The sequence below is a fragment of the Trichosurus vulpecula genome, chromosome 4 (assembly GCF_011100635.1).
Source record: "Trichosurus vulpecula isolate mTriVul1 chromosome 4, mTriVul1.pri, whole genome shotgun sequence".
NCBI lineage: Eukaryota > Metazoa > Chordata > Mammalia > Diprotodontia > Phalangeridae > Trichosurus > Trichosurus vulpecula.
In genome coordinates, this window is record NC_050576.1 from 249,027,752 (window position 1) to 249,171,930 (window position 144,179).

General features: G+C 38.6%; 1 protein-coding gene and 2 pseudogenes across 1 annotated transcript in view; 2 read left to right on the plus strand and 1 right to left on the minus strand.

Annotated features, from left to right (window-relative positions):
• The first annotated feature begins 28,210 nt into the window (after positions 1-28,210).
• Positions 28,211-70,575, plus strand: LOC118847065 (annotated as a pseudogene).
• Positions 70,576-98,284: 27,709 nt separating this feature from the next.
• NAALADL2 (N-acetylated alpha-linked acidic dipeptidase like 2) overlaps positions 98,285-144,179 on the plus strand; it is a 1,044,682-nt gene continuing 998,787 nt past the window's right edge. Inside the window, exons 1-2 of the mRNA XM_036755686.1 lie at positions 98,285-98,425; positions 103,986-104,070. Of these exons, the coding sequence (XP_036611581.1) occupies positions 98,285-98,425; positions 103,986-104,070 (226 nt within the window). The remainder of the gene's footprint in view (positions 98,426-103,985; positions 104,071-144,179) is intronic.
• The window catches only part of LOC118845953, a 210,999-nt pseudogene continuing 208,805 nt past the window's right edge, over positions 141,986-144,179 (minus strand).

Here is a 144,179-nt window from a genome sequence, read left to right on the forward strand (position 1 = left end):
ACATCTTTTAGTGCTTCATTCTTTATTGGTAGTATATTACGGTCTACTCATGCCCTCCATGTACCATTCCCTTTGAGTGCCCCCCAACTTTAGTTCTTTGGAGACTATGGAATTTTATGACACATTTCATGATGAGGGAGTGAATAGTGAGTTTCGTTTTGGCCATATTGAGTTTAAATTGCCAGTGAGACATTCAAGTGGAGTGGTCCAACAGGGATTTCGGAAGGTTGACCTGTAACCCTGAGGCACTGGAGATAGAGACTTGGAAGTCATCTGTATTCCTAACATCATGGAAATGAATATAATCATAGGGAAAAGAATGAAGGGAGAAAGGAAAAAAAGAGCATTGGTGAGCCCATACTAGTTTAAGGGCAGTCCTGGATAGGGAGGGTGGGTGGAAGGGAGACAGACAGATGAGGAGAGAGAGGAGAGAGAGAGAGAGAGAGAGAGAGAGAGAGAGAGAGAGAGAGTGAGAGAGAGAGAGAGAGAGAGAGAGAGAGAGAGAGGAAAGAAAGATTTACTACTAAGTGTTTATCATATGGCAGGCACTGTGCTGGGTATACATATACAAGTTATAAAGAAAGTCCATGACATTATGAAGCTTACATTCCAGTAAGGGAAAACAACATGTAAAAAGGAACCAGAAATTGAGCAGGGGAGTGGGAGTCAGATAAATTGAGAAGTAGTCTGGAAAGCCATGGATTAGTTGGGTTTGATGTATGTCTGGCATGAGTGCTCCTTCAAATGGAGGTTCTGGGGAGGACTCCCAAATCAAAGGAGATTGTAATAGAGATGGAGGTGTTGATAGTGAAGAAGGCAGATGGGGCAGAGTAGAAAGGTCATCCAGGGGCTAACGGGCCAGTCCAGGTTTGAAGGAAGGGTACAATTAGACTGTAGAAAGACTTGCATCTCTAGATTAGGAGTTCCGATTTTATCTTATGCACATGCACCAAAGTAAGTATTGGAAAAAAACACTCTTAATTCTTGCTTCAGAGTCATTGATCTTGCCAAATCCTGTACACCCTCAAGGTTCTTGCTCATGTTCTTCCTCTATGGGGGATTTTCCAATTACTTCAGCCCATGCAGATCATTCTGTTCTCTGAATTTCTGTGGCACATGTGAATTGGGGAACTGAAATGCATAGAGGCTTACATGACAATTTAGCCAATTCATGTCCTATCTGCTCAATTGCATTTTTCTTTTAGATTTAGATTCTTGTTAGAAATATATGTATTAGATTTCTTTTTAGAAATATATTTGTGGCTTGTTCCTGTTGATAGTGACCAGACTCCAATAGAAGGGGCAAAGCTAATAATTATCTTAATAAATGATGGACTGGAAAGAAACACCTGAATATTAGATTTCTTTTTAGAAATATGTTCGTGGCTTGTTCCTGTTTATAGTGACCAGAGTCCAATAGAAGGAGTGAAGCTAATAATTATCTTAATAAATTATGGACTGGAAAGAAACACCTGAGTTCAAGAATCTATTCTTGTAATTTAATTAGAGATAGTGGGTGCCATGTACTGCTTCTACCCAGTGATTTCATCTTTCACATCCATAACCTCCTCTTTGGTAACTTACAACCTCCCCTTTGGTGATCTCTAGCTGTAATATTTCCCAAGAGCTACCGTCCTGCTCTCAGCGCTGATGGTACATCCTTCTGAATGTCCTATCTCATTCCATCTGGTTCCATCTCCTCTTCCACTTCCTTCTTTTTTATTCTTATCTTGTTTCCTTTCTCTTTCCTTTCCTTCTTCTCAAAGGTGTGATCTCAGAGTCACAGGATCATGGACTTTGAGTGGAAAGGGAAAGAGGAGTTCATCTACTAAAGGTTTCATTTTGGAGAACTGAAGTGCTTTTCCCAAGGCTGGAAATCAATCTCAAGAAGCATTTATTAAGCACCTGCTAAGTGCTCTTCAGTGTGATAAGTGCTGGGGATATAATACAAAAGGGAAACAATCCCTGCCCTCAAGGAGCTTATGTTCTAATGAGATGATGGAACGCATCTACGTTTTGAGTGGCAGAGCCAGCCTTGCAGCCAATATTTTCTGACTTTGAATTCAGTGTGGTTTCTCTTCCCCCAAACAACCTTTCAGAGATCTGAAAATGACAGGGTAATTTATGTTTCTGTATGTGGATGAAATAACTTCTTTTCAAGCTGTGCTGGGAAACACTAATACCGCCCCACGTCTATTACCCAATATGCTCCCTTGCTCGATATTGAAATTCTTCCACCCACCTCGGTTGTTTCTTGGGAAGTCAAAGGATCACAAATCAGTGAAAAGTTCACAAATCAATCTGTACTATTGGCCCTGTTTCACACTTCCACCTCTCCTCCCCAATCCCCTGCTATTTTTTTATATGTGAAAGTAAATATTAAAGAACAGACAGCACAGGAAATCATTGGACTTTCCCCCTCCATCTATTAAAAACAGTACACTCATTTACAGCATTGCCACCCACACCCATATGATCCTATTTATAGTGTTCCAATATGTTTTTTTTTGGTGGTACTTACTACTAAGCCTACTTTCCCTATTGAGTTTACTGTTTGTTGGGAAGTCAAGAATAAATAAAACAAGCAATCATTCAGCTTCTCCTTACTTATGGCCAAAATGTGACGAGAAAATGGGCTGAAAGTAAATCTGTAAATCTGGCACTCAACAGAACCTGCAACCTTCACATACACACACCCACACACACACCCCACACCCCTTGCAACTGCTCCCTATAAACCCTCATAGTTATGAAACAGTGATAAATTAGTAGTGTTTGAACACTGGAACCCACGTTTCTAAACTTTGTGAGCGAAGTCTTGGAAAACTCTCTTATTTTGTTAAATCATTCTTCTGATTGATCTATGTAGCCCATGAGTAACAGGGCTTAACTCCTCTCACAGAGGCATTCATATTTTTCTTAATGCCCTTTTCAGGTTTTTTTTCAGGAATTAATAACATATTTTTCATCCACAGTATTGTGTTGAAGGCCATGGATGGGAATAATTCAGAATCTGAACTTTAGAAGAATATATTTGAAAAATCCTGTGGGTGGAAAATATGTTTTCCATATTTGCTTTCCTCCTTCTATTCTAGGTGACAGACCTTACTTTTCTGTGCCATTTTTTGAAACCTGCAAAGTTCCATAGTTTCTTTTTTTTTCCTAGCCTCCCATGAATATAGAATGTTGTCTTATTGGCTATCTTCATTTTGAATGGATCAGAAATGGTAATGATAAATAAACATACAACTTGTTTGTTTACCTTCGTGATAGGGGATGGATCGGGGGACAGCAATGGGGTCCTCACCTTCCCCCTGACCCAAAATGGTTCACAGTGAGGTAATGAGAATATTCTACTGGATGAATAGATGAGGAAATGAATGAAAAAGATATTAAGCTCTTACCATGTGCAGAGTACTATGGAATATTAAAAAAAAATGTTACAGAGCCCTTGTTCTCTGGTGGGTATCAGAAGGTGAAGAAAGAAAGGGGCAACTCTAGCTGACACATTCAATCAGGAAGATACATACATATATACATACATACATACATATACTTACCTAGATGCATATACATATGTGTATATATAACACACATAGATATGTTATATATATATGTATACACATACACACACACACACACACACACACACACACACACACACACACATATATATATATGAATGATTGCTCTCAGTAAAAGAGTGAACCCAAAAGAGGAGAGGACCTATATCTAGAGAAATACAGTTCTAGGCTTGAATTAACATAATTCAGGTTAGAATCCTGCATATTTCAGAGAAGGAAAGCCTGTATGGAGAAGAGGCAGGATAGGGATGACTTTGAGATCTCCTGGCAGGCCTTGGTGTCATAGGGTCATAGATTTAGAGCTAGAAGTGGTCCTCCTGACTCAGGCTCATAAAAGCAAATTGTTCTATTTTCAGTGGGATCTCTTACACCACAGAAATCAGCAAACAAAACAAAATTGCTTTGCTAATTCTCTAGACTTAAGAAAGTGATGGAGAAAATATATTAAAGTGTCGATTAAACTTAGAAAGGTATCATAACTATTCACCCCATTGCCCCCTCTCCACCCATGAGAGCCTGTGGTTAAATATTGCCATCATAGCCCTGGTTCCCTATCAGTTGTAAGTCTACAAGTCCGAATGAGAACTTGGCAACTATCTTGGAGGAGAGATTCTTGCTCAGCTGTGGGATGGAAGCCAACGCTAATATTCTGTGTGATGTGGTGATGTTCCATGCAAGAGGGGAAACGGGAGGGTTACGGGAAATAACATCTACCATTTCCGTTGATCTAAACTTCTTAGGATGACATTTTTAAACTGGGCTATGATGTCGTCCATGAAGGGGATGAAAACTCCTCTTGAGGAGGAAGTAAGGAATACTGGCATTACCAATGCAAGTTGGAACTCTGCAGCTTATAGAGTAACCTAGAACCAATCTTGCCCAGGATCACTTAGCTAGTAGGTGTAAGAGTTAGGATGTGAAAACATTTGGCCAGACCTCTATTTATTGCTGCCTCTATAATTGTGGAGTTTTTCCCAAGGACTGCCCTGACAAAATGACACATTTTAAGCTTTTAAAGAGTTCAGATGACTGTGATGGCATCCCAAATAAATGTAAGGCGTCGTTAATTAATGATCTGGTGAGCTTGGGGGTTGGGAGTATTCTCTTTTCATTAGATTTTTTTTTAAATTTAGACAACTTAAGCTTATTGGAATTAAATGATCAATATATCTGCATGTCTTATTAATTACTTAATGAGACTTATGTAAGTTGTTAATTTACTGTAAAGACAGAGGATATAGACATGATTGAAGGCTTAGCTCAAGGAGGAATCTAGATCTGTGAATTGTTTAAGAGGAAATACCTCCAACTGTACACATTTAGGGTCCTTGCTAATTATTCCTAAGAAAACAAGTAAAGAAAATAAATGTTGGATTTTTTTTTAACTTTTTCTCTGTATGGCCTAGTTTCGTAGGAATATACAGAAGATCACAGGACCATTGGGTTTGTGAAATGGGAAGTGAGGATGGCTTCTCTCTTGGACAGGACTTGAAAGGCCAAATAGAGATCATTCTTAAAAGTGACCCATATTCCCCTTCCAGTCCCCAACATAGTCCATGATTCAACTCCTTAGATTATAGAAAAGAGACAAAGAAAAACAGGACCTCCAGCCACATCCCCTCCCCATCTGCTGGCTACTTTCTGTACTTTTTAAAAAATTGTTCAAATTCCCAGAGAGACTCATTATAAAGCTGCGATTGAAGTAAGTAATTAATTCAGGAAAGTTGATATTGGTGTTTGATGCACGAGAGACTCCCCATTCATCTGCTCAAGTGTGAAAAGAACGCTGCAGACTTTAAGAGAGTCCGAGTGGGAGATGACAAGCCAGGGACTTGGTACATATTGAACAATATATAAATTTTAAAAATGCCATTCGTTTGTTAGAAAGCTGGTCTTAATTGGAAACATTCCAGGAAAAAAAAAGATTAAAAAATGATCTTTCAGCTTAGTGGGCCCACACCATGCTTCTCAGAGACTAGTAAAGGGGCTGAAGAGCTGTGACCATAAGTCCACAAGAGAGGCTCGTTGCAGTGATGATTTTTAAAGGATTTATATTTCATGTCTCATTAGGAACTGCCCCCTCAAACTGGTCCCAAATTTCTAAGACTTCTTTGTGGAGTATTAATTATGTCATAAGAAATGGCTCTTTGGAGAGTTTTCTCCTGGAACATTTAGTGTGCATACTCCTCAGTTAAAAAAAAAAAAGTTTCTTCTGAGAATTTTTGATCTTCAGTTATATCACATGTCCTTCACAAATACATAAGTTAAACATTCCAGTTTTCAGCCTGTCATAATTCTGTCTTTTCTTTATACTTTTAAAAAAAATAGTCTTTTTTAAAAGTTTTTTTTAATAGGCTTTGATAACTTTGATATATGAATGGATATTTGGTTTCACTAATGGGCCTCTTGTTCCACTGGTGCAGATCTCAGCTCATCCATATATCTCTCATCCTGTGTGACATTTATTCAAGTCCACTGAACACACTGGGACTTTTTCCTAATTATCCTGATTGTTCATGGTTGGGGCAGCTAGATGGCGCAGTGGTTAGAGCTCCAGACCTGAAGTCAAGAAAACTCATTTTCCTGAGTTCAAAGTCTGGCCTCAGATACTTATTAATTGTGTGACTCTGGGGCAAGTCACATTACCCTGTCTGCCTCAGTTTCCTCGTCTGTAAAATGGGCTGGAGAAGGAAATAGTAAGCTACCTCAGTATCTTTGCCAAGAAATGGGGTCATAAAGAGTCATACCTGACTGAAATGACAAAAAAACAACAGCATTACACGAATATCTCTATCACTTGTTCCTCCTGTTGTGGCCTATCCACCCTCTTTTCCAGCCCTATTTCTCCCTTTTGGCATCTTTTATGCCGCAGCTCTTGGTCAGGAATATATTGCGGCCTGCTGGAGCCCACCGTGCTTTTCTTCATTTCTTTTTGTGGTCTCAATAATAGGCTCATTTTCCAAATATCTTTCCACTGTTCCTGAGCCCAGGTATCTGGTTACATGTGACAAAACCATTAATAAATGACCTTTCTGTGGTGCTTTACAGTTAGCAGAACTTTCTGAATACCTTACCTCACTGTAGTCTCACAGTAACCCAGTGAAGTAGGGACTTCAGATTGTTGAATCTCCATTTTGCGGATGCTGGTACTGAGACTCAAAAAAAAAAAGGTGTCTTGCCTTCGCAGCAGTTGAATTTGTCTCATTTCCACCACTTGCATATTTCATTGCAATCCCCCTGGTTGACAAATATAGTACCAGAACATATTTTCCCACCTCCACCTGCCTCCTTATCCCATCTTTCCTTTATATAGGGACCAAATCAGTCTTCCTTGTGCATGGAGTTTTATCATAGACTTACAGGGCCCTGGGTCTCAAGCTGAAAGGGACCGTTGTTGCCATCTGGTTCAGTTCCCTGCTTTTATAGGTGAGGAAAATGGGGCCCAGAAAATTTAAATGATATACAGCTACTGTTGCTGCTGCTGCTACTACTACCACCACCACTGCTACCACCACCCCTGCTACCACCACCACCAATTTATTTATCACCAAAGTCTTCTTATTTTACATTATATTAATATCTCACATGATATTCACAACAACCTTGAGAGGTGGATATTATTATTCACATCTGTTTTATAGATTAGGAAACCAAGGCAGACAAAATTTAAGTGACTTGCCCAGAGTAACCCAGCTACTAAGCATTTGAGGCCAGATTTGAACTCGGGTGTTCTTGGATTCCAGTTCCTACTCAATTTTCTGTATCACCTAGCTGGCTCTAGGCAGATGGTAATCCTGCTATTAGAGGTAGGATCTTAACCCATGTCTTCTGACTTCAGAGCCAGTCCTCATTCCATTGTATTACCCATGACACCCTTCTGCTCAAATTTGTTCAGTGGATTCCTATTGTCAGCTGAAGAAGATCTGTATGACTTTGTGTGGCATTCGAGGCTCACCATCATCAGGACCCACCCACTTTAGGTTTTATATCATATTACTGCTTTCTACTTGTAATACGTTCCAAACAACTGGATTATTGGCCATCTCCTTCTTATGACTCATATGCTCCCACCTCTGTTTCTTTCCATTAACTCTAATTTTGGATTATTCCTTATTGTCCCCAACCCCCATATCAATCTGTTGAAATCTCACCCATCCTGCAAAATTCTAGTTCTTCAGTTATTTTTTTATATTATGACCATAATAAATACCAAATAAAATTACAATTTATGAGAAGAAAGTAAAATTAAAAAAGAGGATCATACACAAAATGACTGATCTCTATTACATACAATTTTCTTTTCAAGTTTATAATCAGTTTAATATGTACCTTTCAAAGCTATCCTGTTTGTCTGTGTTTCCTCTGGCCTTCCTTCTGTTCTCTTCTGTGCTTTAAAAAATGCTGTAATCACACTCTTGTTTTAGGGGAGGTAAGGGGGCTAATTGTATGGCTAGCCTCTTCTCCCTCCCACCTCTCCCTACCTCCAACGGGTAAACATAAAAGAAAACAAAACTCTTGTAACAAATGTACATAGTCAAGGAAAACAAATTTCTACCTTGTTTCTGAACCTTCACTGAAGCCTTTCCTCACTTTTCTCTGCCCAATCAAAAATTGAGCCTTCATGCCTAGACCTTGGGCATACTTCTTGGTCCTTTTTCTATCTCCTTGTTCCAGTTCGATTGATAGCACAGTTACGTCTATGTCAGACCATCTTACTAGATTGACAATTCCATGAGGGTAGGGTTTGTGGCTTCCTTATCTATGCATCTCCTCCACAGCTAACCCAGGATCCTGAACATACTGTTAGTGAATTGGATTTCGGGAAATGTCACCTTGAAAGGCCCAAATGGTACACTTTGGTTAGAAATAGTCTGCTACATTTATTTGTTCTTATGAGGTGATTTCACTAAAGCCTTAGCTTAAGAAACAAGGTTGACTTTCCAGTTTCAACATATGCCTCGATATTTCCTGTACCAGTTGATATTTGATACCCAGAGAAATCAGGGATCAGGGAATTAAGTGACCAGCCTAAATTACCCAGTGAGCAAGTAATAAAGTAGAATGAGGACCTCTTATTCCCGGCTTACAGTTGTGATCATAACCGTCAGGATTGCTTATTAAACCTCTTGATTGCTTTTTCACCTTTTTAAAATTCAATCCAAAACACAGGAGACGGGAACATAAAAGCAGAACACAAACCTTCTTCTCCAGACTTTGCCGTGGAACATGTGAGGTTGGCGGCACCATCCTGTTCTGCTGTGAGATGACAAGCCAGGTGGGGCTGGGCTAATGCATTCTGTCACGACGTTGACAGTAATCTTATTAAAAATATCCAGAAATAATTTGCTGTGTGGGACACAGTGCATTTTTCATTTTACTTTAAGCAAAAAATTCTGAAGGATTCATTCCAAGTTAAACTTTTATTAAGGTCACATTTGAAATTGAATTTCTTGTTAGTTTCTCTTCCCAGGGATATGATTGGTTTATGATTATTTTGTATTCGTCTTTGTATTGCACTCTGGATGACAATGGATTTGTATCTTTTAAAAAGAAAGACATTGACACAGCCATTTATAACAATAAAACATTCCTTGGAAATATGACTTGGAACTTAATTTTGCACAATGATAAATCCTTGAACCAGAGTCTTTTTCTGATGCCTCCTCTGGAATGAATGTGACTGAATCTTCGATAGTCATGTCTAGCTAGACCAAGCTCTTGTATTTTGATGTATGTCTAGAAGTACCAATCAATTTTATATCTGTCATCTGCAGGTCAGCATAGCCAAGATCAAGGAGACACAGTAACAGAAGGCTGGCACCAGGTGATGGTTTCTTTTGACCATGCCAACTCATGAAGCCATCTATTAAGGTCTGGAGGGGTTGTGATCTCCATCTGTGGAAGGGCATACTCCTCCTACTGAGGAAATCACCAACTTTTTGAAATATCAAAGTAAGTCATTAATCATTGTAGAATCAAACAAAAACTTTTTATGATGAGGCCAAAAAATGTTCCTTTACTGTTACTTTATATTAATTTACTTAATAGGATTCAACATATTTTAAGTCAGATAAAGTTGTATTTTTTGACCGTACTTATCTTTTACTGATCAATTTTGGAACTAAAAGGGCATGTTATAGTATAATATTATTAATAATAATAGCTAGCATTTGTATAGCACCTTAAGGTTAGCAAAGAGATTTATATAGGTCATCTCATTTAGTCCTCACAACTCCCCTGCGAAGCAGGTACTAGCATTTTATGGATAGGGAATCTGAGGCAGAAGGAATTAAAGTGACTTGCCCAGAGCTAGTAAGTATTTGAGGGTGGATTTAAACTCAGGTCTTTCTGACTCCATTTCGATCAATCTATTCACTGTGCCACCTAGATCCTTCCTCAACCCCTTTATTTAATGGGTGCAGAATAGTTGTGTGAGTGTCAGGCGTGAAGCAATGGGTACCCACCCTTGCATATCAGCAGTGAGACCTTGGGCATGTTAACTGTCTTCTCAGGATCTCAGTTTCTTAATCTGTAAAAGGAAGGTGTTGGGCTCCTGATCCATTCTAACTTTGAGATCCTCTGATCCTTTGAAAGTGAGGTTTGATCATCTGCTCAGAGTCACAGAGGTATTGTGTGGTATACTGAAATCATACAAATATCTCACATAAGTAACTCTTTTGATTTTGCATTTGCATGTGTGCGTGTGTGTGTGTGTATGTATGTATGTATGTATGTATGTAGGAGGGGGATACAGAACCTGGGATTCCACTGGTTTAAGAGAATTCCTTTTGCCAATGTAGGCTGACTGCTATTCTGCAACTTCTGAGAGCTGCTTGGGACACACTAAATGTTGAAGTGACCTGTTTAGGAACACTAACCAGTAGTATCTGAGGTCTGATTTGCCCGGGGTCAGGCACCTAGAAAACATTGGCTCCAGGTCTCCTAAATTCGATATCCAGAGTTCTTTCCACCATATCATGCTGTCTTATGTGTCTACAGTTATAGGGTAATTAGCAAAGAAGCGTAATTATAACCTAAGCAAGTATTTCAGTGATTGTTAATCTCACTCTCATTCAGGATGCTCTGGGAGTTTCATGAGTTTGTTGATTTCAGCATATAAGACTTAAAAAAAAATTACATGTCTAAATTTTTAAGGTTTTAGGTAAGTAAACAGAGGCTGCCATGTTGTAAGGGTATCTTATTTGGTCTAAGGAATGTTTGTCTATCAGCAATGAAAATATGTGTGTATGTGTGTGTATGTATGTGTATATTTATATATATACACATATACGTGTGTATGTAAATGTATATTTGTCATCCTTAGGAGAGCGGGCCACTGGGGATACAGATGGGACAGCTGTGCTCCTTAATTGTATTGGAATTAATAAAATGCAACTTTTACAATCTGTTTGCACCTTATCACTGGGGAATACATTTTATTGCCACTTTGGGTGTCTTTTAGTTAATAAATTCTTGCCTTTTGAATGTAAGTGTTTGGCTTCAAATCCCAGATACAAGTTTATTAAAAATTGTAATAGTTCTTAGAGACTATAAAATGAAATGAAGTGCACAGAATGTGGGTTTCCAGTGCTTGACTTTAAAACCATTTTTTACATGACTAATTTCAATATTTCTAACTTAAGCAGTCTGTTGTTGAATTTAAATGATTATTAAATATTTAACCAGCCAAAGACATGATCTATCATTTTGGACTTAGAAATGTTTTCTCTTCCTTTCTTAGACATTGTAAAATAAGATCAGATGGACTCCTTAAATGAATACCTTTACCTAATCATCATGGAAACCGTATTTTTTTTAATTCAAAATCATTATTGTTAATTCCCAATTAGCGGGTCTTAAGCATAATGGTGCCTTCAGTGAGAGCCACACGGGAGGATCCTGAAGCTAAAATTGTATTTGAAAAGTTAGGACAAAATATATCCCTCTTCTTTTGACGTTGGAGCTTTTGGGACAAGAGATGAAGTATTGCTTTACTTAGCATTAGCTGTTGGTATTAACACTCTTCCATTATTATGTAAACTGAGGCTGTGGGCTACTGGAAAGGTAGTATATACGTTCTCTCCTAAAACTCTCCAGAGTGAATTATTTGGCTGTGAGGTTGAAGATGGAGGACAAAGGCGCTAAGAGTGCTAAGCTCTGCACGTTAATGCTGGTCCTAAGCAATATGGTGGGATTTGCCTTCTCCAAACCCAGCATCCTCTATGGTATTCATTCTCCTCACTGTCCTTTGTGCTCCCTTTACTCAGCAGAGTAGCATCAATAGAACCTCAGCTCTGGAGTAAGAGAACCTGAGTTCACATCTAACTTCCGATACTTCTGTGTATTATGGAAGTGATTGTGCAAATCACATGACCTTTCCAAGCCTCACTGTCTTCCTCTGTATAATGAGGGGGCTGGCCTAGCTGGCCACTGAGGACCCTTCCAGATCTAGATCTGGGATTCTAATCCCAGTTAGAACTTTTTATCTATTTTAGAGTAAGAAGTGACTCAAGAGGTTGTCTATTCTAAGAAGCTCATTTTTTTAGGAAACTAAGCCCCAGAGAGAGGTCAACGACGTTCTATTCGATGGTGATGCAGCTAGTATCAGAGGCGAGGTTCAAACCTAGATCTCATCTCATTCCAGGTCAACTACTTATGCCACTATACTGTAACTGGTTATCTGCAGGTTTATTATTTCTCTAACAGACTAAAACCTCCTTGAGCTCATAAGAGAGGGAGGGAGAGAGGGAAAGAGAGGAAGAGGGAGGGGGAAGAAGAAGGGAGGGAGAGGGAGAGGGGGAGAGAGGAATGGGGGAAAGAGAGAAAGAGAGAAAGGGAAGGGGGAATTATTTCTTGGAAACAATACAGATCCTCATGATTCACATCACTTCATGTGTTACTTGCATCTGAGCAAATGAAATAAAGGAAGGGACCAAATCTGGCTGCCTGTCTCCATGGTCCTGCTTCAATCATGCATATCAGGCCATCATTTAATGAGTTCTTCCTGAGAACCAACTGCGTAACCAATATCTTGAAGCACTTAAAAAGTTAGAAGACATGATGGAAGTCATTACTATAGGCTAGAGTAGTTGCCCGTGATTTCTCTGAGTAGAAGGAACTTGATTCAGTCCTTGAAGAATGGCTATTCAATCAGGCAGCAAATATGTATTAAGAAAGTGCCCTGTGCCACTGGGGACACAATGAAAGACCAAAAAGTTTCTTCACTCAGAAGCTAGGACTGGGAGGGCTAAGTTGAAGGCAAGGTGGATAAGCAGAAACACAGAGTTGGGTGAGTGGTGTCAGAATAAAGCAGAATCGTACAGTTTGAGAGTTGGAAGAGACCTCAGAGACAATGGAGTCCAACCTATACCCAACTCAAATCCCCACAATAAGAGAAGAGTTATCCGGGGGGGGTTCCCAATTTCCTTGAGGCAGCAGCCCATGCCACATTCAGATTGCTCTTTTGGTTCAGAAGATTTTCGATTTGCCTCTGCTCAGCTTTCACCCCATACTCTTGGCTCAGCCCTTTATGGCCAATCAGAGCTAGTCTATTCCATTCCCTCTTCCTTGGAAGAACCCATTAAATATTGGAAGGTGGCTCTCATGTCCCTCTAAACCTTCTCTTTTCCCAAAGTTCTTCAACCATTCACCATATGGCATCAACTCAGTGGTCTTCACCATCCTGACCACCATCCTCTGAGACATTGTCAATCTTATCATTACCCTCCCTGAAGATGGTAGCTAGGACTGAGTACAGCATTCTAGGTCAGAGATATCAAACCTATGGCCTTCTGACCTTCTTGTAGCGTGTGACACTCCAGAGCATGGTCCTGAGCCAGATTAAAACTTAGCTGGGAACCATTTAACAAAAATTTAAAAACAATAATAGAACATAGACGATGCTAATATGTGGTTGCCTAAGTTACCCCCAAAGGGTCCTTGTATACATTTTACTGACCCTATTTATTTTTGGCAGTACTGCTCAAGGTCTTTGATCTGACCAAAGCAGAGCATAGAGAGTCTCTCACCTCCCTATCCTTGGGAGCTGGGTCCCTCTTAATCACAGCAGCTTTTTGCAGTTACACATGGAGAAGCAGTAGCTTTGGTAGGGTGAGGTGAGCTGAGACCACATTAGAAAGGGCCTAGAAATGCAAAGCAAAAGAAATCACGACTAGTAATCTGTCACGGGCTTCCGAAGCCTCGTAACTACACTCGGGGTTCCCCCCAAGCCCCAGGCCTCTGCCTAAGCAAAGGACCTGATCTCGCGGACAATGTACGGGGCGGGAGCCGAACAAGATGGTGAATGACTCCGTTTATTAACTCAGCCCGTAACAGTAATCTAATACTGAAATATAGAGCGGATATTTAGGATTATCTAAAGATACAGGGAGTGTTGATACAAAACAGTTGTTACAGTTCTGACTGCACTTTGAAACATATTCATTAATGTTCAAAGGATCATAGGATTTAGTGCTGGAAGGGCCCTAAGAGATCATTTATTCCAATCCCCTCATTTTACAGATGAGAACACTATGGCCCAGAGTGAGTTATATTTATACCTGATCCATCAGGCAAATGTGTTCAGTGATATCTTAACTGTGCGTTAATACGTTCTTGGCTATATATGATATCATTCTACATTGATGTTTTACCTTTAGCTTAGCTATAAACATTTACAGATAAATTTCAACAAACAAAAATATTAAATGAGTCTTTAAAAATTATTTGAGGGAGAAAGGATGGGAGAGGTGATTCAGACATATTATTCCGTGAGTATAGGGAAGATCAAATTATGGAAACTATCCCACCAATGCAGATCAACAACTCATCTGTAACTAATTAATTATCTTAGGTTTCCCTGTAGTACTGAGATTTGCCACACAGCTAGTACTCATCAGAGACAAGATTTGAATCCATATCTTCCTGACTCCAATGAATGCCCACTATGTGTTAATCCATGCTTCCTCTCTTAAATTACATACTTGGCAGATTTTTTTTGAATGGTTTCCTGTGTATTTGACTCAATCTGGCTACTAATTTATTCCTCTCCTGAAGAAAATATATTCCAATTCTAAAAGATTATTGGAGTATTAGGGGGAAATTGGGAAGGGGAAGAGACTCAAGTATCATGAGAAGGAGTAAGCGGCTAGTTAAAGAAGACTCATAGGCCAGACATCTCTTCATTCCCCACCAATCGAACTCCTTTGGATTGTGCCTTGTGCCCTTTGCTGGATACCTCCCCACCTAGCTCTTTCCAGCTCCCCTTTAGGTGTTTGTTTTCTCCCATTAGATCATAAGCTCCTCGAAAATAAGAACGGTTTTTTGCCCCTCCTTATATCCCTAGCGTGTAGCATAGTGCCTGGCACAGAGCAGGTGTGTAATATTTACTGAATGGCTAATTATAGAGCTAAAAAAAAAGAGGCCAAAATCGACAAAAGTACATTATCTCCCTCCCCCATTTACTTTCTGATTTTTAAGTGGCAAAATTGTCAGTTGTGTAATAGTTTACAAAGTGATTTCCTATGCATTATTATATTGTTTAATCCAATGAAATCGATAGTGCCACTGTGATTTTTCCCATTTTTATACATGAAGAAACTGAGACTTTGCTTAATCGGTTTCCTCAAAGTGACAACACCTGTTGCTGATCAGTCAGTTTTCAGTTTTGTCCAACTCTCCATGACCCAATTTCGGGTTTTCTTGGAAAAGATACTGGAGTGGTTTGCCATTTCCTTCTCAAGGTCATTTTACAGGTGAGGAAACTGAGGCAGACAGGCTTAAGTGACTTGCCCAGGGTCACACAGCTAGTAAGTGCCTGAGGCCAGATTTGAACTCAGTCCTTCCTGACCCTAGGCCCAGCACTCTATCCATTGTGCCACCTAGCTGCCCTGACATACCTAGTATGTGCTAAAGAACTCCTGTCTTTCTCATTTCAAGTCTAAGGGAGGTTAAAATATGCAGTATACCCCAATATACCCCAATACATCTTGCATAACCAAGAAAAAGAGTCTTGCATTTTCCCAAGCAAGCTACTTCAAATTTACTATTGTCTTTATGGAAAAATATGATTTTGACACCTTTAAATAGCTACAAACTAGGGTGGAATACAATGGACCATAATAGAGAATGAGCATTTCTTAAGTGCCAGACTGTATGCCAGACTGTGCTAACTGCTTTACAAAATATTCCTATTTGATACTATTAACTTGTCAAAAAAGAAACAGAAAAACAAAATACATACTATCCCCTCCCTTTTTTAACTTTAAAAAACTTTGTTGACATCTCTTCTTTTTACTTCCCATTTACTTCTGAATATATCAGTTTCCCCTACCCTGCCCATAGAGCTGTCCTTCTTAACAAAGAATAATAAAGACAGACTAAAAAAAAAAGTTTGACAAAATTAACTAGTACGTCAGCCGAGTCTGAGAACATATGCAATCATGTTTTCGACATTGTCCTTGTCATCGGCGGGGATGGGATAGAGCTGATGTTTTCATCGATAAAATTAATCTTTACATTTATATTTTTGCGATCATTTATATAATTTTTGTTGTTGTGCCTCCTTGACTCTGGATCAGTTCATATCAATCTCCCCACCCTTCTCTGAATTCTTCATATTCGTTGTAGCTGTGGCATAGCGAAATCCATTCCCCTTGTTTGGATATTCTCTAGAAACTGGGCACCCACCCTTTTTCTTCCTAGATCTAAGTGCTGCTACAAATATTTTGGCATATGTAGTGCCTTGCTTTCTGTCTCTAACCTCCTTCTGGTTCATCCTTTTGGTTAACAAATAGTCAACTATCAAAGAGCAAGTTGATCATATGTTCAAACTTAGTCACTTTTCTACCCTGTGAGGCATCATGGCTCCCAGGGACCTTGTTGGGGAAGAGAGGGAGTAGATTGTGATTTTTTCAGGTTAGTATGATGTGTCAAAACTAAATTCATTCTTTAAAATAAAAGTCAGGAAAATAGGAGTCATTGGCCTGGATTTTAGATGAGATCAAGAGAAAGAGAAGTAACTAAGCTACAGAATAGTTGACAGCCTGCTTAATGGGTTTCAGGACTTATTCATGGCATTTAGGCCTTGCAAGCTTGTCTAATTCTCTCTTTAAAGAAAACGCCATTGCAGCAAAATGAAAAGTGTGACCATTACGAAAGGTTGTGCATAGAACCAAGGCATTGAAGTTAGCTCATGGATTCTTTCTAGTGAATCTCTTCCCTAGCCAGGCAGTTTTAAAACACATCTAACACATAGAAAACAAAATGTGAAAGTGAAAATCAAGGAAAATAAAGAATGAGAGGAATAAGAAATTAGTGTTGACTAGCAGCTCTCTTGGGCCTAGGAATGCTCCATTTAGTTTAACGGCAGATTTATTAGTATCATGCCCAGGGCCTGGGTTCACATCCTGCCTCCATTACTCATTTCCTCTGTGACCTTAGACGATTGATTTCCCCTCTCTAGTCCTTTACTTCCTCATCTATAAAATGAGAGAATTTGACTAGATGACCTCTGAGGTCTCTTCCAGCTTAAAATCTATGATCCCTGGAGGCACTGGAGGAAGAGGGGAGGGCAGAAAACCCCTAGTGAATCACGTATCCCCTGGAGGTTTTCCCAGATGTACTTTCCCAATAACGATTTCCCAATAACATTGTTAATAAATCTTTTGACTTAGCCAACACTTTTAAGGGCCTGTTATGCGCCATCATGCCGAGCATTGAGAATATAAAGACAAATACAAAAGATCCCCTACCCTGAACAGGCCTACTTTCTACTGTAGTTATCCCACTGTGAAGTCATGGAATTCTACTTGAATATTATTCAGACAGTCAACCTTTTGTGGCAGCATTTCTGTTGAAATTACCACCTCTCCCTCCAAACCTCCCCCATAATATTTTCTCACCTAATGTAAACTTTTCATGAAACTGCTCAATGATGTTGGGCCCTATATTAATATTTGTATGGGTTGAAGAGATTTTGTGTGCAAGTTACCATGATTCTAAGGAAACTCCTTCACCGTTTTGACTGTCTGATCATAATTTCCTATATGATGTAGGGGGAAAGAGAACACCCTGGGGTTGGAGGATCTGGGTTCAAATTAATAGTATTTTGGTAAATGTATATCAAATGGTTCTCTGAAAAAAAAACTTTACTTACAACATACTTTTATGTTTAATCTTCATTATTAATATTTGCTCTATCACTTTATTAAATTGAGCCTGTCAACAAAACAATAAATCAAGCTCTGCTGGAAATCTAAGGTATAACTGATCACACTGAACGTTTAACAACTGACTCTCAGGACCTGGTGTGATCTGGCTCTAGTACACCCCTAGTTCGAATCCTGCCTCTGACACTTACTACAGAACCATAGAATCATACATAAATTTAGAGTGGGAAGAAACCTTAGAGGTCACCAAATCCAACCCCATCATTGTACAGATATGGGAACTGAGGCACAGAGGCACAGCTTGTAAGTGTCTGATGTAGGATTCAAACTCAGTTCTTCCTGACTCCAAATTTTTCTCTTTAATCTGCTTTTCAGTGCTTTCCAGTGCATGACACTTCATTTCTCTAGGCTGTTCCAGTCTTCTCACTTGTAAAATGAGAAGGTTGAAACTAGCTGACCCTGGGGGTCAATTCTAACTCTAGATCCATGATCCTGAGTGTTCTTTCTCAACACCCAGCCTTCCCCTTCTCTACTTGTGATTACTTTGATGGTCTAAGACCCATGGCTACCTTTTAAAATGCAACGTAAACATACTAGCCGACTTTGATTGCGAACCATTAGGAATTGCTCTGATAGAAATTAATTCTCATTCTAGGTGAGGAGAATTTCCAGATGAGACCATCTTTCTAATATTTTTTTGTGATGCATTGGTGTGTTTCTGAAGGCAGACACTCTTCTCGCCCCATTTACAATTTACGGCCTTTTACATTTGGAAGCCGATCTGTTGACTGAGAATCATGATGTTTTGAGAGAAGTCTAATGCTTACAGGATGCCTCATGAATATTTCAACGTTCAGAATGTCACAGCTGGAAGAACCTTAGAGATTATATCTTCCAGTGCCCTCATTACAGATGAAGAAACTGAGTTTAGAAAGATTAAGAGACTTGACCAGGACCACCCAGGAGGCTGGTTGGAGAGGTGGGGCTAGAAACCTGGTCGGCTAACTTGCAATTTAGTGTATTTTCTAGTCCATTACAGCCCACTAACCTCCGGGATCCAGGTTTGCCAAGCCAGTGTTTTTGCAGATTTTTTTAACTGAAAGTTATATTTCTTGTTGTCTTTTATTTGTCTTGTTTGAGTGGGGAAGAAGGTCCTGCTGACTTCATTAAAGAACCTCCTCAGGGCATGGAAAGCCTTTTGATTTACGGATGAAGGTTAAGTGACTTGCCCATGTCCATAAAACCTGTATGTTCCTAGGTTTTGTTGTTGCAGATGGCAGTGGATGAATAGTATCGGACTAGAAAGGTGGGTAGCCAAGTGGCACCAGAATGCATAGTGTTCTGAGCCTGGAGTCAGAAAGACTCATCTTCTTCAGTTCAAATCTAGCCTCAGACATCCACTAGCTCTGTGAACCTCAGCAAGTCACTTAACCACTTCATCTGTAAAATTGGGAAATAATAGCGCCTACCCCTCGAGGCTGTTGTTTGGATCAAATGAAAAAAAATGAAGAGCTCTTTAAATGCTGGTTATTATTATTATGATTATTATTATTATTATTATTATCATCATTATAAGAGTCAAACCCTTCATCTGCTAGACAGCCTTTAACCTGAAAACATAAATTAAAGCACACAATCAGAATTTTATTTTGCTTTAGAAATATTAGGGGAAAAAACAATTTTAAGGAGTGTCTAGATTAGACATCATGTGATCGTTGAATGAAGGGGATATGTTTTCTATTTCCCCAGAAATGCTTAGCACAGAGCTGTACATGTAATAAGTTTTAAAATATCTTTTCGATGGAATAAATGAATGGATGGATAAAGAAAGCATTTATTAAGCGCTTATCATGTGCAAAGTTTTTGAGGGTACCTGATGGCCTGCAAACCTGTTGGTGAGTTAGGGGGATGTCTACCCCAAGCATGTGAAGACTTGCCCCAGTGGAATGGGAGGATGAGAACAGTTCCAGTTTCCATGAAGGCAGCTGAAGCAGGCACTGTGGAGAGCTCAGACCTTGGTTAGACATGGAAGATGCCAAGGTCATCCCCCACATTCCAGACAATCACCAGTGATCTTGACTTTTGTCTTGCCGTTGGACTTTGATGACTCTGGAAGAGAGAGTGAAGCCAAGACTTTGTGCCGCTCTGCTTCACTAAAATCCAATTCACACACGAGTCAAGACTTCACCCTGTCATGTCATTGGTCCTCTTTGAAAACAAGGGGCAAATAACAACAACTATGTGCAAAGCTCTGGGCTATAAGCATTGGGAATAGAAAAAGCAAACCAATACAGACACTGCATTTAAGGCACACTCCTGAGTATAATGTGCATACTTTTCTTCCTGTATTTTTTTCCTCTTCCTTATTAGATATTTTTGGTGCTAAATTTCTACTGAGTAACTATTTTTATCAGGCAGATTTAGGCTCAATGTAAGTCTTAATAATTAGAGGCATTTGGAAGTAGAAGGGGCTTCCTCAGGAGGTAGTAGGTGCCCTTTCTCTGACGGTCTTCCAGAAATGACTGCTTGTTCAAGCGTCATGTAGAGAATTCTTGTTTGCATGAAAGTGGCCCTAACTAACTAGCCACTGAGGGTCCATCCAGCTCTTTCCAAAGCTCTGTGATGCTATTTGATGGAAGCATATCTATGGAATAATGATACTTTGAAGAGTGTATCAAGGAACTCTAGGGATCGTCTATCAGTTCCTCTCTCTCGGGGAGACGTAGCGGATTGTCCCCGAGTTAACTAGGTGTAAGAGAATGGGATAAATTGCCTTTTGGAAATCACAATGCTTTTAGTGACCCTAAGTTACTATCTGACAAAGGCTCACTCTTTTTAAAGATCCATAGACTTCTGCCAATGTTTGTTGAATACCAGCTAGAGTCTAGTACGGTCTCTGAACAAAGAATATTAAAGATTAGTACTTAGCACAGTGCCTGGCATACAGTGGGCTCTTAATGTTTATTACCTAGCTGAGATAACTTCAAGGACAATGGAGAAGCACATGGTGGACATGAGTAGGCTACAACATAGGCCAAATGAGAAAATATGCAGGGTCAGTGGGATAAAGAGAGCCATCAGAAATATGACAGAGAGAAAGAGAGACAGAGACAAGAGACAGAGAAGAGACAGACAGAGACAAAGAGCCAGAGAGAGAGAGAGACAGATATAGAGAAAGGCAGAGACAGCTAGAGACTAAGAGACGGAGAGAGTGAGACAGAGACAGAAAGATGGAGAGACAGACAGACAGACAGATGAACAGACTAACTAGAGAAACCACAGTGATACCAAAGGACAACCAATGAAAGTTCACGTGCTCCATTGGTATCTACACAATGGGAAGGGACATGAAAATGGTATTCTGCACATTGGATGCACCCTCTCCAATGTCTGTAGGAAGTTATGAAGAGCTCCACAGGATGGACAGTAGTCTTCATCACAGGAGAAAATAACCATCTCAGTGACAACACAGATGGGTTGGAATATTTTGAGTTACCAAAGACAGACAGAATAACAGAATTTGAAAGCTAGAAGGGCCTTCGGAGACCAATCTAAGTCCAACTCATACACCAAACAAATCCCCATTATTACATAGCCAACAGGTGGCTATTGAACTTCTCCCTAAAGACCTCCAAGAAAGAAGAATAGACCACCTCTAGTTCATTCTACTTTAGGGTGGCTCTAAATATTAGGAAGTTTTGTTTTCCTGGAATCGAGCCTAAGGTGGCCCCTTATAATAGAAAACACCGAATCCCAAAGAGTCCACCACTAATATTTACACCTATAATTTGACTCTGGATACTAGGAAACGATTAAATTTGCTCTTTTAGGAAACTCTCTTCTCCTCCCCCCGAAACCCTGCCGAGCAAGTGGCTTAATTGCATGTGACATTCTCTTGAGACATGCCCACAGTGTTCTCTTATAAGTGTTCTTCTAATTCCACCCACCATTAACTATATTGGAAAGTGTCCTCTCTCCTTTTTCTCATTTAGACACTTGTAAGAATGTGTCTCAGGGGGAACCATTTGGCTTGGTAAAACTATAACCTAATTCATCAGACTTTACCCTTTTGAGATTAGTACCACAAACCAATTAAAAAAGCTTGGTTTCAAGCTTCAAGTATTTAATTCTATTTTAATTAGAAACCTCCACACTTTTATTTACATACTTCTCATTCACCTTTCTTCGACATTGGAGATCAAGTTTTCCGTGGGCCACCATGAATGTATCAGCCTTTCATCAGTGATATTGGAAAATTTTATGTGTAAAGACATAATTAAGTGTTCAAAGTGTACCTTTTTGAACCTGGAAGAACATGGATAAAGCAATTTGGGGCTGCTCATACATTGATGATACCGCTGTAAATCTTGTAGAATTTTAATCAGAGATTTATGTGAAGTTAAACAATGAGCATAAAGTGCCCCGCAAATAACCTGAATTTGTGAGCAACAAGGGAAACGCTGTGTTGTATTACTGTTATCTCTTAAAGCTGAGAAGGCTTCATTTTAATAGCAAATTGTCACTTCTTAGAGAAAGCCGATTGGAAGGTTTGGCCCCTAGAACTGGGGGATATGTAGCATAGATGAATGATTCAAGGTCAATGGATTTGCCTGCAGAGTGGGTTCAGAGTTTTTCTGACAGTGAAATGATTTCCTGGGTTACACATTGGTCATCACGTAGTGCAGTGCCTGGCACACAGTAGGTGCTTATAATTCCCAACATTATTATTAAACTCCTACTATGTGTCAGGCACTGTGCTAAGTCCCTGGGATACAAAAAAAGAAAAAAGATAGTTCTTGCCCCCAAACACCTTACATTCTAAAGGGGAAAGCCAAAACCACAAAGGAAGCTAGAAATAGGTGGGGAACTAGGGGATACCTGGTGGGGGGGGTGGCATCTTGTTCTGTGTAGATGAAGCCAAATAGAGTTGTAGATGGAGAGTGGAATTATCTGGAAGCCCAATTCTGCTTTCTGTAAAGGAAGGCTTTGAGAGGAATTTAATACTCTATCCTCCAGCCCTCCATTTAGGTAATAAACGTTTTTTGACTGACTTGTTGCTCTGCTCTGTTACTTGGCACCACCCCCTTATACAGTAGTCTTGCACTGACTTTGGAACCCATAGTGATGGTGAATGAAAATTAATAATCACTGAGACACCACAAGGAAAGAGTCATTCGTTGTCTGGCTTGTCGTCATGTAGATGAACTGGAAGTTTCTGCCTATGAGTCTGAAGGAAAAGGCTAAAAGTCTCTGACTTGGGTTTTTCTGACAATATTTTGTGCCATCTACTTCTTTATCTATTTACTGTTAGCTGTCCTGAAATATAGGCTATCATGGAGAGGACTAAATTTCCCTGGTACCATGTAGAGCATAAGAGTCATAACTAGGGTGAGACAAAGGACCTTTGGCCCAGAGCAATAAAATTAAAAATAATCATAAATGTTTGCATAATTTTATAATTTGTTATATTTGTATTTGGCAGCCTGATGGAAACAAGTGGGTTTAGGGTTTAAACAACTATAGGGATAAGTTCTGGACTGTGATATCTTTGGCATAGGAAATGCCCATATGAGCAAATGCCCTCTAGAAACGAAGGTCATACCTTCTCTCCAACGTAGAGAGCTATACAGAGCAGTGGCTGGTTAGATGATTTGCCCAAGGTCACATCAGCCCTATCTGACAGCTCATAGATTATCCTGTCTGAGTCTTGAACCTGTGATTTCCTGACTTCAAGGCTAGCAGTTTCTTCACTATGCCAGGCTGCCTCAAAGTAGGCAGAGTCAGATATTTTGTAAAATTAGAAAGTCTAGCCCACCTCTTCCATTCTTTTCCTTCTTCCCACTCATAGGCCTGGTCGCCAGTGGTTTTGCGGTGTTCTGGAAGCTCTGTCACTCTCATCTCAACATGGGTGCCTGGGAGCCTTGTCCCCGAGAGGCTGATATCAGTGTTTTCCCCCAACGCTCAAATGATGATTGTTCTAACATGTCTCACCATGAGTACCAATATCCAAGGTCTCTGTAACAACAACAACAATAATTAATGTTTATATAACACTTTAAAGTTTACAAAGCACTTTACAATTGTTATTTCATTTGGTCCTCACAACAACCCTGAGAGGGAGATGCATTATTATCCTCATTTTTAGATGAGAAAACTGACGCAACGACAGGTTAAATAGTCAAGCCCATTTTATGTATGTATGTGTGTATAGTATGTATGTATATGTATGTGCATTGTGTATTACACATGTATATTTGTGTATATGTGTGTAAGCATATGTGCATAGGTATATGTGTGTATATACACATAAATAGTTATAGTAACGATACTGTACGTATGTATATGCACATACACACATACATGTATACAAACACACATGTAGTCTTTGATTCTCACCACAGCCCTGGGAGGTAGGTTCTATTCTTTTTTCCTATTTTAGAGATGCAGAAACTGAGGTTGAAAGGTAAGTGATTGTACCCATCTAGTCACGCGTCTTAGGTCACCCAGCTAGTGACAGTCATCAGGTTAGTACATATCTGAGGCAGAGTGCGAATTCATATCCTCCTGACCCTAATTCCAGCACGAACAATCTGTAGGCAGCTGGCTGCCAGGGTAGTTAGGCTTGCTGGATTTGGAGTGAATGAGGCTTGAGTTGAAATCCTGCCTTAGATACTTGCTAGATGTGTGACTCCAGGCAAGTAAGTTAAACTCTGCTTCCTCATCTGTAAAATGGAAGCAATAATCACACCCACCTTACAGGATTTTTGTGAGAGTCAACAGAGATGACCTTTGTATGGCCCTTTGAAAATCTTTCAAGTGCTATATAAATGCTAGCTAACGTTATTATCATTATTACTATAATTAACAATTTTTTAAAAGTACCTGTTATGTTTCAAACACTGTCCTATGTGCTAGGAGTACACAGCCCCCCAAAAAACCAAACCAAAACAAAAGACAAAATCGGTCTCTGTCTTTAAGGAATTTATAGCCTACCTGGGGTGACATGTATATATATATATATATATATATACATGTGTATGTACACATAGGTATGTAATATGTATGTGTGGAAGGGAGATAGGAAGGAAGGGAGGAAGAGAAGAAAGATGGAAGGAAGTTAGGAAGGAAGGGAAAAAGGAAAGGAGGGAGGGAGGGAAGAAAGAAAACAATTGATTATTACATGAATACTATGTGCCAGGTACTGTGCTAATCACATGATCAAACTTGATCTCAGGAGCAGTTACTCTTAACTATATAGCCTATCCTATCCTAATATAATGTATTACCTAGCAGCACTGTTAGTGTGCTATTAGAACATAACGAATACTATGTGGCAATATACTATTAGTAAATTTTTAGGATTTATACTAAGATTAGGGAACATTAACTAGCTTCAGTACCCCAGGCATCTGTGGTTCTTCCAGGTGGATTCCCCATACCCTAAGTTAGCCTACAAATTCCTATGCCTTATTAGACAGTCTTTGAGAACTGCTCTGGCTAATTCTTCTCTCACCTTGCAGGCTCACTCCCATTCTTGAATGAGTGTCTCCCAATTTAGTCATGCTGATCCTCAGGTGGCAGATATGTACCATAAATGTATACCACAATCACCTTGACTGCTGTTTCTATTCAGATCCTAATGGAGACAGCCAAGGATCTGAACTCAAGAGCCTTGGGAATAGCAGGGTCCCCCAAGCCACTGGACTTGCTGCCAGCCTAGACTTCTAAGCCATCAGTGAGGGGAGTAATCATTGTGAAGAAGGGTCTCACCTTCCCCATCATCACCATCAAAAACTGTTGACCAACTGTAATCCATAGATAGACAGACACAAGATCCCTTGAAGTAGCTCAGATGACCAGTCTTTCCAACCCAGCTCACACATTCATCCACCTTCATAGAAGGGAGCTGCTGTGGAGAGGGGCCTGGGTATTTCCCCTAGCTGCCAACCAACCACCCCTCACAGTGCCAGCAAATCAGCCTAGCAGACACATCAGGGCACCCTGGGGGGAAACTAGGAAGCAAGACATGCCAGGCAAATTCAGTCATTACCAACACTGTGACCACCATCTCACCTCACATCCTACTAGAGATAGCCCAAGGCCTTGAACCCAAGGGCCTTGGAAATAGCAATGCTCCCCACCCACTGTCTTTAGCCTCAGAATCAACATCTATGGAGATGCCTCCTGGAAACTGCAGAGGCTCCAGCCATAGCTGCAGAAGACTCAGAAATTAAAGTTTTTTCTACCAAAAGACTCAGCCCTTGGTCAAAAGATTCTACATCTGAAATTGATACCATTTTATTAGTGGAAATGACTTTTTAAAAAGGCATCACCTTTAGATTTGCACTCTAAGGATCATGGGATTTTCCATTGGCCTGCAGCTGAAACCTTCTATCTGTATTATCTCCTCCATTAAAATGAGAGCTCTTTGGAATAGGGGCTGTCCTGCTTTTTCATTTGTATCCGTAATACCTTGCATGAATGACTGCTTCACTTATCCATCGAGCGCATGCTCAAATCTCCTTCAGTGGCAGCAATGAGTACCTACATTTATAATTCACTTCATTGTGCTAAAGGGTTTTGTGTACATTATCATATTTGATCTGATAGGTCCCTTGATTCAATTTTCCCTGGAAATTAACTTTAAAAATGGTAGACCACCCAGAATCACCAGTTAGGGAATGTCCATGCTTAGTCCAGACATCCTAATGCTCCCAGAAGCAGTTCACAGCCTCCTCCCTGTGGAGATACCATCTTAACAAGCTGATGCTATCTGTGTATGTACATGTACATGTGCCAGCCTACCATTAAATACATCTTTATTTAATACCTTAGTACCCCCATTGCCCTAATTCCAACATTCCCTTCTGAATTTCCTTGTTTTATTTATTTTTGTTTTGGTCCATGTTTCTATCCCATTTTGGAAACTCACATTAGGATGCAAATCAACAATTCAGTTTTTAATTTTGAATCATAGAGAGAGGCCTAAGGCATCGATCATCCCCCCTACCACAAGCAACACAGATATGTGTGAAGTGAGATTTGAAACCATATATTCCTGATTTCCAGCCCAGCTTTCTATCTACCCTGCCACTTTACATATAAATGAGAATATATATGTGTGTATATACATGTATGTATATACACGTATATACACACATAGAAGGATGTGTACACCATACGTATAGTCATGTTTATGCATGGGTACATCATACATACATACATACATACATACATACATACATACATACATACATACATATGTGTGAATCAACTTGTAGTGGATAGATACCTGGGTTCAAGTCCTGTCTCTGACACAATCTGACTCAGTGTTGGTGGGTAAGCCATAAGTGCCCCAGGGAAATCTTTTAAGAGGACAAATGAAAGGACAATTGCAGATCTGTAACATTGAGGGAGCTCTCTCAGTGGAAGTTCCCTCCACCATTGAAATCACCCATTTACACCTTTCACAATTTGAAGGGATTCGTTATTTGACCTTGCGTGGTGTTGGAACACACAGCAGCTACGTGAGCTTTCTTCACACACTTTCCTAACTGGCAGACAATTTCCGGCTTTAAAATTTTTTTAGATATCTTTTGTTTTAACATCATCTAAATTTCCCTGTGTCCCAAACCCCATCTCCCATCCCATATTATAATTTTTAAAAGAAAGACAGGATGAAAAAATCAGCAATATCAATCAACATATTGAAAAAAGTCTGACAATATCTATGATATTCCACATCCATTGATCTCTCAGCACACATGAGAGCAGGGAAAAGTATCCTTTCATATCTATTCTTTGGGACCAAGCTTGCTTTTATAATTCCTGCAGGATTACTTTCAGTATTCTGCTATAGAATTAGGATATTTGGATATATTTAAGCCAGATGTCAAGACTGATTTTCCAGTGGTTCTTTATGTCATTGTTCTGAACACATACACACACACACACACACACACACACACACATCCCATAATTTCAAACTCTGTAAGCTCCCAGACGCTCATGATCATTGATGACTTACTGAGTGCCCAGAGTCCACCAGACAGGCACCAGGCTTGGAAGTCATTAGGTGTCCATGAAATACATGATGGCATCCCCCAGAAAACAACCTAAAAATATAACGATGCTGGCCATAAAGAATGAAGTGTGAGATTGTTCCATAATACTGATCGAAAATGTCAGGCTGTGTGATCACTGATTTCTATGAAGTGTTCATTTGTCTCTTTCTCTGTCCTTTTCCAGTTGCTAGATTTTAGGGTTAGGTCATCTTGTTTCTGAGGGATTTTCTTTTGGTGCTAATTGGCATCTCAGGGCTGCCACTTCCATCAGAAAGATGGTACTATTAGGGACACGGGGAGAGGCACAGTAATTCACTGATTTACGTGGGGTAGTGCATGATGGGAATATGTGGAAGGTGTTCTTGGGGCAGAATTCTTCTGATGGAGCGGGAGGATGTTCTGTACACCGGTCCATGCTGAGGTTTCAGAAATCATCGGGGGCAGCGATGGAGAGAAGTGTGGTAAGGTTGACCTAATCCAGGGAAGACTGCAGCTGGGGGCAACTGGTGGGAGGAAAAGCATTACTAATATAAATCATAATGAGAGATGTGAGGCAACTAGGTATCATGTTGTTTAATCATAGCTAGGACTTAAATGGGACTTTAATATTTTTTAAAGCACCTTACAAATGTTGTCTCATTTATCCTCATTAAAATTCTGATACAGATCAGGAAACTAAGGCAAACACAAGTCAAGTGACTTGCCCAGGGTCACAGAGCTAGTATATGTCAGAGGTTGGATCTGAACTCAGGCCTTCCTGACTCCAGGCCCAGCACTCTATCCACCAAACAACCTAGCTGCTTTGCTGTTGGACTTGGAGTAAAGAAAACCTGAGTTTAAATTGTGTAACCCTGAGTAAATCACTTAACCTTTGGCATCCTCAGTGCTTTCAGCTTTAAAATGTGGATAATAACAGCAGCTACCTCACAAAAGTTGTGAGGCTCAAATAATATACCTAAAGTTCTTTGAAAACTTTGAAGACCTATAAATAGGTGAAGTCACTGTATTTGTAGAGAGCTGGCTTCAAAATGAGGAAAACCTGGGTTCAAGTCTTGCCTCCAATATATAATGACCATGTGATTCCCCGCAAGTCACTAAAAGTCTTGGAGATGTAGGCAGATTTTCAAGGCTTAAGTTGAAGAGGAGATATGGCTCTACATAGGTAAGGGAAGCTCTTCACCCAGTGGTTGTCTATGGCCATAAAATCACAGGACCAGTCCCTATTCCTACTACTACTATGATGATTGCTTTGATTACTATGAGGATGACTCTTCCTCCCCTCCCCCTCCTTCTCTTTCTGTGATGATGTGAGCCTTTGACCTTAGGGGTTCATACAATGTTCTGATATTAAGTGAGAGATGGCGGACTTGGTGGATGTGAAGGGAACAGCCGGCTAGAAACAGATTGACTTCAGCTTCACCTCAGGGAGAGCTAGCAGGAGACCCTGTCCTTAACAGATGCCAGAGCAGGGTCAGAGATCTGAAGGTCCTTCTCTCCATAGAAATCTCCTGAGAAGAGAGGCCGCCTCAAGACTATTGACATAGAAGGTGGTCAAGTCGTTAAGAATAATTGACCCACCCTTGGACATAGGCAGCAGCTACCAGGATAAGGGTATGGATGGACACCTCGTTACAGAAGAGAGGCGGCATGAGAGAATGGGGGGGAGGGGCGGGCCGGGGGAATCTGAACTTGGAATCCAAAGATCTGGATTCAAATGCTACCACTGACAACGTATACTAACTGTTGATAGCTGGGCATTTAACTAGTCTTGAGGATGCTAGTGCCTATATGCTATTTTTTTTAAAGAAATAAAAGTTACAGACAGGTAGCGTAACACAGGAGGTAGAGCACTGGATTTGGAATCATTATGATCTGGATTCAAATACTGCTTTAAACACTTAACTAGTTGCGTGACCCTAGGCAAGTCATTTGATTTCGCTGGGTCTCACTGTCCTCATCTGTAAAAGGAAGGGTCTGGACTTGATGACTTCTGGAGTTCTTTGTAGCAATAATCTATAATTATAAAAATATAATTATTAAAAATAATATAAAATCTATGACCCTTTGATTATTGACTTATTCACACAGGCAGCCTTATTAATGCTATAAATCCTAGAATTGGAGCCAAGATGAAAGTTGAAATCTAACCAGTCTTTCAGTCAGTAAGCATTTATCAACCACTTGCTAGGAACTGTGCCCAGCAGGAGAGGATGAGAATAGGGAAAGAGCCCAGAGGGGACCTGGGTTTGAAGCCCAACTCTGACAATTACCTGGGTGACTCTGGGTGAGTGACTTTGCCTCTCAGTTTCCCTATTGGGAAAATGAAAGAAATGATGGTCACCGGATGCCCTCTGAAGGCCCTTCTGGCTCTGAGTCTATGCTCTGGCCACCATTTATGATCTACCTAAGTTTCCTCAAAAGGAAATTGAGGGGGTGGTACAAGTTATGTCCCTTCCAACTGTATGTCCTACAGATCTGTGACAACAGTCCTTAATTTCTACAGGACATCCATCATTCAAAAGTTTATTGCTGGACACATCTCTCCTTTTACCTTTATCGATACGTAGAAGTTGGCAAGGCATGAAAGTTGAACATTCCAGTTGCTCCTCGTGGTAGTGAGTGCCTTTTAATGTACAGAAATTGATTCACTCCTATCCAGACTGGACCTACTACAAACTGATTTCAACTGAGTCCACTCTTCAGTGAGACAAAACTTTTTATTCTTCCTCCATTGATCCTGTCACACATACTGTTTATTTCTTCCCTTCTCTCCTCAAGTCTCCCACATCACCTTCTCCCACCCTCTCAAAAGAAGACTTTGTCACTTACTTTACTGAAAAGTTAGAGGCCATTTACAATGAGTTCCCTTCACATCTGTCTATCTATCGATCTATCTATCGATCTATCTATCTATCTCAAAACCCCTTGACATCATCTCCATCCTTCTTTACCTATCTGCAGTAATATACATTATTATTTTTTTAAAATAAAAAAGGTTCATCATTGTCTCTGCTGAGAAGGCAATGGGAGAGATGGAAATTTAGATAACTAGATTTAGCATGTAATAGTGCTCAAATGTCTATGCAAAACTTTAAATACAGATTAGCTCTTTCAAACCTCACAACAGCTTTGCAAGAAGCCTTTCCAAGTTCTCCTTAATGATGGTCTTTTTCCTCCAAGATTATCCTTAATTGATCCTGTGTGTATCTTGTTTGTGTATTGTCTCTCCCATTTGATTCTGAGTTCCTTGAGAGCAGAGGCTAGATTTTGCCTTTCTTGGTTTCTCAGCACTTGGCACAGTGTCTGGCATATAGCAGATACTTAATAAATGCTTATTGACTATTTTAGAAATAAGGAAACTGAGGCTCACGGAGTTATGTGACTTATCCTTGGTCACATAGTTTGTAAGTGGCAGACCTAATATTTAAAATCTGGTATTATTTATTGGAAAGATACTTTTCTCACCATGCCACATTGACACAACCCTATGATCTTAAAGCTAAAATAGACCTCAGGGATTCATCTAGTCTGTGAAGAAATTGAAACTTAGCAAAATAAGGGACTTACACAAAGTCCCAAGTAGCAGAGCCAGGTCTCAAAACCAGATCCTGCCAACTCCAGAGCCAATGCTACACTGCCTCCACCATTGAGAAGCTACCTCTTGCCCTCAAATAGCATGTACCCTGATTGATGTTGTTACAGCTATAAAATGCATGAATATGCAAACTTCCCTTCTCGCTGCTCCTCATTGCTTCATGCCATCTTCTGGTCATGTGTCTTTTTACTCCCTAACCCCCATGCCTGAAATCCTCTCCCTCCCATCTCAACATCTTCAGAGCTCTAGTTTCTTCCAAAGTCTTCTCAAATATCTCTTCCTACAAGAAGCTTCTCTTATTCTACTTGGCTCCTGTGACTTTTCCACCTTTCTTCATATTTAGTGTGTGTATATTATATAGATGCTTATTGTCAACAAGACATAAGGTCATTCTTTAAAGTCAGGGGATACTTCTTTGTATGTTGAGTCTCTAGGACTTAACACAGTACACAACAGGTGCTAAGTAGATACTTGTTGAACCAGCTGATTAATGAATATTTATGAGCAAAACATTGACTTGAATAAGGTGAGCTAGCTGTTGCTCCCCATGAGGTCCAATGAGGATGACTCCTCACTTCCCCTACTTCCATACTGTCATACTAAGTTCTTCCTCCTCCTGCCTGTAGCTTCCCACGGGGTTTCTGCATGCTGGAACAAATTCTTGATCAGCAGAACCCCACAGTGAGCTGCTGGGAAGCATCAGCTATCCCCTGCTGGGGCTCTTCTGACGGTGGTTTGTCTTGACAGGCAATCCAATAAAATTGGAATTTATCTGCTATATTGCTTTGATATTTCAATCTATTTGGGGATGGGGTTTTACACTTCAACTCTTGATATATTGTCTTCCCCTTATGCATGCAGCTGGTAACCTTATTAGTGTTGATGGGGATAGCTATGAAGATTCCCTCGTGGAAGTAATACTGCACCTGTGTTTTCACTCAAAACCCGAAAAGTACCATATTCAGGGTGGTGAGATATCATTGATATATCGAATCAATGTGGAATCTCTTTAAAACAACTTTACCGATCAGACTAGAGAAGTAATTATGGCTTTGTTTTTCTATCCAATCTGTCAACAAAGAATTGGGTTCACTTAACTGTAAGATTCATTTTGCCTTGAAAATCCTTTGGTTCCTAAGTCTTGTGCTAATGTATGTGTCCAGGGTCTGTCCTTTAAGGAGCTTATAATGTAATGAGATTGGAAAAGAAAAACAAAAGCTAACAAGAAATAGCTATAAGAGCCCTTGGCGATCATTTAGTCCAAGTCTTTCATGTGATATATGAATAAACTGAGACCCAGAAGGCTAATTAATTTGAGTGTTACGTGTCAGGGCTAGAATTCAAAATGTACATTCTTAGAATCGTGGTTCAAGGGTAAGAAGGGACCTTGGAGGTCGTCTAGTCCAACCACATCATGTTATAAATGAGAAACTGAGGTTAGAGATGCCTGAGTGACTTGTATGAGGTCAACGTAGGTAATAAGTATCAAAACTTGGCTTTAAACCCTGCTCATTTGACTACAAATCTATTTTTTTTTTGGAATACCATGACTGCTAGAGTTGGAATAGTGTGAGGATGGGCTATTGCTTCTAGGATAAGAATATAATCTCTTCTGTTTGGCATTTAGAACCTTTTACAATCTGCTCTAGCCTACCTTTCCAGCCTTATTTCATGTAGAGCACATTTTGTGTGCTCTGCGTTTTAGCCAAATTGGCCTACTTGTGGTTCCTCTTACCCAAAAGGAATGCGTGATGTTCCATGTCCCTCATGTTTCCCTTTGCTTAAATTGTCAACTAATCTGCCATATCCTCCCATCTGCCTCTTGAAATCATGCATTTCTTTTAATGTTACCGCTTTCTATCTGAGACCTTTCCTGATCCTTAGGTATTAATCATCTCCACTAGAAATGAATGAAATCGTTTTTATTAAGTATGTACCAGATGCTGTGGTAAGCATTGGTGGGGCAAAGGTAAAATTAAAAGCCTTCAAGGAGATTACATTCCAATAGGGAGAGGCAGCATATAGAGGGGAATGGTTGCCAGGAAGGATCACTTTGGTTTGGAAAGTTACTAAGGTGATGAGTAGACATAAGATTATAGACGGACTCTTTTGGGGATCAGTGATAGGGTTGATGTAATGTAATAATAGTTTCAGAACTTAAAGACAGGTAGAGGGTACATGTTCTCTAAAATGACAACTGGTGGCAGAGAAGAGCTGGAGCCAGGCCTAAATATAGCAGTGATAGATATAGCATAGCAACTGAGCAGGGAAGTGGGACCCTCAGGTGAAGGCTTTGGGGATTAAAGGTTTAAGTTGCCAGATCATGGTTACTGGTACAATTGACAATGGAAGCTATCGAAAAGCTAGCTGGAACTTGACCAGTATGTATATAAGTTCAATGCGAAGTTATACCGGATTCCATGCTGTCTTGGGGAGGGAGAGGGGGGAGGGGGAAGAAAATCTGGAACTCAAAATTATGTAGAACCGAGTGTTGTAAACTAAAAATAAAAAAAAATCTCAAAAAAATAAAAAGCTAGCTGGAGAGGGTGATATGTTTTACATTTACTTTGTTTATCATCTGTATTTAATTTTCTTTGTATGTATTTTGTCTTCCCGAAGGAAAAGCAAGTTCTTAGAGGGTAGGGACTTTTTCATTTTTGCCTTCATAGTGCCTAGCACAGAGTAGGTGTTTAATAAATGCTAACTGGATTGAGTAATCAGAAAAAGGGTTTGTGGAGGAGCTGCATAGGATTATAGAGTTCTTAAATTGGAAGAAACATGAAGCATAACCTAGTCTAGCCCCCTCATTTTACAGATGAGGACAGTGAGGTAAGTTGATTGGCCACGAGTTGCAGAGACTGAACATCTTAGAGAACATAAGCTCCTTGAGGGCAGTAACTGTCTTCATTTTGCTCATATTTATCAACCCACTCCTTAGCCAAGTGCCTGACACATAATAAGCCCTAGATCAATGCTCCATCTAGCTTTCTGTCTGGACCAAAATATTAATAACAGCACTTTTACATTAGCTATGATCTGGAAACAAAAGCTGATGCCCATCTATTAACAATGGCTAAAGAAATGGTGGCAAGAAAGAAATACAATGGAACATTATTGTGCTGTAAGAAACAGAATGAGAGTTAGGGGATGATATATGAACTGACACAACGTGAATTAATCAAAGCCTAGATAATTTCCTATACAGAACCTATATCAATGCAAATGGTAGTAGCTAAAAGAAATTATATGGTTTATAATTATAATGACCAAAATTGGTCCAAGAAAAGTATTGAGAAAATATGTCACCTTTCCTCTCTTGGCTGAGGTGAGGGAATATAGATATGGACTACTGTACATATTGTCAGATTCAGTTGATATATTTGTTGGTTTTGATGAAGGGCATTTTTTCCTTCCATTTTGCATTTGTTGCAAGTGATTCGGAGAAGGATATATTCAGAAATAGAGGTGATATAAAAACAAATGACATTTTTCTTTAAATTGGAGAAAAAGTCGAGCAGTAGATCTTTCATCTTGCTAGAATTGGTAATAGGAGTTGGTATGAATTGGTGTAGGCAAATTCCATATACAAATAATGCACAATCGCCCTTTCTTCCCCTGCCCGTTTTACCTAAACAAATTGTCGTTGCCAAGTAAGGACATGGGGGAAATGTAATTTCTCTCTCTTCAAAAGTCATAGACGGAACATGCACATTGGGCCTTAGCACTGTAGATGAGGAATATCAGGGAAGAAGAGAAGGAACAAACTAAGATCATTTAATTTAAGTAAGACCAAATTACTGTCATTAGACTGTCAGAATTGGGTCTTTTCAGCTGTGCTTTGACAAGGTACCGGAAAATATCTCTGTGACTTGCCCTTTTAAAACATGGCTGTTCATTTGGAAGTAGAAAGGGTAAGAAAATAATGTTAGACCAGAACAAGTTCCATTCTAAAACCACATATTTTCCAAAAAGAAGCTTCACTTGCGATGAAAACATGTACTATGGCCACTGGACTGAATTATTCAGCTCTTTATCTGTATATTCCTACCTTTCTGCCATGTTACAACCGATGTTTCCTCTCTCTCTAAATATGTTTCCATCCATTTGCCTTAGGATAAAATAATACGCAGCCATATGATACCTATAATAGAAATTAACAGCAGTGTGACTTAGTTTATGACTTCAAATGACTGTACTTTTAGCCCTGATCTTGTATCTTCAGGTCTGTGATGGTTGACCGGTTTGTTGGCATTTCCTCTCACCTTTCTGATATATCACTCAGCTTTTCCGTGGGTGAATGATGTCAAACTCAAGCAGAAATGGATCCCTTTGGGCCACGTATTGATGCAGAAGATCTCAAATTAACATTATCGATGCTGAATTGAATTTACTTGTTTTGCTAAACGTTTCCAAGTTACCTTTTAATTTGCTTCAGGCGGCACTCAGAAATGGCGGTGTGCGGCCTGTGGGCCGTGTATGGGCCATCTCTGCCAGAGACTATTATATTTCTGTGACAGTCGAGGTTTAGGACATGTCTTAAAGACTTGTTTCACTTCTCCCACTGTATTTCTTTTGTCTGTGATAACGCTCATCAGGTCACTCATGGTGCCACATCTGGTAGTATGGCAAAGGAATCTATCTATCCAATATGTTAGTTCTTAATATGTATAAGATAACATGCTAAGTTCTGTGGGGGAGATGTATATATATATATGTATGTATATATATATATATATAGATAGATAGATATAGATATAGATATAGATATAGATATGGATATGGATATGGATATGGATATGGATATGGATATGGATATGGATATAGATATAGATATAGATATAGATATAGATATAGATATAGATATAGATATAGATATAGATATAGATATAGATATAGATATAGATATAGATAAACATATAGAAGACGTGGCCCTGCGCCTTAAGCGTCTTATAATTTAGTGGCATATTGTTGCATGATGGCTAAGAGGACTGGCTATAAGGTTAGGAAGATGACCTGGGTTTAAGTCCTGCTATTGCAGTAGTTAAGTCTCTTAACCTTTAGAGGTCCCATACAACTTCCTAAGGTGCTAAGTTTCAGACAAGATGCTATTCTACGTGAACAGATAGTATTTCTACACTAGGATTTCCCTACACCCAATAACCAAACAAAAATGAATGATAGAAAAAGTTTTTTTTAATTATTAAAAAAAGTTTTAGTTGAATTCAACAGTGCCAAGGATGAAAAATAACCCCTCTACACCTTCTCATGGTGTGTAACTCTTTTTTATGTTCTCCCATAGAATCCGATTGAGCCAGAGGCCTTCCTCTGGGCCTTATTTATATGTCATGAGTATTAGCAGAGCACTTGGACTCTTCATCTGTCATACCTTATTCTTGTTCTTTAACCAATCTACCAACCTTTTCTGTCCCATATTTTGAGATTCCTTATGCTACTTGTGCATGGGGCATTATGGGAAATGCGCTGTAGTATCCATCTCTCATCCTGGCTCCTGTTTAACTGCACTTCTGCTCCTTATAAAATTATGCTTTTCCGAGATTCCAAATATAGAAAATCACTACTGCTGCAATGTTGTTTAAAAGATAAAAGCTCTGTCCTTTAACTCAGATATCTCAGTGACGAAAAGAAAGGCCTCATATAGACCAAAATATAGTCCTTTTTGGTAATAGCAAAGCTGGAAACAAGTGTCTGAGTTGCAATTCAAACCTAGATGTCTCTGGCTGTAAGTCCAATAATTTATCCCCTGTATTGTGTTATTTATCATATTTTCAGAGAAAAACAATATTTATTTAGAAAGAGCAAAATTGGTTATGAGGAAAAATCATTTCCGACTGCTCCACTGTAGAGAGAGGCAAACTGCTTGTCTACCTCTACCTGCGCCTTTATCATCATTCTGATAGAAACAGTTACAAATTTCCAATATGAAATAGCCAATTCAACCATCTTTTAGTAATAGCAAATATCACCCCAAGTTTTTAAGCTCTTTTCTGATGTGAGCCAGGAAGAAATTCATGTTATTGATTAGTCTGCGTAACTGTTCAGATCTCTGATTACATTCGTGTGGAGAACTCCTGTTGAGAAAAGTTCCATTACCAAGGCCCCCTACTGCCTCCTATAATGCAGCTTAGCCTTGGGGAGCTGGCTGAGTCACTGACAGGTTACCTGGCTTGCTTGGAGTCACACAGCCCGCACATGGCAGAGGCAGATTTGGAATTTCAGTCTTCATGACCGGGAGGCTGGCTTGCCATCCCCTCTGCTTTGCTGGTCTCTGTGTGCCCATGATGTATAGATAGATAGATGATAGATAGTGTGTGTATGTATATATGTGTATGTATATATAAATATGCATGTATATGTACGTATGTATGTACGTTATATATGTGTGTTGCATATAAGTGCATATATGTCTGTATATGTGGATGTCTATATATACACACATGTGTATATGTGTGTATACACATATATGTATGTGTATGTGTCAGACACACATACAGATATGTAAAATGTGCTAGAATAAATTACCTTGTAGACTAGCGTAAATGTAGGTACAATAACAATGTTCTCTCATCACTTCGGGCCATTCTTTCATTTTTCTTTTTCTCTCTTTTCCTTTCTTCACACCTACACTATCTGATGATAAGATCATAGAAATGAAACTGGAAAGTACTCTACACCTTTTCTTGCTTTCATTTTGCAGATGAGGAACCTAAGGCTCGGAGAAAAGAAAAACTCGCCCAAAGTTACGTAGGAAATAAGTATTAGAGGTGAAATTTGAACTCGTTCCTAATATATCATAATGCCTTGATGGTTATTTCTATCTTCAGTTCTTCAAAAACTGTTTTCAGCTATGAAAATACAAATCTACATATTTTATGTAGACCTAATGGGAGTTAGGCCTCAGCTGGGTCCTTGGCTAATCCTGTGTATTCTGTGGCCCTTTTCTGATTCCTTTTATTTTTCCAGGTTTTATGGGGTTTGGAGTTTATAGGGAAAATGAATGTTTCCCACAGACAGTCCCTTATGTAACAAGAAGTAGAAAGAAATTGAGTTCCCTTGCTTTTAATGAGTTCTTTCCCATTACCTCCATTTGTGACTTTTATTATCTTTTATTTCATGGACATATGTATTTGTAGACAGACTTTAGTATATTTCACATCTAGTATGAACTTTAACTTTTTTTAAGCTCCATTCTACATGAAACTGTTTTGAGTATGTGCCCCCCAGTGGGAATCAGTCTTGCCTTTCAGGTAGCATTCTCCATGGTAGCAGAAAGGTTTTCCTCTATGAGGCAAAAGCCCCAAATGATATTCTGAAAGAGATTTGCCTTGGGAGCCCCAATCCAATCACATGTAGCCATCATTGTAAATTCTTGCCATTCGCTTCTTGAAGAGTCAGTGTAAAATTTGAAGGACTTTGTTGTTAAACCCAAGCAAGGGGAAAAAAACCCAAACAGATAAAGGAAGCAACCAAACATGTTTTAACCTGCCTCAACCACTCCAAATTAGCAAAATCATTAACTTCTCTCTCTAGACATGCAGGCCATTTGCTGATGTTTGCACATTATGGCCATAAGGGCAGTCACTTTCCTGGATGTATTAGTAAATAGTGAATTTTCACGGTGCAGTAATTTGCCAGATTTTGTTTATAGTTGCTCCTTAATCTAGTGGGATTGTAGATTTGTAATTAGAAGGAACTTAAGAGATCGTTTAGTTTATCCCACTTCATTTTGCAGAAAAATAAACTAAGGCCCAAGTGCTTAAGGGACTTCTCCAATGTCACCTAACCAGTATGGTTAGAGATGGACTTGAACTCAAGTCTTCCTGATTATGGGTCTGGCTCTCTAGCCACACTTTAAAAATTGCCAATACGGTAATATATTATCTTCCTATTTTATAAAATAAATTCATACAAACTTATTAAATTAATGTTTTGATTATGTAGTACCCATTCCAGTTCTACCCTCCAGCTTGAAGTTGTATATTGAGTTTTGTGGACAACTTCAATGGGTTTAAAGGTTCTGGGTACCCAAACTCATAAAACAATAATTCATGAGCCCCCACCTGCATGCTGACCTTTAATAATCAGCCAGATGATACAAGTACTTCAAAGCAAAGACATTTATTTAGATAGCACTATAAAAGTAATATTGACAAAATATGTATACACACACACACACACACACACACACACACACACACACACATCCCTGCCATAAACCTGTGACATACTCTCTAACAAGCTCATGAAGTGTCACTTGGAAGAGCAGTCCCATTTGGAGTATCTTAATAGAAATTTATGGGCTTAGACAACACACGAGCCCTAGGCAATTCATACATATGGAACTGCAGTACCCTGGTGTCCTTTCCTTCCTCTTGCTGTTTGTGTGCTATACCCCACCCCCTGCCTCAGCCTGTCTGGTGGGCAAGTGGCTCAACTGGGTTTCCTGGATCTAGTTATCTGTAAAGTACAACTCCAGGCAGCCAAGCTCTCTATCTTTTTGATTCACAGGAGTCATACTCTTTATATACTGCCTTACTTTATAACAGGCTCCTATGGAGTGTGTCTTGTTTTTTAAAGGGAAAATAGAAGAATGGAATATCTTTGCCCAGTCATTCCTAGCTTCTGTCTACTTTGATCAATTTGAATCAGAGAAATTCTTTATAATTTGTAAAGGGGTAGCTTAATGTAAAATCTTCTTTACTTATTGCTTAAGATCTTAGCCCCTTCTTATTTATGTTACTTACCTCTTATGTTCTTTATCATCAGTTGGGTTGGAGGGAAATAATTTGATCAGATATATTGTGATCAATTTTTACTCTCTACTCCAATTATAGAACGATAACAAAAACAAAAGGGATATTTAGAAAGTTAACCCATTTTTTTCCTCTACAGTTGTGAGTCTCACTTTAATGAATATATACCAGACACTGTCTCTGACATAGCTCAGCGGAAAACCTTGTCTTACAATTAAATATTTTTTAAAAAGAAAAGCAAGGCTGTATTTTGTTCCTGGAGAAAGTTAGATAGTGATAACCAGCCTTTCTAGTCATTTCCTACCAACTTGGACCTCATTGTTTACTGAGAAGAGAGGAGCAGGGTGGAGAAGGTTAAAAAGTTTCCTATATAGAGTATCACTCATTTTATTTTGCGTTTAAATGAGTTGAACCCTGGGAATGCAAGCCCAATCCAGGAAGCATAATTAGAAATAAGAACCAAAATATGTCTCTGATAATGCCAGATGTGCCTTGCCCAGGGATGATACATTGTAGTTACTTAATAAATCTTTGTTGTTTGATTCTCTTAACAATTACTTTATTATTTAATATTTTAGTTTTCAACATTGATTTCCACAAGATTTTGAGTTACAAATTTTCTTCCCATTTACTCCCTCCCGCCCACTCCAAGATGGCATATATTCAATTGCCCTGTTCCCCAGCCAGCCCTCCCTTCTGTCACCCCACTCTGCCCTCCATCCCCTTTCCTCTTACTTTCTTGTAGCGCATGATAGATTTCAATGCCCCATTCCCTATATATCTTATTTCTCAGTTGCATGCAAAAACAACTTTTTTTGAGCATCTGCTTTTAAAACTTTGACTTTCAAATTCTCTTCCCTCTTCCCTTCCCACTCACCCTCCCTAAGAAAGCAAGCAATTCAACATAGGCCACACATGTATCATTATGTAAAACACTTCCACGATACTCATGTTGTGAAAGACTAACAATATTTCCCTGAATCCTATCCTGTCCCACTTTATTCAATTTTCTCCCTTGACCCTGTCCCTTTTCAAAAGTGTTTGCTATTGATTTCCATCTCCCCCATCTGCCCTCCCTTCTATCATCCCCGCCTTTTTATCCCCTGCCCCCTACTTTCCTGTGGGGGTAAGATACCCAATTGAGTGCTTATGTTATTCCCTCCTCAAGTCAAATCTGATGAGATCAAGATTCACTCATTCCCCCTAACCTGCCCCCTTTTCCCTTCCAACAGAACTACTTTTTCTTGCCACTTTTATGTGAGATAATTTACCCCATTCTATCTCTTCCTTTCTCCCTCTCTCAATATATTCCTCTCTTACCCCTTAATTTAATTTAATTTTTTAGATATCATCCCTTCATATTCAATTTACCCTGTGCCCTCTGTCTACATATATATATATATACGTATATGTATATATGTGTGTATGTGTGTATGTATATTCCCTTCAATTACCCTAATACTGAGAAAGGTCTCATGAATTACACACATCATCTTTCCCTGTAGGAATGTAAACAAAACAGTTCAACTTTAGTAAGTCCCTTATGATTTCTCTTTCTTGTTTACCTTTTCATGCTTCTCTTGATTCTTGTGTTTGAAAGTCAAATTTTCTATTCACCTCTAGTCTTTTCACTGAGAAAGCTCGAAAGTCCTTTATTTTCTTGAAAATAAATGTATTGCCTTGGAGCATTATACTCAGTTTTTCTGGGTAGGTGATTCTTGGTTTTAATCCTAGCTCCTTTGACCTCCAGAATATAATATGCTAAGCCCTTTGATCCCTCAATGTAGAAGGTGCTAGATCTTGCATTATCCTGATTGTGTTTCCACAATACTCAAATTGTTTCTTTCTGTCTGTTTGCAGTATTTTCTCCTTGACTTGGGAACTCTGGAATTTAGTGACAATATTCCTAGGACTTTTCTTTTGGGGATGTTTTTCAAGAGGCAGTCCGTGGATTCTTTCAATTTCTATTTTACCCTCTGACTCTAGAATATCAGGGCAGTTTTCCTTGAAAATTTCTTGAAAGATGATATCTAGGCTCTTTTTTTGATCATGGCTTTCAGGTAGTCCAATAATTTTTAAATTGTCTCTCCTGGATCTATTTTCCAGGTCAGTGGTTTTTCCAATGAGATATTTCACATTGCCTTCCATTTTTTCATTCCTTTGGTTCTGTTTTATAATGTCTTGATTTCTCATCAAGTCACTAGCTTCCACTTGCTCCAATCTAATTTTTAAGGTGATGTTTTCTTCAGTTGTCTTTTAGACCTCCTTTTCCATTTGGCTAATTCTGCCTTTCAAGGCATTCTTCTCCTCATTGGCTTTTTGGAGCTCTTTTGCCATTTGAGTTAGTCTATTTTTTAAAGTGTTTTCTTCAGTACTTTTTTGGGTCTCCTTTAGCAAGTCATTGACTTGTTTTTCATGGTTTTCTTGCATCATTCTCATTTCCCGTCCCAATTTTCCCTCTACTTCTCTTACTTATTTTTCCAAATCCTTTTTGTGCTCTTCCATGGCCTGAGACCAATTCATATTTTTCTTGGAGGTTTTTGATGTAGGGTCTTTGACTTTGTTGACTTCTTCTGGCTGTATGTTTTGATCTTCTTTGTCACCAAAAAAAGATTGTAGACTCTGAGTCAGAGTCTGAGTCCGCATCCTTTCTCACTGCCTGGCCATGTTCCCACTGTCACTGCAAGCTCTGCCACAGCAATGCTCTTCCTCCCCCAAGAACTGCCAACCAGATTTGTGACCCAGATTCAAGCAGAGCAAAGCAAGCCCAGCACTCCTGCTCTGGTCCGCCCTTGATTCCTCCCACCCTGTGATCCAGGGACTCCAGAAGCAGCTGATGCAGGAGCTCTGGAAGCAGCCATAGGAGCTTCCTGTTCCTGCCGCTGCCACCACCCGCACCACCTCCACTACCCCTGGGGCTGGGGCTGGACCACTTTTTAACCCAATCTAGCAGTTTTTCCATTGACCTGCTCCATGGTCTTTGGCATTTGTGGGTTGAGAAGTCTGATAACTGTCACAGCTCAATGATTCATGGCCCTAAGGCCTGCTCCAGCTGACTCCCAGTCTGGTCTATCCTGTGGCGGCCCATGCTGGGCTGTGCTCTGCTCCTAGCACCATGCGATAGGCTCTTCCCAGCAACCATCCAGGCTCTTCTGGGCTGGAGACCTGTTTCCCTCTGCCATTTTGTGGGTGCCACAGCTCTAGAATTTGTTCAGAGCCATTTTTTACAGGTGTTTGGAGGGATTTGGGGCAGAGCTTTAAGCAAGTCCCTGCTTTCCAGCTGCCATCTTGGCCCTGCCCTCTTGATTGATTCATTATTGAACTGAGATTAAAAGGAGATAGTAGAGGAATAAAGAGTTAAAAGAAGATTTAAAAAATCTATGTGAAGATACAAAATAAATCCATATAAATCATCAGCATTGCAATATATACCAACAAATTTCTGAAGCAAGACATACAAAGAGAAATTCCATTTAAAATAACTGTAGACAATATGAAATGCTTGGGAGTCTTCTTACCAAAACAAACCCAGGAACTATATGAACATAACTATAAAACATTTTTCAAACAAATAAAGTCAGATCTTAGCAATTGGAAAAAAAATATCAATTGCTCATGGGTAGACCCAGTCAGTATAATAAAAATGAAAATTTTACCTAAATTCAGCCTATTTATTCAGTGCCACAGCAATCAAACTATCAAAAAATTATTTTGTATATCTAGAAAAAAATAATAACAATTCATCTGGAAGAAAAAAAAACACCTCAAAGATATCAAGGGAATCATTGAAAAAAATAAATTTGAAGGAAGGTAGGCTAGACAAACCAGATCTTAAAGTGTATTATAAAGCAGTAATTACCAAAACCAATCTGGAAGTGGCTAAAAAATAGAGTAATGGATCAGTGGAATAGATTAAGTACAAAATACCTTATAGTAAATGACCATAGTAATTCAGCATATGATAAACCCAAAGATCCAAGCTTTCGGAGCAAAAATTCATTTTTTTTCACAAAAATTGCTGGGAAAAACTGGAAAACAGTTTGGCAGCAAATAAATTATAGACCCATTGCTCCCTCCGTATACCAAGATAAGGTCAAAATGGAAACATGATTTGTACCTAAAGGATAATACCATATGCAAATTAAGAGTGCATAGGGTAGTTTATCTGTCAGATTTATGGATAAAGGAAGAATTTAGGACCAAAGAAAATATAGAGAGCATTACAAAATTTACTATAATTTTGATTATATAAAATTTAAAATTTTTTGCACAAACAAAACCAGTGAACCTAAAAATATAAGGAAAGCAGAAAAGTAGGAAAATGATTTTTGCAACAAGCATCTCTGATAAAAGGCCTCATTTCTCAAATATATAGAGAACTGAGTCAAATTTATGAAAAATATGTCATTCCCCAATTGACAAATGGTCAAAGAATATCAGTAGGTTGTTTTCAGACAAAGAAATCAAAGCTATCTATAGTTATTTAAAAATGTTCTAAATTACTATTGATTAGAGAAATGCATATTAAAGCAACGCTCATTGTTGTTTTATTTTCAGATTGGGTAATATGACAAAAAAAGACAATGTTGGATGTTGGAGGAGATGTAGAACAACTGTTACCCTAATACCCCCTTGGTGGAGTTGTGAAATAATCCAACCATTCTGGAGAGCAATTGGGAACTATCCCCAAAAGGCTATAAAACTATGCTTTCAACACCACTGCTAGGTCTATATCCCAAGGACTTCCATAAAAAGGGAAAAGGACCTATTCGTACAAAAAATATTTATAGCAGCTCTTTTGTAGTGGATAAGAATTGGAAATTGAAGGGATGCCCATCAGTTGGGGAATGGCTAAACAAGCCATGTCATATGACTGTAATGGAATATTGTTGTGCTATAAGGAATGACAAGCAAGATGATTTCAGAAAAACCTAGATAGATTTACATGAACTGATGCATGGTGAAGTGAACAGAACCAGGGCAACATTGTATATAGTAATGGCAATATTGTTTGAGTATTTGCTATTTTTTCACTTTTTTGCATTCTTTTTCTTTTATTCAAGTCTTTTTGTATTAAATGACTAATGTAGACATCTTTTATATAACTGCAAATGTATAACTCATATCTGATTGCTTACTGTCTCAGGGAGGGGGTAGGAAAAGAGGGATGGATAGAATTTGAAATTCAAAATTCTAAATAAAACTATAAAAAAATCTGTGTGACTCTAGATTGTTTATATGTTAGGTCCTGTCAGCATGCTTGCGCAGAGAAAGAGCTTCCTAGCCATTGATAGAGCTGATTGAGGAGATCTGTAGCCCTTCCATGTCAGGAAGAGGATTACTAATCATAGCACTCACCAGAAGATGCAGGAAAGGGTGCTAAATGAGCCTGAAGATAAGGATTTCAAAAATAGCAGCTCAAGCAGAAATGTGAGTTTTGATGTGGAAACATTAGGGATTGAATGTTTAATAGGCAGCAGTTGAGAAAAAGAGAAAAACAATCAGGAAGCAACGCCAACAAAGAGAAATGCAATGACATCACTAGAAGACATTGGCAGCTCTGTAACATTAAAAGCATAAGTTGACCCTCCATATTTATTTTAGTCACCTATTTTCTTTTTTTGTCTGCACTCCACTATACATATTTCCACATGTGTATGCCCAATGTATTAGCTTTTCATACAGATACAGAAGTTTATGCATATACGTATAATCTCTATGCATATATGTGCATAGTACATATGTAGTATGTAAATACATTTATGGGTACATATACATGCTTATCTAAATATATAAACATGCGTATGTGGATAGCTGTAGGAAGAAGAGAGATTCACATATTTTATAGTGTTCTATTGTTATTTTGTGATTATGTTATTTCATCAAATGATTTTGACTTTGTGTATGTGAATCTTCTAGTACAAATGAACATCATGATGGGGTTTTGTTGGTTATGATTTGGAGAAGATTCTTCTCTGTGAAATATCTAAAACCTGAACTAGGAGGGGAACAGCAGATGTTAGTTACACTGTGGTGGATCAGTGATCTCCTCAATGTTGGTATTCCGTTCAAGAATGCACTATTTGAGAGTATAATTTGGTTTCATATACTGTGTTCTTTCTACTTCATCTTGTCCAGTTTTATGTGGTTTAGGGTCTTTAGGGAAATAGAACATGTCAGCCCATCCTTTGCAACTTCCATCCATGTTTGCCCATCAATGAACTGCGAGCATTCCACACAACATAATGGAGACCTTCCTCTTAATTGCTTCACATTTTGAGGATATAAATGGATCCCCTAGGCTGCCCATTAATTGTAACTTCACTTCCTTTGTGATTGGCTCATTTCTTTCCAGGCACATGTCTTTCTAATGACATCCTTCAGGCATTTCCTACACAATTATTGTTTGTTGATATGTTGGAGCCTACCCATAAATTCTCCTCCCTTGAACATTGGGTAACCCTCAATTTTGAGTCATAAGAGACTAAACTATTTCAGAATGCAGAACCATATAGCATGTCCAGAGGAGTATACTTTTGCAAACCATTGCTGTTTTTCAACATGGTAATTTCATTAAGAGACTACGAACTTCTAAATTCAGATATTTGTTTTCATCACCATTGTTCCATATATCTCTTAGGTGCTTCTACTACACAGTATAGACTTTCTCTCCTTCCAAGGAAGATGTTTGGATACCCACTTAGCATAAGTTCACCTTTAGCATTTGACATTTATTATCCACAACTTCCAAATGGAGAGTTTAATTAAAATCAAAGTGTCCTTGTTTTTAATAACCCAGAAAGAAGGGTTATGAATAAAAAAAAAAGAGGGCTATCCTAGAACATTTAAAAGGACAGAGTCTCAGATATGACTTTTGCAGTTGTTTGATAATTCTTATAAAATATACTTATTATCAAAGTCTAATTTAAGATTTAATGGGGCAGTAAAGGTTGAGATGTTCACAAAGAAACCAGAACAATAACAGTTAAAAAGAAGTAGCCATGGCAGTCTATGGTCTCACAAAAATTTTCCAGTCAATTAGATTTGATTGTGTTAAACAATGATGAACTACAAAAGTAATTAGAAATCTCATATTAGTTAGGAATGAATTCTGGCCCTGGTTAACAGCACTTCTTGACAGTTCCTTCTGATATCTAGTTCAAATAGGCGTTAGAGACAATTATAACTATATACTAAGGTACTTCCCCTTTTTATGTGTACATTTTATTTCCTGAAAGGAAGAGTGAGTATGTGTGTATGTGTGTGTGTGTGAAATAGAGAAAAAAACAGTTTGAGTAAAAACCCAGGCAGTTCAGAGATAACCTAAGAAACAAAGTAGCCCATCAGATGAAAGTGCTAAGACACTTACAGCTCTGAGGGGACTAGAGCAGAACCATGCCTATGAGAGACAAGGGTTCTGACTGATGGTAAAGATGGCTGCAGTGCATTGTTTATTTAGTAGCTGGATGTTTATTGCTGAAAAACCTCTGAATCAAAGTATTATTTTGGGACTACGGGACTATTGTATAATAACTATTTGAGTTATAGCTGACAAAAATGTGGATTTTGAATTTTTCAACCTGAGTTAGAGATGGGTTATTACACATAAAGAAACTCTGATTTGAAGCATTAGAGACTAGTACAGAAGATATGAGGCAATTTAAGACAATACAGAGAATCCAGCAAGAGAATCTGATTATAGAGAAGCTGAGACCCCAGTAGATGGAAAACAGAAGCCAGAAGCCAATGGATCTGAGGCCAGCTGACTAGAGCAAGAGAGACTGAAGGTGATGTAAGGAGATGATTTGATTAGAAGAAAATGTTCATGTTGGGAGCTTATGGGAAAAGGCCGTATCGTGTTCTGTGTGAAGAGCTGGTTTAGGAAAATTTGCCTTGCCTTCTAAAGCCAGCTTCCCTGTACCGACTTCTGTGACTCAAGAGAGTAAAATCCTTGAAAGCTTGTACTGATTTGATCGAATAGCTTGACAGATTTCATACTTAAAGGGAAGTAATTTTCACTGGGAAAAAAAAGTTATGTTTCTTCAATACCCAGGCAAGGAACAGACATGGAAAGCTCTTCAAATACCACTCTTGAGGTTGCTACTAGGTACAAAATCTTGACCATGCTTTAGTGGCCTGAGAGTAGAAGATAAGTTGCTTTGAGAAAGGAAGAGAGATTCAGAATAGGAGCCATCCCACAGTGTCCAGACTGTTTCATAAATATATCATAGACATCTGGGACTTAAGTCCATCATGGTGAGATATTCCAGATACATGAATTTCCCTACTCATATGTCTCATCTCACTAGGTTGCTACAAGTTTGTGGCCATTCTTCCCTGTGAACATTGTGTGTGTGTGCGTTAGTAGGAGAGTATCATCCAGCTTTATGTGTGATCCAGTTTTATGGGTGAAGTGGTGTACTGGTGCACCTTGATTATTCTTGCTTTTAATCTGTATTTATGTTACGATTTTTCTTCATTTTGCCTTCTCATTTCATAAATGTTTCGTGTGACTGATTTGGGTAAATAGGTAGCACGATGGTTGGAACTTCAAATATCAGTAGTTGACATATAGTTTTTCTGTATCAGGGCTATGTTTAGGACCCTGAGAAGGAGTCATAGCAGTGTGCCCAAGCCATTTGGTGAGCTATGCCAGCCTACCAGAATTGGGTGATAGGTGGGTTAAGTTGGCTAGTTCCAAACCCAGAGAGAACCCAGAGGGAGTAGGGGTTTGGAACTATAGCTTCTATACACATATAACACACACACACACACACACACACACACACACACACACACACCATACATATAGTGTACATGTATATGTGTCTGTATGTATGTATTCATACATGTGGCTATTTATATATGAATATATACTTAGATAGACAAATAAATAGAAATATTCTAAGATCTAAGTGAACAAGTTAATAATTAATTATATATGTCTCCAAATTTACTCTCTGCTAGTATAAGAATCCCCCATTCTCCTCCTTTTCCTTCAAGCTTCCCCTCCTAACACACACACACATACCCACATGCACAACCACACAGTGTCCCTATGATTGAAGAAACTTAAGAGTGTAAGACCAATATAATAATTAAAATATTTAAGTGAATTAACAATAGCAATAACTTGAAATAAAATTTGAATAAATTCTGGCATGATGAACAGCATCAAAAATGAGCTAGATCAAGGCTGCTAAGGCTGTAATTCCTTGCCTGTGATGGGTATCTTAATTTAGTAGCTATTCTTTGAGAGAAACAGATCAAGAGAAAATATATATATATATATATATAAATTGATGAAAAAAATACTAATTGATGAGAGTCTGCATTGAAAATCCAAAAAGAAATTTAAGGGTTAGCCAGTCATTGGTTTCCTAGTTAAAATGTCCTTCATGTTTTTAGATTTCTTAAGATATGACTTCTGGTCATATTAGGTCTTGGTTTTACAATATGTTTGCATAAAGCAAATGAGGTTTTGGTTTGGATCATTTGTGGCATTTATCCCTGTAAAAAGGTTGAATTTATAATTGGGAAAAATGAAACAATGGGGCATTGAAATTTCAGTGAAGTTTTAGAAAGTAACTGTCATCTGTGTACTATTAGAAAGTGTCTGACGTAAAGATACATTTTAGATGATTTTTTTTAAATCTTCACTTAAATGTTATTTTTCTTTGGCTTTGCCAAAAGAAGATAAACTGGAGACCATTTTCTTATTAAAGGAATAAAAGAAAATGGTCATATCGGAAATAAACAGCCAGCTAGGGAGAGCTGGAAACAATTTTTTAATGGAAGAAGCTGAAATAATTAACTTTCTCAGTTCCATGTTGGGTTGTCTAGGTCTTAGATGTGCTATGCCGGATTTCATGTTTATTTTGGAAGCTTTCTTATGTGATTCTTGAATCAAATTTCAAAGGTATCAAATTGTTACCCCATTAATCAGTTTGGCAGCAGTTTCATTTTGTATTTGATGCTGAAAATCATCTTTATGGAAGTGGCTCCATTTCTGTATATAACTAAAATAAATCTTCACTATTTCCTTGCAAATTTGTTATCTTGCTTCTTGTTAACATGCATCGTATGTGTTTTATACTTGTATTTAACGGAGAAAATTTTCCCATCCTTTTAATGTTTTCCTTAGTGTTTATTTTTCCAAGCAAAAGAATATATAAAAGATATTTATTGGCTAGCTGAATATTCTTCATTTATTTTTTTAAATGATATTTGTAGAAGTAGAAAACTATTTTGATCCATTTCCCGAAACTTAGTAGACACTTGATTTGTGTTATATATGAATATTTAAATAAACCCTAAACCTAGGGTTTGGAATTTAATTTCAAATTATTTATAGTTTTTATAATTTTATAATATTTATATAATTATTATTGACATTTAAATTAATTATTTCATTCTTAAAATTTCATTTTAAATAAACCCTAAACCTCAAATGTATGAGGTGAGATGTGGATTCTGTTCTTGAACTCTTAAGTATATAACCTTGAAATCTAAGGCTTTACATATGTATGTGTAGATATGTATAAAATAATCAAATAATCATTTTTACTATGATGATTTTAGAGATTTCAAATTATGGTTAATTGCTCTAAGTCAGGGATGGACAGACAAACTATAGCTCACAAGCCAAATCCAGCCTAGTGCCTGTTTTGGTGGTGCCCATGAACTAAGACTGATTTAACTGAAGGGTGACTTGGTTGTATACAAACTATAAGTAAAACATTTGCTCATACCAAAACAAACAGACTACAAGCTTTGTGCCCTCTCTACACTATGGCCATCATGGATCTGTGTTTAGGCCTATATGTGACGCTTTTGCAGGTGCACCAAATCCCAAGCAACTAACTCAGTCAGGGCAATTGACAGGCTCTTGATGACCCACAGATGTTAGGAGGCTGACATAGCTAAAGGGAGCCAGATGTCTCAGTCCAACTCAAACAAACCCCAGCTGCTTTTGAAAATACTCTAATTACAAATGGGTCAAATAAAATTAAATATAGGGTTTATTTGAATTGTTTTGTACTCCGGCCATGCACCCATAGGTATCACAGTCATTCTAGCTGTTTCTATCTGCATGACACTTCTTCACTTCTTCTGGGTGAAGGTGATGATGTAATAGGGTGACATCCTTTACTAAAATTTGCAATCTTTTCCTCATTTTATTAATATTGGCACTAATCCTTAACTGCCACAATTATCATAGGCTTACCTACATTACTCAGAGTAATTTTAGTCTAAAGTGAAGAGGGGTGATTATGAATGTCTCCAGGTTCTCATATTCTACCATTTCCCCAAATTTCTCAATTTTCAACAAGCAGTGTCAAAATTAATTAGAATTTACATCTCTAAAAATCTGTCCCCTCATTCAACATTTCCTAATTTCTCAAAAAGTTCTGCTTATAGAGAAAGCATGTTGTGATGAAATGTGGCGTTGAAATATAGGATTTTCTTTCTTGTCAAGAATTCTATTTGTAGTTGGAAAATTTTTGATTTTGGTAGCTCCTAAGGCCTCAGGCCACCCTATAAGTACTTCCTTCCAGTATGGGGAGTGCTTTGGGGAACTGAATAACCCTGTAAGCCAAATCCAGAGGGATAACGGAGAATCAAGGTAGAGGAAAGAATCCAGGAGGGAAGCAATTGGATAGAAATAGAAAAATGGGTTCTCTCATTTCTTTTCCCTTCTTGAACTCTTTTAAAGCAACTTACCAAGTATTTCATTTCTACTTCTGTTTATGAGCACAAGGTTTCTTCTAGCCAAGCAATTTCTTGTTTCAAAGCAGAAAAAGATCACATCGGTAGTGTTTGGGGAATAGGGAGAAATGAGGGCAGAGCAGACTTTGGGAATGCAAATTTTATATTATGTAAATATGTGTTGCTCTAGATTTGTAAAACATGATACAAATATTGGTCAAATTCATGTCAGATATTAATATACAGGATGATATGCTCAAGAATTTTGTTTTCCAATATCATGTTGCAACCATGCAAATAAGTACATTGCCAAATACCCATCACCCTAAGACTGAGGGAGGTAGTACAGATGCATGTATACAAAATGAGGTGGTCCTAAAAGGTAGCATTTTTACAGAAAAACCACCATCTTTGCATAGGCTGGCCCCCATGCCTCCCACTTCAACACCACCACATGAAACTACTAGATTCCTTCAAGACTTAGTTGACATACCACATTCTTTGAGAAGCTTTTCCTGATTTTCTGGTTGTTTATGGTCCATCTGTTTTGCATTTATTCAATTTTTGAATATATTTTATATTTTCCCCATGAAGTCAGGGTATTTTCAATTTTCTTTGTATTCTCAGTGTCTTGCACAGTGTCTGGCACATAGTAGGCATTACTAAATGATTGTAGAAATGAAGCCTCCTGCCTTTTCGATGTGACAAACTTTATTTTAAAAAATTGGCATAGCTCCCCTTTAGACATTCTCTTCTATAGGCTAATAATTGTCAGTTGCTTCAATCAATCTTTATTATATGCTATGTACCATCCAGTCTCTTGGATTGCCCTCTTTTGGTCTTGTTCCTGATTGTCAATATCCTGTTGAAATATGTTTTCTTGAATTTTATATAGTACTTCAGATTTAGTCTGAGCAGGGCAGAGTACAATGGGACTCTTTTTATGAATATCGTGCCCTTATTTATGCAGCCTAAGATAGCACCCTTTCTGTGACTACGTCACATTATCGAATCATTTTAAGCTTACATTCCACTCAAAGCATCAGAAGTTTTTCATAGAATCTCTCTTCTAGTCACACCTCTTCTAGATTGTACCTGTAAAGTTGAATTTTGTGTCCATGTCTAGGAATTTACACTTATCCTCATTAAACTCAATATTATGACTCTGGAGTCATTCTTCTAGCTCATCAGTATCTTTTGAAATCCCTCCTGTGACCCAGTGCATTAGCCGTCCCTCCTAATTTGAAAGTAATCTGAAATTCTAATGGGTATATGATACAGAGCTTCATCAAAGACATGGATAAAAATGTTGACCCACAGAAGGAACAAGGACAGATCCCTGGAACATTCCAGTTGAAATTTCTCTCCAGGTTGAAATGGAGTTCTTAATAATTATTTTGGGGGTCTAATTGCCTATAAATTCTAACTCTACTCTGTTTCCCTATAATCTGCCTCATATGTGTCATCTTTTCAACAAAGATAGCACAAAGACAGTCAAATGCAGTGCTGAAATATAGAAACACTATATTTTTGGCATATCCTTAATCTACCAGTACAGTCTCCTTATCAAAAATGAAAGAAAAAAAGTGGTTCATTTGGAAGATCTATTCTTGATGAAGCCATGTTGTGTCTTAGTAATAACCACTTCTCTGAGTACTCACAAACCATCATTTCAGCAATACTGTTTTCTAGATTTTTGTCAGAAATTGAAGTCAAGTTTACCAAGCTGGAAGTATCCACTCTTTTCCTTTTTTTTTTTTTTTTTTTTTTTAATGGAGAGATTTGTCTGCCCTCAGCTTAGTCTGTGGCACCTAGCTCATTTTCCAGTTTTTCAAAGTTCAGTGATTGTAATTTAGCAATTATATCTGCCAATTTTCTCAATACACTAGGCTGTAGTTTATCTGGGCCTGCTGGATTGAGCTCACTGAAATCAAGTAGGCTTTCTGTTATCATTCTCTTATCTTGGATTTCTTTTCTCTGTTACCTATTTTTGTTGTCCTTTCCACTCCAAATATCATTCCATTTGGTGTAGAAAATGGAAATAATTAAGAGTTGTATGTGGTTGTACCCCATGCATATTGTATATTATAATTTATCTATTCTAATTATTGTTTCTAGTCCTTTTTGAGAAAAATATTCTATCTCTTTTACTAAACACAGCTTAGAGAGTCTTTCCTCTCCAGTTTTGTTTCTACTTACAAATTTTGGCCAGCCTCAGTCCATTCTGAGCTTTAGGATTCCTGACACTATTTTAGCAGGTCCACGTCACTGATTTGTCTTCATTCTAAATGACACGTCCTTGCTAAAATTTTCTGTACATATCTTTTAAAGATCCAAGGTGATCAGTGGGTTATACATATACATTCTACATGATTCTTCATGGTTTTGTTTTGCTCATGAGAATTATAGTCATATATATGATGTTATGGCTTTATCTTCGGAATTTAGTTCTTGAAGTTACCTTTGTGCTATTTTCTCTAGGATTTAAGCTCATAATATTCTACCCGAGAGGATCCAACCATTTTTATGAACTCCAAGTTTTAGGGTAAATGTAAGAGTATGCACAATTGTTCTCTTCTTTACTGTAGAATTTAAAGAGTATCCACTTTTAAGATTTCCTTCATTTGCCTATATATGACTTTATTTTTTCTTTTATTTATACCTAAAATTTTTTGAATTTTATAAAGCAATCATGGAAACAAGGGAAGTCCTTGTTTCACCTCTGATCTTCTGGTGATACTACACTACAAATATTTCTATCTTCTTACTTTTCAAATAATCCTCTTTTGGTCTTTTGCTTTGAACTTATTAATTTTGTTTTTATTTTATATTTTAAGGTATTACTGCACAATTTATTATTGCTTTTTTTTCTCAGTTGCTAATATGTGTTGTAAATTTTCCTCTGAGGACAGTTTTAGCTGTATCCCCTCAATTTTGGTGTGTTATCTTATTCCTCTCATTCTCTTTAACAAGGCTTTTTTTCTATTATTAACTCACTCACCATTTAGGGTATGGTTACTTTTTTCCCTTAGTACCAAGCCCTTTGTCTCTGTATAAGTTATTGGTTTTTGCTGTTGTTGCATTATGGCTTGCAAAAGATGTTTAGTATTTCTACCTTTCTATATTAAAGTGAGTTCTTTTTTCACCATGTGATTTTTTTCATATTTTGTGTGATGCTCAAAAAGGCATAACATTTAACATTCTCATTCACTGAATTTGGTCTATCAAATCTAATTTTCCCAGCATTCTATTCGGATCTATAGTTTTTGAAACTATTTAATTAATATTGCCCTTCAAGAAGAATCTTAAGGTCATCTGTAAATATTTCTTTACTATCATGGATTTTTTTTCCTTTCAGATAGCTTTTTCCTTAAGTACTTAGATGCTATGTTAGTCACTCAATGGATATTTAGTAATCAAATTCTTGGTTCCTTCAGGTGTATCTGTCAGTCAGTATGAACTACTGATTTATACCTATGAAGAATGCTTCCATATTTTGAGTTTCTATACCAAAGAAATAACATTCAGAACTACCCTCCACCCATTTATCTTAGTCTAGTTTTCCTCTTTGCCCCTTCTGACAGTAACACTGTTAATCTCCCTTATATAAAATTTAGATTACATCTCCTTTTTTATAGTCCCTTCAATCATAATATATTTTATTCTAGCCCCTTATTTTAATTCTGTGCATAGTTTATGCTTTAATTGTTATCATAATTTAATTTAATTTAGACCAGTTTCTATTTTCTAATTACTCTTCCATTTTATAGGACATGTAATCCATTAACATTTAAGGTAATGATTATTAAGCCTCTGTTTCTCCCAACTAGATTTTGTTTTTGTTTGTTTGCTTGCTTTATTTTGGTTTAGTTGATTTTAATTTGTATTTGTAAACACATATAGAAGGTTTCAGCTAAAAGTCAGATGGAAAAGGCCATTGTTCCTTAGAAATATGAGGCAAAAGAGATGGTAGGTTAAAGTCATGTGCTTTGATAAAACCACATCTGTTTTCTGATTTTGAGTTATTTGACAATGTCAAGGAATTTGTTGGTGAAAACTTTCTTTTCCTCAACTTGCTTAACTGTGGTGTATAAACATTGATTAATCTGATTGGTCTCTTCATTTTATATATGCATGTTTATGTATCTTAATTTGCTTTTATTTGATAAAGTAGTATGTTTTTCATATTCTTGGGCTTTTGTTAAGTCTTAGCTAAAATCCTACCTTTTACAAGAAGGCTTTTCTGATATCCCTTCTTCCCTCTGTTGATTATCTCCAATTTGTCCTGTAAATATCTTATTTGTATATAGCAGTTTACATGTTGTCTTCTTCCATAGACTATGGACTTCTTAGGAACAATGACTCTTTATGTGTGTGTGTGTGTGTGTGTGTGTGTGTTTGTGTGTTTGTGTTTGTGTGTAGGTGAAAGGACCCAGGACAGCCTGTCTTCAGTCTCCTCTCAGCCATATTCCTGGCTTCTTCTGGTCTTTAAAAACACATGGTACCTCCATTCTCTATCTCCTCCCAACCCCCTCACACAGTTTTTAGTACCATTTTGTGTGTTGTCTTTCCCCATTTGAATGTAAGCTTCTTGAGCACAGGGACTGTTTTTCTTTTCTTTTCTTTTTCCTCGTTTTTATATCATATCACCAGCGCTTAGCACAGGATTTGGCACATAGTAAGCAGTTGATAAATGTTTATTTTTTTTCTTCTTTCCTACCTTCAACACTTGTTTGTTCAGTAGGAATCATTCAAATTTCCTTACTGCTAAAATCCATCTTTATCCCCTGATATTATGCTAACCTTGCAGAATATATTATGTTAGGGGTTTAAATTGATTTTTTAATATCATATTCCTATGTTTTCTTTACTTTTCATCATTGGCAAAGAGTTTTGTGTGATTCAGACAAATTTTGATAAAATTATTAAAAGGCCTTCTTCTGAATACTTAACATATTATTTCCTAGTGAAAAACTAGAAATAGTCATTGCACTTCTGAGTGAAATGGGCATAGTGTTCTTTGCTAGCCTCATTGTAGATTTTCAGTCTTTTCTCTGGTCTCTGGTTTCATATAATTTCAAGAAGTATAGTATTCAGGCTTTTTGTTTCATTTTGCTTGCTTCTGGAAACCAGTAATTCTCAAGTTTTCTTGCGATGTTTGATTTAAAGAATAATTGCCTTGGCTCCTAGAGTTCCCAGATCTCCTCACCCCCATTATTTATCTTTTTCCCTAATATTCTTTCTTCCATCTCTACATTATTAAATTGTGAATCCACTTATCTCTTTTTTGTAGGGAGAACTGCTTAGTGAAATTTTTAACTGCTTCTTCTAAATAATTAATTCTCCAGTTTTAATTTTTTCTAGATTTATAATTTCTAGTATTCTTTCTTTAATAATTTTATTAAGATTCTGATGCTTTCTAGATAGTCTTATGATTTTTCTATTATTATTCCTGGTTGTTTCTTTCTTATTGCATTCTTTTCCCCTCTCTTTAGGAGCTCTGCCTCTATATAGTCATTGTGTCAAGGCCTCTTTTATTTTTTCCCATATTTTACTGATATCTTATGTAAAATTTTCCTTAATATGAATTTTTTCTTTCTTCTCATGTATACTGTGGTTTTCTGACCTTTTCTTTTTTTTATCTTGCTATTTTGAGGTGATTTTAAAAAAAAGTCTTAAAACTTACCTCTTGCTCAGCCATCTTCCCAGAAACAAATATTGTCTTTTACCAGGGATTACAGTTTCTTTTTAGGTAACCACACCATTGTTTATGCAACACAAGCCTTTCTCAAAGTATATTAGTTAAATGCTTCTGCATGCATGAAGTAGCAATGGTGGTATTCCTCACAAGCAGATTGTAGGGTGGGGGTTACTGTTTCCTGCCTTGAACAATACTTTATCAACATGGCAGCTTTCTGGGAGTTAGATGAGAAACAGGTCTCTGGGGCGGAGAAATGATGGCCCAATTCCTTTCTGCCTGCACATTTTTAAGAAATATAGATCTTGGGATACTTCCAAAGTAATCTTTTCCCTCGAGTTGAGATCAGGATGGCTGAAAGTGGCAAGAGTGGGTCATCATAAGTCTTTCCTGGGCCAAAAACCTCCTTGGGGACCTCCAGGACCCTGAAAAATAGTTGGAAAACAACAGAGAATGAAATACAATAAATGACATTAAAATAGGTATTCGAAAGTCTTAATACAGTTTCAGCTATTAAAGCTGTACTTTTAAGGTTTTTATTTGAAGCTGTATTTCTAAAAGCTTCAATATGTTTACTAGTTTTTTAAAGCTTTAAAAGTCCTCTAAGATTCTTATAATAACCTGTATAGTACTTTGCAGTTTATGAAGCACTTTACATGTGTGACCACAGTTTTACCTCATAGCAAATTTCTGATGAAGGTGAAAATAAAAACAATGATGCCGAGTGCTTTACCACTATTAACTCATTTGTGACTGGGACCGGCTTTTAACTACCTGACGCCAGGTTCGCTCTATCTGCATGTCTCCAAGCTACCCTACTCTTATACCTATGCTACAGGTATCATCGTCTCCATTTCCCTGATGAGGAAACTGAGGACCAGAGTCTTGACTGCATGATGTTACCCATGGTCACCCAGCTGATCAGTGTCCACTAGAGTGATTCAAAACCTGTCTTCAGCTGAATACAAATCCAGTGCCCCTTCTATTACCCCATCTTATCTTTCTTTATGGATATGTAATAAATTTAATGGTGCTGATTACCTGAAGAGTTTGGTGGTTAGGGAAGGGGGAGGGCTTATAGTAAAACTTAACACAGTGCTTGGCACATAGTAGGTGCTTAAAAATGTTTACTGATTGATTGAAGCAAATCACCAACTTGTGGAGTGTATCCTCTATATGAGCAAGACGGCGGGAGAGCTAAGACTTAATAGCAGGTGTTTTCAACCCTATGTAACTATTCTGACTTTACCACTTCAGCTTCAAGGAGGCACATGCATGGCCGTTCTTGCTTCTGACATTTTAAAGCTATATGTTGGTTCCTGGTCCTGATGTACATGCCAGAGTCTAGTGGTGGCAGATTGCCTCTTTATATTGATCTGTTTTTTAATAAATCTCCATTGGGCGATCAAACAATACATGAAGAGGCTGGGGGAAAAGCGCCAGCTCAACAGCCTCGGCAGGAACTGGGAGTAGCCACACATTTGATGGCCACACTAAGATATTTTTTGATCGTCTCCACTCCACAGAATGATTGTAAAGCACCACACTGAGCTTTTAAACAAATCACAATTACAACTTTCTTGCTCTCGAATATAAATGTTGCTTTAAGGAATCATTTTGGTATTTGCTGTGGGTTGTTTTTGCTTTCAGCATGAATAGGATGTGGAATTTTGTGAGTTCAAATTGGGTGATTAGCCAAGCAGTATTCAGTAACGTCCAGACTTTGTTCTCAAATGTGTATTTCTGTTCAGTGGAACTGCTGAGTGTCTGGACATGGGCTATAAATTCTGGGCCAACCAACACTCGGAGCCTCTGATGTCACCTCTGCTCCATCTACTGGAATAATGATTTTTACTATGTGCATCCTTTAAGAAGATCATTACTTTTCAGAATGATTTTTTGAGACAGCTGGTCAGAAATGTACCACCTAAAAGCATAGAGGTGCCTTGCTTAGGGAAGTCCAGAAAAACATCAGAACAGGATGAGAATTAAACCATCATTAATCTGTCAGGACTAAATGTCTACACTGGCAGCTGTCTTCTGCTGTGGAAAGACACAGGCCTTCCGGTCCATATATGGGACGAAGTTATTGCAGTGGAGCTGTTTAAGTGGATTTCTGAATAAATGGAGTGGGAAAACAAAGACCAATAATGATAAATCCTTTGTTGGGATTCTGGGGTCTTATGGGAGGCAAAATGGTACAGGAGATGGAGGTTGGATTTGGTAGCAGAGGATCTAATGTGACCTTGGGAAACCACTCAGTCAATGAAAAAGCATTTCTTAAGCACTTATTGTGCTAGACATTTTGCCAAGTGCTGGAGATGAGGCCCATGTGTCTTGTGTGCTAGTCATTTCCTATGGAGGCATAGTAGATAAAATGCTGGTTTTCAAGACAGGGAGATTTGGGTTTGATCCTCCGCCTCAGATCTACATGTCTTTAGGGCAGTCAACTAACATTTCAGAGCCTCAGTGTGTTCATCTCTGAAACAGGAGTGATAATACCCATAATGCTTAGATTCAGAGAAGAACATGCAAGACAGTGTTAACTTAGGAGTTAAGAGACCTTGATGAAGCCCTATTTCTACATATACTGCCTATGTGATCCTGGAAAGTCATTTAACCTTTCCTGCCTCCCAGGCACCACTTTAAGACTCTCACTTGATGATCAGTTACCACTTTGCATTGGTAGAAGGCACTTCCACAGTGGAAGCTCCCTAAATTGATGAAACCACAAATAAGATCCCCACCCTCCCTTCACTCCAGAACTAAAGTACTTCCCTCACAAAGTTCTCATGAACATGTAAGCTACTTGAGGGGTCAGTATTATCCATTTTCTGTTTTTATCCAGCATGGTTGCCTGACCCATGATAGGAACTTAATAAGGTGATGGATCTATTAAATGGACCATGCTTGTGAAATGCTGGGTAAACCTTAGAGTGATGCAGAAGCATCTGTTGTTTTTACCCCTTTATAGTTTTGCCCTGGTCTGGCCAGTGATAACCTCATTCCTTTTCTTGCCTCTGGCTCAAGGTATGATTCCAGCATTCCGAGGCCTGGTGTTGACCACTAGAGATGCTTCCAAAGTGCATGGATAATGCAATGCTTTTGTAATAGGGATGAATGTTCAGCATTTCTGGGATGGAACAAAAACTTACTCTCATTTGGGTTCTGACACAACCAACGCTTTTTTCATAACGCAATTCAATTAAAAGAAACTAACATAACAAATGACCAAATAAATATATAAATAAAAAACTCCTCCCATTTTGTAAGAAGATTAATAACTTGCTTCTAAATGGGCCTTATCCAGATTGGTTTTCTATGACTGTAAAATGCTTATGCTTCTAATTCATAACAGGTTTGCAAAAATATGCACACAGATAATAATGCCGGCAACAATGTAGTGGATTGTTATGAGGAAAGTTAACTTCATGCAGAGTTTTTTTTTTTTTTTTTTGCCGTCTCTCCTTTGTTAAGAGAAAAAATGTCCATTCACAATACATTCTGAGCCCGAAGATTTTTTTTGCATTTATGCTACTGGAATCATCTGCCTGGTTTGGCAGCTGGGATTAGGCTCCTGTTTACATTGCTCGATAATGGCCACACTCAGTATTGTGCACTTCATTTGCATCCAGTCTGTTTATCTGGAAATGATTCTGATGTTTGGAACGAATTTGTATTTAGATTGGGAGGGGAAGGATAACAAAACCCTAACACAGTGATCTCCTTTACAGACTGTTGTTGGGAAGAATTAGGTAGAAAATGTATTTCCCAGTACAGTCTGCTCCAAATGGTGTGAGCTCTTTGTTTGTTTTTGATGTAGCCAAAGTCCTTTTAAAATGGAGAATTATTCTTCCCCCATACTTCAACTTCCAGCCTCATGGGTTACTTGGGACAGGATATGGCATTATCCACATTAGGGAAACTACAGCTTAAAAAAATAGTATTTTTCACTGGGTTTTGTTAAATGCAACAGTCATTTACTAAATGTCTGTTGTTATTAAGTCATTTTTCAATTTTGTCTGACTCTTCATGACCCCTTTGGGAGTTTTCTTGGCAAAGATGCCATAGTGGTTTGCGATTTCCTTCCCTAGCTCATTTTATAGATGAGGAACTGAGGCAAACAGGGTTAAGTGACTTGCCCAGAGTCACATAGCTAGTAAGCGTCTAGGGCTAGATTTGAACTCATGAAAATTCTTCCTGATTCCAAGCCCAGTGCTCTATCCACTGTGCCACCTAGCTGCTCTTTTAAGTGTCTATGATATACTAACCACAATGCTGAGACCTGGGAATACAAAGATCCCCTCAAACAGCTTTCCTTCTCCTAGGGCAGAGGTGGGGAGCCTTTAGCCTTCTTGATGGGGAACATGTGGCCTTCTAGGTCCTTGGGTGTGGCCTTTTGACTGAGTCCAAGTTTTACAGAACAAATCCTTTTATCAAGGGGATTTGTTCTGTGAAGCTTGGATTCAAGGGAAGGCACTTGAGGACCTAGAGGGCCATATGCAGAATTCAGACCAGATCCCCACCCCCACCCTGGGTGATGTAACAGGTATACAGACAAATCAAAGCAATTATAGGGGATGGGGAAGGGGGGAGTAGGGAAGGTCCAAAGGACCTCGGGGCCTTATTTATTAGCCACTTCACCAGCCAAGAGCCAGACACATTGGTCTCCAAGTCCCTTTATGCCATGCCTTCCCCTGGTCCGTGGACTGCTCATTGGTGAGCATTCCCCATATCTAGACCCATGAAGTTGGCAGTCATCTCTGTGAAATGAGTCAGAAAGACAGACCTGAGTTCAAGCCCTACCTCCGAGATGTGTGTATAAAATAGTCAGGATGTATATATAACGCTTGAAGATTTTCAAAGGTTTTACATAAGCGATTGCATTTGATCCTCACAATAACCTCGTTAGGCCATTTTTATCCACAGTTACAGATGAAGAAATCAGTGATTAGAGAGTTCAGTTGACTTACTCAGATTCACAAAGCTATTCAGTGTCTGACCAGATTTGCACCAAGGTTAAGCTGTATGGGCACCATATAAAGTAAATGATGTTATTATTTAATGAAAACATTTTCAAAATTTACTAATTTATTCAGATAAGTGATTGTGAAATTAAGTATTTGTATCTGAAATCTTCTAATATCTGCACTAGGCAGCACTAAGAACGCGACTTCTAAATCTACAGGGAATTAGAACAAATTCACAATAATAATTATTTTCCCACAAAGTTAGGTGAGCACAGCATCTAAATAAGCTGTTTTCAGAAGAAACACCATCTAGCAACAAACAACCACTTGAAAAGGTGTTCAAAATCACTGATCACCAAGGAAATGCAAATTAAAGTTCTGGTACAGCGTGGTACCCATACAACCAGGAAAGATGCTGCAAAGAAAAAAAAAAACAGTGGAGGGAGAGATGAGGGAAAACTGGCATATTCATTGACAGATAGCTGAGCTATATGAAACAGTCCAGCTGCTTTGAACCAAAGAAAAGGAAATATAAAACAAAACTGACCCTCTGACCTAAAACCCTTTGGCACAATAATCTGACATTTAAGATTGTATACTAAGTAGGTTATTGAAAGAATAAAAGACTCATCTGTATAAAAGTATTAATAGCACCTCTAATCATATCTAATTGGGAAAAAAACTGTGGAAACAATTTAATGTTTAAAGATTGGGACATGATTAAATAAATAATGTAGCTAGATGGTGTGGTGGTTAGAGCATTGGGCCTGAAGTCAGAAAGACCTGAGGTCAAATCTATCCTCAGACACTTCCTAGGTATGTGACCCTAGGCAAATCGCTCAACCTCTGTCTGCCTCAGTTTCCTGAAGTGATAAAATAGGAATGATAGCACCTGTGTCTAGGGTTGTTGTAAGGATCAAGCGGAATGATTTGTATAAAGCACTTAACACGGTGCCTGGCACATAGTAGATACTTAATAAATGCTTCCTCTCTTCTTCCCTAAATAAATATAATATAGTATAATTACACAATGCTGAATGAGAAATATACAGAATTCAGAGAAATATGGTAAGAAATATGGCTATTAAGAAAGCAAAAACAATAGAAAAGTATAACACTGACCAATGAGGACAACATCAGACAGTATAAAATCTCATGGTCAATACAATGAACGTCATTGATAACATCTCAGGAAACGTTTTGCATAATATCTTCAGCAGTATAACATTTTTACATTGAGTAAAAATAGTTGAGGAAGAAAGGTGGCACTTAGAGCATTCTGATCATATCTACATGTTAAGAGAAGGGATGTCCTAACCTTCATACCCACAAAGAAGTGGGGTGAGCCTGCCTTAAACGCCCATAGTTATAGTACCTTTAGGAAGTGGTCTTTGGGCAATGGTGCCACACCTCAGGATAGTCTAACAGAGAACTTTGGGGGGAAGAAATACCCCCCATGCATCCCAACCAACTGGTGATACCATTCCTCTTGTGCTCCAGGCCCATTGTGGCTCTTTTGCCTGCTGAATATTATGTATGAGTACTTTTGCGTGGGTAAACCTTATTAAACTCCTTTGTACATCACTTAATTGTTTTATACTTTCACCTTTGGTTTGGTAGTTTATAATTCTGATTTTTTTTAATCTTAATGAAAGAATGGATGGATGGATGAATTGAAGCAATTAAGCTCTTGCTACAATTTTTAAAATTTTAAAGTATTACGTATTGCTTTTATTTAAAATTCAAATTATCAATGTTTCTAATATTCATTTAGCTTATCACGAATGTAGCAGCTTTGTGCAAATGGCTTTTAACAATTAATAAAAAAGGAGCTATTATTCACAGTACTGTCCCAGGTATAAAGCCAGTCTCAACCTGCCTCTGTCATCAAAGGTCTTCCATTCTACTGGGAGAATCCAACCTCATGTGCCCAAATAGATGAAACCAAGGGTCTCTTTGGAAGAAGAGAGTATTAACAGTTACATAGATCTAAGCAGGCCTCCTGCAGAGGCCCCTGAGCTGAGCCTTACATGGAGCCAAGCAGTTTAAAATGCAAATGTAAGGATGAAATGCATTTTATGTATGCAGGAAGGGAACAAAGATAAAAGTAAGACCAGAAGTGCAGCTTGATTGAAACATAGAGTGCATGAAAGGAAGTTATATGTGCTATGACTAGAAAGGTAGATTGTATCTGGATTTTGAAATGTCTTAAATACCAAGATGAACAGGGTTTTTTTTTGTTTTTTTATCCTTGAGGTGACAGAGAACCATCGAAGGTTTCTGAGAGACCTGTGCCTTAGGAACATCATTTTTGCAGTGACATGGGAGATGGATCTAAAACAGAAGGACCTAGCAAAAGGGAGACAAATTAGGAAGCTGTTACAAAAAGTTCAGAGAAGAGATACTAGGGACCTGAGCTGAGCTGGTGACTGTATGGGTCAAGAGAAGAGGGAAAGATGCAAGAGGTGCTATAAGAATCAAATTGATAACATTTTTAAATAATATTTTATTTTTTCCTTAACTACATTTAAAAACAATTTTAATGTTCCTTTTTTAAAATTTTCAATTCTAAATTCTCTCTCTCCCTTCCTGCCCTACTTCCTCCCTGAAATGGTAACCCATTTCATTAAGGTTATGCATGTGTAGTCGTGCATATATTTTCCATATTAGTCATATTGTAAAAGAAAACAGAAAAAAGTATGAAAAAATAAATAAAATGAACAGTAGTATGCTATGATCTGCATTCAGATTCAATCAGTTCTTTTTTCTTGAGGTGGATAGTATTTTTCATTATGAGAATTTTGGAATTGTCTTGGGTTATTGTATTACCGAGAATAGCTGAGTCATTCACAGTTGGTCATAGTATAGTATTTCTGTTACTATGTACAGTGTTCTCCTGGTTCTGCTCACTTCGCTTTGCATCAGTTCATATAAGTTTTTCCAGAGTTTTCTGAAGTCCATCTGTTAATCATTTCTTATAGTGCAATAGTATTCCATTACATTTATACATCACAGCTTGTTCAGTCATTCCCCAGTTTATGGGCATCCCCTCAATTTCCAGTTCTTTGCAACCAAAAAAGAGCTGCTATAAATAATTTTGTACAGATAGGTCCTTTCCCCTTAAAACAACAACAGCAACAAAAACCAGCTTTTTGGGATAAAGACCCATTAGTGGTATTGTTAGGTCAAAGGGTATGCACAGTTTTATAGAAATTGCCAACATGTTGAATGTGGCAGGTTAAAGGAGAAGGAAAAGTAAAGGGTGACTTTGTGAATGTGAACCTGGTTGAGCAAGAGTGCTTATGAAAGCAATAGGAATGTTTGGAGAAAAGACAAGTTTAAGAGGAAAGACTGAAAGATTCCATCTCAGATGTTTAGTTCTATACAATAATGCAACATCCAGATGAAAAAGTACAATGACATTTTGTAATGTCAGACTGGAGATCTGGAAAGATATACAGATTTGGAATATATCGAAACATATTTGGAATAGATTGAGAAAGATCTTATATACAGATTTAGAAATCATTGGTATAAATTATATCTAGAGAAGCCAATGAAATAAGTCAATCAGACAAGTACAATTTATAAAATACCTACTCTGTTACAAGTACAAATTGAGGAGAGAAAGCCCATGACAAAGCCTGGATGAGTAAACATGATTAAAGTACAGGAGACAAGTGGTGAGTGACAAGGCGATTGAAGAAAAGCAGTCAGAGAAGCTGGAATAGAAGTAAGAGAGATCAATGCCATGAAAACCAAGTAATGAGAGGATTTCCAGGACAAAGAACTTTAGTGTCAGGAGTTGCAGAGTGTTCAAGAAGCATAAAGACTGAGCCAAGACAATAGGATTTAATTTTAATTTTATTTTATTTAAGTTCTATATTACAGTCATTTCCCACCATCTTCTTCCAGATTGAGTTCTCCTTTATGACAAAGAAAAGGGGAGGGTTTGCCATGAGGTAAAAGATATGTTTTGTTGTCTCTCCTGAGAGACCTTCCTTAGTTTTTTTTTTCTTCTATTTCTCAAGAGTTCAACTTCCTTCTAATGATATTATCATTTGCATTGTTGTAGGCTTTGTGTTTATTACCTTCTCAGTCCTGATTTTGCTGTGCATCACCTCGAGCAAATCTTGCCATGTTTCCCAGAATTCCTCATGGTTGTTATTTCTTACTACACAGTAATATTTCCATTATATATCATAGTATTGCTTTTTAAATTTATTTTGGTTTTGATAATTTTCCAATTAAAGGGCATCCATTTTATTTCCAGTTCTTTGCTATAACAAAGAAAGAAAGTGTGGTATATAGTGGACTTGTTTTTGCCTTTAACTTCAATAAAATATATGCCCAGTATTAAGGTTTCTCTGTGATGGGGATGGAGAAGTTATTCACTTTTCATTTATATTTCCAAAATGAAACCCAGAAATTGGTCAACTTTAAAAACCCACTAACAGTGGATCATTGTGCCTCTTCCCCCAATCCCTTTAGCATTGACTATCCCCATTTATTTTTTTCTTTTGACAGTTTTCATGAGGATATGTGAAAACTGAGAGTTATTTAATTATGCATTTCTCTTACCATCATTGACTTGGAACCGTTTTTTGTGTGGTCATTTATAGATTGCAAACTATCTATCTATCGATTGCCCATTTATCTGTTGAGGAATAGATCTTTGTGTGACAGGTTTGTTTCATTCCCTGCATATTTTGGCTAGCAGATTTTATTGGAAATATCTGTCGCATTTCCCCAACTCCACTGCTTCTCGGCTAATTTTGTCATAAGGCCCTGGATTTTAGTAGTTAAGAGATTGTTGGTAACCTTAGAAGGATCAATTTCAATAGAGTATTGGTGGTCAGTATCCCATTTTTGAAGTTTTAAGAAATGAGTAGGCGGAGAAATGAAGAAAGCAAGTATAGACAATTCTCCCTAAGTTTTGCTCAAATGATAATTAATAAGCAAAATGTGTGAACCTGGTAAAAGAAGATAGTTTTAACTTAGATAATTATACAGAATCTATAGTGAATTATAGGTCAAAGAACTGCTAACAAGATACTTTTTCTTTCATTTGACTGAAATTGCAGTATTTTAACCCTACCCCAATCAACTCTAGGGTCACTTTTACACTATTTAAATGTGGAATGTAATTCGTGTTTAGTTTATGTTGCTCTAAAGCAGACAGAGTACCTTTTAATTTAATTTCGAAGATTAAACCAGAGGTTCACAATGGCCCTGAAATGTTCTGTGTGTCATTATTTTTCAAAAGAATAAAAGGAAGCCTATGGCTTTCCATTAGGAGAGAAAAAGGATATGATGCCACTAGATAGAATATTCCATTTATTGATGTTAAAGCAGAAGACAAAGCACCCCTTTATGTAACTACCAAGTATCCCATTTTTATTTGGGCAGAATGATTTGAGACTTTCTCCTGGCCAGGCCTCCCCTTTTTAGCACTTTGTATTGGTTATTGATTCTCCTTGGCCTTTTTTCAATGGTGCTCTTCAATTATGTTTATAGTTTTAAAAAAACTTCCCTGAAACCCATTTGCCATTGAAACTGTTGCATTATTTCATCTATATACTAGTTGTTCTCAATTCAATTCAACAAACATATATTGAGCCCCTGATGTGTTCTAGGCACTGGGGATCCAAAGTTAAACATAATAATAATTTCTTCTCTTAAGAGCCTTACCTTCTACCAAGTGAAAAGATCACCTAATTAGATAAGAATATATAGAATTTATATAGAATAAATATAATTATTTTTGTGCTTTGCCAGTGGAGAGGGAGGGAAAAACTGACATCTGGAAAATTAGGGAAGGTCTCCTTTAGGAGGTGGTACTGGAGCTGTGTTTAAAGGAATTGGGAGGTTCTACAAGGTGGAGATGAAGAGGGGGAGCAATTCAAGCATAATGGATAGGCTCAAAAAGGCACAAAAGCCAGAAATGGAATGTTCTACAGAAGAACAAATAGAATGGTTTGGATGGAACATTCAATTAGGGAGAGAGAGTCATGTGAAATCAGTCTTGAAAAATACATTGGAGGCCAGATTGTGAAGGATTTGTAGTGTCAGCTGGAGTATGGGTTTTACTGTTGATCTAAGGAGGAGTCTTTGAAGTTTCTAAAGCAGAAGAGTGACACAATCCATTCTGGACTTGAGGAAAAGAAATGTTTCATCTGTGTGGAGGATGGTTTGGAGATGGGAGGGGCTGGAGCTATTGTAATATTCTAAGTAATGAGAGACTGTGTTTTGGCTCAATGTGATGAGTGGCTCTGTACGCTTTACAAGGGATGTTGAGCTGAAGTCAAGAGGATTGTCAGTGAGAAATAATAGAGGATTAGATACCATAGGAAGGTTGCATGAGAGTGAAGAGTTAAGGATGACTCTGAGATTGAGAACCTGAGTGAATAGAAGGCTGGTGATGCCTTGCAGAGTAATAAAGAAGTTAGGAAAAGAAGTCAATTAGGGGGAAAGTAATGACTTCTGTTTGGGACAAGTTGGGTTGTAGTGCAAATCCAAGTCATGACATCCAGAAATTGGAAATATAAGGTTGCAGCTCAGGAGACGATGGCCAGATACAGAGATTTGGTGGTCATCTGCACCAACATGATAATTGAACCTAATGATAATTGGGATCACCTAGTCAGAGGTTGCGTAGAGAGAAGAGGGCCCAGGAGAGGGAAGAGTCTATGCTGGGAAAGAAGAGGTGCCATCCAAGACTTGGCCCTTGGGGACAAGAAGGAAGGAATATTGCTATGAGCTCAGTGCTGCCAACAGGAATGTTGAAATCTGGAAAAATAAAAAATTTCATCAAGACCTTGGAACAGATGAGTTTGCAGTGGCATGCAACGTAAAATCTCATATAAATTAGCATTCAATCCTGGCAGATATAACATCTGTAACAAAGTACCTCCAAACAGTGTATTTGCTGTGGGTTAATTGTGACAGAAGAAGGAAGGGAAAAGAAAGTCAGAATTAACTTTGAGTCTTTCAAACCAATCAATAAATCATTATATAGGTATACTAACCAGTTCAACGAAGAGATTCCTATACCACAACTGTCCGAAGATTGCAGTTTTGACTTTATTGTAGTAGATGATACTGGTAGACTCTTTGGCATACTCCAAAGAAATGCAAGAGAAATCTTGAACAAATTCACAAAAGAAACACAGTAGAGGAGAGCAATCTGCTTTGTGTTTTGTCCAGTTATAAATGGAAAAAGACACAACTATGTAAAAAATGGCAGAGACTTTTGGGCAGCTCTTTATATTCACCCAAGTGAATGAGTCTGGTCTTTTTTTAGAAGGGTCAGCTGACTTCAAAACTAAACTAAGTCAATCTGACATGTTTGATCAGTGATTGCATTTGAGTGTTTGAAAATTAGTTGATATTTCCTATGGTGGTGAAAATAGATTCAATCAGACAATTGGGTTATCTACTACTGAAGTGCTGTCCAATGTGAAATTCATTCAAGACAAGAAACTAATAAGGCAATATTTAGATGAAATCAGTCATGACACAGAGAATTACCATTTTGGAGTTGAAGACATACAAAAGCTTTGGAAATGGGAGCTGTCGAGATCTTGATTTGGAAAAGTTAAATATAATGAGATATGTTCTGCATTGCCAAGGCATCAAAGAAAAGAAGAATCTATGTTTGACCTCAGAACAGAAAAGGAGAAATCAAACTTCATGGCCAAAAAGAAAAGACAGGAACATGAGTATGCCACTGCTAGAATTATTTGCTAACAATTACAAGAATTTGGAACAATGTTAGGAATTTTTACAGATAAGTCACAATAAGGATCCCAATTTGTGGAAGGAGTTGGTGAAACTGGAGGTATCTTGAAATATTTGTTTGATTTCCAGGGAATTTAATATGAAGGGAGAGAGGTTAGATATTTTGACCTTGACAATTACTATATAATTAATCTTGATGCAGCAGGATATGCCTTACCTCCCCTCAACCAGCTCAAGAACAAAGGCATAGTGGGAGAGAACAGATCTCAGCCTTAGGATATTTGCAGAAATTAATCCATGTACATTCAACATTGGGGGAAAAATAGAAACAGAAGAAAACCCTATTCTGATTTGTCATGGTGTCAGTAGAGGACCTCACCTCCTTCCCTAAAAAAAATGGTATCCTATGTTCTACACCAGTGAAGTCAAACTCAAATAGAAAGGGAGCCATCAAACCATCCATGAGGATCCCTACAGGCCATAAATTGACTTAAAAAAAACCCCTACCATATTAACATTATCTGTGTTCTATGCATTTTTATTTATTTTGTTAATTATTTCTCAATTACATTTTAATCTGGTTCAGACTACTCTCAGGAGTGTTGAGGACCACAATCTGAGGGTTGTGAGTTCTATACCGTCTGTTCCAATGAGAGATGGTATGAAAGGAATTTAAGTTGTAAAACTGGGGAGAAGGAGCTCCAAATGGAAAGCTTCTCTTTCCCCTCAGTCCCTGTATCTCTCTCCCTGTCTCTCTATGTCTGTCTGTTTCTTACTCTCTGTCACTCTCTCTCTCTCTCTCTCTTTCTCAAAGAAAGCATGGTCCTAAATTGAGAGAAAGAAGTATATGGGTGCCTTCTTGGCTGCTTCATTTGTCTTTGTATCTTGAGCATTTTGCATAGTGCCTAGGACATAGGAGGTACTTAATAAATGCTTGTTGGCTGATTCCACCTCAGGATCTTAGGAACAAGAGCCCCTTTGGAGCCATGGGACAAGGGTGGAAGTAGTCTGTTGGGCTGCTTGCTTTTAATTTGTATAGCAATAAAGAGACAACATGGCCTCATGGGAAGAGTACCTGGAAGACATCCATGCATGTACTGTCTTTATGACCCCAGGCAAACACTTAAGCTCTCAGTGCCCCAGTCAATTCTTGAGGACTCTACATTGCAGAACAGTTCCATATCTAAATGGATAGAGAACTTCTCACTGGGAGTTCCCAACACCAAGGATATCGCAGTTCTAGACCTCCTCCTCCAGCTTCCCACCCTCAAAAAAGAATTTGCCATTTTCAAAAGAGAGAATTGTACCTGTTTTTCCCCACTTGTGTTTAATGGCACTTAGCACAGTGTCTGGCATATAGTAGGCACTTAGTAAGTGTTTATTGATTGATTAGTTCTTTTTCTTCTTCTGTCTAAGTGGTTTTCTTAGATTGTAAATCTTATTTTAATGAGATTTTAATAAATTTTATTAATAAATTATAAATAAATTAAAATAAATTTTAATTCAGCTGAAAACAAATTAGTGATATTAGATCTCTATCTGTAGTGTAAGGGGATTCTTAATGATCTAAATTCTTGACGATCCTCCGTAAAGCTAATTTAGGGCATAACAGTATGTCAGAAATCTTTGAGGAACACGGTTTCCTATCTCAGCTCCTAAATCTTTCCTACAGAATTATAAAGTGTATATGCCTACCTCTCTCATGTCATATAATCAGAAATCTCCTTTTTCTAGGGAAGATTATTTTTCAGGTGAAGGATGTTACATGGTCTTCGATCATCAATCAGGTTTTGGGTGATTTCACTCATTGTCTGGCAGACGTTGATTCTAACTTTGTGATAAACATCCATTGCATCCTTTGTCCAGAAAGGATTCATTTTAAACCAGGTTAATGTGTTTATTAAGCGCCTTGATATTTGTATACTTGGACTCCATTTCATACTGATATTATTTATTTGGTTCTAAGTCAAACTTAGATTTTTTCATGGTAATTAGACCAACATAATGTTCACAATTTGTGAAATATAAGATTTTGTAAACTGTGCTATGATATAAAAAATTACATTTAAGAACACAATGGTAGAGATGAAATACCAGGCTTAGAATGTTTGAAAAAGGCATTTCTCAGGCTTTCTGGCTCCTCTAGCACTCCATTTAGAAAGCAATTATTCATTTAGAAAGCAATTATTATTAGGATCCTACAATAAATAGCATAAAAAGCAATTATAAGATTCTTTTTGAGTGTTATGTCACTGTAATACTTGGCAAATAACCATTGTGTTGATTTTTTTTTCTTCCTAATTTGCAGTTCAGAACTGTCAAGGAACCAAAGAGTTTGTAGCAAGATTTGTACTGGACTGGACTGGAGTCAGGAAGATCTGACTTCAGATTCTACCTTTGACACTTGCTGGCTACAATTCACTTAACCTCCCTGAGACTCAGTTTCCTCATCCATTGTTTTTAGTTTGTATTTAGTCTAAATGATGATTCCACCAGCATAGAGAATTCCAAAGGTGGAAGCTTGCCAAGTCAAGATATCACCCATGATGGGCCCTCCTTGAAAAGGGAGGAACAACAATAGCCACAGTTTTAGAAAGTTGCTGATAACCCCAATATGTCAAATTACTAGACATGTATCACTTCATTAATTGCCAGCCATACCTGGAATGCTCTCCCTGTCTACATCGGCCCCCTGGTTTCCTTCCTTACCATCTCAGCTCGAACCTTACCTCTCATTCACGCTGCATGCAGGTAGGTGTTTATATATGGCCTCCTTCATTAGGATATGACCTCTTTGAGAAGAAAGGCTGCTTTTGCCTTTCTCTGTTTCTCCAGTGCTTCTCAAAGTATAGAGCAAGTGTTTAATAAATGCTTGTTGACCGACTATGTGTTAGAGGCAAGAACTGTCTGTCGGGAGGTCTTGACTCTAGCCACAGCCCTCTGCCCACTGTACCACACTCCTCTCTTCTTACTCCCTTTCCTTTCATTATAATGTGGATGCCACCTACAGACCAAGAAGATTATGAGGCCCACGTGCACCATCATTCTTTGAAGCCCAGTATAAATGTCACTTATTGTTTGTGAGGCAAACGTACCTAATCTCGTGTAGTCTGCAAAAAGAAAATGGTGTTGAAAGAATCTTTTTACAGGAAAAGAAAGCTCCTTATGGGAGTGGGGTGGGGGGCCAATCCTGCTCTCCCTTTTCCACACCATTTCTCATTTATTTGAGGCCACCTCCTCCACGGATCATTATAATGCTGACCATTTAGAAAGGACCTCAAGGCAGCTTGTCTCATAGAAGCATTTTTGCATTTTAAAGTGCTCTGACATTTCATGGGTATGAATTAAATTAATAAATTCCCTGCAACTAGAGAGGAGCAAACCACTGGGGATTTTTCTAGAATTAATACAGCATGAGATTCTGCCCTGTGCATTATAAAACTGTGGATCCCCACTGACTTTATCCTAATTTGTTCCTTGTTGTTATGACAGTGGTAGTGGTGGTGCTGGTTGGGAGGTGAGTGAGTGGGGAGGTGCAGATTTGGGGCAGATGGGAATAGAAATTTGTTTTTCTTTCCTTTTCCTTTTTTTTTTTTTTTTGGCAGAGTGAGTATGGAAAGTGACCTGGAATTTAATCAGGGTAGGGAACTCTGGGTGTGGGAGTTCCTTCCCGTGATTTAGTAACTCCTCCCATAACAGTAAACTATTAAAGCTTAATAATTCACTAAGTGCTCTGTGTATGCAGGGTTTCCAAAAAGACTTTAATCTCTTAGAAATGTACTAAGACTTTTGGGACACTCTATATTCAAAGAGTTTTGCAAACATTGAAGCACTATGTAGGTTCTAGGTGTCTGTTATTACTGCTATGACTCCTGTTGCTAACACTGTCAAAATAACCATGGCAACAATTACTACTGACACCTATTGCTGCTATTTAGTTGTTTTTCAGTCATGTCTGACTCTTTGTGACCCCATTGGGGGTTTTCTTGGCAAAGATACTGGAGTAGTTTTGCCATTGCTTTCTTCAGCTCATTACCAGGGTCACATGGCTACTAAGTGTCTGAGGGCAGATTGGAACTCAGGAAGAAGAGTCTTCTTGATTCCATGCCCGGTGCTCTCTACTGTCTTTTGATATTGCGCATTAATATTTTCAAATCACTTTATGGCAGTAATTAATTAAGTCTTGTAGTATCCAAAGTTAATATTGCTTCGTTTGACAGAAAATGTTCCCTTCAGAAAGTTATGTTTATATATATAATTTGCCAAGGCTTTAAGTGTTATGGTTAGTTCATTGGGTTGTGCATGTAAGAATAGAACCTTGTTACTCATTCGTTTTTCTCTCTAAATCTTGAAATGGTTACTCAGGTTTTTGAATATCGTAGACAGATTACTATCCAAATTCTTTTGTCACTCAATAAACATTTATTCAACGCCTGCTATATGTCGGGCACTGTGCTAAATGCTGGGTATAGGAAGAAAGGTAAAGGATAATCCCTGCTCTCATAGAACTCAGTCCAATTGTTGGCTGGGCAAATGAAGAGTTCTCCTTAATCTTTTAGCTTTGCCCAAAAATAGAGGCTCTGTTTTTTTATTAATATGAAAGGCTAAAAAGGGCAGAAAAGAAAATTTATTATAGAGAATTCTAATCTATTTTCTTCATTTTAAAGTCTTTACGGTTATAACCAGGCAATATCTGGCTGTCAAATAGTAGGTGTGGGTGTAGGTATGTATGTTTTAGATAGATACAGGAATTGGATTCATAACTTGGCTGATACAAGGTCTCCCACATGAGAATACTCCTTCTGCCAATGCAGACCTTCACCTGCTTTGCAACATAAAGACTTAAAGGGTGGAGTAGGGTCACACCGCCAATATGTTGGCAATGGAGGCCTTGAGCCAAGGTCACTCTGACTCTGAGACCAGCTCTATGATCCACTATAACACAGCTGCCTGTGTGTTTCCGCAAGGGAAAAACATGACCCTGGTTCTGTGTGCCCTCCAAACCATTGAGTTGGATTTCTGTAGTTTAGTATGGCAAGAACCCTTGAAATAAACATCATTTACATGTGCAAATAAGATAATTGTTAGCACAGCTACGTACCAATTAGTCATTCATTGATGCCATTAATGAAATCTACATCTAATTGGGGATGAAGAAAGAAATGTATCTGTTCCAATTGAGTATGGTTTAAAAATTTGGCTCAAAATTTAGGTCTAGTTGTCGTAAAGAGACAGCAGTGAACGTTTTTAAGTCAATTGTTACTTGTTCATGAAGTCTTGATATTGATGACTGACACGGTGAAGTGATAGAAATACAGGCATACATACACATGTTTGTGTACATGCATGCATACACATATGTGTTTTTGTATGTATGTACTTGCTCTGCAATTGATAGACTTAGCTGCCTGGCGTACAAAGATGTGAAACTTGAACCTCCGTCTTACCAACTTCAAGTGTGGTCCACCATTACATCATCATTATCTTAGCTCCTCCCCCCTCCCTCTCCTTTTGTTTACCTTGTCTCTCATTTTTCTCTTCTCCCTCTCTATCTTCTTCTCTTCCTCTTCTTATCTCTCTTCCATTCTCTCTCCCTTCTTCCTCTCCTCTACCCAGTCAAGAAATGTAGTAGTTAACATTAACCTCACTCTTCCATGTTGAGTCCACTACATCAACACATCAGGGTTCTAGGAGTACCCTGAGGGGTCAAGGGGTGTGTTTCTGTAATTCTCTTAGCTCAAACTCCCATTTGTGTGTATTCCCCCATGTTTTAGCCAGTGATAATTGTCACAGCTCCATTTAACCACTTAACACCAATTTGCCTTTTTAAGGAGTATTTAACTTGAAGATACTACAAGAACAGAAATACAAATATTTCTACCCAACACTTGAGGAACTTGTCTCCCTTATACTAATTTGGTTCTTTGGGAATATGGTTCAAGGCTTCATCCAGTTTCTGCATAGCATTTACCCCAACTAAGTTGGCTTCCAAATGCAGCATGAATGATAGAGGAGTCATTTTAGTTACTATCCTCATTTTATGGTTGAGGAAAAAGAGGCAAACAGGGTTAAAGACTTGCCCAAGGTCACACAAGTAGTAAGCATTTGAGGCTGCATTTGAAGTTAGGTCTTCCTGACTCCAGGTACAATTCTCTTTCCACTGAGCCACCTAGCAGGGATTAAAAATGATAAAATGATAGAAATGCCAAATGTTGGTATTAGTGGTGTTGGGGTAAACATAGGGTCTGTTCTTGCTCCTCCTGTGCTTATATTTTCCTGGGTTTCGGGGAAGGAAGAGAAACAAAGTATCATAGCGATGAATAAATATAAATATAAAAGGACAGGTGATTTCAAAGTGCCCTTTTTGCTAAAAATCCCTGAATCCTAGAAGGAAAAAAAATGAAGACATTGTCTTAATGCCATATACTTAAAATGATTGAAACTTTACAGAAGTGTGATATAAATGAAACTCTGCTTGAAAATGATGCATCGATGATTGAAACTTTGCTTAAAAGAACTGTATAAATGTGAGCTGTTGCTTCTATCATTATCCTTATCAAAACACCCAGGGAAATCAATCCATAATAGAAAAGGTACCTGCTTCATGATGTTTAATTTTAAGATAGTACAAAAGACTAAATAACCAAAATATGACTGAACACATCAATTTTGAGAAGAATAGCTATATTGAAGAAGTTTAGGGAATGTATAAAGAAAAAGGGATAAAGAAGAGTGGGTTTCCTGACAGGGAATATGAAAAATAAAGAACCTCAATGCAATTTTTTTCACTGGAAATAATGTGGATTTCTTGTTTTCTAGTTTCTGTTGCTCCTGGTGAGATGAGGGGTTTGCCTCTGGCTGTGAACTGATTCATAGCATTGGTCTCTCCTCAATTTGTTGTGTTTTCTTTTTTTTTCCCAGTAAAGGCTGTGAGTTGTCCTGAGATGACTGTCCCATGAAAATATTCATGAATATAAATTTCCATTTTCTGTTCAGAGGAATATATGAATATAATAATTAATACGGCACAATTGTTGGATTTCATGCACATAGGGAGATTATGAAGAGAGGAAATGGTGAAGTAGCATCTCTCTTGGACTCTTCCTTTGACAGCATCAGAGAAGAGCCAGGAAGCTGGGAATTTGTCCACAATACAAGGGGTGTGGAATTGAAAGAGTCATGACTCATTGTCAAGTGGGTAAAAGGGTTAAGTGAGAACTTGCCTTGGCAACTAAGTATTGGTGGGCTGTACACCAACTTTCTTTTGTCATTGGTACTGTGGAGAACCCCAAGTGGGGATTTAAAAGGAAAAACATGATAAAAGCACAGACTTTTAGAGTTGGGAGGGACCTTAGATGCCATTTAGTTCACAAAGACCCCCTTCTTTCTATTTCCTTGTCCAAAGTCACACATGTAGGTAGTGACAGCCAGTACTCAGGTATCCTGATTCCTAACCCAGTGTTCTTCCAGCTGCTACATCCTATCGTGATACAGCCTCCTTTTGATCAGAATTAAGGTTTGCTTTCGGCCCTCCCTTCATCCACTACAATGAGACACCGCTTTATAAACTGATAGCCATTTAGTAGAACTCTGATGAAATAAAATGACTAATCTTCATCCTGGATAACCGATTAAAAAAAACAAACAAACTTCTTTCCCCTCGGCAAACAAGTAGGAAAGTATAGACATAGAATTAGATACAGTTTAGACACTCTTGGACATGAATGCTGCTATGCTGTAGGTTGTTCTTGCTTATCTGAATGTTGTTGTCACCAGAGTGTTTAATAGCAGTTAAGAGGAGGGTACCAGGAAGTTAATGTAGTACAAAAACAAAAGACATCCATAAAATATCTGTAGTCTATGATAAATTAATACTTACGAGAACAGATAAAATTAGCTGCCACAATTCAAGAACTTGGGATCTGATTCTCTATCTTTACATTTCCGGTGGGCAACCTTTGTAGGCTATGTCTTGAGTTCCCTGTGTGTGTGTATGTGTATGTGTGTGTGTATGTGTATGTGTATGTGTGTATATATGTGTGTATATATGTGTGTATTTATATATATATATATATATATATATATATATATGTATATATAGTTAAGTATTCAGTATGATAATGTTTTAGGATTGAGATGATTTAATGCAATGCTTTCTTCCGGTACGAATTTGGAGAAAAGGTAAATATTTCATTGCCATTAGATTACTAATGACTGTATTTCTAGAGATAAATGTTGGTTAATCAGAGAATATATGACTTGAAACAAGATGGTCCAGCTACACAGTGAGAGTAAGATAGAACCAGTATTGCTAAAGTATAGTTTTAACCACATCATCTCATTGCTTAAGGACCATCAATGCCTCCCTATTTCCTCCAGGATATAAAGAAATTCATTTGCTTGACAAGGAAAGCTCTTCATGAAGTCTGGCTCTTCCACATTCCATCCAGTGGCATATTTTCCATTCCCCACATACACCTCCATGTCTTTGCCCAGAATATCTCCTATTCCTTTAATCCTCTCCTTCCTTGCCTCCACCTTAGGGGATTCTTAGCTACCTTCAGGGTTCAGCTTAGTTGCCACCTCCTACAAGAGTCTTTCCTTAATCTCCCCAGTTGCTATGTATTCTGTCCCCCACATTACTTTGTATTCAGGATCATAGAACAAGAGATTTAAAGCTGGAAAACCATCTAGTCCAACTTCTTCACATAAGACCGTGTGTATATGTCTGTGTGTGTCTACACCCACATATGTGTATGCTGAGGCTTATGCATAAACACATATCTATATATTATATTTATATATTGCATGCATAAATTATATGTATATATATGGTCCCTATATATATGTATATAACACATATTTGTGTGTAGGAATGCATAAATATGTGTATTGTGTCTGTATGTGCATATATGTACATATAGAGGTATGTATATGTACATATACATATATATATAGTATATATAAAATCTCCTTATTTGTAAACAGATCATTTCTCCAAGTATAATACAAGTTATTTGAGGGCAGGGACGATTTTGTTTTTTCGAGAGGTTTCTATGTTTGGGGCTTTCAATCCTACTTGTATCATTTGCTAGCCATGTGAATTTGGGCAGGTCACTGAACTTCAGTGAACCAGTGTTTTCCTGCTTTTAAAATGGTGATGGTCATACCTGTAGTTTTTAAGTCATGATGTTGTTGTGAAGATCTAATAAAATGCACCACTCTGTACATTAGGAAGAGCTGTATAAACAGCCTCTGTTACTCATTACTGTAGGTCTTTGAGCCTCCGTTTCCTCATCTGTAAAATGGGGATGCTGATTCCTGGACTGTCTGAGCAGTAGTACCTGATAGTAATACCTCAACTACTACAAGATTATTTTGGAAAAAGTGCTTTGTAAACTTTAAAACAGAATTTGAATGAGTGATTTTCATTAATAATAATACTAAAAATTCAAGGGAACAGTAAAAATAAATTGTTTTGACTTTGTGTCAGATTACATCTTTAGTTATGCATAGACCTCCCCAAATAACCCCCTTCAAGGTACAGCGTAATATTAAATTGTCCTGCATGTACTGTCATGACAGTGGACCCTATGCTTTTGTTTCCTCCTTCTCTCACTGTATTCCCCAACAATGGAATGTAAGTTTCTTGAGAATAAGAACTGTTTTCTTTTTCAAATCCAAACAACAATCACTGCTTCTGGAACATAGTAGGCACTAAATAAATACCTCTTAAAATGAGCTGGGTTGGACATCAGTGGAAGAGCAGAACCCTGAAGTAAAAGCATCAAAGATATTCTTTTTAAAATAAAAATATTCTTTTTTGCGTTTAGTCAAAGTCTAGTAGCAACAAGTTCCATGTCAACATCAGGGGACAAAAAAAAAAGCTCTGTCCTTTTATTATTAAGTAATGAAATATGCCATATCATCTCCTTCTTATCCTCTATTCTTAACCTGCCTTCAAGCAAGTCAGCCGATGCTGTTTCATGTAGTTTTTGAAGGCTCACCACTCTCTGTATTAAAGTAGATAGTAGGCTTTGGAGTAAGGCCAGGGGAGAGTAGTAACATTTATGTCCTTTCCAGGTCAAATGACCCTCAAGCTATTTTGGGCCAGGATTCTAAAAAGGCATGCATATGTCTCAGTTTCCTGTCTCTAGAGTCAGATTTAAGCTGACTTTGTAGAACACACAAGCTTTGTTGGTGAAAGGGCAGACCTTCAAAAATCCTTCATTTGACCAAATAAAAACAGGAGAAAATAATCCCTATTATGTTCTCTCATTTGAATTTTCACACCGAATGCAACAAATCAGCAGGTGTGAGCATGGCCAGATACAATTGGGACAGTGAGAGAGAACATCATATAGATCATGTGAGAGAATTGGGGCATGTTGTATCGGTGATTTCATCACCAGTAGCTTCATAGGAAGCTATTAGAATGCTGTCTACAACTCATAATGGCTTAAGGGTACGGAAGGGTTGAGTATCTTAGCCAGAGTCACAGAGCCAGTATGTGTCAGAGGCAGGATTTGAACCAAGGTCTTCCTGATTCCAAGGCCAACCTTCATCCACTATGTGTTCTTTGGGAAAATGATCACCTAGAACATGAATGCTTGACTTACACAGGGAATTCCTTTCATTAGTCCCCTTTTCTCTTTTGTTTCTAGTATTTCAAATATTATCATGAGCTATTTATGGATGGCTGTAGGGTTTACAAAGCTGCTCACAAATTGTCTATGAAATAGAAATCTGTACTTCGGAAGTGTGCCCAGGGTCACTGTTGTTAGACTTGGGATTCTAACTCAAGTTCAACCTTAATTCAGTTCAATTCAGTTTAACAAGCATGGTAGTTGAAGATGAGGGTGTGAGGAACACCAATAATTGGGGTAATCCATAAAGACCCATTGTAAGAGGTGGCATTTGAGACAAGCCTTGAAGAAAGCCAGAATTCTAAGAGGCAGGAGTGTGGAGGGAAGGCATTCTAGACATGGTGGGAGGGAGATATAATATCACACAGGGAGAATCTGAGATAGCCTACTTAGACATATATAAAGTCTAGATGCCAAGAAGGAGTACTCTCCAAACGATATGCTAATGACTTCCAGAACACTCTGGAACTCTGGGTCAGTACTAAGATAAAACTTTCCTTCCAAAACAGTAGGTGAAGGGTTACCTCTCCCTAAAAGAGTTATTGAGATTTGTATATTTCACACTTGTCAAGCTCTGGTAAGATTTAAGACTTACTTTGTGTAAAATCCCAGACAGAATTATTTCAGCCTAACCTTTTGGCTTTCATCTATAGCATGGTGGAGCCCTTCCCAGAAAGAAGATACTCCCTGATCATAAATTACGTATGTATCTGTCCCAACTTCAGAAGCTCTAATGGCCTCCTATCCAAAGGAATATATAACAACCTTTATGGTGCAGTGGATAGAGTGCCAGGCCTGGAGACAGAAAGATTCATCTTCCTGAGTTCAAAGTTTGGCCTCAGACATTTACTAGCTGTGTGACCCTAGGCAAGTCACTTAATCTTTTTTGCCTCCGTTTCCTCATCTGTAAAATGAGCTGCAGAAGTGAATGACAAACTACTCCTTTATCTTTGCCAAAAAAATCCCAAAATGGGGTCACAAAGATTTGGACATGACTGAAAACAACTGAATAGCAACAACAAAAGAAACAATAAATGAAAAAGGAATATATTTTTTAAAAAATCAATGTTTTTGTAAACATGGTACCTTTAATATGTGCAAGTCCATCATAGATTTAGAACTAGAAGAGATCTTAGTCACCTAGCCCACACCCCATTTTTACAGATGAGGAAACTGAGGCAGAGGGCAGTTAACTGACTTGTCCTAATATCATACAAGTAGTAAGTAGCCAAGTTGGGATTTGAGTCCAAGTCTTCTGCCTGGCACAGTGGATAGAGTGCTGGGCAAGAAGTCGAGAAAATGAGTCTCCTGAATTCAAAATCTGGCCTTAGATGCTTATTAGCCGTGTGACTCTGGGCAAGTCACTTAACTCTGTTTGCCTCAGTTTCCTCATCTGAAAAATGAGGTGGAGAAGGAAATGACAAACCATTCAAGTATCTTTGCAAAGAAAACCCCAAATGGGGTCATGAAGAGTTAGATATGACTGAAAACAACTGAACCACAACAACTTCTGACTGCAAATATATCTCTCTACCCCCTAAACCACACTTCCTCCCCATAAAAGGAGAAATTGTCCCACCAAAGTTTTGAATATTTTTGCCTTGAAAATTTACCTTAATGAATCTTAAATTCATAGAACTGTACTTGAAGTGGCCTCCACATTATAGCAACTGTTTTATATCATATATTTCCATGAGGAATGGAATGATCCATGTTGATATCTGTTCTGTTATTTTCCCATTTTTACATGTTAAAAACTCATTGGAAGAGATCATTTGGAGTTTTTCTAATTTCATAGCATGTCTTCCTGTCACCTTTATCCTTTGTTCTGATTTGGCATTGATTTTTATCCATGTGCTAACAAGTTTATGGACTAACTAAAGGAGACAAATGATTTATCAGTAATAACCATGTTGGTAACCGGTCATGTCCTATCTGTTAAGATGTGGACAATTCCATTCTTGTTTGTGATTCAGTTTTTATATTTCTAGAACTTTACTATTCTTTTAGTAGCCCTCATGATATGCATGATTCTCTGTATCCCACAAGTCTTTGAACTCTTGTTTCTTGATTCTAAACCATATTTTTCAATATATTTTTTGCTAATTCTCCCCTACACATACCTTTGCATTTGAGTCACTGAGTATTAAAGTATATGTTGATTTAACTTAGTCTTATTTATTTCTTCAGAGAATTGCTCTACTCCCAATTTCTCTGTATTGTACATAGCTGTCTAAGCTTCAATTATCTTTTTTATTTAGTTTTTTCATTTATGCCTATCATGAGTACAGATTTACAAGTTTCCTATGAAATGATGACCTATGGAAGCATGCTAGTATCAACAACCCTAACTCCTCTCCATTTGCTTCTGCAAAGAGAGCTTGTGGGCCATCTGAATTTTTCTTGTACTGTCTGGTTTCTTATAGAGCAAAATATCCACATTCATTTTGTTGTTGTTATTCAGTCGTTCTAGTCATGTCTGACTCTTTGTGACCCACTGGGGGGTTTTCTTATCGAAGATATTGGATTGGTTTGTCATTTTCTTCTCCAACTCATTTTACCAACAAGGGAACTGAGGGAAACAGGGTTAAGTAACTTGCCCAGGATCGCATAGCTAATGTCTGAAACCAGATTGGAATTCATAAAGAGGAGTCTTTCTGACTCCAATCCCAGTGCTCTATCCACTGTGCTATATATAGAGCTACCCCATCAACATTGATTTAATTAATTTACTCCAGTGATATGTCAGCTCATGGTTCATTTGACAAGGATCTCTCATCGGCCATCACTTACTATAGTAGCTGGCACACAGTAAGTACTTAACAAATGCTTATTGGTTGATTGATGGTAGCTTTATGATATAAACATTTGCATAAATGTTTATAAACATGTGATTCTTAGCACCCTTGGCCCACATTTCTACCATTCTTCCACTATCATGAAGGATATCAAATGAAGTCACATAGGACTGAGAACTGCTGTATCTTGTTCTGTGATAACACGGGTTGGCATGACTAAAATATGACCAAATGGTCAGCCAGGTAGCTGGTGATGAGGCTTTTTGTAATTAGTTGGACTGGTCATTGGAAAGCAGACACACATTCTGTCACCACCGCCATTTCTGAGGCCCTTCCAGAATAATAGAAGCTGCCAAAGCATTTGTTCTTCTTCCATATCACCCTGAGAATGCAGAGTCAACCATGTAGCAATGTTTAAAAAGATTAAATATTACTTTCTAAATTGATGTGGCTTGGGCTTTATAGTCCAAAGAATCCTGAACTGAGAGGCAAGTTTTTTATACAATCATGTGACCTTGGACAGCTCACTTAACCTCTTGTGTTTGTTTCCAAATCTGTCAATCAAAAGCTTTGAACTAGATGATTTCCAAGATCCCTTCTGGCTCTAAAACTGAATAAATGAATCTAGCACACATGGTAAATAGGGGCAACATGTCAACTAACAGGTTTTTTTTTTGGTTTGTTTTTTATGTAATTTGCTTTGGTGACAGGATAAGTGATTTATAACCAACATTCCAATGGTTTGAATGTATATGGGTGTTCCAAAGCATAACAACAATGCTGCTTTGAGCTGCTTTGGAGGTGTAAGGTCAATAACACCAGCACACAGGAGGGCTGCTAGCACAGCTTCTTTGATCTGCTTTTCTAAAGGAAAGCAACTTTAAGGGGTTTTCAATCTCACTTTAACTAAACATACATATATCATTCATTTAGTTCAGAGGAAAAGGTCAGCACCCTGAACTTCAGAGAAAACACAAACAGAAATTACAAACAGAAATTATATAAACAGAGCAAATAATACTAATCAGCAGACAGGGCTTCTGTCTGTCCATAGCAATACATACATAGTTACCAGAGAGAGAAGCCCCAATATCTGGGTTTTCAAAGTCAGGGGCTCCTTAACAGCTACCTAGAGTCTTGTCTGGCCAAGTCACATGAACGTTCTTCCAAAGAATGAGCCCCCAAAGCAAAGTGCTAACCTCCAAGTATATATACACTTCTTCATGGTCAGCCCACAGAGGGCATCACAACCATGTGACTCTAACTTAAGTGACTTAGGCTTTCTTGTGACTTAAGCAGGTCATCAAAGACTCTTGATTCAATCAAAGGCAAGTCTCAATCAAAGGTGCTTGACAACCTTAGTATTGAGAAGAACAAGAACTCCAAAAGAAAAAAGAACAAAACAAAAAGTCCCACTTTGCTTGCCATTACACAAAGGGTAATTTAAAATGATCCTTTTAAAAACCATTAACAATCTTCCTTCATATTTACACATTTGTTCCTTTCATAGACCCTATTTATATATGGAATGAATTTCAGAAACATGGGTCCAGGCCCTGTACAAATGGTCATCAATTTATATTTGGTGGAACCTCAGTCAATGTTTTATTGCATTTAAAACATTTGAGTATTTCTGCTCTAAGAATCACAGAAGCATTGCCTTTTAGAGTTGGGAAGGATCTTTGAAATCGCTTAGCATAAATAAGACCCCTCCCCCAAATAACTCCTATTATGGCAAACCCAATAAGAATTCTTCTAGCACCTATTAGGGAGCTCCAGTGAAGAACCTATAACCTACAGAGGTGATTCATTTCACTTTATTCATTATTAATAAGTTTCTTTATTGGCTATAAAATTGTGCATACTCCTTGACCCAGTGATACCACTACTAGGTCTGTTTCCCAAAGAGATTTTTTAAAAAAGGACCTATATATACAAAAATATTTAGTTAAAAAGTTCAGTCATTTTTCAGTTATGTCTGATTTTTCCTCACTCCATTTGGGTTTTTCTTAGCAAAGATACTGGAGTGGTTTGCCATTTCTTTCTCCAGCTCATTTTATAGATGAGGAATTGAGGCAAACAGGTTTAAGGGACTTGCCCAGGGTCACATAGCTAGTAAGTGTCTGAGGCCAGATTTAAACTAGCTTCCCCCAAAATATATTTATAGCAGCTCTTTTTTTGTGGTGACAAAGAATTGGAAATTAAGGGAATGCCTATCAATTGAGGGACTGCCTATCAATTGGAGAATGCCTGAACAAATTGTGGTATATGATTGCAATGCAATACTATTGTGATCTAAGAAATGATGAGCAGGCTGCTTTCAGAAAAACCTGGAAAGACTTAAATGAACTGATGCAAAGTGAAGTGAGCAGAACCAGGAGAATATTGTGTATAATAATAGAAATATTGTTCCATGATCAGCTGTGAATGACTTAGCTGTTCTCACCAATACAAAGATCCAAAATAGCTCTGAAGGACTTGTGATGAAAAATGCTATCTGCCTCTAGAGAAAGAATTGATGTAGGCTGAATGCTAATCAAAACACACTATTTTTTTATTTTATTTTCTATTTTGTCTGCATTTTTTCACAGCATGACTAATATGTTTTGCATGTATATGTATTAACCATATCAAATTGCCTGCCATCTCAAGGAGGGGAAAAGGTGGGGAAAAGGGAGAAAATTTGGAACTCAAAATTAAAAAAAAAAACCCAATAAAAATTATTTTTGTATGTGATTGGAAAAAATAAAATATTTTTTAAAAAGATCAAAACAAAGGCACACACATACAGAGGAGTTTCCTTATCTCTCCTGCCTCAGTGTGATTCCTTGGACTACTTGTCCCCTGTTCTTAGTTCTTTCCTCAAAGGCCGAACAGAACAAGTTCAATCCATTTTCCCTTTGCCAGCCTTAAAGAAAATCAACATACTCAATCCCCCAAAACAACCCCTATTTTTCTTTTCTTCTGGCTAACCATTCTCACTTGCTTCTCTCCACACTCTTGCTACTAGGTCATGCAGTATGTAAAGCGTATTTAAAATCAGGAAGAACCAAATTCAAATTTGCCTAGGGTGCTAGCTGTGGAAACCCAGGAAAGCCACTTAACCTCTCTCTCAGTCTTTGCTTCTTTATCTGCAAATTGGGGATAATAATAGCACTTCTGTCCCAGGGTTATTGTGAAGATCAAAGAAGGTAACATAGGCAAAGTCCTTTGTAAGCCTTAAAGTACTATAGTATTAAAATTTATTATTGAATGTCTTATAAGTAACATTATTTAGCAATAATATTATTGCTAAAATGCTAGCTCATACATCATCATCTCAAGGCCTTCCATCATTCTGGCTGCCCACCTCTGGATACTCTCCAGGTTATCATGTCCTTCCTAAAATGTGGTGCCCAGACCTAAATTATGGTCCTTTCAAATTGCATGATTTCTAGGGTGAATAAACCCAGGCCTAAATTCTCACAGTACAGGAATAAGTTGAATGATTACATATTTTTGTTGCTGTCCTGACACCTGCAATCTCTCATCTTCAGTATCCTTGATGACTCAGGGCTGGGCTACGTAACTGTCTCTCTAAATGAGTTTGAGAGAAAATAAGGATTCTGGGTTTGTCAAGAATAATTTATTCCTGCATTAGGGGAAAATAGTAACTTATTACCACCCAGATTTCGTGACTGTTTCCTTTCGAATATTCTTACATTCCAATTGAGTCGAGAGGATGTTAATTAGCGTGCAGATTTTTTTAATTGTCTATAATAGGAAGCTAATTAGTGTTTTGCTTAAAGAATGAATTTAAGAAAATGTGATTTGAACAGGGTAGGGTTGTTGATAGTGTTGATGCAAAAAGCAGTGACTTCTGATTGAGAACGTAATACTGACTGATTGTTTAATAATAGACCCCAGTTCTGGAAACAAAAATTAGGTAGCAGGGGCAGGAGGGAATAATTACAAGACTTAATACTCAGGACCTCTGACCCAGGTGCCTGAGAACATTTTTGCAAGGATTAACTTATTAACTTGTTGTGGAGTTAATTAGTCATTTTCTAGCATTGTGTCGCCCTCATTTTTCTTAGGTAACTCATTGTATTCTATTTTGTTTTATAACTCAGTGACTATGTCTCTTTCTTATCTGGATTATAAGGATAAAAAATATTATTCAGCTTTTTGATTCCCTCAGTGCTCACTGAGCAATTTTACATATGGTAGCAGGGCCTAGTATACAGTAAGAATTTAATAAATGTTTTTCATTCCTTCAATAAAAAATATTTGTAGAATGAGTGGTTAGAGTAAGTGCTTTGGGGCATCAGAGAAAATTCAGTCACGGTTCCTCACCACAAGATTCTTACAATCTTGTTAGATAATTCACATACAGGAAGTAATCAAAGCATTCATTCATTCAATGAACAGTGATCCAGTAAGTTCCTGGCTTTGTAATAGGCATCAAGAGGGACAAAATCACCAAAAGTAGTCTCTGTCCTCCATCACCTTGGGATCTATTGGAAATTCATTCTTGTGAATTCAAGAGTGTTATAGCCAGTCCTATTCTGCTGCACTCTACTCCTCTACTATCATGCCACTGACCAGAGCTCTCAAGGGATACATATTGTTGGTTCATTTTTATAATTAGGTATTTCATTTAGATTTGGTATTTAGGAAAACAAGATCTTGCCTGTAGTGCTATCCTCCAAGGCATCTCCCATGTATATGTTAAAATCTTTTAAGGTTCCTTGATAAATATAAGAAGAAAGTTAACTGTGTTGAACCATCTTTTGATAATCATTTTCAAGCAATGAGTAACATAAGGTCAGGTATGCTTGCCACAGGTTTTTTGGCAACCTAACAAAGTTGGCTTCCATTGGGTGGGAGCAAGTGTCTGAATCTGCAGTTTTTTGGGGCATGCCTTCTTCATGAAATTGTGGATTTCAAACCAAAAGGACATCAAAAGTCCCCTAGCCCAACCCATTCATGATAAAGATGAGGAAACTGAGGCTCAGAGGCTTTTAGTAAGTCTCAGCTGCTAGTAAATCTCAGAGGCAAGATTTTTACCCAGGTCTTGACAACAGGTCCTGAATTTTAACCATTTATACCACATCCCTCTACTGGTACAGACTGACTACTTATATGTAGCTTAAATTCTACATGAATTGCCCAGGAACCAAGGGATAGGAAGACTTGCCCGTGATCATGTAGCTAGTACATACTGGAAGCAAGTCTTAAACACAAGTCTTTCTGACTTCCTGGCTCTGCCCATTTTATCATCCTGGCTTATTCACAAGTCTTTGCTTATTCTTCCCCCTCCAATAGCAACTTGAGTGAAGGGTCTCCATTTTTTGCCTCCTTAGTAAATCCCCAAGACTTTTAGCAAAATGCTTCTCACAGAGTGGGAGCTTCGTAAATGTTGCCAGTTGACAGACTCAGAAGACAAATATTTCCATTTTATATTTAACCGAATTGAAATATGAGCCAGGACTTCGGTTTGCATCTTCCATATTACAGCTTAAAATAATCACAAACTATAAAAAGAAAAGCACCATCATATTACAAAGGAAGCACAAGATAGGAAAATTAGACTGAAGAAGGAGGCTAAGAATTGGACATGGGTCGCACCTTCATGCTGGCAAGGCTGGGAATGGAAGGTGGGATCTCTCAAGAAGTCACCTGCTAATAGCGTATAAACAAACTTGATCCCATAATAACTGGCAGTGCTTAGTAATTAGTACTTAAATGTTTGCATCTCCATTAGCTTTGTGGCCCCCAAGTTTCCCTAGAAATTTCTTATTCAAATCTTCTTATGAATAACAGAACCATATGTTCCATCTTTTCCCAGGTGCCTAGAACCTTTACAAATCTACGTGCCTTGTTGAGAGCTAGGAAACTGATCTAGGCACCATTAGCATGAAGGATACCCCTCAGAAATATACATATTCATAATTTCTAGAGGAAGCTATAACTAGACTGACAGTTAATCTAAGCTCTTGACGCATAATTATTGTAGGAGATATAGGTGGCTTCTTTGATTTTTTTTGGGTGATCTTCATCCTGTTATTTTATGACTCACACAAACACTGTGATAAAATTTTATGAGCTAGAGGAAGGCTAGGAAATTTTTCTGTGGGCTTTTCTGGGCTTCTGTTTCCCTTCTGCAAAGTGACAGGGAGTCAGACCAGATGATCATTAGTGTATTTTCCAACTTTATTCATATATATATATATATATATATATATATATATATATATATATATATATATATATATATGTATGTATGTATATGTAATTCTAACATTGAGACTCCTTGGATTCCACATATCAGTCTTCACCCCACACCTTACATTTCCATAATTGTTTATACATAATATAAATATTTCATTATGCATGTTTTCAGTGGTATAAATATAGTCTATATTTTTCTGGAGAGGGAGAGGAAATGTTGAAAATATGAATTATAAATCATAAGACTAATTAAATTATTTCTCTATAGTATGCAGTGAAAAGATGCATAGTAGGTCTGGGTAAGCTAAAATATAACATAAACAAGAGAACAAGGAGAAACTAATGAATGAATGAATGAATGAATGAATCAAAAATCACTTAAATAACTACTTACTCTGTGCCACACATTGGGCTAAGGGCAAGTGAGACAAGTATTTGTATTTGTTCAAAGACAGTCCGCTGTCCCCCAGAAACTTATATTCTAATTGAAAGGCAGAAGACAAAAATTTTATGGGAATTGTGGCCAGGGATAGATCTGGAAAGCCATGAGGATAGAATCTTAGGGAGATCAATATAGGGTAATCAATATGTCCTTTCTAGGATTGGTACTGTTGATTGGATTGTGTCATCAAAGAAGAGCATAAGTGAAAAATAAAGATGGGAGGCAGCTAGGTCATATAGTGAGTAGAGCACTGGCCCTGGAGTCAGGAGAACCTGAGTTCAAATCTAGCCTCAGACACTTGACACACTTACTAGATGTGTGACCTTAGGCAAGTCATTTAACCCCAATTGCTCTGCCTTCCCCCCTCAAAAAAAATTTAAAAAAAGAAAAATAAAGACAGGCAAGGAATATATTTAGCATGAATAGTCACAGGCGGATAGCCTGTATACTCCTTTGGTTTCTTAGGTTCAGTGAAACTGAGGATGGTTTCTAGTAAGTTGGATGAAACCCTTGTGTTGAAACTATGGAGGACATTAGACAAAAGCTGATCAGGTTAGGATGGTATAACTAGATCTCAATTTGCCTCAGTGAAAAAATACCTACATAGGTGAGATCTCAGATCCAATGGAAATTAGAGTATTTCCTCAACGTAATTTAACATTAACAGCAATAGAAAAACATATCACAGGCACTGAGTCACTGGTCATGAATTTTTCTCATGCCAATAAACACAGAAAGTTCTCAAGACAGAGATGACTGTGACACCTCCATGAGGGTTTGCTTGGGCATCAGCCCAGGAAACATCTCCAGAGATAGTAAGCAACATCCATAACCTTGTAGAGGGGACCATAACACTGGACAAAAACAAGTCAAATCCTTGAAACATTTTAGAAGGAAATTCTCATGTATATCATACTTTCATGAAATTGAAATATAGCAGGGTGTCTAAACCCTCAACAACAGTAACAGTAATAGTAACCCAAATCCAATTTTCTCTATTCTGATACTGAGAAGTCTCCAAAGTTATTAAATCCAGTTGAATTTCTAACTTTTAAAAATTATCTCATAGCTGGAGGGGGTGAGTAATAAAAAATCTCTTTAGGGATAAGGCCTTATTGTAACAGGGTCATTGTAAGATATATAGAGAGAGCCAGTTATAAAGTATTGGCTCTTCTGTATTTTAATGGAAATTTTCCTATAAACTTTCCTCAAAGGGGAAACTGCTAGGGGATAGACATGGGAGAAGGATGGAGGTAGATTTGGATTAGGGATGGGATGTCAGTGCCTTCTTGGGTGGGTATACTGAAGGATGGGGATATTTTTAATATATAACATAGATGTTAGCATTTATGAGTGTCATACAACTTTAGTGTGGCATATGTGTGTATATATTTTTGTTTGTGTTTTTGTGGTAAAAGTGGTAAAGGCCACTATTTACTGCTTCAGGAGGAAAGATGGACTTTCTAAGTTCTAAGAGATCCTGAGGGGCAGCATTGCATTGTGAAAAGTACTAGCATATGGAATCAGGAAAACCTGCTTTTCAAACTTGGTGACTCATGGCAAGTCACTTAATTTCTCAGTGTCCCAGGCTACTCTCTACATCTGAAATTCCTATAGAAGCAGAAGATTTTCATTTGTGGAGATAATTTCCACATATAGTTTCCCATACAAGTAACATCACAGGTCCAGATCCCCCTTTACCTCCCTCAGATTATAAATCAGATACCTTGGAGGTCGTCTAGTTAAATTCTTTCCTTTGAATGACGAGAAAACTGAGGCCTATAGAGATCATGGTGCTTTCCTCAAGGTCACAGAGATCTGAAATGCTGGAGGCAGGATTTGAAGCCTCTGATTCCAGAGTTCTTTTTTCTATGGCCCTCTATTGTTTGGTCTTCCTCTCTTCTTCCCTATATTTTCCACTCTTGCCAGGTTGGAGAGCTCAACGTAGCTCAGGTAGAAGCAGGCAAAAGAAGGCTTGATGAGGAAAAATTTTACATGGTGCATTTTAATTCTTCATAACAAATGAACTGCTAACATTGATGAGTAGGTAGGCATGACTAGAGTGGGTCATAGTGCAAGGTAATATGGTGTCTAGGAGGAGGTGAGATTGGGGAGCCTTATATGCCAGCCAAGATATAGCGCAGTTAATGGGAATCTTTTCCCTTCTCTCCATTTGCATGGCCAAAATAGCCTCCTAATTGGTACCTCATGGTGCTCCATTCTCCAACTGAGGCTCTCTACCCTTTACACAGATGCCAAATTGCTCTTCCCAGAGCACAAATCTGACCGTGTCAGCCCCTTAGTCAATAAACTGCAAGGCCTCCCAATTACCCCCAAGATCAAATCTAAACTCCTCTATTGGCATTTAAGTCCCTTCACAATATGGAACTAACCTACTGTAAAAGCCTTATTGCACATTACTCTACTCTATGCATGCTTTGGTCCAAACAATCCGACCTTGATCTCCCTCATATACTCGTACTCCCTCATAGTTCCTTCCCCATGTGTCAGCTTGCATCTCTTTTCCATATGTTTTATGTGAACCTCAATTTGTATTTTTTATCCTCTGGGGCTATACTGGAAGCTCCTTGAGGGCAGGGGATGATTTATTTATTTATTTGTTTGTTTATATTTTTACCTTGTTTCCCAAATTTCTGTCATGTAGGAAGGGCTAACTAGATGTTTGTTGATTGATTATTGGAGCACTGTAAAGTAGCAGGGCTGTTTGCAGTGACCAGGAATAATTCTTCTTTCTCTCTCCCACTGATAACAGAGAGAAAGAATGTCTCAAGTATGCTCTTTTTATTTCATGTTAATTCACTCCTTTGAGGTGAGGAGGGGCATTGGGGTGTCTTTCTGGGGTCATTAAAACTTTAGTTCCATCCAAACATTTGTTCCACATGGGGAAGTGTGGAAATAGACCACCATTGTTTCTGACCGCTGGTGGCTGTGTTCTCTGTCCATTGTTGAGATGAGTTTCCTTGTCTTCAAGCTGTTAAGATACTATATCAGAAGTGGAGTTTAAGTAGCTAACAGATAATCCAGAGAATAAAACACATGCCCCCTCACTGAGTACAAGGCTGTATTTCAATCAAGTTTATTCTTGGAAGGAAGCCTGTTAAAAAATTCAGTTCAAAGAGTCTGAAGACCGAGACAGAAATGGAGCAGAAATAAAGAGCCTTTTGAAATGGAAACCTCAGTATTCAGTGTTGCTTGTTTGACGAAGTAAAAGGGAACACATGGTACTGTTTCTTTAAGACAAAAAATTCTAATCCTTGAATGGACAGGTGACAGAAAGAGACTTGTAGATGCATCCATAAAGGACCAGTGAATTCTTTAGTAGGAGACTTCTAGCATGCAGCCTCTATCCACCTGGGCAGATCTGGATTGCTTGTGACTGAAAAGGTAGATTTTAGGAGAGTTCCTTGTGGCAATTTAGAGATGAAGTGACTTGGTCAGGGTCACATAACTAGTGAGTGTCAGAAGTAGGATTTGAATGCAAGACTTCTAGACTCTAAGGATATTGTGTGATTGATGTGTGTAGACCAGCATGGGGGAGGGGGGAGAGAGATAGAGAGGAGAGGAGAAGGGAGGGGAGGAGAGGGGAGGGGAGGAGAGGAGAGAGGTTAGAGAGACAGAAGTAGATACATAGATAGATGATAGGGATAGATTAGATAGATGGATAGATAGATAGACACAAGGATGGATGGATGGAATGATTTAGATTTAGATAAATATACAGATATATTGAGATATCTTTATGTTTTAATATGTATATACACGTGCACATGTATAGCATGAAACATAATACAGAAAATGGAACATCTCTGGATAAAGAGTAGCTGTTCCTCACTCTCCCATTTTGAGTTATTTGGCCTCTGTGAGCTTCTTTCTCACCACTCTTTAGCTCAAACCTATACTTAAGTTTCCTATAAAACATGACTTATAAAAATCGGCATGTATCCTCCTAGCCAACTCTTTCCTTTCACTAAGAATCCGTTCTGTTTGCTGCCTCTCCTTCACTTCTCATTCGTTCTAAAATACCTTATAATCTGGCTTTCATTCCTACCATTTTGTTGTTGTTGCTGGGTCGTTTAGTTGTATTGTGACTCCAGGGACCCTACTATCCATGGAGTTTTCTTGGCAAAGATATTTGAGTGGCTTGCCAATTCCTTCTCTAGTGGATTAAAGCAAACAGAGGTTATGACTTTTCCCGGGTCACACAGCTAGTAAGGGTTCCTACCAACATTTATTAAGTGCCTACTATGTGCCAGGCACTGTGCTAGGTGGAGGGAATGCAAATATAAAGAAACCATCTCTACTTTCAAAGTATTTACATTTTGAAGCAGAAATGCAACTGTCTCTGACTATAGAACACCAAATCTGATGGTCTGTTTTTCTCCCTCTTTCATTCTTTGTTGCATTGAAACAATGGACTCTCTTCATGCACTTTAACACCTGTCCTTCCTGACAATGTATTCTTCTGCCGTATTGCTTCTCTCCCTTTGACTGGCCCCACCTCTTCCTCTTACCCTTTAAATGCAGGTGCACCCCAAGTTTATGACCTGGGCTCCCTTGTCTTTTCATTCTACATTCCCCATTGATGATTCCCTTTTTTTCCTGACTTCAAAAATTGCCTCCAATCTACCTGTTTAGCCTAAGACCATACCTCAAAATCAATGTATGTGCAAGTGAACTCATGTTTTTCCTTCCCGAAATGAATTCTCCTCGTTTCATCCTAGTCTCTCCAGGTTTTTAACTTGAAATCAACATACCACAGTGAATAGAACACTAAACAGAATCTGAAAGACGTAGCATCCAGTTCCACTTCAGACACCTATACTGTGACTCTAGACAAAACAGTTAATGTCTCTGTGCTCTAATTTCCTCACCTGTAAAATGAGGGGGCTGAACTTTTCTGTCAAATTTTCATCTGTATTTTGGAGGGACCAATCTCATTCCCTTTTTCAGAGTCTCTATTTCTTTGGATATGTTGCTCCATCACATTTTCTAAGTTTTCTTATCCTGATGTTTGTCTTCACTGATTCTACTTCAGGAGTTCATATTTCTGAACTCACTGCCACCATTATATATATATATATATATATATATATATATATACACACACACACACATATATATGTATGTATATATTTTTAAATCTTATTTCTCTTCTGAACCATTCTGGAGGTTCTTGCCATCATTCCATGATCACTAGAATTCTGTTTCACTGGACATTTTGTTCCATACATCTTGGTTTTTGATACTTGTATAATGTGTTATGACCTTCTTCTGAACTTTTGCTCATTTTTCTTTCTTTTTGATTTTCACAGTTGGTTTGCCTGTTTAAAATCTAGGCTTAATCCAGCCCTTTCTCTCTTGGATTTTTGTCTTTCAGTGTTTTCTTGTATTTCTAATAGCTTGTCCTTGGCTTCTTTCCTGAGTCTTTGGTACCTCCACCAGTGTTTTATAGATTCTCCCAAGGATATCATCAGCCTCCTCAATTTGGGGGCTATGGAGAGTATGCTGGTTTCCTGTCCAGAGTAAATTCCATGAGGAGAGAACTGACTCCAGCTGCCTTCTCCATAGGCGCTGAACCTCTTTCTGCTCTAGCTGGCTCTGGAGGATCATAACTTCTGTCCTTTCCTGCACATATTTGAAATCCATGTCTATCAGATGGGTGTGCAAAAACAATGTCTTCTACCACTCATAGGATTTATGGAGATTCAGAATGATCATTGCCAAAGAGGCAAAGCCTTCAGAGCTAGACCCTTAATCACAAGCCTTTGCAATGGATTATACTGACTTTTGAGGCAGGTGGTAAGGATCATGTGTGTGAACCTGAAGTATATAAGTTCAGCATGTTATTTCAGGAGTAATTTATCTTAACTAGTTGTTTCTGTCTTTGTATCTCCTGGATTCACCTTTAATAACTATCAATTTTGCATATTTCCTAATATTGAAGTATTGGGGGTTTTGGTTTTTTTTTTTTTTTAGATTCAAGAGGCAAACATTCCACCATCTTGCTAACCATATGACCTGGTCATGTCTTTTCATCTCTAGGATAAATATGTTCAGTTCCTTAAAATGATCCTCAGGTATTTGTCTTCCCTGAATGCTTTCCACCTTTGCAATTTCCTTCCTAACATGTAGCACCTGAAAGTGAACATTAATTATTTCTGTGTGACATAATCCTTCCTTCCATTGTCACTTATGTGAAAGAGCTTTAGTTAGACTGGTTGTTACCCTGAAGGAAGAAGGAACAAACAGTCTGGTTCACCAAATATTAGCTAAACAATGAACAGTAATATTAAGTCAGTACTGAAGGCCAGGATTTTATTTGCTCAATCAGTCTCTTGCTCTATTAAAACTAAAGATGGGTCTCCTGGTAATAGAGCACATTTTCTTGTTCACATACTGTTAATCCTTAAACCACAGGGCATGCTCTTCTTTCTGAAGGGCCTGGCTCATCATCCTATGATTATCTCTTACTCTCATTCCTCAACCTGGTATGGAGGTGGCTATGCGGTCCTGAAGTCTCTACCAAGGGAGAACACGTTGTTAAATTGTCTACAGAGGTAGAAGGACTTTGAGTATGGGCCTGTTGACAGAGTATATCTGTTTGTCCAAGAACTGGCAGAACAAGAACAGAAACTAATCACAAGTAGACCAGCCAATTGGTGATGAATTCATTATCCATGGGTTTTGTTCAAAATCAAAAATAGCTCCCAGCCTTATTTCACCCCATTCCACTTGCTCAGGAACAGTAGTAGAGTGGCAGAAAAGATTATTAAGTATGCTAATAATGGTACAATTCATGGGTGATCTAATTTAACTTCTGGTATTTTTAATGTGAGGTCCTTGTCTAATGATCAAAGGGCTGAAGGGAGTCATCTCCTACGGACATTCTTGCTAGAAATGAAAGCAGAAGACACTTTAAAGTTGAATCAAAGAGTCTTCTTTTTGACATTAGATTGTGATATGTCTCCAAGGCATAGAATACTACCATTTCCAAAGAAATAAATTTGCATGTTACAAAGGCAATGTAAAGATGTGTGATGAGTGTGAGTAGGCAGTAGTGTGTTTCCAACGATGAATTGCACAAGAGAGTAGGCAAAAAGGATCACATTAGAAATAATGAGAAGAATCATAATGGTTATTTAGCCAGAGAAAAGAATCACTAAAGGAGAGCCAACCTCCACGTTTTATTGACATTCCTGCAATGACATAATCTGTAAAGCAGTACTCTGGCATGCAGGATGTACCCCCAGTGGTGGGTGTATCAGAGGATATAGTCAGGTCAAACAGGATGAGAAAGCACTGTTGGATTATAATTGTTACACCCCTAGGAGGAGTAACCACAGTAATAGAATCATAGACATGTCTAAATATCACAGAGGCTCTGTATTAAGTTCCATGACAACTGAAAAGTGATTGGTCTAATAATAGCTAACATTTGTACAGGCTTAAAAGTTTGCAAAGTGCTTTACATATATTATCTGTTGATCCTCAAAACAACCCTGTGAAGTAGGGAGAACAAAGTAGATGAGAAATATCTGTCACACAAATTAGGGCATGCAGTTGAATATCACGAACTTCAGGGAAACAGTCCCAGAATTGAACAGGAAAAGGATGAGATTGGTCTATATGGCCCCTAAAGGCCCTTCCAAGCTCAACATCTCTGATCCTGTCGATCAATCAATCAACAAGTTTTTATTAAATGTGATCTCTATGTCAGGCACTGTGCTAGGTGCTGGGAATACAAAGACAAAAATGAGACATTTATTTTCTTCCCTGAAAGAGGTTACAGTCTATCAGGGAAGACAGCGTATGTGTGTAGCTAGCTACGCATGTAAGGGATACTTGGGCAATTTATTACGTGTTTGATGTTCACCCATTCCTTCTACTCAAATCTTAACCTGTGGTTCCAAGAAGCTGGAGCATGCACAGAGACCGTACCGTATCCAACCATCTTGGCAGACAGGCTAAACCTGGTTGAAGGTAACCGACAGGTCTCAAATCCATCGGTGAGTGAGGGAGATTTCTACCCCAAGCATGTGAAGACTTCCTCTTGTGGAATGGGTGCGAGAACAGTTTGAATGTGGCTAAAGCAGGTACTGTGGAGAGCTTAGAGCTTGGTCAGGCATCAAAGACACCGAGGTCATCCGCTGCATCCTGGACCATCGCCAGTCATCTTGACTTTTGTCTTGCCAATAGACTTTGGTGACTCTAGAAGAGAGAATGAGGCTGTTGACTTTGTGCAATTCCGTCTCACTTAAGTGCAATTCACTCCCCAATCAAGACATGACCCAGTGATGTCATTGGTCCTCTGAAATGAAGGACAAATGACAGTTGATCTATAATATGCAGATTTTTTTTTAGGAGACAAAGAATGTAAGATCCTTCTGGCCGTGACTTGTAGAGGGAGCTTCATGTGAAGAAGTTCCTTCTGCCAATAATGGTTGGTACCTGTTCTAATTGTGTATAAAATGTATGGATACCTATATCTACATCTATTTATCTATATCTATCTATATCTATATCTATATCTATATCTATATCTATATCTATCTATCTATCTATATCTATATCTATATCTATATCTATATCTATATCTATCTATCTATCTATATATATATATATATATATATATATACATATATATATATAAGAGACAGTATGGCTGTGAGGCTAGAGAGTTGACTTTAAGGCCAGAGACCTGTATTTTAGTCCTGCCCCTTAATGTTTAAGCCTGGACAAATCTCTTAACCTCTCAGTGTTCTAGGTAACTCTCTAGAACTTTAATTTCCAGCGAAGCTGCTGACCCACATGGGGAGATGAAGTGTCTTCACCCAGCAGTTCCCTATAGCAATGAAACCCTGGGTCTGCTCAGACACTATCCTTTTCCTTATCTATTTTTATGATGAGTTCTGTTTTGGACATTCTACATTGGAGATCCTGTGGATTTATACATAGTTTTTGGAGGTACGTGTACCTTTTTTAATAAGGCCAAAGGGCGCTTTCCCCCAAAACCCACCTTGTTAACATTATGATATGACTCTTACAGAGGGGCCACATTGCTGCAAGTCAGGGAATGCCTTGATCTCCAACAAATTAGCAACCTTCATGGCAACAACTATCAGGGAGAGTGGAGGTCCTCTGGGATGACAAAATGGACAATCAAATATTGCATCTCTCCAATGTTCAGTTTTGTTATTCAGAGAGCAGAAGGATGATGCATGTCAAGTATGAACATACTGAAGCATGTGGTCAGTGATAGATGAGGTACGTGCCAGAAACAGCCGAGAAAAGAGCATCAGTGATTCGATGAGCCAACATACATACAGTCCCAAAAGTCTTAGTGCAGTTTTAAACCCTGTATGTTGAGCACTGTTAACCTTAAGGCTCTACATAAATTGGCCGCTAAGTGATAAAGTGGGTAAAACACTAGACTTGGAGTCAAGAAGACCTGCAGTCAAATCCTGCCTCAGATTCTTCCTATTCTAAGACCTCAGTTTCCCCATCTGGAAAATTGGGATAATAGTAGCATCTATCTCACAGGGTTGTCATGGGGATCAAATGAAATAACATATGCAAAGTACTATATAAATGCTAGCTATTGTCATCATCATCACTGTAAAGGATAGTTATTTTTATTATTACACACATGGGTGACCAGGAAATGAAAAAATATGGATGAGGAGAATCTCCACATTGCACTGGTCTCTATAAATTATTAAAGGCCCCTGAGAATGGCCTGCAGCATACTGGGTAGTTTCCCCTATGGGGAACTTAGGAAGAAACCACATAAGAATGATGTGAACAGTTTGCTTCCTGTCAATGGTGAAATCTCAGTGATATCTGTGAGATTATGGATCCAATGAATACTTGAAGCAGGTCTTCTCTGTTCTTAGAGCCTTAGCTGGCTTGACTTTACTTACTTTTATTTTTAATATTCTGTGATAACAATTAACTTCTAAGGTCTCTAGCTTTTGAAAAATATTCGCTGCTTGTCTCATTGCTATTACTGCCTGACATGATATGGCATCGATAAAGACTGAGAATAAACAAGTGTGGATTTTCTGGGTTTTGTGGGATTTTAGAAGTGAGGGAGAGAACAATCACTTCGTTATTTTACTTTTAAATGTCTGTTATGTCCGTAACTGTAGCTTTGCTCACTTCCCAGATGCATTAGAATGATTCACGAGGGGTTAGTCATTTTAAAATAGTAAAACACCCTGAAGTCCTCTAGGAAAAAGATTTCTATAAATGAATATAATCATTATTATAATTTTCTCATCTGTAAAGCAAGGAGAGAAAATACCTATTCTCATTCCAGGGGTACTGTGGGGATTCATTTGTTAGTGTTTACAAAGTATTTTCAATACAGGAAAAAAAAAGACCCTCTGTGATTTGCATTTACTCACCTCTCCTGATAATACAGTGGGAAAAAGTATCGGATTCGGAGTCAGAGTACTTCGATTTGAATCCACACTGCCATCAACCGCCCATGTAACCTTGAGCAAGAAGCACCTCATATGTGGGCCTCAATTTCCGTCATTTGTAAATAACTCCTAAGGCCCCTTCCTACTCTAGAGACATGATTCTGAGAATATTGTAATACATTTGTATTTCTCAGAATACTCAATTCCTTTCTACACTCTGGTCTCTCCTCCAGGTCTTGGAATCCACGCACTTTTGTCCTTGAGACAGCAAATGATGTAAGAGATAGAGTCCTGGCCTCAGAGTCAGGAAGTTCAAGTGCTGCCTCAGACACTTCCCACCTAGGTGAACCTGATCAAGTCACATCACATTTCTCAGCCTCTCATCTGTAAAATGGGACTAATCACAACTACTTCATAGAGTCGTTGTGATGATCAAATGAGAATACATGCATACACCTATACACATATGTATATACACACGTGTGGAACATGTATCAAATAAGGATAGGTTTCGTGTAATAAGTAATACATAATATGTATTTTCTCATTTGATCCTCATAATTCTGTATATGTGCATGTATATATGTGTGTACATACACACGTACATATACACACAAATACATGCATGTATACATAGTTACATATGCATGTATAACATACATATGCATATATTCAAATATACAAAATCTCATTTGCAAACTTTAAGGCTCTCTCTACATATTGAGTATTATAATTGTTGTTATTAGCATTTCTACAATATAGAGAAAGTTAACAGACCTTATATTTTTTCTCTTCTTCCCAAGGGGAGCTAAACCGCCTATCTTTGCCAATTTTCTCCTTCCATTTGTGTTTCTAGTTTAGGAGACTGGACTTTTACTTTATCATTTGAATGTGATTTTTCCCAGTGCCCAAGTGTTTTCCATTTCACTTCCAGTCAGCAAAGAATTGGTGTGAGCTTATATTTTCTTTGCTCCTTCCTTGCTGGCCACAGGTGGTCTTGCATGGCTATGCACCAATAAATCCATCTAATATGCCAACAGAAGAGCCAGGAATCAGAGTCCAAGACAGCCAGGGTGTGCTATGTGGCTTCCATCTTTATTTGTTTTGCTCAATGTTATTTAAAGTCTTGGAAATTAGAATGCAGTTCTCTCGGTGTCTGATAGATTCCCCAATGCCCATTCTAGCACTAAGCCTTGAATAAATGTGGCCCTTCCCCATTCAATGTTACCTCTTCATTACTAGCTTGCTACTCTCCTTTCAGTGGATTACAGCTGGGACTTCTCACTTGGTATTGATTCCTTTTTTTTCCCTTTCTGTCTCTAATTTCCAGTGATTATGTAACAGCTCTGGGATAGCTGTACTATCTTCATTCTAACTTCCACTTAACTAACTGGTGTCCGAGTCCCAGGGCTAAGTCAGAAACTCAGTTTCATGAGTGCCAGGCTACCATTTCCAGACTTCACCCATTCCCTTATTTGTCCCAGAATAGTTTAGTGAGAACTGACTCTTTGGTATTTTATTCAGTGAGGACAGAGAAATTGGTTTTATGGTTTCTACCCATGACCTCAGTTCAGATCTCACTTTTGACACCTAATGTGACCATGAGCAGGTCACTTCACTTTTCTGGGCTTCCGTTTTCTCTTCTATAAATGGGAATCACAGGGTCATAAATACAGAATTGGAAGGTACCTCACAGACAATCTAATCCAGTCCCCTCACTATGCAAAGAAGGAAACTGAAGCCCAGAAACTTGTCAAAGATCCCAAAGGTGATAAAGGCAGATTACACACATCTAAGGCAGATTTTGAACACAAGTCCTTTGACACCAGATGCAGTATTGTGGTTTTTTTTCATTGTCCCATACCTCCTCATAAGGTTCTTTTGAACATCAAATGAATTGACTCATTTAAAGTTCTTTGCTATCTTTTTGTTTCGTTTTGTCTTTTTTTTTTTTTTTTTTTTTTTTTGGAGGGAGGAAGGCAGGGCAATTGGGGTTAAGTGACTTGCCCAAGGTCACACAGCTAGTAAGTGTGTCAAGTGTCTGAGGCTGGATTTGATCTCAAGTCCTCCTGACTCCAGGGCTGGTGCTCTACTCACTGCTCCACCTAGCTGCCCCAGTTCTTTCCTGTCTTTAAAGCATTATAAATATTTGCTATAAATACATTATAAAATAAATGTATTGTAAATCTAAAACATTAAATATTCTTGAGGATTATAGATAACAAATTCAAGGTTATAATTAATTACCAGATTGTGAACCCTGTTCTTCTTTGGACAATCCCTAAATTAGAAAGCTTTTGTTTACCTCCAGCCTGCATTTGGCTCCTTAAAATTTCTCTCCATTGCTAGTAGTTCTGCAGTTTAGAGCCAAACTGAACCAATCTAATCTTTCTCCCTTATCACAGTTGCTTCAGAAACTTGAAGATATCTACCTTTCCTGCCCCACCCCACCCCAAGTATCCATACCTCCTCCAGGCTAAATATTCTTGATTCCTTCAACCAGTCCTCAAATTTCATGATCCAGAAGGCCTTCATCACCCTGGTCTTGTGCTGTTTTACTGTATAATGAATTAGTGATTGATAGTGAAGACGGAAGAGTATCCACTAATCCTTCTTGCCCTCACAGGTTAAAATGATCAAAATAGCTGCTCTAAATCCCAATCAAATAAATATGGAGAGTTTGGGGAAAGTCAAAACATTTGAAAAACTAAGCATTTTGATGATCCAGTTGTGTACTGAAATATTCTTTGTATTCAGAAGGAAAAGAGTAAGATTTGGGTTTGGGGGAGCTAATGAATGAAACTGATTAGATTTAAAACCCTAACAATGCCCATGGTATAAGAGGGATGATCCAAAGATGGCATCCTTCAGTGGTTAGAAAAGTATTTTCAAAATTTATGATTACTGGATTTTTTTTCGGGGGGGTGGGGTGGAGATAGAAGTTTTTTTAAACGGATAAAGCATTTCACAAGTTTAGGAGAACCCTTCATATGTAATAGAAATATAATGCCCGAGGCTATAGAAACAGATCACATTTTTATTTACATTTCTAAATGTCCCAAAGCTAAATTATTGGATTTCTTCCTGGTCCTGACAGGTACTTCCTAAAAAGTAATATGATATTCCTTTTACAGTGCATTAGTTGAGAACTGCAGAAACAAGGATAGAAATATGCCTGAATGAAACAGCGGTCTATGAGAGATGCCCTTTGCTGTCTTGGCCTCAAGGTATGTGAAGTAACTTTTTATATATTGCCATTAAGTGATGAATGGGGATGTGCACAAAGACACCCACCCCTATAGATTAATATATAGCTGACTATATATATGTGTATATGTATATATATTACATATATAATATATAAAATCAGTTTTACAATATATAATGTCAATGACTTTGTAAATATCTTTGTATCCATGTGTCAATAGATTGCATCTTTTAATTATAGAACATCATCTTTGCTGGTGTCTAAAATTTAAAAAAAAGTATGGACATATATACAAAACTGTTAATGGCATCATGGTTGAGTGTGTGTGTGAAAGAAACTGATATATTGCCAGCAATTGTTTTCACAATTAACATCCATGCAAATAACAACTGACTTTTCATTTAATTTGTAAAATATTTTCCCATTTTAAAAATATTTCCTTTTAAACATATATACATTTTAAACACTTAAAAATATATTCCATGATATACTTCATCCTGCCAACTCCATTAAACCCTCCCTTGTAACAAAAGGAAACAGTTAAGTAAAACTATCAAGAAATCAGACAGGTCTTGGGCTCTAAATTTCAGGCCAATAGTCCCTGATCCCTCTAGAAAGAGGAGGGATATATGTTTCATCTGCTGTTCTCTGGGACCAAGGTCATTCACTGCAATTCATCTGAGTTTAACTGCCTCTTAGTGTTATTTTCCTTCCCGTTATTACAGTATTTGTGTCTGCTGTTTTCCTGGTTCATCATATTTCATTCTGTGTGAGTTCATACAAGATTTCCCATGTTCTTCTTAATTCTTCATTTTCATTGCTTCTTACAGTTCCTAATAACTCATTTCATTTATAGACCATGTTTGTTCAGTCATTCTTCGGTTGTAGGAGCACCCAGTTTGTTTCCAGATTTTTTGCTACCATAAAATGTACTACTATAAATAGTTTGTTATAAATGACTCTTTTCTTTCTGTCATTCGTCTCCTCAGGGTTTTTGCCTGGTCCAAACCAGATGTCTGAGTTAAGAGTTTTGAACAATTTAATGTCTTTTCTTGTATAATTCTGAAATATTTTCTAGACCAGTTCACAGTTCCACCAACAATGTATAAATGTGCCTGTTCAGAGGTCCCCCCACCCCTGGTTTGGCAGCACTGACACTTAGTTTCAAAGGATCCTCTCTGATTATTAGTTTATCTGTTGGTTTCTATTCTTACCTAGTATCTTATGAGAGTGCCCACAGCTATACAGTCTAACTCTGGGAAGTCTTTTGGAGTTTTCAAAATTTCTATTGTTTTTAATATTAATAATAATTATTAGCATTCATATAGCATACTAAGGTTTGTGAAGTGCTTTACAAATATTATATCATTTACTTTTACAAGAACCCTAGGAGGTGAGCGCCTTCATTGTCCCCATTTTATGAATGAGGAAACTGAGGCAAACAGACATTGAGTGGCTTGCCCAAAATCTAACAGTGTCTAAAGTAAGATATGAACTCAAATCTTCCTGATTCCAGGCGTAGTTGCCATTAGAAATTATTATGTGGGAATGCAAATTAAAACAGCTCTTAGGTACCACATCTCTCCTGTCAGATTGGCTAACATGACAAAACAGGAAAATGATAAATGCTGAAGAAGATGTGGGAAAATAGGAACACTTACATTGTTGGTGGAGTTGTGAACTGATCCAGCCATTCTGGAGAGCAATTTGGAACTATGCCCAAAGGGCTATAAAAATGTACATACTCTTTGACCCAGCAATACCATTTCTAGGGCTGTATCCCAAAGAGATCACACAAGTGGGAAATGGACCCGTATGTGCAAAAATATTTATAGCAACTCTTTTTGTGGTGGCAAAGAATTGGAAATCATGGGGATGCCCATCAACTGGGAAATGGCTAAACAAGTTGTGATATATAAATGTAATGGAATACTATTGTGCTATAAGAAATGAGGAGCAGTCAGACTTCATAATAACTTGGAAAGACTTACGTGATCTGATGCCGAGTGAGGGGAGCAGAACCAGGAGAACATTATGCACGATTACAGACACACTGTAACTCTGATGACTTTGATAGACTTGGCTATTCTCAGCAATTCAAGGTTCTAAGACAACTCCAAAGGACTCATGATGGAAAAAACTATCCACATCCAGAGAAAGAATTATGGAGTCTGAATGCTGACTGAGGCAAATTATTTGCTCTTTTCTTTTCGTCTTTTTTGGTTTTGTTTCTTCTTTCTCATGATCCATTCCATTGTTTATAATTCTTCTTTAGAACTTGACTTTTGTGTAAATAAATTTAATGTGAAGGTATGTGTAGAGCCTATATCAGATTACTTGCCATCTTGGAAGTGGAGGGGAGGAGAAAGAGGGGAAGAAAATTTGGAACTCAAAAACTTGTGGAACTGAGTGTTGTAAACTAAAAATAAAAAATAAAGTTTAAAAAAGTTGCTATGTTTTCATGTCATGAGAAAGCAAACTACAGTATTATTCTCTGAGAAGTTTTCAATTATCTTAAAGTGAAGCTATCACCGGCAAAGACCATTTCCCTATCTGGTTCCAAATTTTCTTCTGAAAGAACATGCTACAACATGATTTAGAAGGGTGAAACCTCCCTGGGAGAATCGCATTCTACCTTCCATTGCTGTGATGGGAATATTTTTGAATGTATTTCTATTATGTGAAGCATGTTTTAAGGCAAGTGCTAAATTTAATTTGAGACTGTCTTCTCCGAGTTTGGTAAGTCCAAAAGTCACCCAGTCCAAGTCTTTTTCTAAAGGAAAAGTGATATTTCCATGAAAGAAACTGACAATAGACTTGGTGGCTCTGGGGCTAATTGCGGTCATTGTTTTCCTCTCATTTTCTACAGAATGGATGGATTGCCATTGGTGTTATTATCCTAATAGCATACATTCTCATTTAGAAGCCCTGAACCATCTAGATATCACCTACCTTTCTGGGCTCAAAGTATGTTATGACCACATACAGAGTTTCCTATACCTGCTTGCTTCTGCAAGAGGTAGCATGTAGACTAAGCCTTGAATGAAATTAGGCATTCTAAGAGGGAGAGAGGAGGAGGAGTTTTCATCTTCGATAGAGAGGACCGTGAGGCTGTGCAAAGATGATGCCAAGGGAGATGGATTTGTATTTTCAGGAACAGCAACCAGGCCAATCTGTCTGGAATGTGTTGTCAATAATGTGAAATAAACCTGGAGCTAGCTTGTGCGGGGCTTTGCCACTTTGAGGATTGTGTACTTTAGTGGCAGTACAGAGCCACTAACACTTTTTGAGCAGGGGACTGACATGGTGCACACGGCGAATTATTTGAACAGTGTTGTGGGGAACGAATAAAAAAATGGATGGATCTAAATCTGTCTTCATACTTTAGGTGACCCAGTACTTAGACTGTTGCTTATGATGCTAAGTGGCTGAGTGTCTATGCTCCTCCTTGCTAGCCACACTCTCAACACCTACTGTTGGTTCCTATGTAATCAGAGCTTTTTTGTGAGCTGCCCCACTGCCCCCATATCCTCCTAATTCAAAACCCACAGATGCTTAGAAGATATTTGGTGGTAAATTCCAGAGGCCTGTGTCCCTAGGCTTGTTTATGTTGATATCATTTCCTGTTCCCGCTAACTTGATTAAGAGAAATGACCCTTATTTGCGGTGATAAATGAAGGATCAGTGAAATCAACCACATAGTGGTGGCAAATTGCATCAGCAGATTTATGAATCATTAACTGTGAAGTGTTCAACAAGGCAGGCAACCACAGTGAAAGGTAAGGTGCTACAGATTTCCATGAGCTGCCTGGAGAAGAGATGTCAGCCTGAAGGAATCAGGAGAGGAGCTTTGGTCCACGGCTGCAGAGACATACATAGGATCACTATGGTAACAGAGCACTGGGTACTAGAAGGCAATGTGTGCTGTGGGAGGGTGAGAGGGAGATGATGGGGAGTGAGTAGAAAGGGTGGGTCAGAAAAGCCGCAAAAAGTAAATAATTGAAAGCAAGAGCAAGATTTCAGTTCCTCTTCCTTCAGCTAATACAGAAGTCTCTCACTCATTAGAGCCCAATTAAAGGACGAGAATTAGACTTTGCTGCCAGACTCTCCTGGTTTAATCAAATTCTCCATTTCTTCTTTGAAGAAGGTCCAAGGGAGGAAGGGGAAAGGCTATGTTCTCTTTCTGCACAAAACATAATGAGAGTTCTGAGTAAAAGCTTCAGAAATGGTGGGCATCAATCAGATAGGAGTTTCTGAACATCTGCCACGTGGACCAGAGTAGAGTAATCATAGAGTAGGTTTTAATTCAATAAATTTAACAAATATTCATCAAGTGCCTATCTCAGTGCTAAGGGTTGGAGTACAAGAAAGGAAAATGTTTCCTTCCCTCATTGAGTTTATATTCTACTGGAGTTGGAGTCTTAGCTCTACCACTAAATATGTAACCTTTCTGTGTTACAATTTCCTCATCTGTAACATGACATGTTAGGATCCTACAATCATCCCTTCTAGCCCTGGGATTCTGGAATTCTTTCACTTCAGTCAGAGAATGCTTGTCTGCTGGAACATAGGAAACCTTTCCCAATTCTTCCTAATTCCTTCTATTAATCATTTCTTATTTATTCTGTATACAGCTTGTTTGTACTTATCTGTTTATTTGTTGGCTCGCCTATTTGATTGTAAGCTCCTTGAGGGCAAAGGCTATCTTTTGCCTCTTTTGTTTTAAATCCCTAGCACTTAGAGTAGTGCCTTAATAAATTTTTACTGAGGGATTGATTAGTGGTATGGATGCCAGTAATGCAGGTAGAAAGAATACTGGAGTTGGAATTGGAAGACCTGGGTTTGAATCTTGTCTCTTTTATTAGTATTACAGGTTGGGGCATATTATTTCAACTTTTTTGGTATCAGGATTCTTTTTTGACAAATGAGAGAGTTGGACAAGATGAGTTCTAAGGTGAATGGAGCTTTGAGATTCTCTGAGTGCCACCTAGATCAGCAGATGTCTTATTGGACTTGGACAACTTTTACGTGTTGTACTTATATCTTGTTTCAGTCAGATTCGTAGCTATACACATGTACTCTAAAAGATCCATTACTTTCTCAAAGATACATCATGGGTATAATTCCTGTACACTGTAACCATCACGTCATGAATTGCATTGATCATGTAAATAAATAGACCAACCAAAATATTCATCACTTTGTGCCCAACCCTCTGGTGACAAAGCCCTTCTATATAGACCTTGGTTTATCCTAAAGGAGGAGACATGTCCCTGAGTCCTACTTGGTGCCCTTCCAGTTTTTTAGGCCATGCCAGAACTTAGAATTTATTGGCATACTCTTTGATAACCCAAGGTCACTATTTCACCACCATGAGACTGGCTGTCATAGGACTTTAATGGAGGAATCTGTCAAGTTAGGCAGTTTGGTCCTTGGCTTTCCAACATATTAGACGTCATGGGGCCTGATGACCGACTTCTCTACTCTATCATAGCATTAAGGAAGTGATCCTGCATTCCTAAATGGTATACTAACAGTATAAACTCTTGTAGATCTTACCAAGCTGTAAGGGTGATGAGTAAGGGCCCAGCACTGGATTGTATTTTGCTCATCTAAGACACAAACTGAACTTGGAATATTGACACTATAGGGAAAAAAAAGGCTTGAGTGTGAGGCCATTATATCCTTGTCTACAAGTATTTAAAGACTGTCATGTGGAAGAGAAATTAGATTTGTTCTGTTTAGTGTCATATGATATGACTATGAATGATAGGTATAAGTTGCAAAAAGAAAAATGTAATGACACTAACATATTTATGTTGTATTTTGGGGCTTGTGAAGAGCTTCGAGTATGTGCTCATTTGGTCTTCAAAACAGCTCTGTGGGGCAACAATGAAGACTATGTTCATTTTGATATATGAGGAAACTGAGACTGAGTGAGGTGAAGTCACTTGCTCAAGGTCACATAGCTAGTAAGTGTCTGAGTCAGGGTTTGAATGAGTTCTTCCTGACTCCAAGTCTAGCACTTCCTGTACTATGCCACTTCACTGCCTCTGTTTAGGGTTTAGAGAAGGAAGTTTTCCTAACTATAGCCATTCCAAATTAGAATGCCCTACCGTGAGAAGTAGTGGGTCATTCCTTACTAGTTGTATTCAAGCAAAGGCAGGATTGTTGCAGAAGGGATCCCACGTTGACCTAGATGCCCTCTGAGATCCCTTCCAGCTCAGACTCTGGGATTCTCTTCCTAGCCAACCTACACTCAGGGAAGCTTATCACTCTGGGTTGGCCTAGAGTGAGGAGGGAAGTTTTTGGTAATACCTAATCCCAAAGACCATTTTCTAAGTTGGAGAAGAGTTGTGGCCTGTATTGGTGAAAGTATCGCTCACTCTGACAACATTATAGGACCTTGATGTATTAACGAGGCTACCAAGATGAAGAATAAATAAGGTTATGATGAGAACATTTCTCTATTGTATGTATGGACATAGGGATCAATACATGCATGCATATATACATACACAGATAGATTATGTGTGTGTATGCTTATACTAATACCCATATGGCTGCATGTATGTATATGTGAATTGTGAATAGATATATTCCAATGTCCAATTGACTGTGAGAATTGAAAATGACCAAGAAACATGACTGGAAAATCAAACACTCAGGGAAAATGCATGGTCTGGGCACATGCATTGATAGACACCTCACCGTTCTGATCCTGTGGGATTGCTGTCTTCTGGCAATATCTTTGTATGTGCATCTATACATGTTTGCATACAGATGTATGTGATAAATGTGGTGATGTGTGTGGTGAAACAAATAAGTGATGGTGTTTGGGTTCTTATACACATAACACACATGCATGAATGTAAATGGATCCATTTTGGGTTTACATATTCTTCTTGTTTCTCTCTTTTGGTTTTGGGTTTTGCTTTACGGTTTGTTAAGAGCTGAAGTGGTTGCCATGGGAAAGGGTAGTTTCTAACAAGAGCTTTGTCAAAAATGAGAATTTACATTCAACCTATCTTGTTTCAGAAGGCTTCCTGTATGAAACAGAATAAAAGAAGGGCTTTGCCTTAAGAATGCTATCAAGTGTAGTCTATAATGTTTTGAGATCCTTTAGAGAAAATATTCTCATGTTATCCAGGAAAATATTTTGAAAAATTTGGCCCATTAATAATATGTCAGAGGAATATTAATGTCTTTTAAATGGAAAATGAATTAAGTAGCTTATCTAAACATCATGAACTAATGCCTTGAAGTAAGAGGAAATGGTTTGTTTTAAAAATCATTTCCTTCTCTCCTGGATGACTGAACATAGGTGAGATGGTTGTGTTATTCATGAACATCCTCCTCTGATACATTGTCATGGCATAGCCTTGACCTTGAGTTTTCCAAGTTAATGTCAGTGGAGTCCAAGTCCTGGGGTATCCTAACAAGATAGAAAGGCTTTGAGAACAGCTCTGCTGATGTACTTCCTGTCTCACATCCGAGGCCATGCCCAGCTAAATCCCTAGAGGCTCATACCCACTTGGCTGCAAGGACAATTTCCATCACCATCAGTATCACCACTCAAAGACACTACTTACCAAGACATGCTTAAGGGGCTACATTAATACTAACTTAGCATTGCACAAGGCTTCATGGTTTATAGACAACTTTCTTCCCAACCACCTTGGAAGACAGATGTGAAGGTATAAATATCTCCATTTCACAGATGAATTAGAGAAGCAGAGAAGAAAGAAGTGGTAATTGTCAAGGCATCAGATGTGCAGGGTCTGGGAAAAGGATTTGTTTTGGGGGGAAGGGGAGAAGAGTGCGTAGGAGCCATGGTGAGCAGAATGAAGTGACTAGACCTAGCCACTGGTTCTATACAATGGACAAACCAATGGTCCAGCAAGCATTTGTTAAATGCTGACTTTGCGCCAAGCACTGTCTAAGTGCTGGGAATGTGAGGTCAAAGACAAAATAGTCCTTGCCCTTAGGGAGATGATATTCTGTCAGGTAAACCACACAGACATGTATAAGTATATATAAGATATACAGACCCTTATCTCTGTAAGGGTGGGGTCTGGACTTGTGATATCAATGGTGTTAGGAACCCCTCATTGAAGAAAACCCCTACCAAGGCAGGTTGGCATCTCTGCAAGTCATAGACAGAGAGTTGCCTAGAGCACTGAGCAATGAGAGTCACACAGCCAGAATTATGGGTCAGAGATGGAACTTGAACCCAGGTTTTTCCAGCTCTAAGGCCAGCTTTTGAACTCCCATACCATGCAGCTTCTCTCTATATAATAAATATACAAAATATGTACAAGGTGATTTAATAAGGCAAGACACCATTAGTTTGGGGGACAAAAGAGACACCCTACATTTTCAAGATCATTATTGTTCAGAGCAATGATTGGTCAGTGATTGCAACTGGGAATGCAGTAGAGTTGGGAGAAAACAAACTGGTGGTCTTACTAGGAAGTTTTAAGGGATGGTCTTGATTATTTTTTTTGGAGGGGGGAAGGCAGGGCAATTGGGGTTAAGTGACTTGGCCTACATCACACAGCTAGTAAGTGTGTCAAGTGTCTGAGGCTAGATTTGAACTCAGGTCCTCCTGACTCCAGGGCTGGTGCTCTACTCACCGTATCACTTAGCTGCCCCTGGTCTGGATTATTTGAAAGAACCAAATAGAGGAGACTTTGAAAAGAGTATGCTGCTTCATAGGATTTTTCTTTTGGATGCCACATTATTGCATGGATGAATTACATGTTCATTGTGCTTTCATGTATGCAGAGAAATTGTTGTACATTGTCTCATCTGACTCAACAACCCTGTGAGGAAGATGGCATAATTAATAAAATTGTCATTTGAGAGATGAGGAAACTGAGGCTTTGAGAGATAAATACCCTGCCTATCATGATATAGAAAGTAAACACCTGAGGCCAGATGCTAAAATAGAAACTGTACAAGATTGAAACCAAACAAAATATTCTACAGTTTCTGAAAATTAATAACTCCCCATCATTCCCTCCTCCACCACCAATCAACATGTCTGTCAAGAGCACAGAAGAACCCAGGATCTTAAATATAGATCTAAACGTGCATTGTGGTCCAAATTTTATTTCACAGTTCAGGCGCCTGAGGCTAAACCACAGGGAATAGCCCACCCAAAGTCACTGAGGTAGTGAGCAACAGAATAGAGATGTGAGCTCAGGTCCTCTGAGGTCTCTTGCCGTGACACCCTGGGTACAGGCCTAGAGCCTGGTCTCTAGGAGAGATCCAAAGGCCACACAGCTGTGTGAAATATCGACAGATGTTACCAGGCCAGCATGGGAGGTAGTTTCAGAGAAGCTGGGGTAGTCAATGAGGAGGAGGCAGGGGCAGTGAACTACAAAGTAGCCTTGAGATGCATGTGTATATCCTCTAAGGAAAAAAAAAAAAGATGGGTGGAAGGATAAAGAAGGGTTTATGTCAAGAAATGAAAAACACCCAATAAGGCTGAAGTACCTATAGGTGTTTTTCTTTTGCTACACTTCAGAGAGTCATTTGAAATGCATTCTCATCTTGCTTCAAATAATGCCACTCTAGAGCTAAGAAACTTTACCTGCCAATTCAAATAAATGAACGTGCTTTGATTTTACAGAACTTCTAGGACTTTATGAGAAACCAACTTTGGTGGCAATCAAAGTGAAAATTTGGGACCCTAGAGATAAGTTGTTGATGGGCAGATCAGTTATCTATTTGCATTAATTTTTATTTGTAATCTCTGTCTCCAAAGTCCTATCCCCATTAAATTAGCAGAACAAAAGTTCCTTGAGGGTATGCCCTATCTGACTTTCTATTTGTCTCTCTATTGTCTGACATAATAAGTATTCAATAAATTCTTATTGATTGGTTATTTAAAGTCATTGTGACTAGAGTCTCTGCCTATTGCTTGAAGGGACACCTCAGTGATTAGGATAGCCCAGAATTCAAATTGTCCATAGAGCTTCTCACTAGTGAAAGTATCACTCCCAAAGTATATGGACAGCAAGGGCATCACTGAGGACCTTTTAATTCCAGAGGGGCTGCCTAGCCAAGGTAGTCTAGGCTCTGACAACTACCACAATCCTCCAGCCTGTTGTTATGGTAATTAGGGTGGGACTTTTTTGCTATTCTTCTCTATTGGAATGCTAAGGCCATCAAGTGCCTTTAATGAGTCTTGCCTTTGTTTGAATGGGGCAGGTAAAGTGGGACCCTTTTGTCTTTTGTTTTGGAGTGCTTCTCAGCACTGAGGTAATCAAATACCTTTCATGAGTTTTGCTTTTCGAATGAAATGGCAAGCAAAGTGGACTTTTCGCTGTTTTTGTTTTAGAGTGCTTCTCAGCGCTAAGGAATCTTTGATTGAATCTGGAGTCTTTGATGACTTGCTTACATCAAGGGAAGCCCTAGTTCACATGGGTTTGAGTCCAATGGTTGTGATACCCTCTGACCCTGAAGAAGTGTGTATATGTAGCCAGTGGTTAGCATTTCATCTTTGTGGGCGCACTCACTGGATTTGGCCAGACAAGACTCTGAGTAGTCATTGGAGCCTCTCTGGCTTTGAAAACCCAGATGTTGGTGCCTCTCTCTCTGGCAACGATGTAATTCCCTGTTCAACAGCTAGAGGCCTGTCTGTTGATTTCTGTGTGTGTTTGCTCCGTTTTTATAACTTCTGCTTGCAATTCCTTTTTGTATTCTCTCTGAAGTTCAGGGTGCTGGCTTTCCCCCCTGAACTAAGTGAATGGTGTGTGTGTGTGTGTATATATATACACACACACACACACACACACACACACACACACATATATATACATATGTATAACACACACACACACATATATGTGTGTGTGTGTGTATATGTATATATGTATGTATATGTATGTGTGTGTATGTGTATATGTGTATATATATATATATATATATATATATATATATATATGTTTCATTAAAGTAAGTTTGTTAACCTCTTAGAGTTGCTTTCCTTAGAAAAGCGAATCAAAAGACCTGTGCTAGCAGCCCTCCTGTGTGCTGGTGTTATTGGTCTTACATACCCTACAGCAACTGCTAGCAACATTGTTGTTATACCTGCATTGCTGAGTTGACCATTGAGCCATAGTTCCACTCAGTGTTCAGCCTACTTCCCAGACACCATCTTAGATTAAGGACTATGTCTTTTTACCCTTCCCATCCTCTTAGTTGTGCACAAGCTCTTTTTCTTTAAATTACCTTCCATTAACTTGATGTAATTATCTGTTGAGTTTTGAACATGATTGAAGTACACATACCTGACTTATCCACAGTAACTCTTATTCTCTCCTCCCCCCTCCTTTCCTTCCTTTCTTTTCCCTTGAACAAACAAAACCTTCTTCCAGTCCCTGGCTCAGCTTAAGTTGCTCTAACAATTTCAGGCCCTTGAATGATCCAGAAACTTGCTAGCACCATTGGTTTATTTGTTCCTCAAAGCCAGTTCTGTTTACCCACCATACATCCTTGTTGGGGGAATGATCAAAGTCTCAAGGTTTAAAGCCGGAGCTGACAACATCGTGAATAGGAGGCTCTTGGCTGAAGGGTCATAACTCCTCGGGGCCTTCAGCAGCCTCACATAGAATTCCCACTTCTATTTGTCATCCCTAGAACATGCTTTACTCTGTCTTATAAAATAGGATCCCCTTCTTATTGAAACAGTAGCTCCATAGCTAGTTTTATAAGCCGCCGCCTGGCAGCATACATTCTCCTTTCTGAGCTGAGGCTCGATGGATTGCACACAGTGTGATAAAAGATAGCCCCTTCTTCAATCCCCTCAGATGTCCTATGAGCATCCAGAAAGGATGCCTCTTTCCAAGTGCATGGGAGAAATGCACAAATAAGGGCTTGACGTTCAAGGACAGCAAAGTGCTGTGGATATACATGCCTAAAATATCACAAGAGTATAGAAAGAATTTAGGGGAGAAAATAAACTTAATTTTGTGCAATCACTGTTGTTTTAGGGTTGGAGAAAGATTTACCTCTTTTCTTGATTTCCACACCTATTGATAAGTGAAATGATTAGTCAAGGGCTTTATAATATACTCTGGGATAATTTCTGTTTCTGAAATATGCATCTTTATTAGTCTTCAGACAGGGGGAAAAACTGGAGATCAGTGGATGCTTTTCACAAACAGAAACCATCTAGAAATAGAGATGTTTTTGTGCAGGGTAATAGATCCTTTGGTAAAACCAATATCATGTTCCTCCACATCGCTCTGATTATGTTATTATCATATGATCTATTTTTAGATTGTAGCAAAAGCAGACATCATCAAACCCCTAACCAAAATAATATCAGGCAACTGAATATTTGGAATTCCAAAAGGAAGAGAAGCATCTGGCAGATTCTGAGTAATAATAACAATAATATTTTATTAGATGTCACTGTACTGAATACTCAGACTCCCTAAGATACACTGAATGATAAGCTTTCAAAATAGAAAGATCTAGAAAAAGAAATTAAACCTTTATGGGACTGGAAATAAGTATACATCATCCCCACTATCCTGTTTGCTACTATCTAAGATGTATCTTTTGAATCTTCAGCAGATGCACTAAATTGTTCAGTTATACAAAGTCATTTTTAAATATTCACCAACCCAATAAACCATAGGACATTAAGTGCCAAAGAATATAAGGACAGGAGAATGACTTGTCTCAGTGAACTTCATAGATCAGTATAAAACTCAATTTTCATGTCCATAAGTTTAATTGTTCACTTAATAATAAGAACACAAGAATAATAGTTGGATAGTGACTTGTCTTCTAGCTGTTCCTCTCTGACCTCCATTGAGCTTAAAATGAGGATGAAGTGATAATAGTCATAATATTGATGTAGAATCATCTAATGGATAATAGAAGAGAAACTTGTACCAGAATTATCCCTCTCTGAACTTCGTTGAAAAAGATGAGATTGGCATTGAGTATAGTATTAGCATAAAATCAATAAGATTATGGAATCAATTTTATTAATAAAATGTTAACTATTACAATTAGTAAGAATATTAATAGTGCTGTCCCAAACACTTCTGATCTCTGAGCTACGTAGAGTGAGAAGCTTTCAGACTATAGAGACATAGTCAAAGAGACCAAAGTGATGTGAGGATAGGATGAGTTTTGTCATTGTCATCATTGTCATTTTCAGGTGAGAAAATGGTTTTCTTTGTGTATGGCTAACAGTGTCTATCAATATGTGAGATAATTAATAATCAGTACATAAATCATCTTTTGTTCTTCCTGCTATTAGATTTGTCCCAAGAATGCTTTGGCAACTCAATACCATGTTCAACTGGGAAAACCAATTATTTATCTACTTCTGCTATTGTAGTCCATGGAAACACAAGACATAAAGGAATGATAGCAGGATAGTGATTTGTCCTAAAATTGTTTCTATTTGAACCCCATAGGGAAATTATACACACACACACACGCACACACATACACACACATATACACATATATACATATATGTGCATGTGTGTTTATGTGTGTGTGTATATGCATATATGTGTATGTATATATGTATGGATGTGTGTATATATATGACATGGTGATGCAGAGATGATATAGAATTTTTCATTATTTGCTGTAACTTACAACCTATGAATTGATCCTTTGTTTACCCCATCAGAAAAAAAAAATTTTTACTGAAAATGGGCTAGGATATCTAAAAATTAATACTAACTCAAACAACCATATCTCTGAAAAAAAATAACCCTTTAGCTGTTGCCACAGGATTTAATTTAGCCCTGATTCGTCACATGTTCCTTCCATCTAAACAAACAGAAATATAAAATCTTCTTGGATGCTTTGGTATAAAAGCACAAAGGTTATCTGAATTATGTGGGTTGTAAGAAATTGAAGTTGTTAAAATTCAAAGACACTGCTATCATCCGCAAAGAAATAATTTTGTTTAGTGCTAGTTATGTTCACATTAACAAACAAACAAAACAAAAATAGAGCACAACAGTTTCTAATGTCTACAATGTACTGATTGTGATTCTGGTTGCCTGGCAACCTAGAGGAGACTTGGTAAGGTGTCCAGGCTCTAGTTCCATCAGCAAAATGGATAGCATTTGTAAAAATCACTTTAATATTGTTGGATGAGTTTGATTCTTCAACTTTTTAAAGAAATCAATGACTAATTGGTTCCCTTGCCAGCCATGTGATTTGGGGCAGGTTACTTGATCTCTCAGGCTCAGTTACCTCATCTACAAAATGGAGTGATAATCATGACACAACTTGGTGTTATTTATTGTGCAGAAGATGATTTGTCTGATAGAATGCAAGCTAAGAGCTGAGATACAAGTAGAAAAGCCCATACTCTTGAGGAACTCACCCTCTAATTGGGAGATGTAACACATAAGATAAAGTTTAGTTTCAGGGTAGATAGAAAGGCCTGGAAGTCTTAAGTGTCCAGTGGGACCTGCTGTAGCAATGTCCACGGGTCCCAAGGTTAAGGCAGTAGGTAAGAAGATATTGCCAGGAAGTTTCCAGGGCACGGGGATAAGTCAGATGGCAAAACCTAGATAACCTGGAGTATGGTAGGAAGCAGGGCAGATCATAAGGCCTGATGGTTCTCTATCTCATTGCAATTAATGGAGTTGGTAGCTCCCATCTCCTTCGCGATGTGTGAGAAGCTTTATTGTTTCAGTCATACTATCTCAAAATATTTCTTCATGAGTAAAACATGAGAGAGGTATCCCCTTCAAAGTAACTTTCACTTGTTTCAGTTTACTTGTCATGGGTGCTGAAGGAGAAACAAAGTGTAGATGATAAGTCCATGCCAATAAGAAGCTTATAGCCTGGTAGGGGAATAAGATGAGAACCAACACATGTAATTATAATTATAATAATAATCATAATAATAATACTTAGCATTGCCTGTTAAGTACAAAGTATATTCAAAGTATAAATAAACTGATAGGCAGATTAAGTAAATAGAAGAGTGAGTGAATAAATAAATGAATAAATATACATACAGATATATGGGGCAGCTAGGTATAGAGTAGGATATTATAGGATAGAGTGCCAGGCATGGAGTCAGGAAGACTCATCTTCCTGAGTTGAAATCTGGCCTGAGATACTGACTAGCTGTATGACCCTGGGCAAGTCACTTAACCTTGTTTGCCTCAATTTCCTCATCTGCAAAATGATCTGGAGAAGGAAATGGTAAACCACTCCAGTATCTTTGCCAAGAAAACCCCTAATGGGATCACAAAGAGTTGGACATGACTGAAACTACTGAACAACAACAACACACACATATACACACATTTATACACATGTATGTTCATGTGTGCACAAGTATTTGAGAGAGAAAGTCATTGCCCACAAAGAAATTCCTATAGGTCTCCTGAAGAAAGTGACATGTGAGTTGGATGTTGAAGGATAGGTAGGAATTCAGCTTAAAGAGGGGAAAAGGACATTTCAAACACACCAGGAACAAAGGCACCAGGATGTGAGAGCTCTGCCATACCCCTGGAACATAGAACTTGTCATATGGGTAAACGATCAACATTTATTCATTAAGACCCTGCTATTTGTCAAGTACTCTGTGAAGTGCTGGGAATACCAATGCAAAGAATGAAAGGAACCCTATTCCCAAAGACCATCTATTCTAAGTAAGATGCTGTGTGGTCAGAGAGAGAGGATTGCATCAGATTATGAAGGAGCTTGACTGCCACAGAGGAGTTTGAATTCTACCCATTAAGCCATGGAGAACTGCTCAAAGTCTTGAGCCAGGCAATGGCATAGTCAAATTTATTTAAGAAAAATATATTCTGCCAGTGGTATGAAGGATGGATTGTAATGGCGGGGAGTGGGAGGTGAGGACCAGAGGTGGAAAGACTTGGGTGGGGGGACCCAAAACCTTAGCATTAGTCTGGGGATATCATAATTATAGCCAGTTCAAAGGTGTTTGCAATGGGAATAGGCAGAGGGGGCAGATGTGAGATATGTATTAGGGATGCAATCAGTAGGCCCTGTGGGTATGAGAGGAGGTGGGAAGAGAAGAGCTAAAGCTGGCTCCCAGATGGTGAAGATGGAGGATAAGAGGTGCCAAGGTCAGAAGCAGAAAGCCAAAGGAGGGGGAAAGATGATGGGCTTGGTGTTTAGCATGATAAATTTGAGGTGTTGATGGGCCATCCATGAAGTACTCTTCAGTAAGAAGATGGTATTGCAACCCTGTCCCCAAATCTCCAGTGCCTCTGAGAAAAAAATACTAATCTTTTACTTTGGTGTTTAAAGCTCTCTAACCTATCTTTCTAACCTTCTTTCAAAACGCTTTAGGAAAATGTCATTCAAGTCAATGTGGCCCATTACTAGTGTTGCCTCCATGACTTTGTGTGGAAGGTTTGTCTTCCTCATCTCTTCTTACCTTTCCTCAAGGCTCAGCTCAGATGTTGAACTGTACTGTGGAGTTTTTCCTGGTGCTGCTAAATGTTAGTATTTTATTCCTTTTCAAATTACCTTCTCTGTTTATGGGATGTCTCCCACAGTGAATTATGAAATCCTTGAGGGACTGCCCTGGATTTCTGTTTGCCCATTGTATGGCTAATGCCAAGCAGAGTGCATTGTGTACTGTAGGAACTTAATATATATTTTTTGTTGAATTGAATTGAAAACATACTCTAGCCCAAGAGTTTTTAGCCATGTTTGTGTCATGGACCCCTTTGGCAGTCTGCTGAAACCTATGGACTTCTTATGAAAATAAAGTTTTTAAATGAATAAAATAAAGTAAATATCATTGTGGAGAAAACTAACTATACTCAAATGTGATTCATAAATTTTAAGTTGACAGACCTCAGCTTAAGAACCCCTGCTTTAAAAAATAAATAAATAATGAAGATGAACCACTACTCTAGTGTCAACACCATGGATTTAACTACCCACTGAGATTGCATTTCATTCAGCTTGGTTTGAACACTTCAGAAATAATAGAAATTATTGACTGTCATAAATGATGGTACAACCAACCATTTCAGATTGGTATAAATGTTTTGTAAATGATAGAAACTTTAGGTCTCTTTAGGTATGGACATATCTGTCATATGTAAGTTGGAAAATGTTCACACGATGAAATATTTTTCTCAATGCTGTCTAATTTTCCCTTACTTAAACTCTGGGTCTACATGATTAGTCATGATGGCAGTGAGCCAGCTCCTTTGTAGCTTAATGGTCTCCCTATCTCCTTAATTGCAAGTAAGAGGTTTTGACTAGACAATATATACCCTATGGTGTTTGTTGATTTTCACAGATGAGAAAAGATACATATTTTAATTTTAGTATTCTTCTTTTCAAAGGCATCATAAGTCCATGTATATTCGATGTTAACCTAGATTTATAAGGCAAGTAGCCTAGAGGCTAGCAGAAGAGACCACAAGTTCAGGCATATAAAAATCACTTTGGGTTTGTATGATGATCTTAGACATATCTTCCTGGTTTTGTTTCTGTCTGAGTCATCCAAAACTTCAATTCATTTCTGCAAAATCTAGTGACTAGAGAGCAAGCCTTGGAGCTAGGAAGCTCTTGAGTTAAGTTATACAACTCTGATGTATGCTAGCTATAAGTCCCTGGACAAGTCACTTACCCTTTCAGTGTTCTAGCTGCCATTTTGCAATGGGAGAGGGAGATTTCTCATCCTGGTACTCCCTATACAAATCAAATCATAGGTCCCCTCTTTATCCCTATGTGCTAGTATGCAAATTACTCAAAATAGTTCATTTCAAAAAGGAAACATACTTGTCTTCAAAGAGTTTACATTCTGTTGAGAGATACAAAGCATACACCTATTATTAAATCTAAAAGATGCAAAGTAAAGACCACATTGTAGAGGTATGATCATGTTTAACATTTAAAATCATAAATCATGAGTGATGGGAAGGACCACAGATGTCATCTGTTGCAACCTGCCAGCCACTGAAAGAATCCCTCATCCACCTAATAAATGGTCATCCAGGTCTTCATCTGAAGGACTCCAGTGATGGGAAATTCATTACCTTCAGACTTGCAGATAATTGTATTTGGATGTTTTCCTTATATCAAACTTAAGATAACTTCTCTCCCACTTTTATTTTTTGTTCTTAATTATGAAGGGGGCTCATTAGTCCTACTACCCCAAACCTTCTCTTGGTAAGGTTCTATTAGTCCATGCAGCTGACCTTCATATGGTATGGTCACCAGTCCTCTCAGAATTGCCTATCATTGGCTGCTTTCAAGCTTGTCAGTATCCTTGCTAAAACATGGCCCCTAGAATTAAATGCTGATTAATCCTAAAATAGTCTAGAAATATAGGCCTGATTTTAGAGGCTGAAGGACAAAATGGATTCTGCATGCCTTCGGTCTTGTGGTCAGTAACATCTCACATAGAATAAAAGCTATCCCCCTCTTTGGCCTAGTTTAATGGAATAGGGGACAAAGACCCTTAAAGAAATTAATTCTATTTAAAAAATAATTTAACTGAAATCAGAGGATAGGGTACTGTCTCTCACTTTCCATTTGGCTAACAATTTGTTCAAGGGAGTATTCAGAAGAATTTATTTCTCACAAATCTGGACATGAGTTGAACCTGAGCTAGCCTCACATGGCAAGTCCCTGACTTCCCCCCACCCCTTTTTAAGAGAAAGAAAAGTCCAAGTGTGTCTCCTTTTTTTTGTAGGTTAGACTTCTGTATGTATACTCATTGATATATTTTAATTAAAATGCTCTGTTTGGCCAGTTTTCTTGCTAACTCAAATTCTGTTTAACCAAATACTTTATTCTTCTGCTCTGAAGGGTAAAGGCTGTGGTGGGTATTCCCACAGGGTAAACCTGAAAAAACGCTCTTTCGTTCCAAATGTACATCAAGGTGTGTTATACCATTACCATGAGATATTACTGACGTTAGCCTGATCAGAAAATTTTCAATAAAATCTGGATCCTCATGTAGGAAATGTATTGTAAATGTCAGAAATGTCAGCTTGGGTATAGAAGGAGGAGCCTTTAATGCTTTCCAGATTCACTTCTTGATATCATAGCCCAGTTTTCCACCTTAAATTAAGGCAGAAGAAGTAAGATAGGTTTGCTCTGGAATATAAAATGTGATTTATATGCATTTCAGAAAACTGAAGTTATTGCCTTTTTTTTTTTAAACAGAAGATAACTCCAGAATGAGTATGAATATTTCCTGGAAAGAAAATTCAAACTTTGGTTATTTTATAATTTAAGATTAACATTTTAAGTGAACCATATTAATGTAGTTTTCTAGAAGTGATTTATGCTCATAATAGTACCTGTTTTCCACTTTAGCTTTAGTAGGATATCAAATCATGTGAACAAACTGCAAGACAGCTTGGTGGCAAAGTGGATAGAGCACAGGAATGCAGGACTTGGAGACAGAAAGGCCTGAGTTCAAATCTTCCCTGAAATGCTTACTAGCTGTGTGAACCTGAGAAAGTCACGTCATCACAATTTATCTCATTTTCCTCTTCTGTAAAATCAGGATAATAATAGCACGTTGTTGGAAGGATGAAATGGGTTAACATGTGTAAAGTGCTTTACAGACCTTTAGGTGTCACAGAATCTGGGGATACAAAGAAAGCCAAAACATCATTCTTGTCCTCAAGGGACTCCCATTCTAAGCAGGAGACAACATGCAAACAACTATTATGGAGAGAGAGGGAGAGGGAGAGGTAAAAGGAGAGGGTGAGGGAGAAAGAGAGAGGGAGGGAGAGAAAGAATGAGAGAGAGAGAGAGAGAGAGAGAGAGAGAGAATGAGAGAGAGAGAGAGAGAGAATTATATATATAAATGTGTCTATATATTTATATTTTTTAATTGTTCAGTTTTATTGTTATTTCAGTCATGTCTGACTTCGTGACCCCATTTGGTGTTTTCTTGGCAGAGATACTGGAGTGGTTTGCCATTTCGTTCTTGTTCTAACAATCCGGCTAGCAGCTTCTGTGGGGGCGTAAGATCCCCCCACAGCCAGCACCCAGGAGGCTGCTGGGCACACTGGGAAAGCACAGGTTCTTTTTATCTGCTTAAACAAGGAAAGCATGGTGAAGGGGTTTACCAGCTTTCTTTAATCCAGCATTCAATTAGTTCAGGGGAGCATACAGACAAGCATCAACAGACAGACCAAATACAGATTCCTTCACTTACTTCAGGGGAAAAAAGCCAGCACCCTGAAGTTCAGAATATTCATTTAGTGTGGGGGAAAACAATACTAGCACCACGAACTTCAGAACAAAATACAAACAAATTACAAATATCAACAGACAGACCCAATACAATTCATAGTTACCAACATCTAGGTTCAGCCCGAGAGCTTGGGCTGGCCCAGAGTCACGCTTGCCACCGCTGCCATGCCAACTGGAAAAGGAAAAAGGATCTTCAAGCCGTCTTCTCGCTTGCCACCGCTGCCATGCCAACTGGAAAAGGAAAAAGGATCTTCAAGCCGTCTTCTCTCCTCTTATAGAGTTTTTGACATCGTTAAGCGTCGCCTGAATGACCAGGGCTGATTGGTTCTTGAGTTGGCCCCTCCCCCAGGACCCTGGAAGGTTCACATCCATAGACTAGGTTAACACCCAATAGGGCATGGCTCTGGAGTTAACACCTCCCCTCAGCCAGCCGCATGAATCATCACACAGGAAGTTCTCTGCTCCCAGGCATGGTCTCTGGGCTTCCTGCCCCGGAAGAGAAGCTGCAGACCCAGCACCCGGCAAGGCTCAATGAGATAAACTGAGTCACTCAAAGAAAACAAAGGCCACTCTGGCCACACTTCTCCAGCTCAATTTACAGATGAGGAAACTGAGGCAAACAGGATTAAGTGATTTCCCCAGTGTCATACAGCTACTAAATGTCTGAGGCTTTGAACTGGAGTCTTCCTGACTCCGGGTCTAGGGTTCTATCTACTGTACCTCCTAGCTGTCCGTTGTGTGTGTGTGTATAAAGATAATGTGTGTGTATATGTGTTTGTGTTCATGTATACACACACATATCTTTTTGTATATAAAACAAATAGATAATCCAGGCATAATAGCTTTGAGGGGACTGGGAATGCTTTCTTACAGAAGATGATACTTTAGCAGAGACATGAAGGAAGCTAGGAGGTGGAGGCCGGGAGGAAGCTGGTAGGTTCTGGCTTCAGCACACCCAGGCCTATGTTATATGATTGTGGTTAGAGAGGGAACATCTCAACTCTGTCTTAGAGTGATGGAATTTTGTGAGGTGTAAGATGTGATTTCCCCAGTGACTAGCTGTGACATGTGAGAGATGAATGACTTGGAATTTGAGGAAGTCAATGAACTGAGAGGCCAAGGTGTTAGAGAGGTCAATTTCACAATGGCTGCCATCAGTTTGATGTCAGAAATTGGATAGGAGACAGAATGCAGTTGTTGACAGAGGTAGAAGAATTTCTTTGAGGTTGAAGGATGACTAGGAAAAGGGATCCACCTCCCTTCAATTTATCCATTAAGTCACAGACTGGTTCCATTCTCTCTTGGTGGATGGAATTCCCCACACTGAGACAATATAGTTCCATTGTGTATTTGAACAATAATTATTGCTAAAAGTTATAGTAATGAGAATTGTTTTGAAGTGATGATGGAGAGGAAAAAGAGTGTTGAATCGTCTTCCTAGACATGAGTCAGGACATATAAGAGACACATGGATAGGAATGTTTTGTTTTGTTTTAATCTGGGGTTTGTTTTTAATTTGGTTTCTCCTTTCTTCTCTAGAGGAAACTTTTGAAGTTTTACTAGGTGTTTTTAATATATGCCAACTTGTATTTAAATGCCTCTTGGAAAAGCTCTCCCACTCAGCACTGGAGAAAGTTTGGAGGGGATGTGGTGCCTTCAGGGAAAGCCAATTGTTGAGGCTGGGAGTGAAAAGAAGTATGAGAGGAATAGCTTGAGGATAAAATGAGAGTGTGTAAACAACATAACAAGATTTCCAGAGGGCACAATGGAGAGAAGGAAGAAGATGTATACTGGCTAGGGATAGGCCTGAGGTAAGTGAGGATGAGAGCACCAGGAAAGATAACAGATAGGTGGATGAAAATCACTGAGTGACAAGGATAAGAGGAGCAGAAATTTGGGGTCCAGCCAAAGGGCAGAGAACCTCATCAAGGATTGCCCTCTGATGTTCTCAGGTACCTCATGATTCCCTGGAGTTGACCCTAGGGCCGAGAGACCATGCCAACAGAAAGCAAATTCTCATCTCTATCTGTAGTGTTGCAGTGGCACTCCTCAATGCCTGTCAACTGCCTGGACAGTATTTCAGCCCGATTGGGAACTGGTTAATTTTTTGACTTCTTCCCCTCCTAAGTCACATCTTCCTGGTTAATTGGAATCACTAATTATTGGCAGTATCCTGCTTTCTTAAATCAGGTTAACATGCAATTTATATCTTTATAGTGGGTTTATAGATAAATAGATAACTAATATAAATGAAGATAAGCTCGTTTTATTGCATTCTGAGTAAACTACATGATGGTAAGGACAACAGAGAAGCCCTCAACAAACAGCCCTAGACTTAAGCATGAGCCTATATTGAAGTGCACTTTCCATCTCTCTGGAGACCTAAGTAAGGACTTCAGTGGGATGAGAATGGGTTACAGTGTGTGTTGGTGGAGGGACCATCTGCACCAACAAATTTGCCAGTCTACTGCAGTAATCAGAAGGGCTGGGAAAGCATAAAGTGGTACGATCTTGTAGGGTAAGTCAGGCCTAGGCTTCCCTGGGGTATCTTACCATGGCAAAAGTACTAAATTTAGAGTCAGAGGACCTGGGCTCGAATCCCAACTCTGGTACTTACTACCTGTATAGGCCACGTAACTGCTTTTTTTTTTTTAATCTGTAAAATGAAGGAATTAGTCTAGGTGCTTCCGAATTTATGATTGCTTGATCCCATTTCCATCAGAAGTTCAATGTCATGGAGCCTTCATTTAGTCACTTTTTTCCTATGTTGGACCCTCAAATAACTCTAAAAGAGGAGAAAACATGGCAGTGGGAGGAGCCTGGTAGAGGACACAGTGATGGCTATAATTAAAAATCAACCAAACAACAAGTGTTTGTTAAGTGCCTCATCAGCTCCCATAGATTCAATGATCCTTCCTATTCAACTGATTCTCCTTGTTTGTCCAGCTCTCATCTCTCTCCTACTCTCCAGTCCCACATCTCCAACTGCCTATTGGACATCTTAAAATCATCATGTCCAAAAGTGAAATTTATCATCTTTTCCTCCAAACCTTCCCTCCTTCCTAACTTCATTATTACTAGACTTCTCCCAGGCTTCCAGGCTTGCAACTTCATCTCCTTTCTGTCATTACCACCCCCATCCCGTAACTGATATGTCTCCAAGTGCTGACAGTTCTACCTTCCCAACATTTCTCATATATCTCCCCTTCTGTCTTTGGACACTGTCACCACCCTGCTACAACCTCTTTTAACCTCATATCCAGGCTGTTGTTATAACCTTTCTAACCTCACATGTGGACCATTAGAATAGCATTCTGAGTGACCTCCCTGCCTCAAGTTTTTCCCCATTCCAGTCCATCTTCCAAACATCTATCAAAGTGATCTTCCTAAAGAGCAGAGCTAACCATGTCATCTCCTTATAAAAAAAAATGCAAAGTCACTTGGGTAGCACGGCAAGCAGAAGTCAGATAGACCCCACTTCAAATCTGACCTCAGATACCTCTAGCTGTGTAACCCTAAGCAAGTCACATAATCTCTCTTTGTTGTAGTTGCTTCATTCTTAAAATGAAGATAATAATAGCACCTACCTCCCAGAATTTGGGGATAATAAAATAATATGCCATGTAAATTCTGTTATCATCAGTATTATTATCATAAATAAATATGTAGTAGTAGTAGTAGTAGCAGTAGTAGAAGAAGTAGTATTCTTACACTTTGCTCCACTCATGCTATATGATTAGTGACTCAGGCCTTTTCTTACAGAAGGCTTCTATCTCTCAATTCAAGGCATTTCCACCATCTGTTTCCCAGGGTTGGAATGCTCCTCCTCCTTGTCTTTGACTCTTGGCCTCCCTGGTTTCCTTTAAATCTCAGCTAAAATCTTGCCTTCTGTAAATTGCCTTCCTCATATATAACATAAAGGCAGAATTCATGATTTCAAAGAAAATCATGAATGTCCCTGAATGGTTCGGGATCGCAGGATATAAGGGATTCTCTAAGTAGAAGGCAGAGGAGTTAAAGCATTTATTCAGGCTCCAAAGTAGCAGACCCACGGATCGATGTCCCCAATTAGATATCCTGGCCAAAACCTTCCAGGCCCAGTAAGTCTGCTTCACAATAGTAACCAGGAGGTTACAGAGAAATATTATGACAGTAAGCCAAATCATACTCATACTTCTCCCAGTGCTAGGGCCCTCGATAAGAAGATTATCCACCGGCCTCAAGTCCTTGCTCAGCTCTCTCCCGTCTGCATGTGGGTCAGTCCTGGTCTCAGTAGCGCCTGCCGCTTCGGCTTCTTCTACTTCTGGCTTCTGCTGGCTCTGCTTCAGCCATTCCTCCTCGCCTGCTTCTACCACGTCTCAATCTCCAAGCCCTGTTCTCTCTTTTTATACAGTCATTAGATGTCATCCAATTGACTAGAATGTCATCTGAGGAACCAGAACTTAGGCGCCCACTATTGGCTCTGGCCTTAGCAACTCCCCTTAGGACCTAGTAGCTAGGGGTTTTGGGCCTACTTGGGAAAGAAGATATAATCAAACCTCCCTTCATTGGCCCCACCTGGAGCCCCACCTGAAGCCTATTCAAATGGGGGGGGGGGATTATTGCCTTTACAGTTGTCCTTAATCCTACTGCCTTGCCTTCCCCCTGATCTATCCCTCAATTTATCCTGTATATCTTCTTTGTACGTAGTCTGAATGTTGTCTCCCCCTTTAGATGGTAAACTCTTTGAGAGCAGGGACTATTGTATATGTGAGTTTTTTATTTCTTTACCTTTCTTTGTATTCCCAACACTTAACACAACACCTAGCACATAGTAGGTGCTTAATTAATGCTTGCTGACTGTATTTAACCACTATATACCAAGCACTATGATAGATGTTGTGGATACATGTACAAAGAAGGAAACCATTTGAATCTTCAAGGAGCACAGGAACCACTTTGGGAGAAACGAGACTAACCACTGTGACATCAATTAAGTTGGGTGTCTTTGATTGAGTCTTAGTAGGTGCTAAACCCCAGGCCCAGACCGCCTCTCCTAGGTGCTAAGCCTATGTGGGCGTGGAGCCCTCAGGGTCCTAAGGGGAGTTGCTAAGACCAGAGCCAATAGTAGGAGCCTGAGTTCTGGTGGCTCAGATGACATTTGATGATGGCTAAAGAGTGTATAAAAAGAGAGAACAGAGCTATTTGCTTGGGGCTCTCACTCTTGGTGGAGTGCTGATGTGGAGACTCTGGGCAGCTGTAGTTAAGAGCCCCCCAGCTTGTAAACCTGGATGTTGGGACTTTGTTAAACCCTGGTAACTATGCATTGAGATTTGAATCAGACAAGGTCTGTCTGTTGATGTTTGTAATTTGCTTGTATCTGCTCTGAAGTTCAGGGTGCTGGCTTTTTCCCCTGAACTAAGTGAATGATGTTTGTATGTTCGATTAAATTGAGATTGTTAACCCCTTAATGCTACTTTCCTTAGTAAAGCAGATCAAAAGGACCTGTACTTGCAGCGTTCTTGTTGTTGGGCTTGTGTTGGTCTTTCACCCCCACAGCAGCTGCTAGCTGGATTGTTGCAACAACCATGAATGGAAGGCTTTGAGTGCTAGACAGAGGAGTTTATGTTTGACATGTAGGTATGACTGCTTTTGAGCATGGAATTGACATGATGGATTTGGTGTGTAAAGAAGGATTAGTTGAGCATTGGCATCTTTGTGCCTATTTTTATACTTCATTATCTTTAAAATTATTCCCTTAGTGAAAATGCTGCATGGACCAGGTAGCATGAGGCACCCACCATCAAAGAGAATCATTCTGGGTTTGGAATGTCTTGTTCTTCTTGTTCAAAGATTTGGCCCTCCCGTGTTATATTTAAAAATCCTTCCTGAGTCACCGTTTGTCTTTTTCCAATCCTTTTCCCTTCCTCTATTCCGTCCCCTCCCATCCCCACTATTTTGTAATTCCTGTCCCCCTAGGAAAGAGCACTGCCATTCATTTTAGCAGAATGGCCTATTTTAAGGACAAGCCGTTTGGGTAGAGGGTTGACGGCTTGAATCCTCCATCCCCTTTTCGGTGACAATGCCGGCTGGCAGGAAGTCAGCGGGGAAGATGAAGAAGAGATTTTCCAAAGAAAACATTCACCCTGGAAAGTAGCAGCCCATTATGAAGGTGAACAAAGCAAGTTCTGCTAGAGCGGTTTTCCACGAAAGCATGTTATGCCACTTTGATTTCCTTTGCAAAATGAAAGGAACCCACTCTCTCCCAACAAAAAGCCAAAAAAACAGTTGTTTTCCCTCCCATCCCAGCACTGAGGGCTCCCAGGGGTAGCCTTGAAATTACTGGTGACAGGGTTACCTTTCTGGGACTTCACGAATCCAGGGCAATGGCACTCAGTGTAATTTAATTTTAATAAGTGATCTTTGGGGTTATTGTATTCATTCTTGGCACGCTTAGCTCTTATTAGCGCTTCAAGATATTCATGGAAAAGGAAAAGAATCTCTCAGAAAACAGTGAGAGACAGTCCCCTTCTCTGCTTTACTTCCTCACATACAGCTCCCAATGTGGCTGCCACAATGTGGATGTCAGACCCTCCCAATGGCCAGTAGATATTAAGCATAATTTGTGTTGGAAGACAAATCCACATTGGTGTTACTACATGCATTGTTTTATTTCTTTCTTTGAAGGTTTGAGGAAGGCAGTTAAGGACAGGAAGCGCATTACCCATCATCACCGTCACTCTAAGTTGTGATGGTGGTGGTGGTGGTAGTGGTGGCGGTGGTTGTAGTAGTAGTAATAATAATAGTAGTAGTAAACACTTTTATAACACTTTAAAGTTTGCAAAGCAGGAAGGAAAAATTTATTAAGAACTTACTATGGGCCAAGCATTGGGGATATATGTTCAGGTGAGCAAGACGTCCCTTGCTCTTAAGGAGCTTATGTTGTAAAGGAAAAAGAAGGGTGGTGATGCTGAAAAGAGGAAAGGAAGGGGATATGCACACAGACATGGTATAGGGTTAGACAGAAGGTGTTTTGGAGGCCTGGTTCCAGGCAGAGAAGGAGAAAATTCACTTATCTGAGGGCAGAGGCCAAGGTTGGGGTGGGACAGAGATGAAGGTGATGGCTAGAGTTTAAGCAACATAGTAAGAAGGAAGATTTTGGGTCTCATGTTATGGGTCCATATTATGGACTATGAAGGGTGGTGTCACAATGCATAGAGCACTGGGTCTAGAGTCAGGAAGACCTGAATTAAAATTCCACCTCAAATACTTAGTATCTGTATGACCTTGGGCAAGTCACTTATCCTGTTTGCCTCAGTTTCCTCAACTGTAAAATGGCGAAAATAATAGTACCGATGTTCCAGGTCTATTGCAATGATTGTGAAGGAAATGGATAAAACCTGTTTGCTGGGAATTTGGGGGGAATAACTTCTCTCTCCCTTCCGATTTTTAAAAGTAACCTTACTTATCAAAGAAATGGAGCCTACAGAGTTGAATAAATTAAGACAGACTCTCAGTCTGTATTATACTCTGATTCTGTCTCAAAGGAAGGTTGCCACTGTCTTAGACCACTGCCTTAGACCTCAGGTCTCACCTGGACACTTAGAAGAGGAAGAGATCTCCTGCCCCACCAAGATGGTCTGATGTGATTAACTCTAGAGAAAACACCCCCACAGGAATAATCCTGATCCTTATCAGCTCCTGAGACCAGATTAACAAGTTAAAACTAGGAGGGCAAGATATTATCCCCCTTCAAACAACCTTATATCCTGTCCCCATTGATCAACCCCACAAATAAGAAAAATGACTGAGGCAGTCTTTCCTTAGACTCCTTTTGTGGCCTGCCCTAAGACTATAAAACTTAATAATAAAATAAGTTGTAGGTATATTAACATCCCCATTTTATAGATGGAGAAACTGAGTCTCAAAGAGCAAGATACCAAGCAATTTTTCACCAGCCTTCATTTGAAGACCTTCAGTAAGAGAAACCCACCAGCTCCCAAGGCTGTTCGTGTTACCACAGGGAAGTAAAGGGAGCAATAATCGTTAGGAATAAAGCCTAAATTTATCTCTTCACAATTTTTGTTGAGGCCAAGAAGACCCACTCTAGTCTCTCCTCCTTGACAGGGCCTTTCAAATATAAAGACAATTATGATATCACCTCTGATACTTCTCTTTCGGCCTTCTAAGGGACAGCTAGGTGACACAGGGGATAGAATGCTGGGCCTGGGGTCAGGCAGACCTAAATTCAAATCGGACCTCAGACACTAGCTGTGTGATCTTGGGCAAGTCACTTAACCCAGTTTGCCTCAGTTTCCTCATCTGTAAGATGATCTGGAGAAGGAAATGGCAAACCACTCCAGCATCTCTGCCAACAAAACTCCAAAAGGGGTCACAGAGAGTCAGACATGACTGAAAATGATTAAACAACACCCAGTGGCTTCTATGTTATAATATCCTTTGAAATGCAAAATTTCATGAGATCCCCATGGCAGCATGCATTCATTAGACAGATTGTCACACCTTTCTTGAATTACAGAATTCGGTGAGGCTTGGCTACTTTTGTGGGTTATATAAGGAAATCACTTTTATTGCCCAAAAGAATTCTCTGAGATTGTAGAACCAATTCAGTCAGTCCACCACCAACTTCCCACTCAGAGTGAGGAAAGCAGAAATTTCCAGCATGAAAATTAGCTTCAAAAGGTATGTAACCCAAGTCAAAATTTCATTGTGTTCCCTTAAATGTGATTTGTCACTACATTCTTGGATTGGCAGCTGTGATTTAATGGATGTTACACAACTCTGTCCTCATCCAGAAGAGTGGGATTCCTAACCAGCATGTTAGACAGCTTGGTCGTATCACTCCTGCCTGATTTTTCCTTGGCATCACAATTGGTCTGTTATTTTTGAATGAGTCACAAGAGAGCTTAATAATGTGAACTCACCTCCATTCTGTCAATATAATTGGGCAACACTGACTTTGTGTGGTTCGTGTGGATTGTAAATGTCTTGTAGGCCTCCTTATTTATAAAACAGTAGTATGGAGAGCATTAAAATGGCAGTCCTTTCCTTGCTTACCTAGTTGTTTCCTCATTTATTGAATGAGTCTGACCATGTTGGGATACAGATATATTTTCTACTCATCTTTATTAATATCATCAAACCTTTTGTGGACATTTGACAGAAAAAGAGAAGGTAAAATTCAGTAGCTAAATCTTGTACGATGCCCTAAGTTGGTTTTAAAAATATGTAAAGTTATGCTAAAAGCTACATTTTCTTCATTTGGATGGGCTAGACCAGAATTCATTCATTCACTCATTCATTCATTCAATCAATAAACATATAAGTTCCTACCCTGTACAAAAACACTATAGTTCTAAATGTGTATATATGCGTGTATACACACATGCACATATACATGAATGATAGACTTCTTGACTTTAAGCAGCTTAGGTAAGAATATAAGATTTAAATCATAATAAATTCTTGATAAAGGGTATATCAAAAGTGATATCTTAACACGATGCTGGGCACATAGTGTGCTTAATAAACGTTTATTGAACTGAATTTAACATCTTGCCACTGCCTAAATACCAATGGAACTTACAGACCATGTCTGAAACGCATAAACATACCTACACAAAGCATTCATACATGGACACATGCACATGTTTGCATGCTTATATAAACATATGCAGGTATAGACAGCTATGTATAATATACTTGTCTGTAAATAACATGTTATATACATGCCCACACACAAATGCAGTCATGTGTGCAAGCATACATATGTATAAGAATCCCAATCAAAATAACATCTATACATAGATATGTACTACATGCACATGTAGGGTCATACCACCTCAGTATCCTAGGCAACTGTCAGATTACAAATTTCAGAGAATTTTTTTTATCTTGTCCATCAATACAGGGAGTTTTCTCAAGAATAACCTGTACCACTGGAATTACAGGCCCAGCCCCTGCCCCTGTGTATACTGTAGATATGTAGATATACCGCCTGCATGTGTGTATTTTAATTAATTTATGAATGAGATCCAACTCCATCTTTTTATATAAGAGGAAAACATCTATTAAGTCCCTAACGGATTAGAAAAAATAATATAATGTAAACATATAATAATATAAATAATGTCGTGTGAAAGAAATGTTTGATCACCAAAGATGATTCTCTTTTTTCACTTGATCTATTTCTTTCTGGCTCTGCCCTATGTTTCTAGCCTTTTCATACGTTTCTCCCCTTCTTGCCCTCTTTAGTCCATGCAAACTGACTTTCCTGACATGTCTCTCACATGACAGCCCATCTCCTGCCTTTGCACAAAGCTGTTTTCTATGTCCAGAAGGCTCATCCTCCTTCAAATCCTTAGCTTCCTTCAAGTCACAGAGAAAACACAGTCTTCAGTCCAAGGCCTTCTGGATCACCCCATCTCTTCATCTCTCTCTGCCAAAAAATTGCCTTGTGTGTGTTTTGCATAAACACATAAATGTACATGTACAGAACCGTACATGTATCTCCACAGAATGTAGAATCCTTGAAGGCAGTAATTGTTTTATTTTGGTTTTGTATTCCCAGCTCCTAGCTCTGTGACTGCCACATAGTAGGTGCCTTTTAGGCATAGTAGGTTTGCTTATGGATTAACTGATTTCTACTTTTTATATCTTTGCAAAATTTTTTTAAAATTTGGAAAATCATATAAATCAAAAAAGAGGAAGGAAAAAAATTTCTAATTCTCTTCTTTAAACAAAAAAAAAAAGACAAAGGGAAGGACTATTTCACTGTAGCAAAAATAATTATTAAATAAATTAATAAAATAAGTATATTAAATAAATTAAATTAAATTTAAATTAAATTAAAATAAATATGTTAAATAAATTAATACAAATGATATATAACATAATTCAATTCAATTCAACAAATATCCAGGGCCTACTACATGTAAGGCATTCACAACAGCTTTGGTTTATTTCCCTTTAAGAAAGGCCAAGGCCTCTAAGCTTTTATCTTCTTACCTAGTACCATTCCCTCCCCATCCCCACCCCCATATTTTGTTATTAAGAGGTGAGCTGGACATACAATGAGAATTTCATTGCTTACCCCATGGATTCCCAGAATTACCAGCCCTGCCCAGTCCCAGGGACTGTGTAAATCCTTTCATTTGCATTGGCAGCTGAGTATGGGAATTGGCCCCAGGGATCCAGATCCCTCCCTCCCTTTCTTACTGTTTGAAACTGGCAGCCGGATTGGATCTAGCCAAATGTTGTTGACCCTTGGTCTAAATAATGGATTGGAGGATTAAGGGCCGGGGAGTTCTAATCCTTTTGCCCTCCTACTGATTCCTAGTGACTTTGATCAGTCAGCTTGGTCTGTGGGTACTCCACTTTTCACCAAGAAAATCTATACTATGCTGTGTGAGGAATAGATATTTACAAACCCCTAAAAAAAGGGGCTTGTAAATACTCTCCAACGCTCCGTTGGACGCAGGTCGCAGGCCAACGTGTCTGCCCACGCTTTGGGACCTGTATCCATATCTTGACGTAAAATTGCTTTATAGAACCTGTGCTGGATCCTTTCCCACAACTCTTATTAAATTTTTATTGGGAAAGCCATACAAATCTTCCCTAACAGAAAATCAACCAATCAAGAATCACTTACTAGACCTCCTGTGTGCTTAAAACTTTAATGTATATGCAAAAGCTTGTGCCATTTTCTTCACAGATATTTGCGTCCTCTAATTTGGGGATGACTGAATCCTACCCCTCCACATCCCTGTGGCCACCCCGGACCCTCAAACGATAATGATTTTGTCCTTGCTGTTTAGACTGGTGATTTCAATAGAATAATTGCAATAATAATTACTCATTACTATTGATAATATCTACCCATTCATATAGTACTTTAAGTTTTGCAAAGTACTTTACAAATATCCCACTTGATCCTCACTACAACTCTGGGAGGTAGATGCTTATTATCTCTATTTTACATTTGAGGAAACTGAGTCTGCAAGTGACTAAGTGACTTTCCCAGGGTCATTCAGCTAGATGGATCTAGACCAGGCTCAGTGCTGTATCTGATCTGCCATCTAGCCGATTTCCCAGTGAGAAAATTCCCTCTGCCAACGAGGCTTAGTGCTTGCCTGGAACTTAGCTTGAGAGCTGGCTGAGACACCAAAAGATGTCACTTAACCAAGGCCACAGAGGCAGCATGTGTCAAGAGTCTTGAACCCTGGTGTTCTTCAGTCTTTATGTATGAAGCAGGGTCTCTGAGGTCCCCACAGCTCTAGGCCTAGGTCATACTACTTCTCAAGTAACAAAAGATGGGATTTATAGAGAGCCTTATGATTCACAAATCCCTTTAAAAGCATGATCTCAGGTTTCCCAGTGCCCCTGTTCTATGAACAAGGGAACTGAGACTCAGAAGTGTTAAGTCATTTGCTTAGAGTCATACAATTAAGAAATGTCAGAGTAAAGTCCAACAATCTGTATTACTGTCTCATTCTCTCTTTCTATTCAATAAAAATTGGTGTTTATATAATAAAAACAAAAAAAAATATAACTCCCATTTATGTAGGGCTTTAAGGTTTATAAAGGACTCGGTGTTATTTAGTGCATTCGACCAAAAAACACACTTCAAGCAAACAAAAACCCTTTTCCCGCAATGTACCACTTTATATTGTCTTGTTCCTCAAACTAAAAAATAGTGAGTCGTGGAATGTTCACATTCTCCTTTTGCTGCTTCTTTTCTTCTGGGCTTAGTGGACTCTCTGGGAGCTAAATACAAGGACATAGTGGTAGGGGGTAAAATTAGATAAATGCATCCATTGATCTCTGCAGCACTATTTAGGCTTAAGGTTAAGTTGAAAAAGAGACCTCTTAAATCTTTTCCTTCCTTTTTTCTCTTTTCTTACATTTGTTCATATTCTGTGGGTGAATTGTAGTTGCCAGTCCTCAGTCATACATCTTCAATCTCTCCCCCCTTCCTTACCACCTTCAAACATTCTGAAGTGCATCCTACCCTAGAAAAGCCCTCTCCTACCCTCTCCTTCCTCCTTCAGATCATTATCTTAAAACTCTCATTCCTCCTCAAACCTCCTCGATCCCATTTCCAGCCTCTCATCACTTAACTGAAACTATTCTATCCAGAGTTACTAGTGATCTCTTAGTAGTCAGATCTGATGATCTCTTCTTAGTCCTAATCTTTCTGGAACCCATTTGGTCCATCCGACAGGAACCACCTCCTCCTCCTGGATCCTGTTTGGGTTTTCATGACACTGCTTTCTCCCATTTCACCTCCAGCCTCTCTGATTACTCTTTCTCAGTCATCTTTGCTGGCTCATCATCCCCACCCTAACCGCTGGCTGTAGGCATTCACTGTAGTTCTGTCCTGGGTACTCCTCGCTTCTCCTCCTGCACGCTCTTGGGCAGCCCATGGGCTCTCATGGCTTATGGATCACCTTCATGCAGAGGATGCTGCTCAGATTTCTCCTATGGCACCTTGCTTCATTCCTGCATCACCAATTGACTAATGGACATTACAAAGTAGATGTCCTGGAGACATCTTAAACTCAACATGGCTAAAAAATGAACTCATTATCTGTCCCCTTAAACCAGGGGTGGGGAACCTGTGGCCTCCAGGCCACATGTGGCCTTCTAGGTCCCCAGGTGCAGCCTTTTGACTGAGGCCATGTTTTACAGAACAAATCTTTCTATTAAGGGGATTTGTTCTATAAAGTTTGGATTCAGTCAAAGAGCCACACTTGAGGACCTGGAGGGCCACATGTGGCCTCAAGGCACCACGTTCCCTACCCCTGCCTTAAACCCTCCTCTCTTCTAAACTTCCCTATTTCTGTTGAAGGTACCACCATCCTCAAATGTCTCAGGTTCTTAATCCCACCATTATCCTGGACTGCTCCCTCTTCTTCACATCATACACCCCACCAGTCACCATTTCTACTTTCATAACATCCCTTGAATCTGACCCTTTCTCTCTATTCACAAAGCTATCGCTTTAATTCAGCTCTTCCTCACCTCTTCCCTAGATTATTGCAACACACTCCTCATTTGTCTTTTTGCCACAACACTCATCACCCCAGTCCATCCTCTACACATCCTGGTGCCAAGTAATTTTCCTTAAGCAAGGATCCAACCATGTGACTCCTCTATTTAACCAGCAACAGAACCTTCCCATTGCTGCTAGTACAAAATAAGAACTCTTCTGTTTAGCTTTAAATGCCGTCCTCCACCTGGCATCAAACTACCCACCTTCAGTGGCTATTACCTGCCCTCTTGGATGCAGTAATCCTGCCAAACTGGTCTCCTCTCTGTTCCTCACACATGACACTCTTCTCTCCATGCTTTGGCAATGGCCATCCCATGTTCAGGGAAGTCACTCCATCCTTACTGCCATCTCCTAGCATCTACCTACTGTAAAGATGCAGCTCAAGTACCATCTTCTTCCCGGAGCCCTCCCTAATCCCCCAACTCCTTGAGCCCTCCCTCCCAAACTAGGGTGTATCAAACTACTTCGTGTACAGGCTATCCCAAATATCTCACTGCTGTTTTAAATTTTAGTAGCTTAAGACCGCATGGAGACATTTGGGAAATCCTATATATTTGTGTTTAATTATACATTCATGCTACAATGCATATACGTACATATATTTGTCTATATCCTTATATGTGTGCACATATACCTATAAAGCATGGATACCTGTGTATACATACATATACATAAAATGTATATATACAAATTGTATATATGCAAGTATGGATTTTATATATATATATATACGTATGTATGTATATACATGAGTATATGAATATATATACATATATGTGTACATGCATGTGCACATACTCACACACTGTGGTGTCCCCCATTCAGATGTTTCATTCTTTGTCCTTATATCTCCAGAATCTAGCATAGTGCCTAGCCCATATGAAGCATTTCATAAATATTTGTTGACTGACTCACCTTGTGTTTCCCCCTTGCCCCAGGAAAGTGCATCCTTTCCATTCACTCACTCACTGAGCCATTCATTCTATCTCCAACAAGCATCCTATCCAATGACCTTTACACATTTTCCTACAAGCTCTCTTCCTCTTTCATCCTCCTAGGAATCTTCTTTCTAATGCTACCATGATCACTGTCATGGACCACATTCCTCTAGGATAAAATACCAATCTTTTTGCCTGTTCTTTAAAGCCTCCCACAATTTAGCTTCATCTTACCTTTCTAGCCATTTCTTTTTGCTCTATATTCTAGTCCTACTGGTTTAAAAGCTGTTGCTCAAAAGCAGAATGTTATCTCCCACCTCCATGTCTTTATATGGGCTGTATACCCCATGTCTGCAGTGAGCTCCATACTCACTTTCACTTCTTAGGATTTTTATTTTTAGTCTCTTTCAAGGTTCAGCACATGTGCCACTTTCTACAGGAATGCTTTCCTTATCTCCTTCGTTGTTGGTTTTCCTCCAATTACCTTGTATTCACTGATCTGTTTATGTTTCTTATTCCTGAATGGAATATAAATTCATTGAAAGCTTGGCCCACTTTTCATTTTATCTTAATATCCCCAGCCCCTAGATATGTGCTTTATACATGGTAGGTGCTTATTAAATTGATTTGAATTTTCTTCATGCCTCTTGGATTTCCTTCCCTGACTTAAAGCAAGCACATAGACACACCCATTGTATTTTTTTTTGTACACATGGAATCTTTTTTTTTTTTTAATCATTCTTGGTTATTTATATTCCTGTATTTACTTTTTGTGTGTTTTTTCCTCTCCTCACCTAGATGGTAAACTCCTGGGGAGGAAACGGATCCTTAGGTTGTCTTGCTTTGGAAGACTTCCATATCACACTCAGTTTTCTGTGGCCCCAAAGTGCTTAGAATCAAGCCAGGTGACTATTTGGAGGTGCCTGAGGGCAGTTCATCAAGTCTGCCTTGGAATTCACCCTACAGAATGAAGATAGATGTCTGGGCCCCACCTCCTTCCCCTTTTAGGCACGTCAGAAAATAATGGTTACAGGGTGTTCTATGGATGTAAACATCTCAGTTCCTGGGTAGTCTTGCTAAAACGTATAGTATAGTGTGTGCATTATACACTGTGAAGGTCCCAGGGGAAGAATGCAATCTGGATTTACCATCTCAAAACCTTTAAGCGGGGAGGGAACTCTGTCCAAGGTCACTTCCCTAACCACTCCTCATTTTACATGGAAGGACCCTGAGGTCCAAAGGAACAATGCCTGGGGTGCTGAACAGTGTGCGAGATCTTTTATTTAACTTTATGAGGGAGAGTGTTAGGAGCCCTCTTGAGTCTGTATTTGTAGATCTTACAGCTATTTACACACCAGATAGATAATTAGCTGGAAGCTTAATAAACTATGACGCAATGTGCAGTTTTTAGCTAGAGAATCCCAGAATTTGTCTTGTGATTAATTAAAAAAAAATAACCATCATTTTTGCTTGTTTTGGTATGGCCCGTGTGAGCCAGATCAAATATTGGAAAATTCTGGGTCAGAAGAGAGAGATTATTACTTTGCCCTTGATGTTATTGTCCTAGACCAGACTTCTGTTAAGGCCCAGGTCTGGCAAGGTCACTCCCCTTCCTCAAAACCTACACTGGCTCCCTATTTCCTCTCAGATCAACTACAAACTCCAGAATTGATATTTAAACAATCTGATTCCTTCCTCCCTTTACAGCCTTTATTCACATCATTCTTCCTTATTCATTGTCATGCTCTAGCCAAGCTTCCTGTCTGTTCCCTGAAGTGTATGTTCCATCTCTCACTTATGTTTGTCAGCATAAATGGTTTCCTATGCATTCCCTTCTCATGACCATCTCTCAGAGTAAGATCCTTTTTCAAAGCTCATATCTGGGATCTCTATAAAAATCTTCCCTTCGACCTTTTGCAACTTAAAAATTCCTATCTGCTAAAAAAAAAAAACCCTCCTCTATATAGTCTTTCCTCACCCACCCATCTGTAAGTGCTTTCCTTCTCAACATAACTTTATCTGTCTGCATGTTTGCAAAAGGCGGTGAGCCAGTCTGTAAAGAATATAGCTCTAGAGTCAAAGGACCTGAATTCAAATCCTTCTCTTAATGCTTTTTCACTCTTTGACCTTGGGGAAATCACATAATATCCACACAGTTTCCTTATCTATAAAATGAGAGGGTTGGACTAGATGGCTTTTCGGGTCCTTTCTAGGTCTATACCTTTGATCCTCTTCCCGAGCCCAGTGGAATATAAGCTTGTTAGAGGCAAAGATCTTTTTTTTTTCATTTTGTCACTGTTTCCTCATCATCAACCGTAATGCTTTGAGCATAAAAGTTGCTTTATAAATGTTTGTTGAATGAATAAATGAACAGCTAAGACCTTCATATCAATTCCCACCTTTCTCCATTCAGCAAACAGATAATTAAAAACTGATTTTGCCATCCTGCTATGTTTAAAGTTTTGTTTTGTTTTGTTTTTCCCCTGAGAGAAACAAATGAAGGAGGTCTTTAAAATGCTCCAGTTATCCACTGCCAAGTACCTATCAGGAGCAAAGTGCAAATATTTTCCTCCACTATAATGAAAGTCAGCAATCAAAAGTGAATATTAAAACCGAAACAAAGCCTTGTTGTCTGGGGCTCCCACGTTAATAGGAGTACATTGGATCAAAGCATGTGAGCTCACTCAGTTCATCCAGAAACAGGTCAGGCCAGCCCAGGTAATTCAGGAAGCAGTCCCATAATTATTCACAGCAGAGAGCAGGTAGTGTCCGATTACACTACTCCAGTCGAAAGTCAGAAGGTCAAAGCTTACACCATAACCGAAGCAGCTGGAAACAGTCCGGGGGCCCCCGTTAAAGAGACATACTAAAATGGGAGAGAATGAAGCCAGTTTACCTAATACCTCCGTCCAAGGTAAGTGTATGCCTGCGAGCTCTGAACTGTTTGAGAGCAGAAACTTTAGCCGGGTCCATTACAGCATGTGGGCAGACCTTACTGGGGAGGTGGGGGAAGCAGGTACGTCTCCAGCAGCAACACGCAGCACCTGTCATGCGTCCCAGCCTAGCCAACGCTCAGGAATGCCATGTGGACCGAGAAGAGAGGCAACTTTATTCTTAACACCCAGGGTAATTATGGGGAGCTTGGGCATTCACCTGAAAACTATGTGAGCGTCTGTTACCTCCATCCACATGGGGATATTGCTACCTTTGGCAAAATCTTGATCTTTACCATATATCACAAGGCTACCTTAAGGTTTATTTGTGGTCTGCAAACACATTTGTGCTTAGTCTTTTTGGAAGTTAGGGGATGCTCAGTCATGTGTCTTTATCAGGGACAGTAACCCTAAAGGAGGGGAGGCAGGTGCTTAGGGGAGACCTTTCCAGAAGAGCTTTGCGTTTTTTCTAACGAATAAAATAAAATTTCCTCGGATAGCTTTGATTCTTCGCTGATACCAGCTTGACTTGGTTGGACTGTAGGATAAAACTTGCTGATTGGGGTAGAAATAGTTGCCCAGGCTCCTTGGAGTGGAACGATGGAAAAGTTTTTTGAGGAAGTTGTGGCAGACAGTGTAGGGGGAAGTGAGGACCCTGTTCACAAGGTCTGGCTTCTTGGGGAATGAGGATTCCCAGCTCTTCCTTTTGCTTGCTTTTCAGATTATTGATACAGCTGCAGTCCATTTGAGCGCTTCTGACTGTGCATTGTCGTGTTCAAATTCTGTCATGGTGTTGATTCTATTCTTTGTGAAGGTATCAAGGAAGTCAGAGAACCCAACTAGTTTGGTGTCAGATCTGTGTGTGTGTGCATGTGTATGCGAAGTATTTTTGAGAATTCCAAATTAACATTTCAATCCTTTACTTGCACAACAGGAACCCCACAAAACACATTTTTGCTATTTTTTCCTGGTGATATTTTCATATATTGTTTCGCCTGTGTATCTTCCTTAATCAATATTTTTTTAATGTAGTGTTCATTCAGAGTTTGTATTGAAGAAACTAGAGGGGGGCATGCAAATGACTTGGGGTCACTACTTCCTGAAAAGAAGAGCAGGATAGAAAATGCAGGAATCTGTGTTTTCAAGATCATTTGGATTGCATGCATAGCTCTTTACTACTTACCCTCCCTGCTTAAGCTACCAATAGCACAGCTATAAAAGGGATGTGTTTGACTATGAAAAGTCCTTGGCCATATATGCAGTACAATTGAAAGACAATGGGCTGGAGAGTCAAAAGATCTGGGATCAAATTCCATCTGACACTACTTATGTGACAAGTCACTTTAAATTCCTGGGCTTCAGTTTCTTCTTTTGTAATATAAGAGGATTGGGCTAGATGTCCTCTAGTATCTCTTCCAGCTCTGACTAGATGGTGCTATGTATAGAGGCACAAAGAGAGTGGGGGGAACAAAAGAAGAAAAGGCACCTACTATGTTCCAAACACTGTGCAGTTGCCCTGAATAATAAAACATAGTTGAGCCTGTGTGTGTATACGTATCTGTATATATTTATGTGTAGGTATTATATATGCATATGTATGCTTACATACACAAATGTATATGTGTATATATATATACACATATGTGTGTGTGTGTGTGTGTGTGTGTGTGTGTGTGTATATACAGAGAGAGAGAGAGAGACAGAGAAAGAGCTGGGGGAGGGAGGGAGAACGAGAGAGAGGGAGGGAGTTAAGACTCTCCATTTGATGGGGCATCATATGTAGTAAGCTAGGGAATGCCCCTCACCACCAGCTGTCAGAAGCATGTCTTCGTTAGTTCTGGGAGGGTTTCTCTTGCTTTTAGAATCCCAGGAAGATCTATGGACTTTCTGTCTTCTGGGAGCTCCCCTCTGTACCATGTTCAAGGTTATGCCTAGGCAACTCAATATAGATAGGAGCTAGATTCCTGCTACTATCCCTGCCCTG